This window comes from Leopardus geoffroyi, chromosome B3 (assembly GCF_018350155.1).
Source record: "Leopardus geoffroyi isolate Oge1 chromosome B3, O.geoffroyi_Oge1_pat1.0, whole genome shotgun sequence".
Taxonomy (NCBI): domain Eukaryota; kingdom Metazoa; phylum Chordata; class Mammalia; order Carnivora; family Felidae; genus Leopardus; species Leopardus geoffroyi.
This window is the reverse complement of record NC_059337.1, coordinates 72870231-72979970: the sequence shown is the minus strand read 5'-3', so window position 1 is coordinate 72979970 and position 109740 is coordinate 72870231. Positions and strand designations below refer to the sequence as shown.

Sequence of the window (109740 nt, the reverse complement as noted above, 5' to 3'; positions counted from 1 at the left end):
AAAAAATTTTTTAACCTTTATTTATTTTTGAGACAGAGAGCATGAACAGGGGAGGGGCAGAGAGAGAGGGAGACACAGAATCTGAAACAGGCTCCAGGCTCTGAGCTGTCAGCGCAAAGCCCGACGTGGGGCTCGAACTCACAGACCGTGAGATCATGACCTGAGCCGAAGTCGGACGCTTAACCGACCGAGCCACCCAGGCGCCCCTCAAATTTATTTTTTTGGCTTTAATTTCTACGTACAATCTTCAAAATGAAGGAGTTCCCTATGATAAAACTTTCAGGGAAAGCCTTTGGAATAGGTTACTGGGACAGCATGGAATTAAAAGCAACAGCAAAATAGCCTTTGGAATCTAAGAGTGAGAAAATATAAAACTGCAGTTATTAGTTATTTGCATGGAAATGGATATTGTCTATAGTGAAAAGACTTTGGATGAGAAAGTGAATTCCAGTCTCCCACAAGTGTTAAGAAATTGATGGAAATTTTTAAATGAGGCCTCTTGGCATGGAAGATGAAGGTTTCGTTCTTAATAAAAATTATGTGAACATTAATACTTTAAGAAGTACGTATAATCAGTATGAATGCAGGTGCCTTCCTTGTATAAACACAGCACTTGCTTCAAATCTTTTTTCCTCACTTACCCAAGAACTCTGAAAATCACAGCGTCGTTTTATGTCAATCCTACTACGGTTAGGGTTGTGTTTAGCTGCAGGTAACAAAAAATTCAATCAAATCATGGTTTATGAAGAGTTTTCATGCACAGGGGTGCCTGAGTGGCTCAGTGGGTTGGGCATCTGACTTTGGCTCAGGCCATGATCTTGTGGTTCACGAGTTTGAGCCCCACGTCCAGCTCTGTGCTGACAGCTCAGAGCCTGGAGCCTGCTTCAGGATTCTGTCTCCCTCTCTCTGCCCTTCCCCTGCTCATGCTCTGTCTCTGTCTCGTTCAAACGTAAATAAACATTAAAAAAATTTTTAAAGAGTTTTCATGCACAAATAAATCTGAAGGAGGGATTTGACTTGGCCTCTAAAAGATGAATGTGGGGTTGGGGAGGAGACCCAGGCCTGGGCTTTCCTTGACGATAAGTTACAACTTCTGTGTTGCCTGAAGAAGAGTTGGGGAAGGGGACTGGAAAATGTAGTACTGTACCAGGAGAGCAAAAACATTATAGAAACTCCTAGCAGTTTTCTGATTATGTCTCATTGGTCAGAACTGTGCTATATGCAACCCTTTGTTGTAAAAAAGGATGTGAAATGTAGCACGAGTTTTTTTGTTGTTGTTTGTTTTTTGTTTTTTAAGGTGGGGAGATAGTTGCCCAAATGGGTTATCAAGAGTTCTGTAAGTAAGGAGGCAGAAGAGAATGTGGATTAAGTTGGCAACTTGCCATGTCTGCTTTCCTGACCACTAAGGTGGGGATCCAGAATATTAGGCGGAGATGACATCTTTCCTTCTTGAGGAGTCAGTACAAATTTCACAGTAGCGATAACATTTCCTTAGAGGCATTAATAATCATATCATTACAGGGTATTTGTTGAGTACATATGTTGCACATGGGACTTCATATAATTTTGTGTATTTTATCTCATTTAATTCATAATAACTCAGCACAATAGGTGTTCTTTTTTTTTTCTTTTTTTCAAGTGTATTTATTTATTCTGAGAGAGAGTGTGGGGTGGGGGGAGGGCAAGCTCTGCCTGACATGGGGCTCGATCCCACAGACCATGAGATCATGATCTGAGCCAGAATCAAGAGTCAGACTCTCAACTGACTGAGCCACCCAGGCCCCCCTGGGTGTTCTTATTAACATGTGTTAACAAGGAAGCTTAGATGAAGATAAATAATTGCCTAAGGATACAGAGCTAGAAAATTGCACACAAGATTTGCAATTTGATTTTTGTGACTCCAAAACCCATGTGCTTTGCATATCATCTTGCTTTTTTTTTAAGTTTGTTTATTTTTGGGAGAGAGAGAGAGAGAGAGAGAGAGAACAAGGGTGGGGGAGGGACAGAGAGAGAGAGAGAGAGAGAGAGAGAATCCCAAGCAGGCTCCACTCTGTCAGCGCAGAACCTGATGTGGGGCTCAAACCCACGAACTGTGAGATCATGACCCGAGCTGAAATCAAGAATCGGACACTTAACTGCCTGAGCCACCTAGGTGCCCCTCATCTTGCTTTAAAGACCAATAGGAATTTGTCAAGTATAAAAGTAGGCCAGTGGAAGACTTACCAGGTGGAGGGAACTGTCAACTAGCTTCTTTGGAATAAACTGGTGGTTTCCAGAGGGGAGGGGATAGGGGAGGCAAACTGGGGGAAAAGAGGTGGGAGGTACAAGCCTCTACTTATGGGATGAGTATGGCACAGCATATTTTATGGGAATAAAAGGCATAGCATAGAGAATATGGTCAATGATATTTTAATGGCATTGCATAGTAACAGATGGTGGTTATACTCGCCATGAGCACAGCATAATGTATAAACTTGTAGAAACACTATGTTGTGCACCTGTAAGTAATGTAACATTGTGTGAACTACACTCAAATAAAATTTCTTTTGGAAACCAAAAAAAATCCTATCTTCTTCAGCCTTGAAAACTTGAAGTTATTGATATCTACCACTCAAAGTCTAATAATCACCAAGCAAATCCTGTGTAAATACAGGCAATTGTAGCTAATGTGTAAGTAGTTCAGAACCACCAAATGGAGAGGTTGCTTTGGAATCACAGTTGGGATGTTACTGGAGTACACAGTAGGCATTTTTTTTTCTGCTAAAAAAGTACCAACTTTCCTCTAATTATTTTTTTTTTCACTATACTTCTGACTTTCACTCCAGTTTCATCAACTCTACTAGAATAAAGCTGCAAAATCATTCATTTCTGCCCCCTTGGACTAACCATTCCTGGCTGTGGTCTTTAGGAAAACAGAATGACTCATTGGAACTACAATGCACTCTGACCATTATCTTCATTTTTCTTCTCTATCGACTCCTTTCTTTTCTCCCCACTGCCCACCCCAGGGAGCTGTAGACCCATATTTTTACTGGTTCAGATAGTGAGATGCATTTCTAGAAGGTGATCCCACGACAGAGGAATCTTGTTCTTTAGTGTATGTGGGAAATATCTGGAAAGGTAGTGGAGATGGTTCCATGAGAGCCTGAGATTGTTACCACTGTTCATGTTAGGAAATGTGGGAGGAAGGGCTGGGTAGGGGGGTGGGGGACTCAGCAGCAGTGTGACAGAGCCTGCAGTAGGGCTTGGGTACAGGCGTCCAGGTGCCATGGGAGCACTGTGCCCCTGCACAGGTGTAGATGGCAGCATCTTCAGCCTGGGCGGCAATGATGAACAGGGAGCTGTCTTTTCTTGCCTCACCAAACTGAGCTACTAGACTCTTCTGCTTCTTTATTTCTCCTCTCCTAGATAATGTCATCAAATGGACTGGACCTTCCCCAGGCTTCTGTCTGTACCACTGAAAGCTGGTAAACGTGCTTGTGGAGTTGCAATACGCAGTAAAGTTTTCTCCCTCCTGGATGCTTAGAAAGCGAGGACTCTGCTCCAGTTGCTGGGTGCTCTGCCCTGTTGAAAACCAAAGCAGTGGGCACTGGGGAAGGGAACTGGGGACTCTTTCCCAGCCTGACATGACTTTTCTTCCCTCTTCCCCACCTGCTCCTTCCCTCACCCTCTCCCTTTTTTCTTTTAATTTTCCCTTGGATTTCCAGTTAAGGTAATTGGAAACTTCTCAAACTCACATGCCAGTTGAATCCAAAGGATCAGCACTGAGAATTTCAGGAGCATCTTTTCTTCCTGTCACAGGATGGCCCTGGTCACTGACTTTAGCTGCCCTTGAAAGATACCCTCCTGAAAGAGGCTTTTTTGAACTAGAGTAACACTTCCCACCCACTTGGATCTGGGTAAAAAGGCAGAGATCTCTGTGTGGCAGCCAATTGAATCATTCACTCTCTACCCTCCCCTTCCTCCAGCCTCACACTCTGCTTTGAAGGATTTTGCCTTTTGAGACAGTACCCTCCTGTGGAGAGATAGGAAAGTGATTTACTTTCAGTAATGCTTTTATTTCTCCTAGTTTCATTTGGTATGCACAAATACCAAGATATAAGTAGAGACTAATGACCTTTCTCAGAAATAGAAAATACATCCTTTTAAAAATTGATCATTTTGGGGTGCCTGGATGGCTCAGTCGGTTAAACATCCAACTTTATCTCAGGTCATGATCTCACTGTTCATGAGTTCCAGCCCTGTGTCAGGCTCTCTGCTGACAGCTCAGAGCCTGGAGCCTGTTTAGGATTCTGTGTCTCCCTCTCTCTCTGCCCCGCCCCTGTTTCTTTCTCAAAATAAATAAGCATTAAAAAAATTTAAAAACATTTATCATTTTGAGGCGTACCTGGGTGTTTCAGTCGGTTAAGCGTCTCTTAGTTTCACCTCAGGTCATGGTCTCTCGGTTCATGAGTTTGAGCCCCATGTCTGGCTCTGTGTGCAAGGAGGGGCAGGAAGCCTGCTCAGGATTCTCTCTCCCTCTCTCTCCCTCTCTCTCTGCCTCTCCCCTGCTTGTGCTTTCTCTCTCTCTCTCTCTCTCTCTAAAAATAAGTAAATAACATTTAAAAATCATTAAAAAATAATAAAAAAATAAAAATTTATCATTTTGAGACAGAATAACAGAAGATAAAGGAAATACTACCTTATAACTTCTGGTATCCTCAGCAAGCATGTGGAGCAGAACTGTGTCTGTAAACTGCATTTGTAGGTGTAATATGTATGTTGTGTTTGTGTGTGAAACTGTGGTATATTTTCTGGGTCATATGGCATGGGTAAGCACCCAGACATGAAACTATTTTTACCAAATGAAGATGAATAACCCTGTTGATATTCTTTAATTAAGAATACTTTCCTGATATCTATCGCATTACTCTGCCATTAGGTCTCTGATTCATGACTCTCAAAGTCTTCAACATGTTGTGTTGTGATTGTTGGATTCACCTACAAGTTCCTTGACAGAAAGATTGCACCATTTTCACTCTTGTGGCCCTAGCAATTACTAGGCAGAAAAATGTCAATACATGGCTAACAAATTATTGAATCAATGTGTGAGTGTGTGTGTGTGTGTGTGTGTGTGTGTGTGTGTGTGTGTGTGTGTGCATTAATATAGTGCTTCAAGTATACAGATATTGTGATGTGGGTGTATTGTGTATTCAAATGTCATAAAGTCTTGGGTAAATGGCCTCATGATTGCTTTAGCTACTGTTCATAGCCATTAGTAAAGATAATCAGTGTTGGCCATGTGACTACATCCGAGTGTAATGAGATTTGGTTCAGCATGATGGCTCTCCAGGTGAATGTTTTTGGGCCTTCTCTGCCATCTTATGCTCCATAATGTACTACTGAGTTTTAGGTACTATATCACCCTTTTGTCATGAGCTACACTATTCACAATATCTGACAGAATTAAGTTACTATTTAGCTCTTCAGATTCTGAGGTCAAATGGGATCACCATCAACTTTCGCCAGTTGTTGGAGAAATGTTTCTTTCCTCAGTGTGCCCATTCTATAAAGGGAACTGTTTGTAATCATACATTAAAAAGAAAATAAAAACCAGTTATGCTCAAACAACACAATGATTTCTCTCAGTGTATAATTGTTACTGAGCCTCAACATCAGCTGCGCATTGCTCGAAATGCCAATACTCAAGAGACGACGGGTTTTTTTTTTTAAGTTTATTTATTTATCTTGAGAGCCAAAATCAATTTCAAGCTGGGCATAAAGCCGACTTTAAAAATATGTATTTTGGTGGAGGAGGGATAACTTCTGAGTAAATGATTTGGTGCTGGAGTCAGACATATTTAGATTAGTAAGGCATCATTGCCAATTACCAGTGAGGTCACATCAATTTACTTCACTCACTCATGTAATAGCTTCCTATTCAGTAGAGCAGGGCTTCCACTACTTATTTTATGGGTATGTCTTGCGGATACACTGAGATTATGTACATAAATCAGACGGTGTTTCAATCAACCTATTTTTATGATTCCCTGAAGCTCATCTCTATTCCTCCAATTCCTCCTCAACAGGACTGAGCAAAAAGGTCTAGCGGGGTCCTTATCCAGAAACATCCAAGAGCATGTCACCATCGTTAGCCACAATCATCCTAAGGGAAATCACCCATCCCGTGTGAATGTCCTGGCCTGTGACAAGGGTTGTGTGAAGAGGTAGGACAAGCACACAAGATCCAATTAGTCACCTTTAACCTTTTTAATAAACCGGTATACAAAGTATCTAGTTGGGCCAAAACGTAGGTATTTTTGATTTGGTAAACTTGATAAACTATGCATACAACTAGCAGTTATCGACTCCTCTAAACACTTTACATAAATCAACTCATTTCATCCTATCAACTCTGGGAGGTAGCTAACATTATTCTTATTTTTCCTGAGGAGCAAATGGAGGTACAGACGTTAATGAAGCTCCCAGGATCATAGAGCAGAGTCCGGCTTCAAAGCTAGGCAGTGCACCTGATGAATGCACAAACCTGACCAGCTTAGAATACTGCCTCTCGGGCGGTGTAAACCTTGCCAAGGGGGGCGGGGGATCAGCAGACCAGCAGCAGCACGTGGGAGTTTGTTAGAAATGCAGATTTACAGGTCTTACCGAATCATAATCTGTAGTTTAACAAGATCCCCACCTCATCAAAGTTTGAACAAGTCTGATGCAAAAGTGGTATGGTAACCATCCTAGATCATTGAGAATAAATATGCATCCAAGCGAGGTGGTGGATTCAAGAAGAAATACATATACTTATCTATTGAAACTACCTTGAGCGTTATGAATATTCAAATACATATTTCCTCTTACCGCAGCTGTGGATATTCATTTCCTTGCCTTCCTTCCTCAACTCAACCCCTGAGATATCTTTATTCCCTTAACTTAAGTCTGCAACATGGATGCCGGAGGTATCTTGTGTTTTTATCTCCTAAATCTCTGCCGAGGGAAACCTGTTCTATCCACAGCTGAGATTGCATCTTCTCTTTCCAAGAAAAATATCTCATATTGTACTCAATTTATTCAAGTCAACTAGTAGCTTTATACAATTCTTTGGAAGATGGCTACTGTGCAAAGAGCTAGAGCTTAATTTTGTAATCTAGGGTTTAGTGCCTTTGGATGCTCACAGGTGCTATAAATTAATTAACTGGCCTGTGTTCCTAGTTAAGTCATCAAAACAGCTCCCCCTAGGGGCATCGGGGTGGCCTAGTCAGTTGAGCGTCTGACTTCGGCTTGGGTCATGATCTCACAGCTCATGAGTTCAAGCCCCACATCGGGTTCTGTGCTGACAGCTCAGAGCCTGGAGCCTGCTTCTGATTCTGTGTCTCCCTCTCTCTGCCCCTCCCCCATTCATGCTCTGTCTGTCTCTCTCTCAAAGATACAATAATAAAACATTAAAAAAAAAAAAAAACCCAACTCTCTCTAACTCTGTTTCATACGAGTAACTGTACGTTGTGAGCAATTCAAACCCCTGGCCAGTTTGCAACTTAGTATTCGATCCACTTACAAAACAGCCAGTGTACATTTTACTTCAGCGGCACAGTGAGGCTCAGCCCATCATTTATGTTAGTCTTTATTAGTTTCTTATTTGATAAATGGACATCTTTATTCTAGAAGGTGTTTTAGAACGGCCCTGTGAGAGGCCGAGTAGGTGAAATTGTCCTTTCAGAATAGAGGAAGAAGCCTGTCTAAGATCACAGAATAGGGATGGATAGACAAGAGCCAAAAGTCAGTTCTCTCTTGCCAGCTCCTTTTAGGGCACCGAGAGAGGCAGAAAAGGGAACGGTGAGATAGGACAAAGAAGGAAATGTCCGTGGAAGATATGGAAGAAACTAGAACAAAAATAAAGTACTCACATTGCAGGCCCCAGTTATGCAAGGGTGGGAAATAAGTTAATATAACTAACATTGGGGAGATAGAACTCTATGAAAAGCCATTGTTATACTTCAGTGTGTAGGCCTGAGTGGCTTAGAGTGTCACATTATATAACGTCAAAAAATAAGAGGATGGACCGAGTTACTGACTTCCTCAGCTGATACAGAGGAAGAGAAGTTGGCAAAGCCCATATTAAGTCATAGCTATATTATCAAATGTATATATTTGCATTTTGAGATAGTTTTTTCAGACTACTAAAAATATTTGATTCACTGGGGTTGCTTTTCCAAAACACCTGTTGAGGACAACTTTGCTGCCTTGACGCTAGGTGTCACAACCCCAGCAGCAGGACTGGGGACCAGCTGCAGGTGCCCAAAGAATACAAAACACAGAGGTTAATTGGTGAAACTGAAATGTTCCTGAAGCCCCGAATCTCCTTAGTGGTAAGGGTAACTCTTGGTTTCTCTCTTCTTTTTCACTCCAATTTAAATTTGTTACAAACAGGATCTTGGCAATCCTTCCTGGGGTTCTGTTTATCCCCGTTAAAGCGTACACAGTAACAGGAATAGCAACTTTAGTGTTTCTCCCCACTTTGACATGCAGGGATCAAGAACTCTTCTTGTTGATTGGCAAGACACCATAAGACATACAAATTTAATCTTGCTATAGAGTTTACACACTTTTTCTACCATTCTTGCAGAGAACCCTGGATAACCCCAAACAAGGGTGACTCTACTACATCCCTTAGCCTATTGGGAAAGTCTTTGACAGCTTCAGTGCCCACATCCAAGGGGAAGCCATAAGATCTAAGCTTCTCCACCCATCCTGGCCAAGCATCCGAACCTAAGGTGCTTGAAGTTCAGAACTGTTGAGATCTTAGACTTCAAGAAATAGAATTATGTGTGTGGTTATGAAGACAGAGACCACCTCCACTCTTTGCCAAGAATTATTTACACAAACTGTAAACAATGTCCCTCTGGTCTGTGCGTGGAAACATGACCCTTTCAGGGAGGATTCATAAATATTAAAAATATTATCCAGGGGTGCCTGGGTGGCTCAGTCAGATAAGCATCCAACTCTTGATCTGAGCTCAGGTCTTACTTGCAGGGTCGTGAGTTCAAGCCCCATGTTGGGCTCTGAGCTGAGCGTGGGGCTTACTTAAAAAAAAAATTTCTTTTTAAATACTATCCAATATACAATAGACTATTTCTGTTAGGTGGGTATTCCAAGTAGAAGTCTTCTCCTTTCAGGTTTACAGGAACCTGAGAATCTGTCTCAAGGCTGAGAACTCTTCCTAAAGTCACCAAATAGCCTTCCCACTCTGGATCTCACTAATTCTAAGAGAATTGTCAAGAAACAATGACCTGACCACCCCCCCCCACCCCCCACCCCCCTATTGCTCTGGGACCTGCAGACCCTGCTCTTCTCTCCTGGCCACTTTTTGCTTCTTATTTCCCACCACAAACCCTCTCATCAACCTCTACCACTTTCCATAAACCCTATACATTCTTGAATAAATTTAGGATTTTCCAAACAAGCCAGAAGATTCTGTCAGCAAATATAGCTTGCTTGCCAGACATCATCACTTACATGTCGAAGCACAGATATACCACTTGCTCAAACACAAGTGAGCAGGAAGGAGAAACATGCAAAGGGAAATAAAATATAAATGAATACAGCAAAATAATGGCAAATTATATTTATGTATGTGTGTGTGTGTGCGTGTATATATATATATATATACACGCACACACACACACACAACCCCCCCCCCACATATGTGGGTTACCTTATAGTGTTCTAGTATAGTCCATCGTGTGTATACAGCATTCGTTTTGTGGCAGATCGTCATAACTGGTAATTCTTTAAAAGATGAAAGAATAAAGTTCTTTATTCTAAGCATGCTTCATGTGTTTTCTGTCATCGCTTAGTGAAGTGTTCTGTAAATATGTATCAATAAGGTCAAATTGGTAGATAGTGTTGGGAAAGTCTACTGTAATCTTGTTGATTTCTGACGATGGATTCTGTTACTTATTGAGCACAAAGGGTAAAGGTCTCCAAGTGTAATTGTAGATGTGTCTATTTTTTTCTTTCAGTTCTAATAGTTTTAGCTTCCAGCATTCTGAAGTTAGATGCATATATGTTAACACTGTTATGTCTTCTTAGTAAGCTGAACTTTTATACGTATGGAATATACCTCTTTATTTCTGTAATATTTCTTTTTCTGAAGTTTAAATTGTCTGACATTAATATAGCCTTTCCATATTAGTGTTTGCCTGGATGTCTTCTCCCATACTTTTATTTTTAATCCATGTCATTATATTTAACATGGGTTTCATGAGACAGTACATAGGTGAGTCAAAAAAAATCCACACTGACAGTGTCTGTCTTTAAATTTCTTTAAATTTGTGTATTTAAACTATTTGTATTTAACATAATTATTGATGTGATTAGATTTAGGTCCATCATTTTATTGTTCATGTTCTGTTTGCATACTCTGATTTTGTTTCTCAGTATTCTATCATCTATTTGCTCTTTCTTTTTGTAGTATGTTATGTAGTATGCTTTCTAAGGACTGTAGCGTGCCTACTGCCTCACCTTTCCCAGTCTGTGTAGAGTTATTTCAGTGCTTTAAGCAAAATATAGAAATGTTATGATTGTATAGGTTATTTTACGCCCCCCCCCTTCATTTTATAGCTGTTGGATGTCTTCCATTTCAGACTTTAAAAAAAAATTTTTTTAATGTTTATTTATTTCTGAGACAGAGACAGAGCATTAGTGGGGGAGGGGCAGAGAGAGAGGGAGACACAGAATCCGAAGCAGGCTTCAGGCTCTGAGCCTTCAGCACAGAGCCCGATGCATGGCTCGAGCTCACAAACCGTGAGATCATGACGTGAGCTGAAGTCGGATGCTCAACTGACTGGGCCACCCAGACACCCCAAGACTTTGACAGCCCCACCATCAATGTTATAATCATTTGATTTCAGTAGCTATACATGTCTTAAATAAGAAAAGAAAATTCATTTCTTACATATGACCAGACTTTTACTATTTCCATTGTTCTTACTTCATTCTTAAAGTTCCAGATTTTCCTCTGGTATCATTTCTTTTCAGTCTGAAGAACTTTCTTCAGGATTTCTTTTAAGGTAGGTCCACTTAACAGTGTATTCTGTTTTCCTTCACTGGAGAAACTCTTTATTTTACCATAATCTCAGTAGGGAATTTTCATTGGCTGTGGTTTTCAGGATTGAAAACTAATTTTTCCCCCTTAGCATTTTAAAAAGGTAACAGGAGAAGATCATGTAGAGTCTATAGGCCATTGTAAGGACTTTGAGAAAAATGGGAAACTACTGAAAGCATTTATGTGACATGATCTGACCTGTGTTGCTCTTGTTTGTTTGTTTTTTATTTTTTTTTTTATTTTTAGATGTTTTTTAATGTTCTTTATTTTTGAGAGAGAAAAACAGAGTGTGAGTCAGGGAGGGGCAGAGAGAGAGGGAGACACAGAATCCGAAGCAGACTCCAGGCTCCGAGCTGTCAGTGCAAAGCCAGACACGGGGTTCGAACTCACGGAGTGCAAGATCATGACCTGAGCCATAGTCTGATGCTTAACCGAGCCACCCGCGCACCCCTGACCTATGTTTTAAAGAATCACATGGGCTGCTTGTCATGGACTGAATGTGTGCCCTCCAAAATTCATTTGTTGAAACTCCACCCCCTAATGTGATGATTGTAGGAGGTGGAGCTCTGGAGAGGTCATTAGGATTAGGTGAGGTCATGAGAGTGGAGCCCTGAATGGGATTAGTGACCTTACAGGAGTCCTGACAGAGCTTGCTCTTCTCTGCTCTCTGCCACATGAAGATGCACCGAGAAGGTGGCAGTCTGCAGTCTGGGAAGGAATACTCCCCAGAACCCAGCCATGCCGGCACTCTGATCTCAGACTTCCAGCCTTGAAGACTGTGAGAAATAAATTTCTGTTGTTTGTAAGCCACCTGGTTAACGGTACTTGATACAGCAGCCCAAAGTGAGGAAGACACTGCTGTATTAACAAGGAACTGTAGGGGCGCCTGAGTGGTTCAGTTAAGCACCTGATTCTTGATTTTGGCTCAGTCACGATCTCGAGGTTCGTGAGTTTGAGCCCTGCAACACACTCTGCACTGAGAGTGCAGAACCTGCTTGGGATTCTGTCTTCCTCTCTCTCTGCCCCTCCCCGGCCCCCTCTCTACCGCTCTCTCTCCCAAAAATAAATAAATAAACATTTTTTTTTTTTTTTATTTTTTTATTTTTAAAAAAAAATTTTTTTTTTTAACATTTATTTATTTTTGAGACAGAGAGAGACAGAGTGTGAACAGGGGAGGGGCAGAGAGAGAGGGAGACACAGAATCGGAAGCAGGCTCCAGGCTCTGGGCCATCAGCCAGAGCCTGACGCGGGGCTCGAACTCACGGACCGCAAGATCGTGACCTGAGCCAAAGTCGGACGCTCAACCGACTGAGCCACCCAGGTGCCCCAATAAACATTTTTTTAAAAAGCTGATTGGCTGACCCAGCTCTTAAAAAAAAATAGGAGAAGAAGAAGAAGAAGAAGAAGAAGAAGAAGAAGGAGGACAAGCCAAGGGACCCTTAGAAGGCTCTCAGGGTCATTCATCTGAGAGATGAGGGGGCTTGACCAGGGAGGTATAGTGAAGATGGTAGCAGTGGTCAGATTATGGATCAATTTTAAAGATAGGGCCACCTGGGGTTTTTGGTGGCTTAGATGTCAACAGTGAGAGAACAAATAAGAATCAAAAAGAACTCTTGAGTTATGACCAGAGACTGAAAGAATGGAGCTGTTAGAAAGTAAAAAAAGCAAAAGATGGTGTGGGGAGCATGTTGGAGGTGAGTTCAGAAAGTGAAAGATTAGAAGGTCAGTATTGGTCACATTAAAGTGGAATCCGGACCCTCTAGAATGCAATATCCCCAAATGGCAGGAGAATATCCATACAAGTGTCTCTGGTCCAGGACTTGTCTACATGACACAGTAGTAAAAGAAGATACACGGTGAAGTTCCTATTTATCCTCAGGAGCCAGCAGCCAAGCACCCCCCAGAGGTCTCTTCCTCCATTTGCTCACTTCCATCAAATGACAGACCTTGCTAAAAACAAGTCAGACTGTGTCCTTGAGTCTCTGAAGACTGCGGTGTCTCAGGAAGTTTGTGTTCAGGTCCCCCTGCAGTCCCAGGCACCGTGTCACTCACAGCACAGAAGTACTCGGCCGCGTCGCTGCCAAAGGCTGGGGATTTCCTCAGGTGGAAGGAGTTTTCATTCCTCCTAAATTCAGCCTCGAAACCGTTGAGGCCTTTAACCAGGGTGTCCCCCGATATGTACTTGAGGAGAAGCTGGAGTCCTTGGTTGGGGTACTGCACGTACCAGAAGACATAAGTCGTTCCACTAGAGGAGTAGTTGCACTTCAGCTCCAGACGGGCTCCTTCAGAGACCAACACCTGGGCCTCAGGCTAAGTCACTGACTGGGCTCCCGTTCCTCCTGAAACATCAATGCTGAGTCAGTGAGACCAGGACAGACGTACTTAAAATGAGACAGTGTCTCCCTGCAGATTCCAGTCAGAACAGTGTTTCTGACGTGGAGGCAGGAGCGTAAAATACAGTGTTACTTACTCACTGTGAAGAGCATTCCAAACAGCAGGATGGTCACTGAGCACATAGCTAGGCGGGGAGGAAGCTGACGGCTGTGTTCTGGAAGATTTCCCCTGAGGAGCAGGAAGAAGCCTGCCGGATTGCGCTGGGTCTTTGTAACAAGGAAAATTTGAGTTTCCAGAAATCCCCGTTCAAAGGCTAAGTTCTAGAGATAGTTAGTAAGAGACGCTTCCTTGACAATGACTGCTCCTGGTGCCTGGCCTACTCAGAATGTGTGCCTCTGTGAGCTGTAAGGTAAAGAAGCTCACAGAAGTGAGGTAGAATTTTTTTTTTTTTTTTTTTTTAGAAGAGTCTCTTCCAGTTTACACAATATCACCCTCTGGGGGTCAAATATGGTAACAAATTGTGTCAAGGTTTTTGTGCCTGTCTTTTTCCTGCTCCTATTTAGGCTTGAATGAATTTCTTAGCATTATAATCTGATGAGAGTGTGTTTAAGGGGCTGCTTACTAAGAGTCTGTTTTCATCTTAAGAAGTAAGTACTAGGGGGGCCTGGGTGGCTCAGTCGGTTAAGCGTCCGACTTCGGCTCAGGACTTCGGCTCAGGTCATGATCTCACGGTCCGTGAGTTCGAGCCCCGCGTCGGGCTCTGTGCTGACAGCTCAGAGCCTGGAGCCTGTTTCAGATTCTGTGTCTCCCTCTCTCTGACCCTCCCCCATTCATGCTCTGTCTCTCTCTGTCTCAAAAATAAATAAACGTTAAAAAAAAAAAAGAAGTAAGTACTATTTTTGGCCAAATGAAGTAAATAGTATTACCATCCTCATTTTACAAATGAGAAAACTGAAATGTGGAAGGAAGTTTGTAATTTCTCCAAGGTCACAGTAAGTGACAACTGGAATTTGTCCCATTAGAATGATTCAAGAATCCGTGTTATTAACCACTGATAATTTACTACTAATGTCCCTTAGAGTAGATATTATCCTAACTTACTGTAGGGAAATCAAATCTTTACGAAGTTAAGTACTTTGTCCAAGGACAACATAAGAATTGGAATCTAATTCTGTTATACACCAAGCCCAGCTCCTCACCCACTATATTATTTATGATATAGTACTCCCTTTAAATAGTAGATATAATTTCACCAAGACACTCAGAGCAATACTCTGAGAAAAGCAATACTCAGAGAAAAGAATAGAAACTAAGGGAAATTCCCAAGGAACCCAACACCAAAGAGAGGGCAGTGGAAATCGTACCAAAGGAACCTCAAAGAGTAGCCTGGAGAAGTAAGTGACAAGTCAGAAATGACTGGTGTCCAGAAAGAGAAGGGAAAAGGACTTTTAAGAACAAAGGGACATTCAACAGAGCAATGCTGAAGACTTTGAAAGCCCCACCATCAATAATGATTTGATTTCACTACTCCTATGTTTGTCACAATTTTTAGCAAGCGTGAATGTTGAATTTTGGCAAAATTATTTTCTGCATAGATTAACACGATCATGTGATTTTCTTCTTTAGCCTGTGAGGATGGTAGATTGCATCAGTTAAGTTCCAAACATTGAAACAGAGCAGTCTTGCATCCCTGGGAAAAATCCATTCGCGTTTGGTATTATTCTTTTTATATATTGATGAATCTACTCGCCAATATTCTGTTAAATTTTGTGCCTATAGTCATTCATGAGGGAAATTTCTCTGCAGTTTTCTGTATGTCCTTTGTCTGGTTTTGGTACTGGAGTAATACTAGGTTCATAAAAGAAGTTAGCAATTACTCTCTATTTTCTGGAAGAACTTGTTTAAAATTCATGCCGATTCTTCAAATTTTTAATAGAATTCTCACAATTAAGCCATCTGAGTCTGGAGATTCTTTTAAAGTTATTTAACATTTAACTTTACACAGACATTGTGCCTTCAGCTTTCTCTGACTGCTGCCCTAAAGAGAGATAAGGAAGGGTTGCTCCTGGAGCTCCACAGCAAGGTTTGGGGACAGGTCGCAGGTGCTTTGAGAGCACTGTGCCCCTGTGCAGAAATAGACTCCTGAATCTGCAGTGTGGGTGGCCACCATGTGCAGCAAACTGTTCTTTCTAGTGTCTCCAAACCAAGCTGTCAGTCTTTTCTGCTTCACATCTCCACTCTTAACTAAGGTGATCAAGAGGACGGGACTGCCCCCAGGCCTCTGCTTATACCACTGTAAGCTGTTTAAAGTCCTTGAGGAATTGCAGTAAATGGTGAAGTTCTCTCCTTCTTGTAGAAGCAGGAATTGAGGAATTTGCTTTATCTCTTGTCCGTTCACTTCTGTTAAACAAACAAACAAACAAACAAACAAACAAACAAAAAACCAATGGGAGGCATCAGAGAAAATCTGATTAGATCTCTATTCTCTGAGCTACACTCTTCTTGTCTAATTTTCTCCTTCTTTCCCTGTCTTCCTCCCCAAGTGCCTCTAACTTTCTTATTTTGTAGCTCCCCCTCTCCAATTTTTTTGCTCTCAATCAGAAAAATCTCATTCCTGCAGATGGTATTCCACTATGCTGGGCTCTCTGGAAGCAATCAAGGAAATCTCAGACTCACGTGACATTTGCATCCACAAGATCAACACTGGTACTGGAAGTAACATCTCCCTCTTCTTCCTCTTCAGAAAGAATGACTGAATCTGGTTGCTCCTAAATGTGTTTCCCTTGTTACAAGAGTCTCCCAGACCCAAAGAAATGTAGTGTACCACTACACTGCCTTTTGGAAAGAAAGGGGAAAGAAGTGACTGCAATTTCAGGTAGCCAATCAGACTATTTTTCTCAATCACCTTCAGAAGAGGGTCTATGATTGCAGATGCTGCCTCCTGGGGGCCAGACTCAAAACGTGCCGATTTTATAACCGATTCCTTATACACTTGTTTGTTTTTAGAGAGAGAGAGGGTACACATGAGCGAGGGGGAGGAGAGAGAGAGAGAGAGAGAAAGAGAGAGAGAGAGAGAGAGAGAGAGAGAGAGAGACAGGGCTTGGGTTTTTACCGGAAGCCAGGCTCCAGTTCACCCGATGCGGGACTTGAACTCAGGAACCCCTGAGATGAGTGGCAGTCAGATGTTTAACCCACTGAGCCACCCAGGCCCCCTACACTGTTTTCTCATTCAAATGGTGCCTATATTTGTCAAGACTTGGGGAAAAAAAGTTTACTGTTGCTGATACTGTTCAGGGAGGAATACTTTGGCTTTAAAAAAAAAAAAATGGGTTCTGTGATTTAAAACTAGGAAGTCAACAGGTAATAAAACTTCCATTTGGCATTCCCAGTTTCATCCAGAAACAAGTAGCGTTTGTCTGTGCATGAACAAATGGACACATTTGGTCCATAGGTCCATAGGTCACAGATATTTAAATAAATGTGGGAAAAGACTCATAATTTATCGTTAGGTCACCCACGATCTCAAAGTAGAAGATAAAAAGTACCTATTTCTCTGTCATCATCCAGATTACCCTGGTTATTAATTACCAGTTTAGAGGTCATCTCTACTGTCCCAATGTCTTACTTGTTCACATATCAGTGATTTTTAAAAAAATCAACATAATTTGAAAGAAGAGGTCTTATCTATCACATATGAATTTCTCTAAGAAGGCTTCCTTAAAACACTTGGGTAGAATAGCTCCCCACGGCTCCAAGGATTTTCAATCTCACTTACCACAGTACTTATTGCCCTGTGTGATAATGATCTGGTAATTGTCTGAGCTGCCTCATATTCATCTACCTTGAGGGTGTGTACTATATATCATCCTTAACAATTGCGCTGACCTATATGGTAGCTATTAGCCACATGAGGCTTCTTAAAGTAATTAAAATTAAATAAAATTTAAAATTTAGTGTGTCAGGGTGGCTCAGTCAGATAAGTAAAAATTAAAAAAAAAGAAGTAAAAATAAAATAAAATTTAGTTTGTCAGTTATATTAGCTACGCTTCAAGTTCTCGATAGCCACGTAAGGCTAGTGGCTAGTGGACAGTGTGAATATAGATATTTCTGCTACCTCAGAAAGTTCTGTTGGACAGTGCCTCTTTTGAATGTGGGGTCTATGAAAACAAGGAATTTTGTCTGTTTTGGTCACTACCGTATCACAAGTAAAGTCCCTGACGTGTGGTAGTCACTTAATCAATGTTTGTCTTTGTTCATCACCATGTTCCCACAAACTATTCTAATACCTGGCAAACAGTGGGTACTCAAATATTTGTTAAATGATAAATAAATGTGTGTGCTTGCATATACCCTCTGGGAATGCAGACAGTCAAGGGTTGGTTGTAGCTGCGTACACATGTTACTTTAGGGAGAAACCACATTCGTTTTCTAGGTCTACCATAACAGACTACCACAAACGTGGTGGCTCAGAATCACAAAAACTTATTTTCTAACAGTGCTGGAGGCCAGGAGTATGTAATCAAGGTGTCAGCAGGGCAATGCTCCCTTTGAGTGCTCAGGGGTTGGATCCTTCCCTGCCTCTTCCAGCTCCTGATGCCTCCAGGCATCCCTTGGCTTGTGGCTGCATCTCTCCAAACTCTACCTCTAGCCAGAGTGCCTCACAGGGCCTTCTCCTCTGTATGTCTCTCAAAAAGAGATTTGTCATTGGATTTATGACCTGCCTGGATAATCCAGGATGATCTTATATTGCTATTCTTAATTTAATTAATTTTGCAAAGGCTCTTTGTCGGGTAAGGTCACATTCACAGTTTCCGAGGATTAAGAAGTGGACTTCTCTTTGGGAGGTTCATGTTTTAATCCACTATAGGAGCTCTAATGTCTTTGAAGTATTGCCATGTAGATGTTTTAATAGCAGAAATCTCAACACTTCAATTTAGAGTTAAAAGTGGATCTGAATTTGCATTAAGGCATAATATGGAAACAGAACATGTTCTGTTTTAGCAGTTTCAGGACGAGCTAGAAAATGAAAATCCCATGAGTTAAGATAAACGTTTTGGACATACACGCCATTTGGGATCCTCTTTCCTTCCCAGGAATGTTGGTTCGGGGCCCCCAAATGAAGGCAAAACCAGTGCTGTGATAATGAAGTCTCCTTCCCATGCCAAAAGAGCAAGGAGTCTGGAAGGGGCACCTGTGGAAACTCGAATCATTGTGTCACTTCTGGGCAGAACAAGGGCGGGGCTACAGTGCACACGGAAGCCTAACCTGGAGCGAGACCGTCTGGCGCGGGAGAGATCTGCTCTTCTCCAACACACACCGTACTCTCTGTTGTAAACTGTCTCTGGGCCCCACGGCGTGACGTAGAAATTTGCTAAGTGAAGAGAAGAAGGAATTGGTTTGAGGAGTAGAAGGAATCTCTCCCCTCCCAGTAGGAAATGCTTGCACTGAATATAAATATAAGACAGCTCAAAGTAGCAAATATTTTTGTTAAAATAGTCACGAGGGAGTACAGATTCAAGAATATTTATACTAAAATGCTATGTGTTATCCTATGAGATTTCAGATAAGAGGTAAACAATGCTGTCTGAACTGGACAAGTTGGATGAGTAGACATTTTACAATGGGGAAGGTATATTCCGGGCAAAGGGGGTGCATCTGCAAGGGCACAGATTTAAGAAAGAGTTCAGTGTGTGCATAAGTGGTTAGAATTTTTAAATAGCAGATACGCATCTGGGGCATGTAGTGAAAAGGGGTGGGAGGTGAACATAGAAGATAACTTAAGAGGGGCACCTGGGTGGCTCAGTCAGTTAAGCGTCCAACTCTTGATTTTGACTCAGGTGACAGCATGGAGCCTGCTTGGGATTCTCTTTCTCCTTCTCCCTGCCCTGCCCCCACTCATTTGTGTGCTCACAGGTGCGTGCTCTCTCTCTCTCTCTCTCTCAAAATAAATAAGCTTAAAAAAAAAGAGATAACTTAGGGGGGAAATGTAAATGGACTCATATCTTTTAATATAGAATTTATCTTTACAACTTCTAATGGTTCCTCATTACCCAAAGATTAGCAAGAAGTGATCTGATCAAATATATATATTTTATAATAATTCTAGTGGCTACGTAGAAGTTAGATCCAAAGGAGTAGAGACTAGAGGCAACAGACAATTAAGAGGCCATAAAATCATCCAAGGAATGTGTTTATTCCATTCGCTTTTTGGTTAGATGCCCCCCCCCCACTGTCTGTTCTTCCTGAATTCCATGCTCCCCTTACATAATGAATCTGAGCTGGCTTTGTGACTCACTTTAACAAACAGAATGCCACAGAAGGAACATCATGGCAGTTCTAGGACTAAATGTTAAGTTCCCTTGGCAGTTTCCACCTTTGTGATTTTTTTTTTAAAAAAGTTTATTTATTTTTGACAGAGAGACAGAACATAAGCAGGGAAAGGGCAGAGACAGAGGGAGACACAGAATCCGAAGCAGGCTCCAGGCTCTGAGTTGTCAGCACAGAGCCCAATGCCTGGGCTCAAACCCAAAAATCACTAGATCATGACCTGAGCCGAAGTCGGATGCTTAACTGACTAAGCCACCCAGGCACCCCGCCACTTTTGTGATTTTGAAAACCCTGATCCACCACATAAGATATAATATACAGCTTCCCTTCTGGAAAGACCACTCCAGAGGTCATGTGGGGAGGAACAGTCTCTGAGAACACAGCAAATGAGAGACGAGCCTTGCCATCCTGGTGTTCCAGCTGAGGCCAGCCTTCCAGGCATTCTCGCTAAGGCTCCAGACGTTTAAGCAAGCAGTTTGGGGGTGTGCCAGTCCAGTGGAGCCCCTGGACGCCACATGGAGCAGAAGTATCATGAGATAGTAAAACGGTAGCTGTTTAAAAGCTGCTTAAAAGTTTTGGGGTGGTTTATTCTGCAGCAAACTGCTATGGCACTGAAGTCCTTTGAAGAGTCTTGTTGAGGACTTGGGAGAAATTGGCAAGAATGAAAATGTGTTTTTCCTCTATCTGATTTCTGATGGTTTCTAACAGTTCCACCTGGAACATCTGCCTATTTCACCGAACTTCTTTTCAAATATGACCCCAGCGCTCCCGCTCTGGCACAGAAGGCATGGTGACGATGCTTGGGTGTGATGTGAGCCCTGGGCCTCCACAGCACAGGAGCAGGTGGCTGATTGCTCACGCTGGGGCCCTACAATAAACAGGAAGATGTAAGACTATCTTGTTCAATGTGATTTTTATACTTCACTTGTTCTTCTCATTCCATTTACTAAACTCTAAAACACAAACAAAAGACGCCCCCACACTGTGGAGCTATTTACAAGAGCATGCCTGTATCTCTGTGAATAATCAAAATTTGACAGACCATTTTCAATGTCAGATCAATTTTAGCACTCAGAGACTGAGAATTGTGGTTCATATTTCCTTGGTTACACTTTTGTAAAGGTATAGATATTTTTTTTGGTAAGGAGTCTGCATTCCAGATTTACATTCCCCCCATGCTTTTAACAGTAGATTTTCCAAATTATGTGCCACTGTATCCAGGAATTGGCCACATGTGTGGAAAGAGCTTTATCCCCTCGCATCCAAAGGCAAGCAAGGGGCCCAGAGAAGCTGGAGTCATGGACCAGTGTCAAGTGGCATTCTGTCCGGAAGCGCTGTGCAAATGCAACCGATTTCTCTCTGTCCTGTTACATGAAAAAGTCTGTGAAGCATTGTGTTGCGGTAATGCGCAAACGAACCGAACATTGTCCTTGACTGTCTTCTGTGCCTTTTGTTTCTACCAATTCAGAGTTAGCTAAAACCACAGGATTATTACTGAAAATATCAGAAATTTCTACCATTGATCTTTATGACAGTAATAATGGAGATCCAATTTGGGAAGCTGACCCGTGGCTAGAACAGTGAATGGCCTTGTCTTGTGTTGTTTTCCTCCAACAACGCTACTGGGCAATGGACTGTATGTTCTCCTTACTCAGTCTTGTGCTACACGCCTCCCATTCTACACACATTCCAATAACATGACAGACTCAACTGGTCCCAGTCTGACCATCAGATAGATTTATTACTACCTTGTGAATGATTTTTGGAAAAACAATCTTTTCATATGTGTGCCTCTTAAATAAGGGTCCAATCTGAGGGATCGGTATGCAATCCAATACTGTTTTCAAAATATGCAGTTGTTTTTTTTTTTTTTACATGTGATGATGACAGGAGTGAGATTTCCAAACCCAAAAATCTACAAAAAGAAAGAGACAAAGAGAGCACTGGCAGCATAATTTAAGAAGCCGGACAGAAGCTGGATGAGCAGTCATTAATGTAGATGTCGGGAGAAAGCTGACAAGCTACGAGATGAAAAGGCCCAGAAAGGAGTTAATTCATGTTAACCAAACCCCAAAAGGCTCCAGAATTAGAGGCCTCTAGAGCACCAATGGGGTATTAAACTACTGGATTGTTTGGAAGTCTGCAAAATGAGCACGGCCCCAGATGCTCTACCCAGCTCATATGCCTGGAAATGACATCGAGTTCAGTTACTTATTCAATATCGCAATCCCAGTACAAACTAGGGGACAGATCAAGCATAATAGTGAGCTTTCCTTATCCGTGCTCCTTTCAGGCCTCCCAAGTGATTTTTAAAAATGCAACTATCCATATATGAGAAGAGGTGAAATCCAGATGTTCACGTAGGGGGCAAGTTGAACTGAGCCAAAACCAAAATTGGCATTGCCTGTTCCGGGTATGACACAGGCAGATCTCCTTGCCAGGAGTGAGAAGAGGGCACGTTCACATGTTCCACTCATGCATGTGAACAGACATGACCGAATGACTAGCGCTTAGGATGTAGCAACAGTGAGGAGTAAATATTATCCTAGTTTAACCAGATTACTTTACATAGGTTGGAGTAACCATCTAGTGCACCTGGAATCGGTTTTGCCAAAAGAGGAAGTAAGGGACCCGACTCAGTGACACAGCTAATATATTGGTGGGAGTCGAGGCCAGTGGGGCTTAGTAATAGTCCAGTTAATTGAGGGAGCTACAGTGACAGGAAGGTTTGTTTATCTGGGTCTGCACTTTCCTCTGATTATTGAAAACACTGTAACTCAATGAATTTGCCTTTTCCACCCTGCGCATGGCACTTGTCAACGCTGAGACCAGAGCGGCACCAGCCACGGGTTTGGGTATGGGCTGCAGGTGCCTGGAGAGCACTGTGTCTGTCAAGGCACAGATGTATGTGGCAGCATCTTCCGGCTGGGATCCTTTGATGTACAAGGAGCTAGAACCCTTCTTAGTATCAAGAGTGACTTTTACTCGTCCTTCCTCCTTTTCATCCCCATTTAAAGCAATTGTAAACAGGATCTTGGGGCTTTTTGCAGGTTCCCATCTGTACCACTGTAAACCATAAAAACTGCTGGTAGGAAAATGGCAGGTGAAATTGGTGTTTTCTCCTTCGTGAACATGAAGCGACAGAGGATACTGGTTCACATCCAATGCGCTGCACACTCCTGTTGAGAAAGACAGGGTCAGACAGAGAAATTGGTCTCTACAATTTCCATTGTCTTTGCACGTTCCCAAGTAACACCTAGAGGTGTCTGACCACCCTCTCCCCCTTCTCCATCACCACCCACGACTGTCCAGAATCTCTCTGGCAACCCAAAGACTTACGGCCAAGATGAAGCCACAAGATTAGCAACGAGGCTGCCAAAGGACTCTTCTCCATTGATCCTACCCAAGGATCTCCGCAGAGGAACGCTCCGCAGCCTAGATCTGTTTCAGAAAACAGAATGTCGCATCTGGTTGCACAGCCAATCACAGACAAGCTCATCTAAATGTCCTGGAAACACACCAACCAACTCTGCCCTAGATTCAGTTTCCTGTGGTTCAAAAGGAGAGATCAAACACTGTTTTTGTTTGTTTGGGTTTTTTTTTTTTTTTTTTTGATGCCAGCTCCACAAGCATTTGGGAAATCCCACACAAATAGAGTGGGCAACCTATGAGACGTTGGCTGCTTAATCATAGACTGCCATTTTTCTGCTTCAGAGAGAGTTACAGGTGCCATAGCAATCTGGGATAGGGAAAGCACTTTGGCTAGAAATCTTTCCATGAATCTTCAAAAAATGTATTTATTTTATTTTATTTTATTTTGTTTTATTTTAGAGACAGAGCACAAGTGGGGTAGGGGGCAGAGGGAGGGAGAAAGAGAGAGAGAGAGAGAGAGAGAGAGAGAGAGAGAATCCCAAGCACGCTACTTGCTCAGCGGAGCTCGATCCCACCACCCTGGGATCATGACCTGAGCTGAAGTCAAGAGTCTGAGGTATAATGTTAGTTTGACTTAACATACATGCATTTGCTTAAGCAGTGATTTTTGTGCCTAGGATTTCCCTCTGAGCTCTGAAAATTACAAAAGCAACCTTCTCTGTTTTCTGTGAGCTCAAAATGTAGTTGGAGAAAGAAGAGGTGCCCAGAAAAAAAGTAATAGTGCAAGATTGCAGGAATTAAGATTATTCAGAATATATGTCTACTTCTGGGAAATTGGTGGTATAAGTTGGTTTCAAACCCCTTCCTGTGAACAACTAAAATAAGTAAGGAAACAGCATGGTTTAGTGGCTCATATTAAAGAGTGTTTTCCACAGACTCAAATCATATTCTGAAAAGTGGAGTAGGTTGCAAACGCATCTCAATGGCTAATTTATAGTTCTCCTTTCTAAGAAAAGAGATGTGGCTGTGGTTCATGACAGAAATCCTAGAAATATCTCCTAGTTCAGAAGTGTAAGGGCTAGGGCTAGGGATGGGCTGTGAGAAAAACAACAGCCACTCCGAGTCAAGCTCCTTTTTTCTTCAGATCACGGCATTCAGACGCCTCAGTGATAGTGAGAGTCTGTCCTCACCGTTCAGAAAGCCCACTTGATGTAAAATGTGTTATCTGCTGAAAATACTGATCCACTGATGAGTTCATTCACACATTGGAGGGGCAGGGTCCTCAAGAAGAAAGGCATGCCTCTGACAGAGGGAGCATTTCTGTAACTAATAGGGCAGAATCTGCAATTTTTAGCCACCTACTTTGCCTGAAACAGAGGCCACGCTAACTGACTGCTAGATACCTTACATAAATTAAATCATACCTTGGGGCACCTGGGTGGCTCAGTCAGTTGGTTGAGTCTGACTTTGGCTCAGGTCATGATCTCGTGGTTTGGGGGTTCAAGCCCCACATGGAGCTCTCTGCTGTCAGCGTGGAGCCCACTTCAGATCCTCTGCCCCACCTTTTCTGCCCACTTGAGTGCTTTCCCTCTCTCTCTCTCTCTCTCTCTCTCTCTCTCAAATAAATAAACATTAAAAAAATCATACCTTAAGTGACTTGCAGGGTAGAAATCTTGACAATTCTGGATAAATAACACACAGATTAGTCCATCTTAATCCTTTACATTAGTATTGGAATTGCGAGGACTCTAGACATAAAGTGGACCTTTGGACAACACAGGTTTGAGCCATGCAGATCCACTTTTGTATGTTTCTTTTTCTTTTCTTTTTTTTTTTTTTAATTTTTTTTTTTCAACGTTTATTTATTTCTGGGACAGAGAGAGACAGAGCATGAACGGGGGAGGGGCAGAGAGAGAGGGAGACACAGAATCGGAAACAGGCTCCAGGCTCCGAGCCATCAGCCCAGAGCCTGACGCGGGGCTCGAACTCCCGGACCGCGAGATCGTGACCTGGCTGAAGTCGGACGCTTAACCGACTGCGCCACCCAGGCGCCCCTGTATGTTTATTTTTCAATAAATGTGCCGGAAATTGCAAGGGAGATTTGCAACAATTCGGAAAACTTGGAGATAAGCTGGATAGCCTAGTAATATGGGAAAAAATTAAGAAAAAGTTAGGTATGTCACTAACGCACAAAATATATATAGACAGATACCATTTTATCATTTACGACTATAAAATATACACCAATGTATTCTAAAAGTTAAAATGTATCAAAACTTACACATACAAACACTCACCGTACATGACCCCATTCACAGCCTACCCTTACATAGGCATAAGGGGAATGATATTTAATTTAAAACTAAAGTGTCAGTTTTCCTTTTTTAAACCTATGTTCGTTTTCTTACCGTTTTATCACTTTGCTTTCAAAGAATCACGTTACCGTAAAGTATGCCTCTCTTTCTCGTTATTGAAGAAACTGTATCAAGTAAACAGTTTTTTAAAAATGAAACTATGTTTCCAAAGCTGTATTATAAATATGACTGTAATACTCTATGCCCTAAAATCTTTATAACAATTCATTCGCTGGTGTGGAGGCTAGGCTATATACTAATGGTTATGAATCATAATTATACTGTGGTATACATGTAGGCTTATCCGCTGTGCTCGTGAAGCGATCATGCCAGTTCCCTAAACTACCATAAAGCAATCATATCGCTGCTTCTTCATCACCAATGCATGAATTGTTATACCTGTAAATAAATAGGGATTTGTTTCGCACATTATCTTTTCATTTTTGATGTCTAATGTTAGTAATGCATTCAGCCCCTACAGCGTTTTGTATCATGTAAGACAATATTGATACAGGTACTGGCAGACAACTTATCTTGTAAACAGGTAACATAAACTTAGGTAGGGTATTGGTAAATGCAGTTCAGTACTGTAAATGTATTGTTTCTTCCTTATGATTTCCTTCATAACATTGTCTTTCCTCTACCATACTTTTGTAAGAATACAATATATAATACATATAACAAATGTATAATTATATGTTAATATAAGTATATGTTCATCAACTGTTACCAGTAAGGTTTCTGGTCAACAGAAGGCTGTTAGCAGTTTTTTGGCGAGCCAGAATTTAAAAACACAGATTTTCAGTGGTGCAGGGGTTGGTGCCCTTAAACTTCACCTTGGTTCAAGGGGTAATTTTATCTGTTGTACATTCATTCAACAAGTATGTATTGATGATACCTCCTCTGTACTAGGCATTGTTCAGGCAAGGAAGATGCAGTAGTGAAGAAGATAGAGGAGAAGAAAAAAAGTAAAGAGATTTTTTAAAAATAAGATAATTTTAAACAGTGATAAGCTCTATAAAGACAATACAGGGGCACCTGGGTGGCTCAGTTGGTTAAGCGTCCAACTTCGGCTCAGGTCACGATCTCACAGTCTTGCGAGTTCGAGCCCGAGTTGAGCCCGGTGCTGAGAGCCTGGAGCCTGGAGCCTGGAGCCTGCTTTGGATCCTGTGTCTCCCGCTCCCTGCCCCTCCCCCACTCGCACTCTGTTTCTTTCTCTCTCCAAAAAATAAAATAAACATTTAAAAAAATCTTTAAAGACAATACAATACTATAATGAAATAGAGTGTTATTTTTGGCATGAGGAAAAGCATGTGCTGTAAATAGGACATGGAGGGAAGGCTCCATTCTGTCACTTGCTCTGTGACAGTAGGCAAGGTATTTTACCTCTCTTATGCTCAATCTTTTCTGTAAATGGTCAGTATCCTTCTATTGGGCAATGGACTAAGCATTGGCAGGCATCATCTCATTTACTTCTCATCAGTACTCACACTATAGGGATGAGGAAACTGACACATAAAAATTATTAACTCATTTACCTAAGATCTTAACTGATGAATGGTAGATCTGGAAATCCAAGCACGTTGGTCCCAAAGCAAAGTGGTCTCAAGCATTTTGCTACACTGTCTCCCGAAAGGATCCTGCAACCAACCTTGAAGTGTTCCAATAAGAATTAAATGAGAACACACATGCCAGTCACCTAGTGCAATAACTTCCTTACCTCAGGCACTCAACGAGATGCGTGTAATGTATAAAACACCGAGGGCTTGGGAGACACAATCTGACATTGCAGTGGAGTTTATTCACAAGAGAAAGCTCAATATTTTCCGAGGTAAATTTTGCAATTTACGTAGCATATTTCACGTATTATCGTAAGTATCCAGGGTGTATCATGTTTGATTCTGTCAATGGGAAGTCAGTGCATTATGTTGTCATATTGGGGGATTGGGTGGCATAGGATAACGTGAAAAGAGTAAACCAAGCAGTGTTCTCTATGACACAATAATTATTATTTTTTTTTATATCATTGATCCTTGCTCCCACTTCTCAGGATATTTCTATACTACAATAAAGGACAGAGGAGTAAACACAATGTCACTTAACAGAGAAAAACTTCCCGTCTTGGGCAACAGTGCCAAGCTTTATTTCCCCGATATCTTATTATTCTCCAACTCGAATCATCCCACATATTATAGGTATAATTTGGAAGTCAATCACTTTCACATCTGGCTGGCCAAAAGGTTAAAAACCAGCCAGCCCTCCCGAATCTTCTCTCACATGATAACAGCAATGGCAAGTTCACTGACTTTGGTTCAGCAATGGTAGCTCCTGCCGGGACGAGTCTTTGCCACAATTTAACCTTGCTGTCCTCAGTGGAGGGCAGAGCAAGGCCAGTGTCACAAAATATTTTAGCAGAACACCAGGTGGCAGTGCTTCAATAAAGAACTGCTCTCGTTTTTGATAACTTGGAGTATGCTGGAGCCTGATGCTCAGGGTAGAAAAATAGAGAGAAAAGATTCACAAAGTGGTGACATTTGAATAAAGACATAAAGGAAGTGCAGAGGTACACCGTGCAGATATTTTGGGGAGAGTGCAGTTTTATAGGCAGAGAGGACAAAGGCAAGCAGCAAGTATCTTGATATCGAAACATGTTGTGAGTGTTTAAGGAACAATGTCTCTTCTTTCCCTGTAACCCCTTATTGCTCCCAGAACACTGCGTGTAAGAGATTTGTTAAAGCATTCAGCGCTGTTAACTGGTTAGTTGACGATTTCTTCATGTATGGACCCTGGGACAATTTGTACTTGGGTTCACCATCTTCTTTTCTAGTTCTTTTTGAGTTCCAGTTGAAACCAGTAACGTTACCATTGCTGAGGTATCCAGCCACCCTCTTCTGGGGCCAATTGCTTCTCCGTATTCCAAACCTTACTCTATCGGAGCCCTGTAAGGTGTTACACCCTGGCTGACGATATAAGTTAGAGATGCTTTTAAAGTTAGGAAAGTTATGTCTCATTTCCCAAATACAAAAAATGGGAACGTGTATGTCAACTCTACTTAAAAAATAAGCATTTTTCGGGGCGCCTGGGTGGCGCAGTCGGTTAAGCGTCCGACTTCAGCCAGGTCACGATCTCGCGGTCCGTGAGTTCGAGCCCCGCGTAGGGCTCTGGGCTGATGGCTCAGAGCCTGGAGCCTGTTTCCGATTCTGTGTCTCCCTCTCTCTCTGCCCCTCCCCCATTCATGTTCTGTCTCTCTCTGTCCCAAAAATAAATAAACGTTGAAAAAAAAATTAAAAAAAAAAAAAAAAAAAAGCATTTTTAAAACAAAAGTTATAAAATGGGAATAATGAAACCTGCCTCATAGGGTTTGCAGTGTTTAATTAGATAATGAATCCAAATACATACTGCAGTGCCTAACATATAATAAGCTCAATAAACACCAAGTTTCTTTTTTCCTAGTAAAGCCCGCCTTTCCTTCAATGTCCAGGTCTGTGACCTGTTACTGCTTTTGTTTCTCTCCACATGGATTCAGTGATGGAAGTTTCTCTGAAATTCACTCAGTCCTGTATTTCCCCAGAGATAGTCATTATTTTCTCCTATTCTATTAGGGTCATTTCCTCCTAGCTACGTTCATATACTCGGGGCAGATGAAATACTCAGGTGGGGTTATATTTTCATTTCCCTAATGAATAATAATATTAAGAGCTTTTTTGTATGTTTGTCAGCTATTTGATATATTTCTGTAGTGACTCTTCAAGTTTTTGTCATTTTTATTTGTTGTGTTCTTATTGAATTACATGTGCTTTTTATATAGTTTGCATCTGAATCCTTTTTCAGAAATATGCATCACAAATATCGTTTAGCAGTCCGTGCATTGATTTTCCATCCTCTTACCAGTGATTTTTAACAAAGACAGGATTCAAAGGTACAAATTTACAGTTATAAAATAAATAGGTCACAGGGAAGAAAAGTACAGCATAAGGAATATAGTAAATAATATTATAATAACTTCATATGATGAAAGATAGTGACTACACTTAGCCATGGTGAGTGTCTCATAATGTATGTAATTGTCAAATAACTAGAGAGTACACCTGACACTAATATTATATGACCACTATGCTTCAATTTAAAAATAAAGAAACCCCAAAATATGTTTTCATGTTCATAGGAATCTAGCTTAAAAGGTTTGTTTTCTTTAAGGACTCAAAAAATGTCTTCTTTTGATAACTTTCTATTGCTTCTAATGAAAAATCAGGTATCATTCTTTTTTTTTTTTTTTGGAAGTTTATTTTTATTTATTTTGAGACAGATAGACAAGCAGGGGAGGGGCAGAGAGAGAGAGGGAGAGAGAGAATCCCAAGCAGGCTCTGAACTGTCAGCCCAGAGCCTGATGCAGGGGCTGGAACTCACAGACCATAAGATCATGACCCGAGCCGAGGTCAAGGGTCTGATGCTTAACCAACTGAGCCACCCAGGCACCAGCCACAGGTATCATTCTTAACCATGTTTCATAGAACGCAGTGTATCAAGTGTCCCTGGGTACGGGCAAGATTTTTTTTCCACTTAAATAAACATTCCGAATATGGATTTGCGTTCAGTGCCTGCAGTGTGCTTCTGCCAAAGCCACGGTGGTGGACTTGTAGAATTCTTTACGGAACTTTACGGAATTCTACATAACATTGCTGCTGAATAAGGAGCTTGTTTCATAGAAAGTTAAACAGAACAGTGAGAGGAGATGCTTGCTATGAGCAAAAAGGTTATGGAATGAGTGATGGAAAAAGTAGTGACAAATAACCAGCTGTAATCACATGACAGTGTACAGAAACAAAGGCTACCGTAGTTACAAAAATTTGTTTTTTGTAACTTTGATATGCATATATTCGTATGTTAACCATGTTTTACTCCCTTTCCCATTGGCCTACATGTAGTAGTATGCACTACTATAAATTTATCTTATACCTCATTGTATCAGTAGTGAAGCTACGGGATATCAATGGGAGAGTGACTCGGCTAGAAGAGGAAACATCACCCCAAAATGGACAAATATACTTTATATCTTTTTTGTGGGAGAAGTTTATCTTGGTTCTGGTTGAGTGAGGAACAATGGCATCATGTTAGCAGGGAGCATTATTTTGCTATTGTCTTTACTTGAAAGTGAAGTGTTATTGACAGAGGTACATACGGATGCTAAGGTGACAAGGAGGGTCCTGTGGTAGCTTTGTATTGTCTCAACTTAACTATCTGGAAATATGTTTCCCAGAGTTTGCTTCCTGGTATTGTTCTGGGTTAAGGTTTTCCACAAAAGACATTTGTGCAAGATTTGGAAGGTAGTTGTGACGCGGCAGCCATATTTTTTGATGTTCTGAAGGTTTTGCTGTGGTAACTCACACAGGCTGAGGCCGATCTACTGGCTCATCTTACTGTTGGCTCTCGACTCCTTCACCTCCTACCACAGCTCCTCCCTCAGCTTCCCTTTGTCTTGGGCCAAGTCTCCACGTAGCGTGATGGCAAATAATACCTACTCCTCCTGAAGGTCACCCAACACTATGAGATTGAAGGAGGTGAGAGAGAGGGATGTTTTAGTTTGTCTTTGTGGGTTCCAGTTGTCCTCACGAGTTCTGGTATGTTCTTACAAGTCACAGTTTATCCATGCCTTTGTTTACATCCACGTTTCCTTCACAAATATCACCACAACCGATTTACAGCAAACCCAGGCTCAGTACTAGGTGCAAAGACAACAGCTTTACATAGACTTCTCCACCAGCTAAGGCAATTGCATGAGGTCAGATCCTTATCATTAATCTCTGATTCTATGCCACTCATGGTAGGTCTAAGTCTCTGATTGTACCCGTACTGACACAGAGCCTAAAAAGAAAGGACTAAGGAGATGATTTTCATGGTGATTCCAGATAACTAGACCCAGATTTGCGGTGTGAGCATCTTTAACTGACACTGACACTTTAAAATTATCATGGGGCACGTTTTTTCAACTTCAGGTGACTTTGTGCATGTTCTGTATGATGGATTTTAGGTCAAAAATTCAAACTGAGAATGTATTAGAGGAGAGTTACTCTCGACACCTGCTTCCAAATGACATAGAAAAAGGCTTAACTTAGAATTAAACCTTCTGATCCACACCGAAGATTAAGCAACCACAGTCACTACCATTTCTCGTCTGGGACGTTGCAGGTGTGCATTTCAACTTGGCTCCTGCAGCAGGGGGGCTGTCTCTTATTGAGCTGTGGGATTTTTATTCAGCTTTATGATCACTTCAAACAGTGTTCCTGGAGAGCACAGAAATACTTTGCTGAATCCTCCAGCTATAAGGTTGAAATGGTGAAGTTGATGGATTTAGCTGATTTCTGGAAGTTTGTAGAATAGCAACCATTCTTTGTGTTCTTGCCAAAAGAACTCTGATGAACAAGGAGAGTGATCTCTCCACTGGGAGGCTGCATGTACCAAAAAATATATCATGTGCTCTGCATTGTTTCATACAGACAGATCAAGGGTAACTGGGCTGCTGAACCTGTTACATGGATGTGGCCAGCTGGACATGAGTAACACCCTGGGCCACACTGGATCGTGAGGGAAACATCCGAAAACAGAGCTGATGTGGTGAGTAAAATATTGTGAAGAATTAGACTAATGTAGGACCCAAAGAGAAACCAAACTGAAATCATAATATGCTTGCTTGTCTCGAATCTTTCTTTTTTCCTCAAATGCCCATTAAGGACCACCTGCCTTCGTGCAGCCCTTTCATTCTTAACATTCTTACCCTTTTCTGGAAACTTCCCCGTCAGAGTAGATAGAGGCCATGAATACCCTCAGCAGGCTGGAGAGCAGCATGCGGCCTACATTCCCGGGACAGAGGTGTTTAGCTCTGCCTTAAGCAAAGAGCAGTGTCTGAGTGCTTCGCAGCACAGACACATAGTTCCTGGGGTCTGAGGCTACTCCCCCAAACAGGAAATAGGGTTTCTGATGTTCATTGACCACATGGTCCATGCACAGATAAGAGTCTGGCTCACCCCAAGCCTTTACTTTGTCTACTGGTTTTTCCCTGATAGCTAAGTTAGGTAGTACCTGAAAGGGGGCATAGAAGAAGCTTATTAGCATGAAAGTTTTGAGCTGAAGGGAAATGAAGATTGAACCAGTTGACATACATTGATAATTCTCAGAGGAGGAATTTGGGGGGCCCATTGGAAATGGAATTTATTATGGGCTGTGGACCTTCCAACTACTTACTAGTTGTTAATTTAACCTATACTTTCTTTTCTCCTTCCAGAATCTAATGATTAAAAAAACAACAACAATAACAAAAACCCTCACAGATCTTTGGCTTTCTCAGTGAAACATTATCCTATTCAAAGCAATGAGTACATCTCTTTTTCTTCTTCCCTATTGAGTTCTAGGATTCTGCTTACCTTTTAGAATAAAGTTACTTCAAAATCAAATGATGAAAAAATCAGGCTGATGAAAATTCTGACTTTCTGAATGCATTCAGTTATATTTTTATGAAATTATAACAGAAATAAAATATTTTTCTTTTGAAATCTGACATTGAGCTTTATGTATTAGACTCTAAAAAGGATCAGGATATTCAATCCTATTGCCTCCATAAGTAGAATTGTACTTATTAGATCATGTGTCCTAGTATTGTCCTGAGGTCATATTTTCTCTCATTGGTCCAGAGGTTTTGGTCTCACTTATAAAATCTGTGGCTGGGTGGTTTGTGTGGGTCTGTGTGTGTGTTTTGTAAAATAAAGTTAAGGTAAGCATGCTACATCGCTCTGTGATGCAGTGCTATAATCCACTCCTACAAGTTGTGATATCTATAGGTTTCACGCACTTAGGACATGTCAAGACCACATGGTGGCTAAGTTTTGTATACTGTAACTGATCGTGTGGAATGTAGCTGTCAGTCTTCTCTTCAGTTTCATTGTTTTAGTGGATGAATTCATCTAAAAGGACCAAAAGGCAAATCACTAGAAAAGAAGGTACAGACAAGGTCTCTAAAGCATTGCCAGTTCCTTGATTCTAAGGTCAAAGTAACTTATCAGGGAGTGGGGCAACGAAGAGAGTTTATAGTTAGTTGAGACATCTACCTCTCTGTCCCATTTTGCTTCTGAGTGCTGACAGTTAACTGATGCCTTGGTTTGTGATTATTTGTAACTAAGCAAAGGAGACCGTGTGCTGCGGGCACAGCAGCCTGGAGAGCAGCATGAAGGCCAGACGACCCTCTTGTTGAAATGGCCCTGCGGGTTTCTGACAGTAGAGGTGTAAGGTCCCTCAGCTGCATAGAGCAGCAGCCTCTGAAATGTGTTTTCTGGCTGGATCAAGATTTTTGTTTATTTGTTTTTTAGTTTTTTTAAGTTTATTTATTTTGAGAGAGAGGGCGAGTGAGCAGGGAGGGGCAGAAAGAGGGAGACAGAGAATCCCAAGTAGGATCTGCACTGTCTGCGCAGAGCCCGATGCAGAGCTCAAATCCATGAACCCACAAGATCATGACCTGAGCTGAAATCAAGAGTCAGATGCTTAACCCACTGAGCCACCCAGGTGCCCCATGGCTAAATCAAGTTTGAATGTGCTATGACACCCAGTTCGGAGTTTTGTCCTGTCCTAAACATTGTTTTGTCTTTCCTTATGACTTAATGATTATATCTGGTTAAGGACAAGCCTAAAACTTAATACCAAAGCAATAATTAGAAGGAGATTTATTACTGAGGCACCTGGGTGACTCAGTCTGTTAAGCATCAGACTTCAACTCAGGTCATGATATCAAGGTCCGTGAGTTCAAGCCCCATGTCAAGCTCTGTGCTGACAGCTCAGAGCCTAGATCCTGCTTCAGATTCTGTGTCTCCTCCTCTCTTTGCCCCTCCCCCCCTCACATTCTGTCTCTCTCTCTCTCAAAAATAAAATTAAAATATTTAAAAAACAAAAATAAGAAAAAAAGGAGATTTATTGCTCGAGATTTCTAAGTTTAGTATATTAATCTGATTAAGATCTGACAGGCTTATCTGAAACAAATTTATTATGAATCATGGCTGTGACTGCAAATATTTATTCATATTTTGATTCTTCTCTTGCCTCCAACCTGATTCTAAGGTGAAACATGCTCACTGATCTTTGGCTTCCCTACATGAGACAAAGGGGAACTCATTATCTCCTTTCCTTTCCTACTTACCACCAAACCATGAGAACTGGTCTTTAGAACAGCAAATATTGTTCAGACAGATGATATCAAAATATGTTTCTGGCTTCTGTAACCTCTCCAGTCGTGTATTGGAATACCAAATGTAACAGCAGTAAAATCATATTCATTTATGACATAACTCTATGCTTAATTTATTAGAAGTTATATATGGAATCATAATAATCTAGTAAGTGAAATCATACATTATGTAGCCTTTCGAGATGGACTTTTTCACTTGGCATAATGCCCTTGAGATCCTTCGAGGTCGTTGCATGTATAAATAGTCTGTTCCAGGGTGCCTGGGTGGCTCAGTCGGTTTAAGCGTCTGACTTTGACTCAGGTCATGATCTCACGGTTTGTGGGTTCAAGCCCCGCGTTGGGCTCTGTGCTGACAGCTCAGAGCCTGGAGCCTGCTTCGGATTCTGTGTCTCCCTCTCTTTCTGCCCTTCCCCTGCTCATGCTGTGTCTCTCTCTCAAAAATAAATAAACGTTAAAAAAATTTTTTTAAATAGTCTTTTCTTTTTTATTACTACATGGCATTCCATTGTATGAATGTACCACAGTATATTTATCCATTCAACCCAATGAAAAAGATTTGGGTGGTTTCCAATTTTTGGCCATCACAAATATAGTTGCCGTAAACATTCATGTACAGATTTTTGTGTGAACGTAAGCTTATCATTTCTCTAAAATATGTACCCAGGGGTGTGATTGCTGCATTGTAAGGTAAGTGAATGTGAAACTACCAAACTGTTTTCCAGAGGGACTGTACCACTTCCCCACCAGCCATGCATGAGTGATCCAATTTCTCTGCATCCTTGCCAGAACTTGGTATTGTTAGTACTTTTTATTTTAGCCATTCTGATAGATGTGGTGTGGTATCTCTGTGTGGCTTTAATCTGCATGTCCCTAGTCACTAATGATGCTGAAAATCTGTTCACATGCTTATTTATATGCTTATTTCCCTACCACAAATTCTCTTTGGTGAAGTGTCTGCATGAATCTTTTGCCCATTTTTAATTGGATTAAAATGTTTGTTTCCTTCCTATTGAGTTCAGAAGGTTCTTTATATTCTGAATACCAGTCCTTTGATGAAACTATTTTGCAAATATTTCCTGCCAATCTGTGGTTTGTCTTTTTTATTCTCTTAACTTTTATAGAACAAATGTTTTTAATTTTGGTGAAATCTAGGTTGTTGATTTTTTCTAATGGATTGTACTTTCAGTGTCTTGTCAAAAATCCCTTCACCTAGCCCTAGGTCATGAAGATTTTCTCTTATATTTTCTCTTAAAAGAATTATAGTGTTACATTTTACACTTGGGTGTATGATCCATTTTGAGACTCTTCTCAAGTTTTTGTATAAAGGTGTGAGATTTAGGTCAGGTTCAATTATTTGCTTAGGAACATCCACTTGTCCCAACACCATGTGTTGCTAAGGCTAACTTTCCTCCATTGAGTTGCCTTGAAACTTTGTCAAAAAATCAGTTGTCCCCACTTGCGTGGGTCTACTTCTATAGTTTTACTCAGCAGAACAAAGCTGTTAATGATATTCTTACATTATCCTTGTAGGGTAGAATCCGGAGGGTGGTTTTCTTTTCCATTCCTTACATGTATAATTTGTATCTTCTCTCTTTTTTTTTTCCTTGATAATTCAACTTTATTAATCATCTTAAGAAAATAAACTTTAAATTTATCTCTATTGTTTGTTTTGTAGTTCATCAGTTTGACTTTCTAATTCTTTTCTTTTCTTTTTTTTTTTTTTTAGTTTATGGTGGGTTTAATTTGTTCTTTATTTCTATCTTCTTTTGTTGAAAGCTTACAGCAGTGTTTTTCAACGTTTCTTCCTTACGAATGTAAGTATTTAAAATATTAAATGTCCTAGGTGAAGGGGATTAAAAGTACACTTCCCATGATGAACACTGAGTAATGTATGGAATTGTTGAATCACTCTATTGTACACCTGAAACTAATAGAACACTGCATGTTAACTACACTGGTATTAAAATAAAATAAAATAAAATATTAAATCTCCTTCTATGTACTATTTTAGCTACACCTCAAGTATATTTTTATTTTTATATGCTGTAATAAAATCTATATGAATGTGGTCTCTCAAAATATCTTCTTGTACTCTACTCCCCTTTTCTTATGACGATGTGAGATGATAAAATGTCTACATGATGAGAGGAAGCAAGGGGAACGGAGTAGGCATGGTGACCTACTGTTAGTTGACAATATGCCTGAAGGAGGCCCATCTGCCTCCAGACTATGGTTGACCACAGGCAACTGAAACCACAGAGAGGGAAACTGTGGTTAAGAGGAGGCTATTGTATTTTAAAGTTCAAGGCTTAAATTCCAAATACTTGAGCGTTTCCAGAGACATTTTTTTTTTTTTTTTGCAGTTGACCTTCAGAATCCATTTTACTTTGATCAGAAAATAAATTCTGTATCATTCCAGTGCTCTTAAATGTATCGAGAATTTTTTGTGGCCAATCAGACTGCGCATGCGTGTGAATGCTTCCTCCGCACAGTAGGGCTTGGCTGGAGCCACAGCTTCAGGTTTGGGTACAGGCAGCAGGTGCTTGGGGAGCACTGTGCACTTGCTGCACAGAAGTAGGTGGCTGAGTCTCCCGGCTGGGAAGCCATGATGTGCAGTGAAAATTGTTTGGCACTTTCACTGACGAAAACTGTGAATCTCCCATCTTCCTTTGTGTGCTTAACCGAGAACACGGCTAGTAGTAATGCAGGTCCTTGACCACGGTATTGCCGGTACCATACAAAGTAGTCAAACGCTGTGTTCTCATAAGTGCAGTTCAGAGTAGAAAAAGCTCCTTCCTGAACTATCAGAGATGGAGGGCCCTGCTTCACCTGCTCCTGGCCACTCTTCTCTTGGCCGCTCACCCCTGCTTAAAAAAATAACAAAGTCATTAGGTCCCCGAATTTATATTTTCCTCTTAAAGTTTCCACGTGCATGAGGTTGCCTGTATCCCAATTTCCTCATCCCCCCAGATTAAAGACATATCCTGGCCTTTCTCCTCTGCAACTCACAGCCTAGTTGAAGCCATAGAATTAAAATTGATGTTCTCAGGATCTTGTCCATTCCTCCCGACACCAAAGATCCGAGACAACTCATTTGGTCCTCTGTTCTTCCTAGCTTGCTAGAACTCTAACTTGAAGGTCACACCTGCTTTTAATTCCTTCAACAGGCCCCACCCCTTCACAAGTGCTTTCACTGAAAGCTATTTTTTGTCAAAGGAAGTACTTCCTCATTTTGCCCTAACTTAGAATCACTGAAAATATCTTCTCTGGGAATCAAAAATTTCCCCAACACATGAATGAGTTTAGAATTTCTCTCCTCCCCAAAACCCCTCTTCCTTTTCCTCATACCTCCTAGTTAAAAATCATATACTAGGTCACTAGGTTTATATGTCAATAAAGATTACATTTAAGAAAAGGAAGAGATGGACCCCTATGAAGCCACAAGATTAGCATGTGTGGGGCATTTCTTTTTTTTATTACAGATACTAATTAAAATCTATTAAAAACACACAAAAAGTGTAATATCACATTACAAGCTAGGGTGATGGAGCAGAACATAGAGAATATATGGTCTCTTTCCCCTTAGGGAACTTAAATTTTATTACACTCTTTTAAATGTGTCCATATTATATATGATCTTAAAAGAATTATAGAAAATAATTGAACCAATTTTGATTTCTTTTATATTTCTTCTAAAATATAAATCAGGTAAATTAAATATTTCTAAGAATATACCTGGGGAAAAGAAATTGGAAAGTACTGGAATAATCTGTTCTGCAGGACCTTTGATCTCCAAATGGGCATAAAAGAATAGAAAGATTCTGCAGATTTCAGAAGATATGGAGTCTTGACCATCCAGTTACGTAGCATTTTTAGTAGTGCTCATTCTGAGTTTGAACAAACATTTAACTTTTTCTTCACATTTTGTCTTAATGGGTAAAATATGAAAATACGAAGAATCAGTTTGGCTTTAGACGTTAACACGGCAGGGCATAGAGACAGAAATTCAGGATAAATTCCAAAAGCAGCCCTAAAAATAAGAGTGATAGGCACTACAAATAATAGAAATTAGAAGAAATAAGGAGGACATAATTTTTCTGAAGCACAGAGAAAATTTTGTTGTATCTTATTTGATATCATCTCAAATCTAATAAAAAGAAAACACATCAGAGTTCAATAGGAGCCAATGATTAGAGTCCCCATTCCTCATTCCCCAATCTCATTCTACTCCAGTACTCTAAAGAGATTTCTTATTGTTTGTTGCATTTCTGATGTGTTTCTTCCGTTTTCATTTATTCATTCATTAATGCGTATCTTCAATATATAAGTGAGTGCTTACTACATAAGCAACACTTGGGTCTCATTCTGAAAGAAACATAGTCCCAATCTTCAGTCAACCTAGTCAATACTCAAGTTCAGCTAAATAAAGTCTACAAAAGAGAACTGTGTGTCTAATCGATGTGATGGAAAAAGTAATGAACTCTGCTTCTAGACCCAGATGGAGAAGGGTTCTTATGGAGGATATGCTTGAACTAGGACTTAGATCATCAGTAGATTTCCCAGTAAAAATAACAGGATAAGAGAATTCTATGCACACATTAACTCAGTGATTGGAGGTTGGCTGTGTATGGGTGAAAACAACATAAATTCATATTAAAGAAGCTAATGTAGCCCTGACCTTGAAGAACAAAGTATATTATTTTAAAAAGTGTTGTTTGGGGGGGGGGGGCGCGCAGGTGACTCAGTCAGTGAAGCATCTGATTCTTGATTTTGGCTCAGGTCATGATCTCACAGTTAATGAGATCAAGCCCCACATTGGGATCTGCTCTGACAGCACAGAGCCTGCTTGGGATTCTCTCTCTCCCCCTCCCTCTGCACTCTCTTTCTCAAAATAAATAAATAAGCTTTAGAAAAAGTGTTGCTTTTCAAAGTCCTATTTTTCAAACTATTAGACTAAACACTGATACTATTTAGGTAGATGGATGGATAGGTAGATAGTTAAATGCATAGATACATGCAGATGATTAATAGATACAAATTGAAGCACAGTAGGAGATAATAGTTGATTAAATTTTTAAGGATTAATTCTGGCTAGTTGATGAATTTGTGTGGGTGAGACAAATGTTAATCTTCTTTGAAGCAGCACTGCCTCTTGGTGGTCATATAGAAAAGTCACACTGAACGATTTTCCACAGTTTCTTAACAGTTTGTGTTCAGAAATCCCTGGGTCAATTAGAGCACGGAAGTAAGTGACTGAATCTTCTTGAGCCAGTGATGTCTTCGGATGAATGAAATTTTGCCCCTGTTGAGCTCTATGAAACTTGTGCTCTTTTTTACTGAGATGTATCTCAGGTGGATTTAGAGGTCTTGGTTGCAAAGAGGGACCTACCAAGAGACAACAGGGCTCCTGAAACATTCTTGGTGGAATGTCACGTGCCCTATGGTCTTTTCAGATGCAGAAATTGGCCCGCTGGCTGAGTCACTGCTTGGGCTGTCTTTCCTCCCATAACCTCAACATCAGATCAGGGAGAGTCCTTTATATTGAAGAGAACGCGTCTTTAAATAAATTCTAATATAGACAATTGTTCTACATCTTTGCCAAAGTATTATATAGTCATCTTTTTTTTTTTTTCAGCTGACATAATGGTTATGTAGTGATCTTATTGTGGTATTACCCTGTCTTTCTCTGATGACTAAGGATGTAGAAAGTTTGGCAGACTTTTTCAATACAGAGTAGAATAAATATTTTTGGCTCTGCAGGCCATTTGGTCTCTGTTGCAACTACTCAACTCTGCCATTGTAGCATGAAAAAAGCCACTGATAATACATAAATAAATGAGCGTTGCTCTGTTCCAATAAAACTTTATTTGCAAAAATATGTAGCTGACTGGATTTGGTTTGTGGGCATATTTTGTTGATCCCCAATGTGGAGCATCTTTTTAATGTGCTTATTGGTCATTCCTACCTCTTTTATAAAAAGCCTGCTCAAATATTTTGCCCATTTTTAAATTGGGTAATTTATCTTTTATTGAGTTTTTTTTTTCAATGGCATGTTCGTGATTCAGTGAAGAATCTTATTGCTCTGTGGACACAGTTACCCATAACTATGCAGTCCACAACTTCTTTGAAAAATCTGACTTGGGAACCAGTGACTTAGCAGATGTCCAAAGCAGTAAAACATCAGGATTCGGACTAGAATGAGCTGCAAAGAGAAATTCATTTTCCCATAACCATAAATGTTGATGATTTTGTAAATTCTGATATTATGTCAAATGATGAGGGAGGATAAGGCAAGTTGAGGTCAAAGCACAGCTGGCATGCATTCCACCTCCCACCCCCGCCCAAGGGTATTCCTGGCACTCCAGGCTGCCCAAGAACAAAGGAAAGAAAACAAAACAAATGGTTCACTGAGACCACTGGACCTGAGTTCCCATCAGTTTACAAACGTTTTAGTAAATTATAAGAAAAAGGCAATCTTATCAATAGTCTAATCCAGAAACCTGTAGACCCAGTTTCCTGGAGCCCCAACATTACCCTCCCCTCCATAGTGATGGAACACATAGGGAACAAAGGCAAGAAGAAGGAAATGGAAGGTAAAGTTAAATTTCTTTACAACTTGTGGTCCACTGAAAAATACTTGAGGCAAAAGAAGAGTAGAACATTACTCCAGGAACCCCCTACCATCCTAAAGTTAATACCTTCCTAGAGGTAAAACAACCTGAGATTGACAATAGTAGGGCTTCAGGTATCTTAGGAGTCCTCTTTAGCATATGAAAGTCCTTCTGGAGACCTCACTTTTGCCTTTACCTCCCCAACCTCCATAGTATGTATATAGCCAGTCACTCTTAACAACCCCAGTGCTGCTCTTTTTGCCCACAGGTCCTGTCCCTGTGCTTTAATAAAATCACCTTTTGGCACCAAACATGCCTTCAAGAATTCTTTCTTGGCTGTCAGCCTTGAACCTCACCCCCATCACCCCAAAACAACCAAGAACACAGGACTCCTTCTTCCCCTGTACTTCCCTCAGAGAGGCTGACTGCTAACACCTCTCCTCTCCCCCGGCTTTTTGTTATAGAAGCTGCGTTGCCCGCAAGAGAAGCCACAAAGTCCACGGCAACGGTTCACGCCACTCACGGGGCAGCAAAGCTCTACCCCAGGCATGACAGACTGAGAATACTGGGCCCCTGTTGCACTCACCCCAGCTCCCTCATTGAGTGGTGCTTCCATGCTGGGAAAGGTAAGTCGGGACCAGAGGCCGCTGCTCCCACCCAGCACACTGTTCCTAAAGCAGGAACATCACTCTGAGAAACACAGGTCATGGTCCTTTCTCACAGCTCCAGAGTGGTGACAGAGAGGTTACGCGCAGGGAGAGAAGCAGCTATAAGAACAGAGCTCTCCCCTCGAGAAGACTTTATCTGGAACGTAGCATTGGGAAGTTCAAGTTTAAGGGTACTGTTGAAAACAGTGGAGATTTTGGTCATAAGAAATTATAGAAGTCCAGTAGCTCAAGAACAGCAATAAGGTAAATCATAAACTAGGAATTTGACAGAGAAAACAGGAAAAAGCTAGGAAGCATCCTCCAGGGGTCAGAATAAGCATCAACGATAAATCTCAAAGACTACCTCTGCAAAGGGGCTTGGAGCAATGTATGCCCACTGGGGCATTGTTGAAAACAAAACAACAATCAGCCAGCACTTAATTGAGGCTATTTGGCTAGGTGTGATACAAACAGGGGCAGAGAGCTTACCACAGATCTGGGAAAAAGTCTGTCAAGGTTATTTTGCTAAAAACCACTGTTATACCAGGATGTCCGGGCACGTACCCAAGACTGTGTTTTCTTAGGACCAATGTCAGAGGCCACACACCATGGACAAAACTGGTGTAATTGAAAGAGTCGAGTCACCAAACAAATAAACAAGCGAACAACAAGAAGAAGAAGAAGCCCTAAAAGGGATGGGGAATGAATACCCAGGGTTGCTATAATATGTGGTTACCTCCAACCATATCTAGGTCCTAATGCCTGGTATGTGAATATATGAATGAATATGACAAGAGGGACTTTGGATATATGATTAATGTAAGGATCTTGATATGAATCATCCTGGGGTATCTGAATAGGCCCTAAATATAATTACAAGTGTCTTTGTGAGAATGATTAGGAGATTTGACTCCAGAAGAGGAAGGAGATGTAGTGGTGATGAGGGAGCACAAGGCAAGCTGAGGGCAAAGTACAGGCTAACAGCACCCACCCCACCCCCTGCTGCCACCTGGTCCGAGGAATACGTGTGATATTTCTCGGACACTCCTTGCTGCCCAAGAACAGAGGAAAGGAAAGAAAGCAAATGGTTGACTGATAGAGATCACAGTCATACACGACAGGAGTCTCCTTCAGCTTATGGATAACTTAGTAAACTGCAAGAAAAAGGCAATCTTATCCATAGCCTAATCTCCAGAAACCTATAGACTCTGTTTCCTGGAGCCCTAATATCACCCTCATCAAAATGTAAGGAGGTTTAAGTGTTTATGTGGGAAACAAAGGCAAATGAAAATTAAATTCCCTTACTGCCTATAGCCCACTGACAAGTCCTGAGACTGACAGAGTGACCTTCCTCTAGGAGCTCAGCTGCCTGGATGATGGCACTTTGCTAGAGGCAAAAGGGAATATGGGCTTAACATTACCCTGACACCCCCCCCCACCCCCCCACCCCCCCCCGCCCAGGATCCTGTGAATCTCTTTAAACACATAAAAATTCCTTTGCAAATCTCCTTTATCTTTAACCCTCAAGTGTATATTGGCAATTATACTCCAAGCTTATGCCCCCGATATACATTTGAAGTCTCATAACTGAGGTTTAACTAAACAGTAATAAATGGCGTTTTCCTAACAACAGCTAGCCCCTCAAGGTCCTGGAAACCTTGCTTCCAAAATTCCTTACAGACTTACACTGTCCCAAACCCCCTCCCAACCTGAAGGTATATAATCAGTCACTCCTCACAACCCCAGTGCAGCTCTTTCTGCCCATGGGTCCTGTCTCCGTGCTTTAATAAAATCACCTTTTTGCACCAAAGACGTATTCAAGAATTCTTTCTTGGCCATCGGCTCCCAACCCCACAATCACCTCAAAACCCCATCAGTGGTAGAAGCTGGAATCATTCAAGAAAGGGTCATGGGCCAGGGAATCCAGCTGGTCTCCAGAAGCTAGAACAGGAAATGGATTCTTTCTCTTGAGCCTCTAGAAGGGCTCCACCCTGCTGAGACCTTGACTAGACAGAGAAAATGATTTCAGACTTCTGGCATCCCAAACTATAAGAGGATAAATTTGTTTTGTGTTCAGTGACCAAGTTCATATATGAACATTCAGAAAGAAATTTTTTTTGTTTGCTTTGCCGGACCAGTAGTGGTGTGGTTTGAAGTAGGGGTCCGGAGCCAATGGGCAAGAAAGATCTCTTGAGACATTTTCAGTGCCAATAAATAAATAAATAAATAAATAAATAAAAGGTCTTTTTATTATAGCATGGGGACAGGACCTGTGGGCAGAAAGAGCTGCCCGGGGTTGTGAGGCGTGACTGATTATATAAAGATTTTCTATCCTATGGAGGGAAGGGTGATGTTAGGGCTCCAGGAAATTGAGTCTGTAGGTTTCTGAAGGTTGCTTTTTTTCCCTTATAAATCATTAACACAGTTGCAAACATGGAAACATGTCTTGCATGGCTGTGATCTCTATCAGTTAACCATTTGCTTTTCCCCTTCCTTTGTTCTTGGGCAGCCAGGAGTGCCTGAGGAATATCACACACATCCCACCTGGGGATGGGGAGGGGTTGCAGGATGTTAGCTTGTGCTTTGCCCCCAGCTTGCCTTTTGCTCCCTCATCGGGATGGGATGCAGCCATTTGCAATTGTCTACTAAGACACATTGGATTGAGGCAGGTTTGTACTCTTGAGACACCCAACTAAGCTGGATCCTTCTCTAATAACATCTTTATTGGAGTGATTTTTTTTTCTTTGTATTCCTTTCACTTTTTTCCCTCTTGGAATTCCGCATATTGGGCTTAACTATTCATTTTAAGTCTGTCTTCTCATTAGCTACTCATGTTCCAAGTCAGAGGTTTAAGTCCAGAAAAAGAGATCCCAGGTTGAGAAGGGAAGATAAAGACCAAAAAGTCTCAAATCTGTAGGACCTAAAAGTGCCTGTGGTTTGAACTCCAGCGATATAGTCAGGAATATTAAGCCGTGCCAATGCCGTGTGGTGGGCTTCTGGATCTGACTGCGGCTGGAGGAGGAGCCAAGTCGTGCTGAGGGTTTGTGCACAGGCTGCAGGTGCCTGGGGAGCACTGTGACTCCGCCCCAGCGCAGAAATAAATGGCTGAGTCTGTGGTGCGGAGGGAGGAAATGTAGAGCAAGCTGCGGAGATCCTCAACCACGGTCGTAGAGCGTAATCTTCCATTCTGCTTTGTCCCGGAAGGAATGTAAAACAGGTGGATGAGGTGGCCCCCAGGATTTTGGCGAAACCACTGCACCCTGGTCACAGAGGTGGAAAAATTGCACTGCAGCGTGCAGCTGAGTCCCTCCTGGAGACTCAGTTCTGGGGGACTCTGCTTCACCATCAATCCTGTCACACCTGATGAGAAACGGAGACACGGTCACAGGCTATGGTCACTGCAACACCTGCAAAACCTAGAAAATGCTCTGATAGATTATGAGAAGGACAGAAAGCCTGCCAGTCTTGTGAGCTCCCCCCCCCTCCTCCCTCAACAACACTGCAGCTGCTAAATCCTTTCAGATTCCCACCTGGGACTGTCTCAACTCACAGCAAACCTGGGTGCACAAAAGTCCCAGCACAGTGACAAGTAGCCTCTTCAGGACACTTTGCCCTGCTGACCAGGACATTTCACCATAAGATAGACTAAACTAAACCCTGGGGCGTGAGAGTCACCAACTGGATCTGGAGGTGTTCCTGCTTCTGCAACCAATCAGCCTCACCCAACAAACACAGTTGGGGCCCAGATGCTCTGTGACAGGAAGCCCCACCCTCTGGCCTCAACCTCACTGAGAATGGGCTGCGTGGGGGCGCGACAGAGGGCATTATTCTGATACTTCAGGGACACTTGCTGATAATCCTGGAAGTCGTAGTGTGGGAGAGGGAAAGGGAGAGGCCCCCGGGGAGGGAACCAGGCTTCTTCTAAGCTAATGGAGGAGAATCATAGAAAGAATTTTCATATTCTAAAATCTGAAAAACAGGCGAGTATTCTGACAAAAAGATATTTACTCACCCATGAATTAATTATATGAGAGCCATTCCAGTCATGCCAAGTAAGAACATAAATGTTATATATTATATACTTAACGAATTCCTATTATTGGAATGTATGAAATATTTATGGCCTAGAATAACCAAGACTTGTGGTAAATATTGTTACGGGAAATGAACCTAATAAGACTGTAAATTATGAGGAAAAGATAGGACCAATTTGGACATTATTTCTACATATTAACTTTGCTGCATAATACTTTGTTTTTCTAATTCTTGGCTGTAAAGTTTCCTGTGGTTCACACTTGCGGTTTAGTGAATCCTTTCTCTAATTTCTCTGTCTTCCTCTTTTCCTTCTACCTTCCCCTCTCATTGCACCTTCTACTTCCTTTCTTCTTTTTTCCCTTAGCTTCTCTGTCTTCCCTCCTTTTGGTTTTCTAGTGACAGGAAAGAAACAGAAAAAATATTAAGGAAAAGGTGGTATACAACGATTTAGAAATGATTTTGGATCTGTGAACAAAAGTTCCTATTTGTCCTGATACAGAAAATTCTTAGGCAGTAAAAATGAAACAAATCAGAAAACTCTGGAATTCTTCACCTTCCATCTCTCTCTATGTGACTCTGTTTGATCTAGAAGTCTTTTCTGATAAAGGCAGATCAAGGTAATGATACAGATAAAGATTATAACAATGTAAATACAGATATATGCATCACAGCTAGAAACGTCTAGTACTTGAATCAGGGAATAAGGCAAAGCTACTAATTGAAAGGAATATTCAGTAAGAAGCATGTTTTGTACATGCTGATAATGATTTAGTTTTTCCTCACACCCAATTATTCTCCCCTCTTTACTGTTTATTACTAGCCCCCATTTTCACACTCGATTTCTCCAGTCTTTCAACAGCTACTCACAACTAGGTCGCTCAGGATAGTCTTGATTTAAGAAGAGCCTATAGTACCTCCTGATGGACCAGAACCTTAAGAAAGAAACACCTTTTACTCAGCAGTAAGAGCACACATAGCTCAGCCAAGCTATCCCTGTCTGGCACTGTACCTGTGGAGTGACTTGAAGCCATAGAAGTGTCCACAGGACAGAGAATACCATGAATTGGACCATGAGTCCCCTGCCCCCCAGTGCCTTTTAATGAAAATAAATATTTTCATGTAATATAATTTTTGGTAATTGTATGAAAACAATCTAATTCTTAGTTATGAACTTTTTTTTTATTAATTTTTCTAATGTTTATTTTTGAGAGACAGAGACAGAGACAGAGTGCAAGTGGGGGAGGGGCAGAAAGAGAGGGAGACACAGAATCCGAAGCAGGCTCCAGGCTCCAGGCTCTGAGCTGTTAGCACAGAGCCTGACGTGGGCTTGAACTCACAGACCATGAGATCATGACCAGATCTGAAGTCGGATGCTTAACCAACTGAGCCACCCAGGCGGCCCTTAGCCAAGAACTTATTAAAAAATGAGAACTTCACTGTGATTCAATACAAGTTAGCTCATATATTCAAGAGTGTTTTAGACCTGGGAAAATAAAAAAATGAATTAGACACTAGATCTTCATTCAGGGAGCTTATGGTAATAGTGGGGGAGACAAACATCTTTCCAAATGTAATCAAGTCCTAGAGAATGCAGCAATTAAAACATGCCATTAATATTACCTGAACACCAAGACAGCAACAATTACTTTAAGCCTCTATTATAGGAGGCAGTTTAGTGGAAAATGTGATACCGTATGCCTTCTATGCAGGTGACAAGAGTGGACAGTAACAAAAGCAAAGATGGGTGATCTTTGAAATGCAGCCCATTATTTTAATTTTTTTAAATTTATTTATTTATTTAGAGAGAATGAGTGGGGGAGGGGCAGAGAGAAAGGATCCCAAGCAGGCTCCACACTGCCAGTGCAGAGCCCGATGCAGGGCTCGAACTCATGAAACTGTGAGATCATGACCTGAGCTGAAACCAAAAGTTGGTTTTTAAGCAGGTTTAGCCGCCCAGGCACCCCAAGTGACCCATTATTTTAAATACAAAGAACAGAGAAGATGAGCAAGTATGTGGACGGGACCACTGATCACACACACACACACACACACACAAATAAATGTATTAAAAATTTGGGTGTCTCTGTCACTCGGATCTGGGCACAGTCTATAACCTTAAGTAACTACTAATAGCTTTTAGGCTCAAGGAAAAGCCTTATTCACATACCTTAAGGGTTGCCTCTTAAACTGCATTTGAATATCGGAAAAATTTGTGGGCTGTGCTACTCCAGACTCTGATTGGGAATTTGGGAAGATTTAAGGGAAAGGAAAGAAAAATCAATTCACTAACCCAGTCTTTCCTTTCAGATGCTATGGGTGCAATAGATTCTTGCATCATGAAATTTTATTTCCTGAAATGCTAAGGATCCATTTTATTGCTTATCTATGTACTCACCTATGGTTCTAAAGGATATCGGCATGGTATTCATAACAGTCTTTCATGATGGTTGGAACACTTTGCAGGACTTAACAATACACTTTAAAACCATATGTATTTATTCTAGACTAAACCTGCTTAAAAACCGGTGTTATTTACTTTACAACTAGATGGATTTTGAAACTAAAATTGAATGACTTTATTTTTATAAAAAAACATCCATAATTAAGCTTAACATTTTTTGTATTATTTATTTATTTATTTTTGAGAGAGAGAGCACACAAGGGGAGAGGGGCAGAAAGAGAGAGGGGGAGACACAGAATCTGAAGCAGTTTCCAGGCTCTGAGCTGTCAGCACAGAGCCTGATGTGGGGCTCGAACCCAGGAACCGTGAGTTCGTGACCAGAGCCAAAGTCAGAGAACTCAGACGCGTAACCAACTGAGCCACCCAAGTGCCCCTAAGTTTAAAATTCTTAAATAAAATTTCAGTTTTAAGCACATGTTACTAAAACTGTTGATTATTCTTTTTTTATATATTGCCTTTTAGCTTTAGTAGATTAAAAGGAAAATAACTTTTTGAAAGCATATGAATAAAGCTTTAGTTTGTGCCCTTGTCTCAGACTCTATAAATAACAAGAGTCCTCTGCAGGTGGATTTGCAGTTTCAAGGAATGGAAAACGAAGGCCTCCACATTTTTACTGAAGTCAGGTGATCTGCAGACACCGAATATCTGATGAATTGTTCAAGAATATTGCAAATTTTTATCAATGGCACTGTGAGAAAAAGCGTAGGAAAAGAAAATGATTAAGGATTCACTTATTATTATTGTCCATTCAATAGGTATGAGAGAAATTGAATTAGAGAAGAGAAAAAGGGAGGCAGTAACCTGGGTGTGCTGATCAAGAAAGGCTGGTCACTCATAGAACAAAGAAGTCCAAGATTTCACATGAACTTCATCATGACCTGTGTGTGACTGAGAATGTTACCAAGGACCAGTGGATAAAAAAGGCCCTTTTCCCTTCATTTTGAATTGTCTTTCAAAGGTCACCTGACAATATCCTTAAAATGCCAGCTCTAATTAAGTCCATTCTCAAATATTTTAGTCAAAGCGCTGATGTTCTTTAAGGAAAGAAGCCTCTGAGGATACTAGTAAAATAATCTGGAGATAATGCAGTTTGACATAAGCAGTTATCCTGGGTTTTCGGTAGAGTAATTCTCTGATTTGCCTTATGCCAACTCACATGGCCAACCCCGGACCATCTAAACCCATCACTATTTCAGATGACACGAGAGCAAGTAACTTCTTCCAGCTTGTTGAAAATCAAATCCTATAGCTTCATTTCCTCTAGAAGCCTGACTCTAGAGGATAAAAATGCTGCACTTCAAAAAAACAGGAGTCTCGCCTTTGCAACATGGTAAAAATAAATAAATAAAGGAAAAATATCTAGGGGTGCCTGGGTGGCTCAGTCGGTGAAGCATCCAACTTTGGCTCAGGTTGTGATCACAGTTCATGAGTTAGAGCCCTGAATCAGTTCTCCACTGATAGCACGGAGCTTGCTTCGGATCCTCGGTCTCCCTCTCTCTCTGCCCCTCCTCTGCTTGTTCTCTCTCTCTCTCTCTCTCTCTCTCTCAAAAATAAATAAACATTTTTTAAAAAAAGGGAAAATATCTGGGAATGCAAGCTGGTGCAGCCACTATGGAAAACAGGATGGAGGTTCCTCAAAAAACTAAAAATAGAACTACCTTATGACCCAGCAACTGCACTAGTAGGCATTTATCCATGGGATACAGGTGTGCTGTTTCGAAGGGACACATGCACCCTCATGTTTATAGCACACTATGGACAATAGCCAAAGTATGCAAAGAGCCCAAATGTCCATCGATGGAGGAATGGGTAAAGAAGATGTGGTGTATATATACAATGGAGTATTACTCGTCAATCAAATGAATGAAATCTTGCCATTTGCAACTACATGGATGGAACTGGAGGGTATTATGCTAAGCAAAGTTAGTCAGTCAGAGAAAGACAAATGTCGTATGACTTCACTCATATGAGGACTTTAAGAGACAAAACAGATGAACATAAGGGAAGGGAAACAAAAATAATATAAAAACAGGCAGGGGAACATGTTCTTTTACAGAACATGTCAACTTCCTGAAAACAACTCAGCCTGAGACCCTGAGTCCTTTAAGTTACAGTGTCTCAGAAGGTTTGTGTTCAGCTCCCCCTGTAGTCCCAGGCGCTGTGTCACTCACAGCACAGAAGTACTTGGCCGAGTCGCTCCAATGGGCTGAGTGTTTCCTCAGGTGGAAGGCCTTCTCACTCTTCTTAAATTCAGCCTCGAAACCTTTGATGCCTTGAACTAGGGCATCTGATGGCCCTGCAAAGTACTTGAGGAGAAGCTGGAGTCCTTGGTTGGGGTGCTGCACATACCAGAAGAGATAAGTAGTTCCACTAGCGGAATAGTTGCAACTCAGCTCCAGACGGGCTCCTTCAGAGACAGTGATGTGGCCGTCAGGTTGGGTCAGCGACTGGGCTCCAGTTCCTCCTGAAACATTAGTGCTGAGTCAATGAACTCCACTAAAGCAAAAGGTCTATATTCAGAATCAAACCAGAACAATGTTTTACTTGTGGACAAGGGAATTAAATGGAATGTTACTCACTCAGGAACAGAAGCACCCCAAGCGTCAAGATGAACACCAAGGTCATGGCCAAGCAGTGAAGAACCAGAGAGTTTTCTTTCTGGGAAGTTCCTCACACACAAATAAAATCTGATGACTGAGGGGACTTGAATCCAGATTGCTCTGAGGTTGAGGAGGAATGATAGATTTAGATCCCTTTTTCTTCAGGACTGTTAGGAAGAGATGTTCTCCGGGCAAAACTGCCCCTGTTGTCTGAGATTCTTTATATGTCACTGTCTAAAAAATGCCGACAGAACACCTCTTTAAAGTGTAAGGACAGAAGGTTTTTGGGAGCTTATTCTGATCTTTTACAGAAAAGCCATTTTGAATTTAGGCAACAGTGCCCTCTAGGGGCGAAACAAAGCTAAGGAGACATTCACATTTTTTTGTGAACCTTTCCGACTTGTTCCTGACTGTCTGTCTATAGGTGAATTTCAAAGCATTATGGTTGTGTCCAGAAGATTTATGTTTTGCAGGCCCTGAAACTTATAAAATGGGGGATTTTTATAAAAGAACAGAAAATTTTGAATAAAAAATCGGGCACAAAATAATTTTTTAGAATGAGAAAGAAAATCACAACAAATTACAAATTTTATTAAACAAAGGCCACAAATATCATAAAATCTAGAAAACTGCGTATTTCCCTCATACATTTATTTAATACTTTTTGTTTCTTTTTCTTTTGACTCCATACTTTTTAGTTGTTTCTTCATTTGACAATAAATTTGCAATATTTCCTATATAGTAAAAATAAAGATAATTCAGTCTTTACTCCCAGCATGGTTGATCACACACACACACACACACACACACACACACACACACAAATTTTAATTCACAGTGCATTGTGATAATGCTACATAAATTTTTAGGACTATAGTCAAATTTTGTAAAACATCTATTAAGTCACTGTGTACTGTAAGATTTCATTACATTTCAAGTTTTCTTATGCTGTAACAAACCCTAAATACTATGAACTGATGATACTTATTAACCAGTTTATTAAGTCTGTGTTACTTTTCTATTGCTATGTACCAAACTACCATGAGCTCTGTGACTTAGAACAACACCCATTTATTATCTCACATATTCTGTGGGTCAGAAGTCTGGGTACAAGATCTCACAAGTCTACAATCAAGATCTCACAAGTCTACAATCAAGAAGTCAACCAAGATTTCTGTCTTGTCTGAGGTGTGGGGGCCCTCTTCCAAGCTCAAGTAGTTGTTGGCAGAATTCATTTTCTTGTAGTTGTAGAACTCATAGCAGCTTGCTTCTTCAAGCCTAGCAGGAGAAGCTCTCTGATCTGAGGAAAACCTAAGCCCTCTTGTGTCAAGCACACCTGATTGTAACAAGCCCACCAAAGGATATTCTGTCTTTTGATGAACTCAAAATCAAACTGATTAAGGGCTTTAATTACATCTGCAAAGTCTCTTTACCTTTGCCATTAACATAACTTGGTCATACAAGTGACATCCGTCATATTGTAGGTCCTGCCCACATTCAAGGGGAGGAGATTATGTAGGGTATGTACACCAGAGATCAGAAATCTTAGGTACCATCTTAGAATTTGCCTACCACAGTTGTTAATGTCTTCATTTTACTGGTGTATTATGAGTTATACATTATCCCCATAAATGTAAAAAATTTGGGACCAATCAGCAAGGAGTTAAGAAAAACCTTAATAGATACAACTGGGTAAAGCCATTTCACACCAAAGGAAAGCATAAGCAAAGGCATCCGCCACAAAGGTAAGGAATCAAGTTTATATAGAATGGAGTGCACAGATATGGTAACAGTAGGCAGTAAAACCATAAAAATGGATTGGAACCAGCCAGGAAGGTGCAATATAGTTTTAAACTCCAGAAAGTTGCCAACAGTAGACCATCAGGTCTTTAAGGAAGCAAAGACTTGTTAATGGACCATTAGCAGAGTCTTATGTCTAGCCTGAGTAGTCAGGCTGCTGAAATGAGAATTGAGGCCATAGGGGCAGATGGAATTTCCAAAGGAGAGGGCACATATTGAGAAGAAAAGAGGGCCTACAGCAGGAGGAATGCTCACGATGTGGAATAATCAAAGAATAGTATAAAAGGATACTGCAAAAGATCTCCCAGATCTTGAATTTATTTTTTTACTTTTATTTATTATTTGTTTATTTAATGTTTATTACTTTTGAAAGAGAGAGAGACAGAGTGCAAGCGGGGGAGGGGCAGAGAGAGAGAGAGGGAGACACAGAATCCCAAGCAGGCTCCAGGCTCCAGGCTGCCAGCACAGAGCCCGATGCAGGGCTCGAACTCACAAACTGTGAGATCATGACATGAGCTGAATGAAGTCAGACACTTAACCAACTGAGCCACAGGTGCCCTCAGATCTTGAATTTTTAAATGGGAGTGCAGAGGGTCAGAGAGAGAAAGATTTCAAAAAAGGAATGAGTGAATGAGTAGCTAAGACTGCAGATAGTGGCTGCTCTAAACGTGGTCTGTAGGTTAAGCAGCATTGGCATCACCGGGGGCTATTCTGGATTGCGTGATCTCAGACACTACCTAAACTTACTAAGCCAGAATCTTCATTTTAGTGATTCATGTGCACATTAAAATTTGAGAAATATTGGCCTAGTGTTTTAATGCAACTTAAACATATCTTTTGGATTTAAAGATGAAGAGGTCATTGATGACTTCTGAGAAAACAGATTTTAAAAAGGGTTGGGACAAAAGCCAAGATGCATGAAGGTGTGGAGTGAAAGACAGGAGACAAAGTGAAAGCAGTTATGATTGAGGCTACAGTAAAGGAACAGGGAGCCAAGAAGTGGATTGGTGGCAGGAGAGACGTGTATGGGCTTGGGGGGAGTGTTAAATTATTTTTTAAGATGGGAAAGCTTAAATATTTTAATTGATGAAAAGGAATCGGTGGCAAAAAAAAATAATAATAATAAGATTATGGAGTTTGGGTAATCAGTGGGCTGAGGTGCCAGAGAAGTGAGACAGAATGATATGGGAGAAGAGTTTGGGCACAGGATACTGTTTAAAAGTAAGAAGGATACCTTTTACATCATTACAGGAAGTAAGGTAAATTATATGTATAAAAGCAAAGTTTTAGTTGGGATGCAGAAAGTTGAAGATGATATCAATGATATCATTTAATGATATCAATTATCTTTATGGTCACCTACCATGGATAATCAAAAGGTGGTGGATATGCTGTTTTGGCAGAGTAGAGCTTCAAGGGAGATATTGTAGAGTATGGAATGATAACAGATTATAGAAACAAAATATTTTCATGCACTGTTTCATGTACAATTGATGTTAAAAGCTGTGACTATATGGAGACAATCTTCAGTATAGCTATGTGATTTTTACCAGCTATGCTCATCAGTTAAGCAATATGACTAAGAGGGAAGATTGGTCCAGAAGTGGAATTTACCAGATGTGTTGTGATGGTTAATTTTGTGTCAACTTAACTGGCCTGAGGGATGCCCAGATAGCTGGTAAAACATTCTTTCTGCATGTATGTGAGAATTTCCAGGAGAGATTAGTGGATTGGAGGCAGGAGAGGCACGTATGGGTTTGGAGAGTGTTAAATTATTTTTTAAGATGAGAAAGCTTAAATATTTGAAATGATGAAAAGGAATCAGTGGCAGAAAAAAATAAGATTATAGAGTGAGATTATTTGACTGAGTAGAATGACCAAAGAGATCTCCTCTCACTAGTGTGGGCAGGTATTGTCTAGTCCACTGCGGGTCTGAATGGAACAGAAAGATGGAGAAAGAACAAATTGTCTCCCTCTTACCCTTTTCTCTCATCATGAGCTGGAACATCCATCTTTTTCTGCTGTCAGACCATGGAGATCCTGGTTCTCGGGCCTTTGGACATGGAGGGAATTATACCACTGGCTTTCTTGGTCTTCCAGCTTGAGATGGCAGACTGGGGCTTCTTGGCCTCTCTAATGGGTGAGCCAATTCCTATAATGAGTCTATCTATCTATCTATCTATCTCCTATTAATTTCATTTCTCTGAAGAACCATGACTAATACAAGTGTCGTAGAATAACAGGTGGACAGAGTGAGATGAGAATACCAGCACGAAGCAGTTGAAGAAATATGTCCTGGAGAATGTTGGATGAGAAGGAAGAGAAAATAGCAAATGAGACAGAAGACTATGAAGGAACTGAAGGAACAGATGTTATTAAAGAACAGATTTGGTGAGAGTAACTACATGAGGACAATCAAAACAGATAATTGTCATCTGAGAAGGTAGGGCTTCAGAAATGGAAAAGTTCTGGTTAATGACTAGTGGCATGGCTAGCTTATTTGACATCTGGATCAAATAAAGTTTAAGACTCTTTTTCACTATACACAAAAATGTTTCATAATTATCATGGTATATTTAGGAAAAGACATTTTCTTGGTGCATTCTTTAGTTTTTAATGTAAATAATTAACAACTTAATAAAGAAGATATTTCAGTGTTTAGAATATTATTCAAATTCAATAAATCATTTATTTATGACTTAAATTGGCACTTAAAAATATTACCCCTTCTGGGGCACCTCAGTGGCTCAGTCAGTTAAGCATCCGACTCTTGATTTTGGTTCAGGTCATGATCTCATGGTTCCTGGGATCGAACCCCGCCTTGGGCTCTGTACTGGCAGCGCAGAACCTGCTTGGGGTTCTCTTTTCCCTCTCTCTCTGTCCCATCCCTGCTTGTGCTCTCTCGCTCTGTCTCTCAAAAATAAACATTAAAAAAAATATATTATCCCTTATAGTGTTCACTCTCTGTTTTATATTTTAAACACAAATAGAAACTATCAATGGTCTCATAAAATAACAAAATAGAATGACTCAATATTATGTTTCTCTCCACAACCATTGTACTATTATTGTTTGTTTCAAATCTATGTTTGAATGCAGAAATATATAACGCGATAGGTTTAGAAATATGACCTGCATGAAAAGCAAGCTCAGACAATTACACAATGTTACAAACTTGTTCCAAAAATTAAAGGCATGCGCTTTCACTATTGGGAACATGGAAGAGTTATACTTTTCTCTAAGTACTATACAATTAAAATCCATGGACATTATGTATAAAACAAAACAAAACCAAAAGGTGGAGAGAAGTCAGAACAGCTAGGGACTTTGAGAACTGAGAAAGAACAACACGGTGAGTTGACCGGGTTTTCTTTTTGTCTCCTTCCGGATTTGGAGTTGAGGAAGCTGACAACAAGGAAACACGGTCTCTCGGGCTTGGGCTCACTTGCTCTCCTATCTTGAGATTGTGCTTCTCACTTTAAAAAGCTTCCCAGCTTGGGGCACCTGGGTGGCTCAGTCTGTTGAGTGTCCAACTTCTGGCTCAGGTTATGATCTCACAGTTCATGAGTTCGAGCCCCTTATCAGCTCCCGGCTGCCATCATGGAGCCTGCTTTAGATCCTCTGTCCTCCTTGCTGTCCCTTCTCTGCTCTCTCTCTCTTTCTAAATAAACATGAAAAAAAAAAAAGCTTTAAAAAAAAGCTTTCCAGCTTGTGTTACACACACACACACACACACACAGGCCATTAGATATATGGAATTATGCTAATTATCAAGTCTTGCGCCACAGCCTTCACCTGCACCAATAACTGTATCTGAATCTAGCTGTCAATATTGTTGCACATTAGAATCTGGGACAACGGAAAAGAAAGAAAGAAAGAAAGAAAGAAAGAAAGAAAGAAAGGGAAAGAAAAAGGAAGGAAGGAAGGAAGAAAAAAGGAAGAAAGAAAGAAAGGAAGAAACCCAATGTTTCAGTGTTTCAGGCCTGAGGAGGTCTGATTTAATTGCCTGAGATGGACCCAGGTATCAGTGCTCTTTAAGCCCCAATGCTGTTCCAATGGGCTCTCAAGTTGAGAATCTGGGTCAAGACGGACTCAGTTCACTGATCAGCCTGGACTCCATCACTAGACCCAAAATTAGAACCTCACCTAAATCATGTGTACTAAGAAGGGAAGAGGAGCTGTGCCTCAAAACAAATATGAGGTATAGTTACTAAAAAGAAAAGCAGGGATGGATCCTAGCTGGCAAAACAGAAATCTTCTATATGGGCCACACACCTTATCTTCACACTGCTGATCATTCTGTTGCAAACCTTGCCAAATTCTCAACACCCTAAAGGGAACTTCATGGCTCTTCCAGGTGAAAAGGTCTAAATATTATAGAGAACACTACTTTGAAAAGACCCTCCAAAAAACCCTGCTGCTCTCTCTACTCAAAGGATCAGAAAACGGTCTTGTTTAGCAAGACAGAGCATGGTTAGGCAATAATCGTTGTATTCCCGACACACATCCCAGAAAAAAACTGCAGCCCCATGCACACTAACACAATCAAATGCCAGGTGGGGAGCCTAGACTACTGCCCTGCAAACACAGAGGCACCTTTAGCATCTCTCCTGATGTAGTGTCAGAGAAGGCCAAGTAGAGAATGGGAACTGTAACTCCTGCCTTCTGGTAATGAGCTTTACTATGTTCCCTAAGTGTGAGGGCGACTCTGTGGGGAGCCTGGACTTCCACCACCACTGGGAACAATGGAGAGCCTTTCCTCTTCCCCACCAGAGTGGTCTAGTGGAGACCTAGGTCAGGCCAGGACTGTCACTATTGCCCAGTAGTTACAAGGCCACCCCTGCCTAGGGTCCGTGGAGACCATGGGAGCTGCAACTCCCACCTAGCAATAATGAGGTGCACTGTATCAAGAAGTATCAAGAAGGCTGAAAGGCTGAAAGAGAAGAGAAGAGCTGTCAAATCCAGAACAGATTTACAAAAATGGTGAAAGAGGGAATCTTAAAACATCAGGAGGGAAGAAAGAACACAGTAATCAAAAAGAAGGATAAATACATAAAGCTTTCCCTTTTTCTCTTGAGTTTCCTAAATTAAGTTTAATGGGTCAGGGAAAAATTATAACACTGTTTAATGATATTCTAAGCGTATATAGGGGAAATATTAAAGAAAATTATATTATGAATATGGGAAGATAAGTGGACGTAAAAAGGAGGCACTGTTTTTATACTTCATTCAAATTGGTGACATGACATCACTAGTAGACTGTGTTATGTATATGACAGTGTAATACCCAGGACAATCCTTTTAAAAAGCTATACAGGGAGATACATCAAAAACACCATAGATAAATTAAAATTGAATTCTAGAAAAATGCCAAATGACTCACAGAGATTAAAAGGAAAAAACACAGGAAAACAAAAAAACAGTGAGAACAAAAGAATAAATATATAGACTGGAAGATTAAGCCACAAAACATCAATGACATTAAATGCAAATTATATAAATACATCAGTTATGATACAGAGATTGTTCTGTCCATGAAAAGACAGTTAAAATAAGAAGTGGATTAAAAAACATGACCCAACTATAACTGTCTACAGGCAACTTATTTTATTTTATTTTATTTTATTTTATTTTATTTTATTTTTTTAACTCATTTTAAATTACATAGGCATACTGAAAGTAAAAGGGTAGAGGACTAGGAAGATGGCGGCGTACGAGGACGCTGGGCTCACCGCACCTCCTGCTGATCACTTAGATTCCACCCACACCTGCCTAAATAACCCAGAAAACCGCCAGAGGGTTGGTTAGCAGAACGGAGTCTCCGGAGACAAGCGCAGACGAGAGGCCCACGGAAGAGGGTAGGAAGGGCGGCGAGGCGGTGCGCGCTCCACGGACTGGCGGGAGGGAGCCGGGGCGGAGGGGCAGCCCGTGGGCCAAGCAGAGCCCCCGAGTCTGGCTGGCAAAAGCGGAGGGGCCGGAGGGACTGTGTTCCGCAAGCAAGCGGGACTTAGCATCTGGGAGGTCATAAGTTAACAGCTCTGCTCGAAAGTGGGAAGGCTGGAGGACAAAGGGAGGGAGAGTTGCTGAGCCCCAGGATGACAGAGCTCAGTTTGGCGGGGAACAAAGGCGCTCGCCAGCGCCATCTCCCTCGCCCATCCCCCAGCCAAAATCCCAAAGGGAACCGGTTCCTGCCAGGGAACTTGCTTGCTCCGCGCAAATACCCAACGCTGTGCTTCTGCGGAGCCACCCCTCCGGCAGCGGGTCTGACTCCCTCCCGCTGCCGTAGGGCCCCTCCTGAAGTGGATCACTGAAGGAGAAGCGAGCTAAGCCTGCCCCTCCTGCCCCCGTGCACCTTGCCTACCCACCCCACCCCGCCCCAGCTAATACGCCAGATCCCCAGCACCACAAGCCTGGCAGTGTGCAAGTAGCCCAGACAGGCCACGCCACCCCACAGTGAATCCCGCCCCTAGGAGAGAGGAAGAGAAGGCACACACCAGTCTGACTGTGGCCCCAGCGGTGGGCTGCAGACAGACATCAGGTCTGACTGCGGCCCCACCCACCAACTCCAGTTATACACCACAGCACAGGGGAAGTGCCCTACAGGTCCGCGCCACTCCAGGGACTAGCCAAAATGACCAAACGGAAGAATTCCCCTCAGAAAAACGTGCAGGGAATAACAACAGTTAATGAACTGATCAAAAATGCTTTAAACAATATAACAGAAAGTGAATTTAGAATAATAGTGATAAAATTAATCGCTGGGCTTGAAAACAGTATAGAGGACAACAGAGAATCTCTTGCTACAGAGATCAAAGGACTAAGGCACAGTCAGGAGGAGCTGAAAAACGCTTTAAACGAGATGCAAAATAAAATGGAAACGTCCACTGCTCGGATTGAAGAGGCAGAGGAGAGAATAGGTGAACTAGAAGATAAAATTATGGAAAAAGAGGAAGCTGAGAAAAAGAGAGATAAAAAAATCCAGGAGTATGAGGGGAAAATTAGAGAACTAAGTGATACACTAAAAAGAAATAATATACGCATAATTGGTATCCCAGAGGAGGAAGAGAGAGGGAAAGGTGCTGAAGGTGTACTTGAAGAAATAATAGCTGAGAACTTTCCTGAACTGGGGAAGGAAAAAGGCGTTGAAATCCAAGAGGCACAGAGAACTCCCTTCAGACATAACTTGAATCGATCTTCTGCACAACATATCATAGTGAAACTGGCAAAACACAAGGATAAAGAGAAAATTCTGAAAGCAGCTAGGGATAAACATGCTCTAACATATAAAGGGAGACCTATAAGACTCTTGACTGATCTCTCTTTTGAAACTTGGCAGGCCAGAAAGGCATGGCAGGAGATCTTCAATGTGATGAACAGAAAAAAATATGCAGCTGAGAATCCTTTATCCAGCAAGTCTGTCATTTAGAATAGAAGGAGAGATAAAGGTCTTCCCAAACAAACAAACACAGAAGGAATTCGTCACTACTAAACCAGCCTACAAGAGAATCCTGTGAGACACAGGGGGAATCCTGTGAGACAAAGTACCAGAGGGGGAATCCTGTGAGACAAAGTACCAGAGACATCGCTACAAGCATAAAACATACAGACATCACAATGATTCTAAACCCGTATCTTTCTATAATAACACTGAATGTAAATGGACTAAATGCGCCAACCAAAAGACATAGGGTATCAGAATGGATTAAAAAAACAAGACCCATCTATTTGCTGTCTACAAGAGACTCATTTTAGACCTGAGGACACCTTTAGATTGAGAGTGAGGGGATGGAGAACTATTTATCATGCTACTGGAAGCCAAAAGAAAGCTGGAGTAGCCATACTTATATCAGACAAACTAGACTTTAAATTAAAGGCTGTAACAAGAGATGAAGAAGGGCATTATATAATAATTACAGGGTCTATCCATCAGGAAGAGCTAACAGTTATAAATGTCTATGCCCCGAATATGGGAGCCCCCAAATATATAAAACAATTACTCATAAACATAAGCAACCCCAGAACTAGGCCCACAAACGTTTGACAAAGCAGGAAAGAACATCCAATGGAAAAAAGACAGTCTCTTTAACAAATGGTGCTGGGAGAACTGGACAGCAACATGCAGAAGGTTGAAACTAGACCACTTTCTCACACCATTCACAAAAATAAACTCAAAATGGATAAAGGACCTGAATGTGAGACAGGAAACCATCAAAACCCTGGAGGAGAAAGCAGGAAAAGACCTCTCTGACCTCAGCCGTAGCAATCTCTTACTTGACACATCCCCAAAGGCAAAGGAATTAAAAGCAAAAATGAATTACTGGGACCTTAGGAAGATAAAAAGCTTCTGCACAGCAAAGGAAACAACCAACAAAACTAAAAGGCAACCAACGGAATGGGAAAAGACATTTGCAAATGACATATCGGACAAAGGGCTAGTATCCAAAATCTATAAAGAGCTCACCAAACTCCACACCCGAAAACCAAATAACCCAGTGAAGAAATGGGCAGAAAACATGAATAGACACTTCTCTAAAGAAGACATCCGGATGGCCAACAGGCACATGAAAAGATGCTCAACGTCGCTCCTCATCAGGGAAATACAAATCAAAACCACACTCAGATATCACCTCACGCCAGTCAGAGTCGCCAAAATGAACAAACCAGGAGACTATAGATGCTGGAGAGGATGCAGAGAAACAGGAACCCTCTTGCACTGTTGGTGGGAATGCGAATTGGTGCAGCCACTCTGGAAAACAGTGTGGAGGTTCCTCAGAAAATTAAAAATAGACCTACCCTATGACCCAGCAATAGCACTGCTAGGAATTTACCCAAGGGATACAGGAGTACTGATACATAGGGGCACTTGTACCCCAATGTTTATAGCAGCACTCTCAACAATAGCCAAATTATGGAAAGAGCCGAAATGTCCATCAACTGATGAATGGATAAAGAAATTGTGGTTTATATACACAATGGAGTACTATAGGGCAATGAGAAAGAATGAAATATGGCCCTTTGTAGCAACGTGGATGGAACTGGAGAGTGTGATGCTAAGTGAAATAAGTCATACAGAGAAAGACAGATACCATATGGTTTCACTCTTATGTGGATCCTGAGAAACTTAACAGAAATCCATGGGGGAGGGGAAGGAAAAAAAAAAAAGAGGTTAGAGTGGGAGAGAGCCAAAGCATAAGAGACTCTTAAAAACTGAGAACAAACTGAGGGTTGATGGGGGGTGGGAGGGAGGGGAGGGTGGGTGATGGGTATAGAGGAGGGCACATTTTGGGATGAGCACTGGGTGTTGTATGGAAACCAATTTGACAATACATTTCATACATTGAAAAATAAAATAAAATAAAATAAAATAAAATAAAATAAAATAAAATAAAATAAAATAAAACTGCAAATCACATACCCACACACAAAAAATAGAAAGTAAAAGGATAGAAAGATATATCATGTGAACATTAATCAAAGGAAACATGGCTACATTGATACCAGATAAAGTGGATGGACTTCTGAACAAAGAAAATTACCAGAAACAGAGAAGAACCTTACATACTGATAAAAAGGATAAATTTTCAAGAGGACATAGCAGTCCTAAATGTGTATGCACCAACCAACAGAGCTGAAGAATGAGTGGAACAAAAACTGACAGGACCAAAGGGAGAAATAGACAATTCTACAACTGTAGTTAGAGACTTTAATACCCTCTCTCCACAAGTGAGAGAACAACTAGCCAGAAAATCAGCAAGCATGTAGAAGAACTCAATAACACCACAACCAGCCATATCTAGTAGCCAGCTCTACCCATCAACACCCTAGCCAATGACGGCAGAATACACATTGGTTTCAAGTGCCCATGAAGTACATACCAAGTAAGACTGTATCTTGAGCCATAAAGCAAACCTCAACAAACATGATGTAGAAGAATTAAAATCATAAAGAGCATGTTCTCTGACCACAGTGAAATAAAACTGTAAATAAATAACAGAAAGATAACAGGAAAATTTCCAAATACTTGGTAACTAAACAGCATATTTCTTTTACTTTTTAATGTTTATTTATATATTTTGAGAGAGAGAGAGAGAGAGTGAAATTGCATGAGCCTGTGCGTGGGAGGAGCAGAGAAAGAGGGAGAGAGAGAATCCCAAGCAGGCTCCAAACATCAACGTAGAGCTGGACTCAGGGCTTGATCTCACAAATTGCAAAATCATGACCTGAGCTGAAATCAAGAGTTGGACGCTTAACTGACTGAGCCACCCAGGGGCCCTACAACACACTTCTTAATAATCTAAGGGTCACAGAGAATGTCTCAAAGAAAATCAAGTGTATACTGAATTGAATGAAAATGAAACTACAGCACATCAAAATCTGTGGGACATGGCCCAAGTAGTGCCAAGAGGGAAATTGATAGCACTAAATGCAAATATTAGAAAAGAATAGGGGCGCCTGGGTGGCGCAGTCGGTTAAGCGTCCGACTTCAGCCAGGTCACGATCTCGCGGTCCGTGAGTTCGAGCCCCGCGTCGGGCTCTGGGCTGATGGCTCAGAGCCTGGAGCCTGTTTCCGATTCTGTGTCTCCCTCTCTCTCTGCCCCTCCCCCGTTCATGCTCTGTCTCTCTCTGTCCCAAAAATAAATAAACGTTGAAAAAAAAAAAAGAAAACAATAAAAGTCTCAAATCAACCACCTAAGCACTCACCTCAAAAACCCAGAAAAAGAGAAAAACTAATTCAAAACAAGCATAAGGAAGGAAATAATAAAGGCAAAAATTAGTGAAATTGAAAATGGAAAAACAGTAAAAAAAAAAAAATCAATAAAACAAAGAGCTGGTTCTTTAAAAAGATCAGCAAAACTGACAACCTTCTAGCAAAACAAGGAAAAAAATGGAGAAGACATAAACAGGTTGACTAAAGATAGGGCATCCTATGTGATTGGTTAGGGGCGAATATCTGCCTTTTTCCAGTTGGTCTCGTGTTGGATGGGCTTCCAGAACACGGTGCTAAGTGAAAGAAGCCAAGGATGAAGGGCTGTACAATTCCATTTATGTGAAATGAACAGAATAAATAAACCCATAGCGACAGACTGCAGGTGACCAGGGGTTGGGGGAGGGGAGAATGATAAGCAACTGCTTAATGGTTATGTGGTTTCCTTTCCGGGTGATGACAAGGTTTTGAAACTAGATAGAGGTGGGGGTTGTACAACATAGTGGATGTACTAGATGCCACTTAATTATTCATTTTAAAAGAATGAATTGTTTGGCCTGTGAATTAATCTCAACAAAGCTATTATTGAAGTTGAAGTTGATAAAAATCTAAAGATCAAATGTAACTTCAGATACATGTGTGCAGATACGTATATGTGCATATATATGTATACATACGCATAGATGTGCATATATACACATACATATGTGTGTGTGTACATATATAGATCAGGTTTTGCATAGTTAATTGCTTCTATCTGGGAAAAGAGTCAATTTAGAAAGCCCCTCGATGGAGAAAGATTCCTCAGCTTCAAGATAGGGCACGTGGGTGGAGCCCCAGCTGCAGAGTTCGGGTATTGGTGCCAGGAGCCTGTTGTGCACTGTGCCTCTATAGCACAGAGGTAGGTGGCCGAGTCGCTGGGCTGAGAAGCTGCAATGTATAAAGCACTGTGTTTTGACGGTTTATCCAGCGAGGCTTTAATTCTTCCACTTGTTTCTTCTCTCTGAGCTGACTGAATCAACAACAGAACTGTGAGTCCTTTGCCAGGGTCCTGCCTAAACCACTGAAGGGAATAAAAAGTGCTACCGGTGTAACTGCAGTTGAGAACCACGCTGTCTCCCTCTTGGACATTCAGAGCTTCCGGACTCTGCATCACCTCCTGTTTACTGCTCACCCCTGTTCAGAAAGAGAACACAGAGAGAGGGACGGGTTGGCGGCTAACTATTCCTGGGAAATTACTTCCCAATTTACTTTTTCAGTCTACATAGAACATCACACCGGTACAGCCCCCTATCTTTCTTTCTCTTCCCTGAGGAGAAACGGCTCAGGATCTGTCTGTTCTTTGCCCATTTCCAAATCCCTTTCACTCACAGTCCAGTTGTAACCAAAGGATGAGCAAACTCAAGAATTTGTCCATTCCTTCTGTCACTTAGAGCCACTGAGAACTCGTTCTTGGGTCTGTAATACTGACAAGGGCTCAAAAGATAAAGAATCTGCTTTGCTACCTTATATGTTCAAGCATCTGTAGGAAACAGGGTGAGCCCAGCCAATCAGAGACAAGTCATATGCTCACACGCACACACACTCACCCGCACGCACACACACACTCACACGCACAGATCTGCCAAGAGTAGGAGGTGGAAATGGAAACAGTGCCATCTCAGGAGCCACCCCAGCATTGCCAGAGAAATAGTCATTTCTCCTCCTCTTCCTGAATGACAACAATGTTTTAAATATCAAATGCATCGACTGCAGCAAAATCCACGCATAGAGAAAAGTGTAGAGTATAAATGCTTATACCAGAAAAGAAGAAATCTAAGTTTTTACTATATAGTTGTAGCTGCTTTCTTCAGATTCCTATAACTGCTCCCTCCTCTTACCACTTTAGTCCAGAAGTGCTGGTTGCCCTTAACTCACACTTTCTTGAAAAATCCTTTTATATCGTTTCTCGCCCATCAGATGGCAAAGAGTTAAGAATGATGAATAATATTAATATTTCGTGTGTGTGATAATGTCAGGAGATGGGTACTCATCTCTCATAGCAGAACTGTAAACTAATTAAGGTTTACAAGGGTTATTTACCTATTACTGGATCCCAGAAATTCCACCTGCCTGAGAATTTTTTTCCAGAATCACCCTTAGAAAATATGTATAAAGTTATATGCAGCAGCAAAAAAAGTAGAAAAATTTAAATATCCTTCACTACAACTAGTCAATACATTATGGCACATCTATATTAGGATACTATACAGTTACGGAAAGGGATTAAACTTAAATTTTCTGACTTGCAGAGAATTCTCTGACGTTCAGTCAAATGAGAGTATTTTACATCTAAGTGTGGTCCCATTTATGTTTTTAAACAGTATGTTTATTATGAATATGTATTTAAATGAGTCGAAGCAGTTGAAATGTGCTCACAAAATGTTCACAGTAATTGAGAACTTGTGAGGGACAAATCAAGGAGGGTCACTTTCTATTCTAAATGCATAAAGTTGCTTTAATATTTTTTTATAGTTTATTTATTTATTTTGAGAGAGAGAGAGAGAGCATGAGCAGGGGAAGGGCAGAGTGAGAGGGAGAGAGAATCCCAAGCAGGCTCCGTGCTGTCAGCGCAAAGCCCCATGTGGGGCTCAAACTTGAAAACCACAAGATCGTGACCTGAGCTGAAACCAAGTCAGAGGCTTAACCAACTGAGCCACCCAGGCACCCAAGTTGCTTTAATATTTTAAACTATTAAATCTTCATTTATAACTTATTTAATCATAAAAATAGAGAACATAACAGCCGTCTAGACAAACAAGGAAAACATTGAAATAAATATACTAATTGTTTCTTTCTAGCAAACTTTCAAAATTCATTCATTTCTGAAATGCATATGCTACAGTTGGAAAATTGAGGGAACCCAGAACCCTTCTTTTTCCTTATTTTTTCTCCTTTCCTTCTTCTTTTCTTTTCCATTTTCCTCCATGAAGCTCATGTTTTATGTGTAACGTCCTCTTTAAATAGAGGTTATCTCCCCTCCCCTGCCAGGGAAACAGGTATACAGCATTCTGTCCCACTGTGCATCTCTCACAATGCAGTAATCCACAGTGGGTATCTCGCAGGGTAACCTGGTGCAGGTTCAGGGGACTGGAATTTCTGTGCACAGGGATGGGTGGTAAAGCTACTTTATTAGTCACATTGTTCTTTAAACCTGAAATCAGATACTATGGGCCTTGGTTCTAAAATTGTAAATATCAGATGATGTACTCTTTTCCTCTAATGGTGGGGTGGGAACAGAGTATGCTTACTTCTTGTCTTTCAGCACTTTCCAAGGAGTTGGGCTCTGTGGTCGTAACATTACATAATCCCTAGGAGTGGAAAAACATAAGATTGTCTCCACACCCCCAAGGCAGACTTTTAAGGTCCAGGTATGGTACCTCTTAGAAGTTTCCTCTATGAACCCCATTCTCTACTTCAACTTTCTCTCCTTTCCATCCTACAGAAAGAGCAAAATGTGGCAGGAATTATCTAGACTCACTTGCTAAGAGCCAGGATGCCATTGCTTTCTCCCAAAGCCATTTTCCTTTGGGCTCACTGAATATAAGAAATTCTTTACAGCAAAGAAATCTCTTATGTGATCACAGAGGGTTATGGGTTGAATTGTGCCAAAATTATATGTTGAAGTCTTAATCCACAGAACCTCAACATGTGATTTTACTTAGGGTCTTTTCAGAGGTAATCAAATTAGAATAAGGTCATCAAGATGAGCTCTAACCCAATATGGCTGGTATTTTTAGAAAAGGGGAAATTGTACGTGAAGACTTCATAGGGGAAAGATAAACGTGAAGAGACACAGAGAGAAGGTGGCCATCTACAAGCCATGAAGAGAGATCTAAAATGGACCCTTTCCCAACAGGCCTCAGAAGGAACCAACCCAATAGACACCTTGCTTTCAGACTTCTAGCCTCCAAAACTGTGAAGCAACACATCTCTGTTGTGTAGGTCATCTGTGGTCCTTGTTATGACCGTCCTAGCAAACTGATATACTCGATATAACATAGCCCCTCATACTAAGGATGTGATTTCCTTACAGAGTATACAGATGTGATCTGACTCCTGCTCTAAGTATGGTTGAGTGAAGGACAGGAAGACAAGTGAAGGCAGCAGGCCCCTCTTCTAATTCCTTGGTTTCAAAGACCATTCTTTCCTAGGTTCAGGATCTGCAGCATAGACACCTCCATCATCCTCAAACTGGAGAGTCCAGGGCCTGGAGTTCAGCCTCTGTATTGGAACCTGGACTGGGGGAGATAGGAGGACAGACACTTAGCAGGTGTCACAGTGAGGAATCCCAGACCATCGGTCAGCCAGTGAGAAAGTAGCTTGGTTGATACACTTCCCTGGTTTAGTTATGTCCCTGGAATAAGGGTGAAAACATGACACAGGCATCCACTCTCACCCAGGGTTTCCCTTGAGAAGTAGTTATGAATTTTCAACTCTAAAAGGATGGGTCAGAAAGAGGAAAATAAGAACTGTAAGGACAGCATCCACCCAGAATGCTTTTCTTACTGCGTTTTCACACTCCAAGAGAAAGAATATGTTTTACCACTGATCTGATGAGCTGGGGAGCTCAAAGAGTTTTCTTTACATTCAGGAAAGCCACCAAGTAATAACTAGTTATGAGAGGACCAAGAAAGTTCATCCAAATGACAAGAATAAGTAAATTAGACTCTGATGCAGAAAGTGACATGCTCAAAGTGACTGGACAGGTGTGTAAGATCAGAGCCTAATCTAGAAGCCAACTTTTCTGATTCTCTAGTCTCCTCAAATACTTCCAGGGATCATGTATCTGTAGGGGGCGGGGGCGGCATTTAGAGACTTCACATGTTCATGGTATAAACAAAACAAGACACATGGAATGGCACCCATCTTTATATTCCACAAACTCTGCTCAACGCCTTTTTTCATTTTTAAAAAACATGCCTTTTTTCGTTTTTAAAAAACATGTTCTTTCCTCCATTGAGGCAGTGGGGTGACTGGCTCATCACGTCAAGAACAGGACACACAGCTGGAAAAAGAAAATAAAGATGCCTTTCTTGCCACTTAATTGCAACAGTTTCAGCCCTATAGGCATGTGAAAGAATCTGGCATCAACTGTAGATTTAGGGGATGATACGATGATATAACACAAGTTTACCTAGTGAGACAAAATCAACATTTTCTAGGTGGAGCAAACATTTTTCTAAGGGGAGAGGAAAGAATATCAAAGACTAGCAAAGAGGCTTAAATCTGGACGGGTGCTTTGGAGGGACGCTGGATCTTATTCCTTTAAAGACATCATGGAAAGAATCCAGCAAAGCCTCTGGGCCATTTTCAGTTATTAAACAAATCAAAGTGCAGCCTTGTTTATATCTTCCATTGTCATCTCTCCTTTGCTCTCTGAACTTGAGTCTTGACCCCTGGCTACCAGAAGGTCAGCTTGGCCTGCTCTGTTCACTCCCTCCTGCTTTTTCCAGATGCCCTCCATGGGGGGTGGGCAGGCATCTGGATGGAGAGCACCAGGGAACCCCCGAGGGGCCTCCTCAAGGCGGGGCTCTCCCCTCCCTGAGGGTCCCCACTCAGAGGCGCTCTCAGTAGCCTCTTGCTCTCTCTTCTCTCCTGGCTGGAGCACTGGCAGGACAGCTCAGGCCCTGCTGCCTTCAGCAGCGTTACTTGCTCAGGAGAACACTTACTCCTCCTTACCGTGCCTAATGGAGAAACTCAGGTAGCCCCATTGACGCTCCTCCTCAGTCCACCATCTTTCTCCAATTTCCTTATCTTCTATTTAGGCAGGTGTAAAAATAGATCACAATCTGCTTCAGAAGCAGATATCCAAAGACAGAATGTCATGCAATTTTCCTTTTTATTTTTTATTTTTCAGGTGACTTTGTTTTTAATAGTCATTTTAGGCGGGGATCTTGACTCCTCAAGTGACTTTTGGGGAAAGGGGAACACTTTTTCTCGTCTTGGCTCTTCCCATTCTTCACATCAGCTAAGTGGGGGAAGATTGGGGGTTGGAGGGTACACAGACTGTTCACTTTCTTCTTCTTAAATCCTAGAGGGAGTGTATGGCTGCAAGCCTTTCTTAATAGAAAATGGTGGTGGATGCGTAGTGCTTTTTTTTTAATTTAATTTTTTTAATGTTTATTTATTATTGAGAGAGAGAGACACAGAGCCTGAGCAGGGGAGGGGCAGAGAGAGGGGGAGACACAGAATCTGAAGCAAACTCCAGGCTCTGAGCTGTCAGCACAGAGCCCGACGTGGGGCTCAAACTCACAAACCGTGAGATCATGACCTGGGTCGAAGTCGGGCGCTTAACTGACTGAGCCACCCACGCGCCCCAATGCTTCTTGGTCCTTAGTTGTTGTTTAATTTTTTTAATGTTTATTTATTTTTGAGAAGAAGAGAGAGAGACAGAGCGTGAGTGGGGGAGGGGCAGAGAGAGAGGGAGACATAGAATCCGAAGCAGGTTCCAGGCTCTGAGCTGTCAGCACAGAGCCCAATGTGGGGCTGGAACTCATGAGCCATGAGATCATGACCTAAGCTGAAGTCAGATGCTTAAGTGACTGAGCCACCTGGGTGCCCCCCCCCCCTTGGTCCTTCGTTTTGGGTCCTAGTTGCCAAATTCGTGACAATGGAGAATGCTCTACATTCCTCTAACTGGAAAAAGGATATTTAATTCTATAGGTGATTCCAAATAAAGATTTCTCATTCTTCAAAAGACAACATGAAAATATATATTCATATAGTCCTATAATTATATTTTATATAAATATATAATATTTAACCTATAGATTATAAATATATAAATATATATTATATATTCCAATAATATTAGGAATAGTAAGAATGTTCCATTACTATTAGGTAAGTTTCAGGGACAAAATTAAATAATAGGCCTCACACCAACCAAAATTCACCATGAATATCAGAAAGGAAAGCCAGGCTAAGAGGATATAGCAGAAGATTAAACATGGTCATGAAATGATTATGAGTCATTTTGTGTTCTCTACTGGAAATTATTAGGAGAACTCTAAAGGCAGACATTAGAGAACTATTGTGCTATGTTTGGTAATAAGCATGTCTTTATCAGTGTTGTAACCAGCTTTCTTCAATATGAAGTTAAAATGTTGTAAAGAATCCTGAGAGAGTAAAATGATTAGAATAAATAAACTATATTTAAATTTTAGAACAAAGGAGAAAATATTAAGGAATTATGGCCTTTAAGATATAGAAGGATTTTAATTTTTAATTAAAAAGAAAGAATGAATAAACTTTTATCCATGATGGAGAGTGGAATAAGTTGTGGCCTTTTTTTCTGGTTAAGTCTACAACCAAAGGCTTGTCTATCTCTTAACTCTTCTCTGCTGCTTTTCAAACCATGGATGAATTTCCTTTTGTTGTTGCAAAAAGTTACTACTTTTTTTATCATTAAAAAAGAGATGATCTGCCAACTAAAATAGGATATGGTTTCATCAGAAATAAGGTGTTAGCTGCATTCAGGCATTCCAAGGTGGGGTTCGATGTTCCCTAAGCACCTCTCCTCTAAGTTAACCCCCAATACTTGCAGGTCTGCATCACCCATCCTCCTGAAATCCAGCAGTCACCCAACTGCAGTGTTTTTCAAAGCAAGATCTCCAGTCATTTGAACCCAAATCATCTGTGACTCCCTAAAAAAAGTGGCCCCCAACCTCATGCCAGACCTATTTACTCCAAATCTATTGATCAGAATCAGATCTGCATGAACTGAGAGATCATGACCTGGGCCGAAATCAAGAGTCGGCTGCTCAACCAACTGAGCCACCCACGTGCCTCCAGGTCTGCATTTTTGAAATAGAGTCTCCGTGTGATTCTTAAATGTACAGAAGATTTGAGAAGTACTGTCCAGTTGGTCAACAGTGGAGCTTTTACTTTTTTATTTTTTCATCTCATTTTACGAGGCCTGAAACATTTACTTTATATCAGAAATTTCTTCATCTTTAAACATACCTAAGCCTCAGTTTCTTTATCCAAGGATGCATTCATTTTACTTCACAGGTTTTGGATCATTAAGTGAGTAAGTAGAGTGCTAGGCAATGGACTTGGCATATGTTAAGCATTCAATAAGTGACAATTAAGACGCTGGTGACAATGGGGATGACAAAATGAGGGCAGGTTGAAACAAGAATCCTGTTGTACTTTCCTGATTTCTTTACCTGAATACGTTGGGCAAACTGGAAAGCTATAAATACATCAGGCTAAAATTGAACAAAACCAGGTGATGTGGATAAAAGAACACTTCTGTCTCTCTCCCTAGATCAGGAAGCTTCCACTTCTGCCTCCCTTGTTTCTGGGCCTTGCCTCATCCCCTCCGCACAAAGGAGCTAATTCTGTCATTCAGAGTCCATTTATGAGAAGAACATTAGTCATTGCTCTAGCTTACTTTTTTAAATTTTTTAATTTTTATTTTATTTTTAGAGAGAGAGAGAGGGAGAGAGAGTGTGTGAATTGGGGAGAGGGGCAGAGAGAGAGAGAAAATCCTAAGCAGGCTCCATGCTCACTGTGGAGTGGGATATGGGGCTCAATCTCATGACCCTGGTGGGATCATGACCTGAGCCAAAATCAAGAGTCAATCACTCAAGCGACTGGGCGACCTAGGCACCCCATCATTGGTCTAACTTAAAAGGCAGGCCCCCAAACTCCCTCATTCTGTTTATGTCCCTCGCATTTTTAAATCTTTGCCTACCAGTAATAATAAACAGATCTAAGTATTCCCAGGAAGCCAGCCCTGCCCCTAAGGCTGGCAAATAAGGCAAGGAAAGTAAATAATAAAGACTGTAAAAGAAAGAAAGAAAGAAAGAAAGAAAGAAAGAAAGAAAGAAAGAAAGAAAGAAAGAAAGAAAGAAAGAAAACTTTCTTCTTGGAGGCAGCATGATTATGGATGTAGAAAATCCAAACAAATTCAGAAATGATTAGAATTAACTACTTCATTTAGCAAGTTCAGTGAATCTAAGGTCAATGCATAAAAACCAGCGGTATTTCTATACATTAGCAACAATTGGAAAATAAATTTTTTTAAATTGCATGGAATCTCTTATACCTGAGTGTAAATCTGACATAGGAAGTGCAAGATCACGGCATTAAAAATTAAAACCATTGCTTAGAGAAATTGAAGTTGACCAAAATAAATTGATAGTCTATATTTATGACATGAAACTCAATATGGCTAAGATATCAATTCTCCCCAAATTGATCTCATAGAATTTAATACAATACCAACCAAAATTGCAACAGAAATTTTGTGGAAATTGAAAAGGAGTTAGAATACAGGAATTGATTCTAAAGTTTGTGTGGAATTGCAAAGGACCCAGAATAGATAAAATAATGTGGAGAAGAACAAAGATGACGGGAAAACACAACGAGCTTCAAATCTTCCCATAAAACTACACTAATAAACACATTATCATATAGGTGGAATGATGATAGACTGTGCAGGAATAGACCTAAACATGTATGGTCACTTGATATGTGACAAAAATGCGACTGCAGTTCTATTAAGAGAAAGGATGATCTTTTCACTTAATGGTTATGAAGCAATAGGAACCTTGACACCTATTGCATATTATAACATATATTGATTTGAGTTGGAATAGGTACCTAAATGAAAAAAACATGTCCAGGGGCACCTGGATGGCTCAGTCAGTTAAGCCTCTGACTTCAGTTAGGATCATGATCTCACAGTTCGTGAGTTTGAGCCCCACATCAGGCTCTCTGGTGTCAGCACAGAACCCACCTCAGATCCTCTGTCTCCCTTTGTCTCTGCCCCTCCCCCACTCCTTCTCTCTCTCTCTCTCTCTCTCTCTCTCCCTCTGTCTCTCAAAATAAATAAATAAACTTAAAAAAATGTCCATGCCTTGAAATAGGCAAAAATTTTTCAACAGGGCACACACAAAAAAATACTAACCAATATAGGAAAAAATGATTAGCTGGACTTTATTGAAATTAGGAACTTCTGTACATTAAAGGACATCATTATGAAAGGGAATAATCAAGCAGTGGATTAGGAGAGAATCCAAGGTATATAATTTTGACAGGAGCTCATAGCCAGACTATATAAAGAATGCATGTACATGGATAATAAACATACAAATGAGCAAAAGACTTGAATAGATACTGGACAGAAAAGAACATCCAGATGGCCAATGAGCATATAAAAAGTGCTTAGCATCATTCTTCAGGAAAAGCAAATTAAAACCACATTTTTATGAGATATCACTAAATATCACCAGAATGACTTAAATTAAACATATAAAGAAAACTCATACCACTTCTTGGTGAGAATATGGAGAACCTAGAACTTTCATACTTCATACTTCACTCATAAGATTTTAAGTTGCTTCAATCCTTTGGAAAAATGTTTGCCAACACTAAAGCTAATTATATGCCTACTGTATGACCCAGTAAGTCCATTCCAGTGGAATTACACAAAAATAATAAGTACATATGTCCACCAAAAGACATTAAAATGAGTATTTCTAGGGGTGCCTGGGTGGCTCAGTCGGTTGAGCATCCGAGTATTGATTTTGCCTCAGGTCACAATCCCAGGGCCATGGGATCGAGTCCCACATTGGGCTGCAGGCTGAGCATGGAGCCTGCTTAAGATTCTCCTTCTGCCCTCTCCCCACTCACTCTATCTCTCTCTCTAAAACAAAGAAAACTTAAAAATTAAGAAAATAAATGAATATTTCTAGCAGACTTTTTCATAATGGCACCAAAGTATAAACAGTCCAAACAACCCGAATGTCTATTTCAAGGAGAATGGATAAATACATTGTTGTATAGTCATACAAAGAAGCTACCCATCAATAAAAAAGAACAAACAACTGGGCACGCAGGGCAACATCAATGAATTGCAAAGACATTATGTTGAGTGAAGGAAATCAGATTTGAGAACATATACTGCATGATGCTGTATGATTCGAATCATGTGAAGTTCAGGAATAGATGACAGAAATCAGAATAGTGGTTACCCAGGGCAGAGAGTAGGAAGAAGGGCTGTTGAATTTGCAAAGGGCAGGTGAAAATCTTCTGGAGTAACAGCAATGTTTGATATGTAGATCTGGATGGTATTACATAGATATAAACAAGTGTAAAGTCCCCTTGAGCTATAGGTTGGAGTTTTGTGCACTTTATTATATGTGTTACACCTCAGTTACAGAGAGAGAGAGAGAGAGAGAGAGAGAACAAAGTAACAGCATTTTAAAATATTAAAGTAAATGTCAGTACCAGCCCTTGAGAATTAAAAGGTCTATCAAGGAGGCAGGACTGAAGTATGTGGAGGAGTGATTTTGACTTCATAAATATATGAAGTATGATTTTGTTTAAAAAAATAACACTTATTTTTAAAAATAAGGGAAGAGAGACTGCTGAGAATTTCAGACAAGATGAGGACTGGAAACCAACCACTGGTTTTATCAATGCCAAAGCCATGGACATGAAAGCAAGAGTTTCTCTTGGAGTGATGCTAATAGAGGCCAGATTCAAGTGGAGGTGAAGAATTGGCATTGAGGAAATGGACGTAGTCAGTACGAACAATTCTTTCCATTAAGTTGGTTATTAAGGAGAAGAGAAATGTAGAAATGTGGCTGGTGGAGATGTGGCCTTCAAGAAAACTATATTAAAATGGGAAAGATATGGGGCGCCTGGGTGGTTCAGTCAGTTGAATGCCTGACTTTTGATTTTGGCTCATGATCTCAGGGTCCTGGAGTTTGAGCTCCGCGTGGGGTCCAGTGCTGCCATTGAGGAGCCTGCTCGGGATTCTCTCTCCCTCTCTCTGCCCCTCCCCTGCTCATACACATGCACTTTCCCTCTCTCACTCTCTCTCTATCTCTCAATAAATAAACTTAAAGAAACTAAAAGGAAAAGATTCGCTAATAGAGATTGACCAAATTATTATAAGAGAATATAAAACTTTTTTTTTTTTTTAATTTGGGGGAAGAGTGTGTATTCCTGGGCAGGTTCTTTTCAAGTGACCCAAGACTGGAAACCAAGGCCGTCCATATCACAGCTGTCCCTTCTGTATCCATGTGAGGGAAGGTTCAGGCTGTTATAAAGAGCAGACAGACCCAGGAACACACAAAGGGGACTGTCCAGGATACCAGGACAGAATGAACAGTCATCTGTGCCATCTGGCTACATCAAGAGATTTTGTTCTCCATAGGACCACTTGGAAAGGCTGTGAGTTCTAAGTAGGTACTTCTTCGAGGAAGAAAAACAACAGAGATGTTGTTGATGTCCAGAGCTCAACTGCAGGTTTCTGGTTCAGGCTGCAGGTGCCTGGGAGCACGGTGTCTCCACAGCACAGAGGTAAGTGGCTGAATCTTCAGGTTCAGAGGCTGTGATGTGCAGAGAACTTCCCTGCTTTAATACTGTGGCTTTTAATCTTTCTTTCTGCTTTTCCTCGCTAACTGAATACAGGAGGAAGAGGAGTTCAGGGCCTTTCCCAGGATTCTGCCTAAGCCACTGGAGCCCTGTAAACAAGCTGACCGTGTAACTGCAGTTGAGGCTGACACTGTCTCCCTCCCGAAGTCTCAAGGTCTGAGGGCTCTGCTTCACCCGGTCTTCTCCACACAACCCTGTTCAGGAAAACAAAATCAGAAGCCATGCAACGCCTTTGGTACAGTAGTTTTGAAAAATTTCGACAAGACACCTGTGTGAGCTGAGACTGAACCCCTATCCCTTCCCCCCGGCTTTGGATAAACGTGTCCCTGTGGTTCTCGCCTCTTGCCCTGCAACTTACAGCCAAACTGAAGCCACAAAACTATGAATGCACACTCCAGCACGTTCCCCATCCTGACATCTATCTGAGTCTTGGTACAATCCGTAACGATTCCAAACCCTCTCTGAGGTGCTGTCTCTGGGTCTTGGCTCTTATTCTCTGATGCAGGAGAGAGCCTTTCTGTTGGTGGCTTAGCCAATCAAAACTCAGTTTCATGCTTTTGAAGTTTCAAGAATTCAGGAAATGAGAAGAATGGAACCACCGCCGCCTCCTGGTCACAGACACAATCTCACAGTACCCGCCTCATACTGCCCTACAAAGAAAAGATTGATGGAAAGATTATATTCAATGGGCATAGTGTCTATGAGGTTCAAAGTTATAGTCAGAAAAGCCATCTCTTATTTACACTTTTAAAAGATTTTTTAATGTTTATTTTTATTTATTTTGTAAGTGAGAGAGAGAGCATGTGCGTGGGCGCACAAGAGTTGGGGAGGGACAGAGAGAGAGGCTGAGAGAGAATCCTGAGCAGGCTCCAGGCTGTCAACACGGAGCCCAACTCAGGGCTTGAACTCAGGAACTGTGAGAACATGACCTGAGCTGAAACCAAGAATCCAGTGGCTTAACCAACTGAACCACTCAAGACGCTCCTCTTGTTTACACTTTTAATTGTTTCATTGTTTCTTGAATGGCCTTTAAAGCTAAACTGGTACCAGAGGTTATAAAAGAGTTGGTCCTACATGTAACAGATTGTGTTTCTCTTTAACATACACAAGAAACTCAGCAGGTGACACTTTAAAAGGACTAGAGCTCCAAAAGAGGGAGATCAAATAGGGTGTAGCTTCATCTGGAAATCCCACTGAATGGAAAGAGGGGATATAAGAAATCCATGTCTTCAAATAATTTTATGCCTAGCTACAGGGGCCAGGTGTGACCAAAATTCACGGTCACAAACATGATAGATCTTTGGAGGGTGGGAAGGAAAAGCCTAACATGGGGAAAAAAGACCTCTCCAGTTCTAGACCTCAAAGGGATCAAAAAATCACTGCGTGTGTGTTGGGAGAGAGTAACTATTATTTATGTACAGCACGTTTTATATAGGTAAATAACATACAGTAAAAGTAAGTATTCCTTCCTCACTTACCTTTCAGTACCACAGTTCATCCATACAGGTGGGTATTCCTATGATACACATGCATTCACCGTTTTTAGACAAACCTATACACTCCATGCCCTGCTTTGTTTATTTTCCTGCCGGAGTCCAGCTCCAGCAGGTCCAGGGGTTCCCGAAGGTTGAACAGCGTGGGCGAAAAAGTGAAAATAAACTAAAACAAAAATAAAAATGGACACAGACAACACGAGTGTGTTGGACTGCCTGCTTTATTTTGGCAACCGTGGCATTATATTTGCTAGCAATTTCCTTATAGTGTGTGTCATCTATGTTTTCTGGCATTGCCTAATTCTAAAATTGTTCCTTTGTGTAATCACCCATTAAGGAATAACATGATTGTTTTCTTGTAATGTTCCCTCTTGCCCTTTGCTTATTGATTAACTTCTCTCGTTGTTTTCATTATGTATCTACGTTTATCTACAATCTATAAAGCATCTGCTTTGCTGTTTTCATGAAAAGTCATTTATCTCTCAACACCTCAAGTGGAACAGTTGCAGGGACATGACCTCTTAGTTGTTTCCCTGAACCATTCGTGGTTTGAAGAACAAAAGTGTTCGCCTCTGTCTGAGGTTCCAGGAGGGGCCAAGAGGGCCTTAGAAACCCATACCTTATACATTCTCAGAGAGACAATGCACCTTGGAACTAATGAACCATTCTGTACCTTAACTGACTAGGTTCAATCATCATCTGGAATGCCTCCTGGGGGCCAAGTGGGCCTAGGGGTTGGAGTGACCTGTGCCCATAGATACACTCCTTTGTTGTCAGAGTGGGGCTTTCAAATCCATTTGTTCCTTCCTTGGCTGAGAAACATACGACGCTATCCTTCCTTTAGGTAGAGGAGGCTTCATAGGGGGTGGCAAAGGCTAAATGCAGGGCCGCACAATTTCCTTGCAGAACCTTATTTCTTTCCCCAATGGTTCTTTTCCCAGGGAGCCTGTTGAGGGCAATTCCCCAACAGACAACTCCCCAGGTACTTTTATTAAGGCCAAATTACATAAAAGCGGGAGTACAAGAAGCTTCACTGTCCGTGGGCCGCCCTGCAGTCCCGATCCGTCCAGCGTCCGGGCCCTGCCATCAGGCTGGTTGGATAGCTGGCTTCCAGCATTTTCTCCCATGCAAAATGGCTATGTAGCATACCCTTGCACAGACAAATCATATTTTATTTAAGCAGTTTTGTATTTTTGCAAGTTTAGATGATTTCCAGTCTTTTACTGTCACAGATTTTGCTGAAATGAATTTCCTCAAAGAGGTTTGCCAGCATGATCCAGTATATCAATAAAAATTATTGAAAGTTATAAAGCTACAAAAAAAAAATCCATGCATCTTTCATTTAGTAAGTGTTGCCAAGACGCCTTTAAATAAGCAGTAGTAATTTACATAGTTACAATGTATCAGCATCTGTTTCTCCATTCCCTTGCCAGCACCTTATATAACTAAACTGTTTTATCTTTCTTAATTTAATAAGTGAAAAATGCTAATTCAGAGTACCATCTTTAATTGCTCTATTATTAGTGAAACTGGGATTTTCAAAATAATTTTAAAATCTGTTCGCATGTCTGACTTTGAAAACTATTAAAAATTTGTTCCTTCTGAAGTCAGAACAACAGGAATCAAACTCCAGGTCTATGGTTTATTTGCTGTGAGATTTTGAACACGTTTCTTACTGACTGTTACTTAGTTTTCTCAACTGAAAAATGGAGAAACAATAGTCATACCTTCTAGAATTGCTGTATCATATGCACTGATATAAATAGATTACATATATGTTTATACAGTTATAAACATATAAAATCAAATAATGGCTAGTGTTAGGATGTCCTTGGAACCACAGTAGAGGGGACGGCCATCTTGCCAGGGCAACCCAATGAAAAGCCCCTAGTAGCTGCCAGAACTAGTTGGAGGTCAACCAATCACCGAGCGACAGCACGACCTGACGCGAAAAAGGCCCACCTGGACCTAAACCCGGAACCGCTGCAGCTTAAAACCCCCACCCCACCACACCTGGGGGCGACTTCCCTGACTCCTCTCTCTCTCTCTCTCTCTCTGAGTCACGGAACCTCGCCCAAGGCCTTAGTTCCCAAATAAAGCCTTCGACTGCTAAAAATTTTTTAGCCTCTGACTCCTCTCTTTACCCTGCCTTACTCCTGACCCTAACATTTGGTGCTGAAACCCGGGGGGAGGTAGTAGCTCGCCTCCCTTGGCTGAGCTCCCTCCTTGCCAAGCCAGAGGCCAACCATCCTACTCTCAAGCGCCTACAGGAGCCGGTAAGTAGGAGACCCCTCCTTCCCTCCTCCAACCGCGGCTGACACCCACGAGAGACGTCTCGCAAGTCAGTCTCCATTCCTCCGCACGCCTCAAGGCCTGCACGCCAATAGGCCCTTATTGCAGCGCAAGGGACGCCTCGCCCTGCCACGCCAATGGCGAGTAAAGAGTCTAAACCTCCTGGGTCTCTTACCCTCCCCCAATGTCTGTTAAAAAACTTCTGGCTCCTGGGCTTACAGGGCAAACTTCATCATAACCGACTCATCCGCCTTTGCACTGTAGTCTGGCCTCGGTACAAATTAGATAATGATCCTCAATGGCCTCCCGAGGGGTCTTTACAATACCAAATCTTAACCGATCTGGACAATTTCTGCTATCAGCTGGGAAAATGGGGAGAAATACCCTACGTCATGGCCTTTTGGGACCTCAGGTCTCGCCCCAACCTATGGTCCTCCTGCCCCTCTGCATGCATGCTCCTTGCCCGCCCACAACCCCCCAATGACCCCACCTCACCAACTTCCCCGATCTCCAACCCCTTAGAAGATCTAGCCACGCCGCCCACCGGCCCTCGCCCTCCACCGGCCCTCGCCCTCCTCCATACTCCCAACCCCCAGCTGTCCCGCCCTCGCCTCCCATATCATCCCGAACTCGTGCTCAGGCCCCTCCCAGCAAACAGACCCCAGCAGCCATCTTACCTTCTCCTAGGTGGCAGGACCTGAAGGCCTAGTTCGCGTTCACGGCCCCTTCTCCCTCCAAGACTTATCCGCCATTGAAAAGCTGCTAGGGTCATTCTCAGCTGACCCCACCCAATACACTAAGGAATTCCAATACCTTGCCCAAGCCTACAGTCTCACATGGCATGACATCCATGTAATCCTCACCTCTACCCTCACCCCTGAGGAGAGGGAGCGAATCCAGGCCGCAGCCAGGGAACATGCAGACCAAACCCACATGACCGACCCCACTATACCTGTAGGGGCCGATGCTGTCCCAGCGGCCGACCCCATTGGAACTACCAACATGCAGGCAATGGTCACCGGCACTGGGACCAGATGATCCAGTGCCTACTAACAGGCATGAGGGCAACCTCAAACAAATCAGTAAATTTTAACAAACTTCAAGAAATATACAGGACCCGGATGAAAACCCCGCAGCCTTCCTTAGCCGGCTCACAGAGGCACTTACCCAGTATACCAGACTAGACCCTACCACCCCCGCCGGGGCCACAGTATTGGCCACCTATTTTATTTCCCAATCAGCCCCTGATATTAAAAAAAAAACTAATAAAGGCCGAAGATGGTCCTCAAACCCTTATGGCCGACCTGGTAAAGATGGCTTTTAAAGTTTTTAATGGCCGAGAGGAAGCTCAAGAACAACGGCGACAGGCCGGTCTCCAACAAAAGGTACAATTACAGACCCAAGCTTTGGTAGCTGCCCTGAGGCCAGCCACAATAAAGTCCTCCGGACCACGGCCCCCTCCGGGGCCATGCTTTAAATGTGGCCAAGAAGGCCATTGGTCTCGTCAGTGTCCCCATCCCAAAAAGCCTACCAGTCCATGCCCATTGTGCCAGCAAATGGGCCATCGGAAATCTGATTGTCCTCACCCAGGGGACGACAGACTCGCAAGGCCCCCACGTGGCGAGGCTTCACCCCGATTGGACTCTGCCTTCCAAATGCTGGAGATGGAGGATGACGAGTGACGAGGCCCAGACTCAGTAACTCCAGTGACCCACGCTGAGCCCAGGGTAAAACTCCAGGTAGCGGATAAGTCCATCTCCTTTCTGTTGGACACAGGGGCTACCTATTCCGTCCTGCTGAGCTATTCCGGCCCCACCACGCCGTCCTCCGTTTCGGTCATGGGCATAAATGGCACCCCCTCCATTCCCCCATGCACACCGGTACTCCCCTGCTGCCTGGATGGCTTCCACTTCTCCCACTCCTTCCTAGTCATCCCCTCCTGCCCTGTCCCCCTGTTGGGCCGAGACATCCTCAATAAATTAGAAGCCTCAGCCACCTCCCTATCTGCCTTACAAAGGCAGATCAACTCCCTAGCACAGGTCACTCTACAAAACTGATGAGCCCTAGATCTCCTGACAGCAGAAAAAGGGGGAACATGCCTGTTCCTGAGGGAGGAATGTTGCTACTACCTCAATGAATCAGGCTTAGTTGAAACCAATATAGAACACCTAAAGGAAATCCAAAAAACTCTATCCGCGCGCTCAGGATCCTCAGACCCCCTAACCTCCTGGTGGCAATCACCCCTCCTAACTTGGCTCCTCACCATAGTCACCCCACTAGTTGCTATCTGTATAATACTTATGCTCTTACCTTGTTTTCTCCGTTTTGTACAAAAATGAATTCATGAAGTTTCCCAGGTGGTCCAGCCATATTCCCGCATTCCAACCTCAGACCCCGCATACCATGATGTCGTCCTTACACCCGCAGGAAGCAGCCAGATCAGATCCGTCGCCCATTATCACCAATAAGAGGTTAGAATGTTAGGATGTCAGGGCGCCTGGGTGGCGCAGTCGGTTAAGCGTCCGACTTCAGCCAGGTCACCATCTCGCGGTCCGTGAGTTCAAGCCCCGCGTCAGGCTCTGGGCTGATGGCTCAGAGCCTGGAGCCTGTTTCCGATTCTGCCTCTCCCTCTCTCTCTGCCCCTCCCCCGTTCATGCTCTGTCTCTCTCTGTCCCAAAAATAAATAAACGTTGAAAAAAAAAAAATTAAAAAAAAAAAAAAAAAAAAAAAAGAATGTTAGGATGTCCTTGGAACCACAGTAGAGGGGACGGCCATCTTGCCAGGTCAACCCAATGAAAAGCCCTGAGCAGCGCGCGGAGCAACAGCACGACCTGACACAAAAAAGGCCCACCCGGACCTAAACCCGGAACTTAAAAACCCCACCCCACCACACCTGGGGGCGACTTCCCTGACTCCTCTCTCTCTCTCTCTCCCTGAGTCACAGAACCTCGCCTGAGACCTTAGTTCCCAAATACAGCCTTTGACTGCTAAAATTTTTTAGCCTCTGACTGCTATCTTTACCCCACCTTATGCCTGACCCTAACAGAACATAGCAAATAGTTGATTAATATTAGCTATTATTGGTGCAATTTTCTTTTGGCAAGTTAATCTACTTACTGATTTTAAAAAGCTCTATATTTTAAAGTTACATTTTCCCTGTTTTTGAATCTTTTTATTCCATTTTGGCATTTGCATTTGGCTTTTTAATGGTGTTTTTCCCATGTAGAAATGTTCGCTTTGATGTGCTCTTATTTATTGCTTACTTATCATTTTGCCTGAAATTTGAAATTTGAGTCACACTTAGAAAGTCTTGATTCATGCCAAAATTGTTTTTTGAAAGTCCTGAAATTTTCTATTATGTTTAAATTTTAATATTTTCAGGCTACCTCTTGGGATTACTTTGATCTAGGGAGTAAGGTTAGGGGTCAGGTTTTTTTTCAAATGGCTGGTCAATTGCCCCAACATTATCTGCTGATCCATTGTCTTCTACTTGATACAAATTACCTTTGTGGTATAGTAATTTCCCATTCAGAATTTGCTTCTATTTCTGTCTTCTCTCTTCTCCTCCATAGTCTCTCTGGTTCTACATTTGCTAGTACTATTTTTAATTATTCCAGATTTGTAACATTATTTGATGTGTGATACAGCTTTGACGTCACCACAATCCCATTATTCTGTTTCCAAATTGTTTCTGATTTTCTGCATATTTGTCTTCACTTGAATTTTAGAAATAGCATGTCTTGTTTCCAATTTCACAAATAAATATGTAAAAGTTTCAAAGTAACATATTATAGACAGTCTCATACTACTACAAAAATAAGAGCTATTGAATTTAGAGAGTAGCTAATAATATTTCGATACTGATATTGAAATTACTAACACTAGACTAAGGTATCTATGGTAAAACTAGTATTGCCTAATTTGTTTCATTCTATGACACTCCATTGGATTTTGTCATTGAAGATGTGTTTACCTTGGTGAGTTACCACCATTTGTGTGAGTTGTCCTCAGACTTGTCCAAACAGCATGCTTTGCTCTCTGTTAGCTACAACCCAGAAAAAAAAGCATCAACTCTCAGATGCACAGCTTTGATGTTGTTACTCCATCCATTCTCTTACATAGTAACCAGAAAATATAAGCTACCCAGAATTTGTAGTACTAACAGTACAACGTTCATTGCTTTTTGGCTTTTTCTTTGAGAATCAGGTAATTTCTCAGTGATCTAAAAATCATTGTGCTAACTTGTATACTATTTATTATTTACTGATATGATTTATTCTAGCCACACTTAGCAAACTCTGACTGCTATAAATCATATTTCACAGGCAGTTTTTCTCTGTCACTGAGTTTGTGTATCTCAGAAAGAAGGTGAGAAAGGTAACTGCAAGATTAGTGCAGGAGCTCTGTGCAGGAAAGGAACTACGAGAACGGAGGAGCTGAATTGGTGATGTGTAACAGAGCCAAAGGAGACAACTCAGTTGTGAGTTTGATGAGAATTTTAACTTCGATGAGTTCAATTTTAAAAATACTTTTAATTTGAAATGATTATAGATTCATGGAAGCTTCAGAAAAACATATAGGGAGTGTTATGCCCAGAATTCGTGATCCCCAAAGACCACTAGGGAGCCGAGTCCGATGCAAAAGCAAAAGAGCCTTTATTCGAGCTAGCTCGAGCTCAATCCCCTACCTGCACTGACGCAGCGGTGAGATACCAGGGAGAGAGAGCGAGTTTCAAAAGTACAAAGGTTTTATAGGGGTCTAGGGGCAGTTGGTGAGGTAATGGCTGTGGCCTCAGCCGATTGGCTGGGGAAGGGTCGTGGCCTCGGCCGATTGGCTGGGGAAGGGTCGGAGTCCTGTTACGCAGGTCGCTGGGCGTGTTTTGATCAGGAAGTTTGAACGGGTGAGCGGGAGGTTACTCACGAGGAGGAGGCGCGGTCTGAGGTTTCTGCGATTTTCCCGGAAAAGGGGTCATGTCGGGGACATAGTCACTCAAGGTGGAGAACACAGAACAAGATGGAGTCTGCCGGCGTAGGCCCGCCCTTTCAGTGAGGTCACACATACTCTTTACCCAGTCTACTCCAATGATACCTAAATCAGGAAACTAACATTGGTACAATCCACAGAGCCTACTTAGATTTCCACAGTATTGTTTGTACTTGTGTGTGTGTGTGTGTGTGTGTGTGTGTGTGTGTGTGTGTGTACTGTGCAATTTTATATATGTACAGAGACATGAATTCATGTGTATTATATGTATAGATCCTCTGTCACAATCAAGATGCAAAACCAAAGCTTCCTCATGCTACCCCTTTGTAGTATGACATCATTAAGCTCTGACAATCACTAATCTGTTCTTCATATCTACTATTTTATTTCAATAATGCTATGTAAATAGAATTGTATAGTCAGAGCATATTGAAATTTTTTTTTTCATTCCACATGAGTACAAAAGCATAAAATCTCTCCAAATTATTGGATATATATATAATCTGTTGGTTCTTTTTTATTTCTGAGTAGTATTCCATGGTATGGATGTGCCACAGTTTGCTTAATCAGTCACTCATTGAAGCTCATTTGGGTTCTTTCCAGACTTTGTCTGTTAGGAATAAAGCTGCTATGAATATTCACATACAGGTTTTTGTGTGAATATAAACTTTCATTTCTCTAGGATAAGTGCCCAAGTATGCAATTGCTGGATCATATGGTAAGGCATATCTAGTTTTTAAGAACCTACCAAACTATTTTCCAGAGTGCTTTACCATTTTACATCCCCACTTGTGATTTGTAAATGATCCAGTTTCCCCACAGGTTTGTCAGCGTTTGGTATTATCACTAATTTTTATTTTAGCCATTGTGATAGGTGTGTAATGGTATTTCATTGTGGTTTTATTTGTTTAATGCTTATTTATTTATTTTAAGAGAGGGGAATGGAAGAGAGAAAGGGAGTGGGAGAATCCCAAGCAGGCTCCACACAGTCAGTGCAGAGCACAGCATGAGGCTTGATCTCACAAACTGTAAGATCATGACCTGAGCCAAGATCAAGAGTCAGATGCTCAACTGACTGAACCACCTAGGTGCCCTTCATTGTGGTTTTAATTTGCATTTGTCTGATGAATAATCACATTGAACATCTTTTCATGTGCTTATTTGAAAGATAAGCTTATCTTTTCATTTTCTTAACAGGGTCTTTTGCAGAGGGCAAGTTTTTAATTTTGAAGTAGTCCGGTGTGTGTGTGTGTGTGTGTGTGTGTGTGTGTGTGTGTACGTGCACACGCGTGCATGCGCTTGTGCAATGCTTTTAGTGTCAAATCTAAGAACTTTAGTGTCAAATTTAGCTCCAGGTCATGAAGATTTTCTCCTATGTTTTCTTTTAAAAGGTTTATAGTTTTACTTTTTGTGTTTAAGTCCACAATTCATGTTGAGTTAATTTTTTATAATTGTCTTTAAAGATTTTTTTTAAAAAGAGGAATGTGTATTATCTTTGTCTTAAGCTTTACCTATTTGCTGTGATCAGGTAACTAGCTCAAAACAGCACAACCAAACGTAAGCTGAAGACTTCTTACAGAGGAGTGAGCCTGCAAATTTTTATACTTACTGTGATTTCTCTACCTAAAAAGTAAATTTAAAAACATGGTACCCAAACCAAAATCTTCTCAACTCATCAGTCTCAGGAATGTTTTCTAGTATAGATTTACAAAGTGATTACATCTATGTTATGACAAAGGATAACTGTAATATTTCCTAACATTCACACTCTTTTAAACTTTAAAATTCTCTGAGAAAAATTCCCATCCACCATCTTTAAATCTGAACTTTAAATTGAACTAAAAAGTTAGTTAAAAAAGTTAAATTGAACTTAAAAGTTTTCTTAAGGGCTAAGAATCCAGGAGCTTTAAAGGATTCTTGACTGAAATAATTCAGGCCTTGGAACTAGAATCAGGAAATTAGAAAAACAGTCTCATTTTCCTTAAGTCTCAGGCTAGGACTTCCAACAATAGGAATATCTACCCAAAAGCTAAGTAAATCAACTAAGTCACTGGACTTGAAGGAAAAGATACAAAGAAGCAGTGCAATCAATGACAATGGTAAAGACACAAGGCAATGGATAGTTTGACCCTATCCAGCTATACACAGGGGCAGCATCTAGTGTATGGAGAAAATCTGTATAAAGGTCATTTAAGTTGTGTTTCAGAAATTAGTATTAAATGGAGAAGTGTGGGGGTACAGAGAGAACTCAGTTAACTGATTTTCTTTCAACCTGGATGACCTCGTGCTCTGCCATTATCACCCCTAACTTTACAGGATTCATATCTCCAGCCACAGTAAATACTTGAGGCTCAAATCCTAAGACAAAAATCCTGGAGATCAAACCAGAAAAGATATAAAACAGAGGGATGTCATCAGTAGCTGAAACCAAGAGGGATCAGCATACATACATGAGGGACATCTAAATTCACAAGAAACTGAATCAGACATAAACCTATAGTCTCACTCAGGTGATGAAGATGCCTCCATCTATACCAACAAGATAGACACCATCTAAATTGCAAACCTGGAAATAGCACCATACAAGGAAAATCTGTAGAAACAGAAAAGGAATCTATGGCACATGCAAACAGAAAGAGTATTCTCATGGTCATGAGGAAAGGGCAAATACAAGAAATAATTGATCCATACTTATCTTACAACATCCAAAGGATTGAAGTTCAGTATCTGTTGATGTTATCAATGTATTCTTCAATCAATACTCAATGTGCAACCACTGTGTGCCAAATACTGTGTAATGAATAATACATACAGGTTTCCTGACCCTGTGGAGCTTACGGTTATAGACATATCAGGCATTTTTAAAAAATTTATACATAAATATAGATACAGATGTCAATATGTGGAAGTATATTAGTTACAATGTTTCTTTTTGTCTTGGTCTTTGGAAAAAGCCCTGAATACACAAGAACATGTATAGAGAAACAACAACACGTGCTTGGGGATGCTCACAAAACATATATAAAACCCAACTTTTAAACTTTCCTTGGCCTATTACCCAGACACATGAGATATAGGAGATAAAGATACCTGAGAAAACTGAGAAATTATCTAAGGAGCTGGAGATCACAGGAGTGAGTCTGTGGTGTTGTGGTATTTCCAGTCTGCTCAGAGAGTCTGCAATGAGCATCACGGAGTTTGGAGGAGTTAGAAATCACGCTAGGTTGCATGACAATTTCTCTCACTTTGCTATGTTTATGTACAGAATGCTGACTATTGTGTTATTTTTACCTGTGTATGGACATGACCACCAGGTGACATACTTTTTTAATTGAGTAGAAGAAAAGTATATGTCAACTAACTTGAATTTAAATAAATTCTTGAAAGAAAAAAAAAAGTCAGAGAAAGTAGATCGTGAGGCCTGGCACAGAGATATAACTATGTGAGTCATATAGGCATGAATAAAATGTCATATACAGAGGAGGAAAAACATAAGGAGAGGTGTGGAGTTATTTCTAGAGAAGGTATTGTAAGCCCTAGGAAAGTGAATGGAGTCATTGTTGAAATGTCAGTGAAGTTCTGTTCTCAAGACTGTTGAATGTGATAGCACTATGAGAACAGAACCCCATGATCTCCCAGGAGCCTGTTAGGGAACAGACCCACTGTAACTGTTTAGCAGCCCTTGAAACTGTACATCTTCCCTACAGGCTTTCCCATAAACACCAGATGTGTGTTTTGTCTATGTCTGGAGGCTCCTTGTGTATTCCTTCCACGCTTTAACATTCTTTGATGTTTATGCCTGGCGAACATGAAACAAAGACTATGTGCCGTTTGCTGCTACTGCTGTTTTGCTGCCAGAGGCAGTCCTGCGTGTCCACTCAGTCTAAGTGTCTGAGAACTTTCTCTTAAGTGTGAGGCTGCAGAGAGGGCTTGGCCCAGGGCTAGCTAAACCTCGAGGACTTCCAACAGCTAGTGACTGGAAGGGAGATGAGAGTGTGCACAGGAGTCATGGTGGCTCATCAGGGGAAAGGAAAAGAGAGCTTTAAGAGTAAGTGGTCACAACTCATGTGTCGAAAGTTTCTGAGAGGTCAGCTATGGGGATACCTGAAAATTTCTGTTGATCTACAACACAGAGGTCATTAGTAGTCTTTTTGAGGGCTTAACTAGTGGAGGAATTCAAGCCAGATCGATCTATACTCTTTAATCCAGAAATTCCAATGGATAAGTGCAATAGCAGTGTATAATTACATTCACCAAAGAACATGTATAAGAATATTCATGCAGGGCACCTGGGTGGCTCAGCAGGTTGAGTGACTGACTGTTTATTTCAGCTCAGGTCACGATCCCATGGTTCATGGGTTCGAGCTCTGCAGTGGGCTCTGTGCTGACAGTGCTGAGCCTGCTTGGGATCCTCTCTCTCCCTCTCTTTCTGCCTCTCCCCTGTTCGTTCTCTCTCTCTCTCTCTCTCTCTCTCTCAAAATAAATAAATACACCTAAAAAAAAAAAAAAAGAATATTTATGCAACACTGCAAATGAACAGGCAAACAGGCAAAACGAATCTATCTATGGGATTGTGGTTTTCCCGGAAGAGCAGGTAGTGACCAGAAGGGGACATACGGGAGGGCCATACATGACAGAGCAGCAGACGTAGCTTCAGTCTCTGGAAGATACTAAATCCTTCAAAGGAAGCTTCCTAAGAGTCTCTTTTACACCAGGACAGATCTGGGCTTTGACGCTACAGGCTGAAGCAACTTTGGCACTACAGGTCAACACAGGGAAGCCGTTTAGATTTTGGGTCTTCCGCTTTAATGTAATCATCACAAACCACTTAAAAAAAATCTTTTGTGAAATGTCTACTGCGAGGTAAAGAATTGAAGATAAAGATGCTTTTGATGAATGACACTGTTTGATATGTTCTCTGAGCCAGAGAAATAGCATTTTCCTTAGAGTGAAGCATCCACCTGAAAACCCCCACTGCCTCAGGCACAGCCCCCCGCTTCTTCCTTCCACACCGCCGCTCTCCCTGGTGTCCATAGCTGGGGGATGCCTGAGATCTGAGGTTTTTGTGGGGCTCCCACAGGTGCTGCATCACTGTGGTGTCTCTCAGAGCACAGAAATACACTGCTGAGTCCCTGGGTTGTAATGCTGTGATGGTGAGGCTGATGGATCTGTCTGGTTTCTGGAAGTTCAGAGAATACCGCCCCTCTGTTGCATTCTGCTCGCTGTAGGACTCCTGATAAATAAGGAGAATCATTTCCCCACTTGGTGGTTGTTTGTACCAGAATAGATAATAAGTATAACCACTGGCTTCGTATACACAATCCAAGGTCACAGCCTCCTTCTCTGGCATAGAAATTGCAGGTTGGGCTTGAGTTACCTTCTGTGCCATGCTGGCTCCTGCAAAAAGAGAAGAGAGAATTAGGCTGATTCTCCTGGTAGTGGCCCTAGGGTCTTAGGGAACACAGGTAGGACTGAGAGTTCTGATTCCCCTGCCCATTATTCTACTCTCCTAAACCCCAGCAGACAGTGATAACCTGTGTCTACCCCTGAACTTGGGACTCGGCACAGTGGCTGTCCTTACTAGCCCTACCAAGGCAGATGGAGGCTGTGACTATTCTCAGCAGGCTGGGGAGCAGCATGTTGGAGGCTCTTCCTGTGAGTGAAATGTGCCGTGTTCCATCTCAAATTCAGGTCTAAATGCCTGCCCTGTGCCTCAGACACACACACACACACACACACACATACACACACACACACATACACACACACACAGTGACTAAGCTGTAAGATGCTACCGTGCCAGAACAGGAAATGTAGTTTGCTATCAGTTTGCTTGTGTTGAGCTGTGGCTTTGTTGACATGGTGGGAAAGTCTAACTTGCCTATTAAGTCTTTTTCTAATTTAATTCACAACAATGATATGTATAGGAGTTAAGCTGAATTGTAGGACACTGATGGTAGAACCATTTGCCATATTCAGCCAATGCATCTACGATGGACTGGTAAATCTGAAAAGAAATACAATTTATTATGATTATGGTGACTTCTGAGAGCAAATAGTCATCCATCTTTTTGCTCAGTGTATGCTTCTTTTTGTCCCCAGCCAAAATCTACAGTGAAATATACTCACAGATTTTTCTTCTGGACAAGAAGATAAAACTATTCATTCTCAGTCATCATAACTTTTCTTCTCACACTGCAAGGCATTGGTTTCTGAGGAATTTTCCATTGGATAAAGCTCTTTGTCTGTTTAATGCTACCACAGCAAGTTTCCTGATTGACAAAATTTGGCTAACTGCACATGCCTAATAGCAATCAATAGTAAGTCTGTTAGAAGACTCTTGCTTTGGAGGTGCCTGGGTGGCTCAATCGGTTAAGCATCTGATTTCAGCTAAGGTCACGGTCTTGACTTCGGCTCAGGTCATGATCTCAGGGTTGGTGGTGACAGCTCAGAGCCTGGAGCCTGCTTCAGATTCTGTCTCCCTCTTTCTGCCCCTCTCCCACTTGTTATCTCTCTCTCTCTCTCTCTCTCTCTCTCCCTCCCTCCCTCCCTCCCTCCCTCCCTCTCTCCCTCTCCCTCTCCCTCTCTCCCCCTCTCTCTCTCCCTTCCTCTCTCTCTCTCTCTCTCTCTCTCAAAAATAAACATTTTTTTAAAAGGAAAAAAAAAAAGAAAAATCTTGCTTTTGAATATTGTCCCCTCCAGTCATAATAAGGTCAAATTCACCAGGTCATGCATTCTTATTTTCTTATATCAAAAGTGTAGCCTTTCAAAAATTGCAAATATCACTTCTCTGTGTTGCAGCAGCTGTGGCTCAGAGGCTCTCACTGGACTCAGTCCCTCAATAGCTTCATGATTTAGCAACACGGAAGTTGGTGCCTGATTTGCTTGGCATCAATGTGCTGATTTATGACTGTGATTCAGTTGACTGCAGCTTTTAATTGCCTATTTATTTTCTCATCCCTAAGTGAATATATCAATTTAGTGCCATCTAACGTCCATGTTATATAATGAGAAAACAGAATTTTTTAGAAGTCCAGGATGGTTCAACTATCAGAAAAATGTTGTCTCTAAGAGGAGGGATTTGACTGGAAAGAGGCACGAGGGGACTTCTGAGGTGAAGGATAATTTCAAGACACTGAACAGAACATGTAAGATCTTGCATTTCATTGTAGAAAAAATGATACCTTGCATTTCATTGTAGAAAAAATGATAAAAAAGTGAACCACAATAAAATAAAATATACAGAGAAAATTAATTCGTCCAGCTTTCTGTAGGTGTTGCAGAAATATATTTGTACTTTTTAATTGCTACGGAACAGCTGTAGTCTGCTGTGATCTCAGCCCAATTCCAACCCTTCTGACAACCACTCGAGACCAGGAAGCAACAAAGACTAGCGGGACATTAATATGCTGAGAGGCTAAATATACACAAAAGAAATGATTAAACAAAATGGAATACCATGCAGCTCTCAGAATCAAGGTCCACACAGCTACACATAATTATACAAATAAATCTCGCAAAGGTAAGATTGTCTAAAAGAAACCAGCTACGAAAGTACATGCTAAATGATTCCGTTTACATACAGTACAAAAGCAGAGAAAACTATTCTGTGAGCTGATGTCAGCATAGTGATTACTGGGGGTGGTAGACACAGGAAGCAGGTACAAGAGTGGCCTGGCACAGGGGTAATGTCCTGTTTTTCAACGTGGGTGCTGGCTCCAATATGTGGCAGTTCATCTAGCTCTGTAATTATTCAGGTCCACATTCTCTACCTGTAAGTTATTTCATTTATTTTGGTTCCTTTTTATTGAAGTATAATTTATCTGCAATACAATGCATGGTCCCTATATGCTCATTTCAATGAGTTTAAGTATTTTATGTACTTGTGTAATCACCACCCAAACAAAATCAAGAACATTTACCTAACCCCAGGAGTCCCCTTGTGACCCTCTCCAGTCAAATCTTTGTCCCCAGAAGGAACCGCTTTCTACTTTTAACTAAGCTTAGTTTTTTCTGTTCTTGAATTTCATACTAATGGAATCATACTGCATTTGGCAGGAAGGGTCTGGCTTCTGTCAGTTGCCAGAGATTTTAGAGATCCATCCTATTATTGTACATATTGGTTGGTGCTTCGTTCCTTTTGATTGCAGAGTAATATTCCTTATATACCACTAATTATTTACATACTCTCCTGTTTGTGGACGTTTTGGGTCGTTTCCAGTTTGTGGTACATATGAGTACACCTGCTGCAAACATGTTTGTGTGTCATTTGTGGGTCTGTATTTTCATTTCTCTTCGGTAAATACCTATTCATGGACTTAGGCCACGGCAGTTTCCCAAAGTGATGGCACCAGTTTCCCTTTTACCAGCAGGGCACAGAAGGTCCAGTTGCTCCATGTATTTGCCGATATTTGAGGTTGTTACCTGATTTGTTTGTAGGCCTTCTAGTGGAGGTGAACGACATCTGAATGTGAATTTAATTAGCATCTCCCTAATGATTAATAGTGTTGAGTGTATTTTATATACTTATTAGTCATCCTATTTAAGTATTTTATTATTGTTTTATCTTTCTATTGTTGGCTTATGAGAGTTCTTTATATTTTCTGGAAACAATCCTTTTCCAAATATTCCTTTCTAGCATACTTCTGCCTAGACTTTAGATTGTTTATTGATTTTCTTTCTTTCTTTTTTTAATGTTTATTTATTTTTGAGAGAGACAGAGTGTGAGCAAGGGAGGGGCAGAGAAAGAGGGAGACACAGAATCTGAAGCAGGCTCCGGGCTCGAACTCAGGAAATGTGAGTTCATGACCTGAGCCAAAGTTGGACAGTTAACCAAGTGAGCCCCCCAGGTGCCCCAAGATTGCTTATTGGTTTTCTTAAAATTGTTTTTTGATGAGTAGAAATCTTAAATGTTGCTCATGTCCTATTTATTAATTTTCTTTTATGGTTAGTATATTTTGTACCATGTCAAGAAGTCTCTTCCTACTCTGAGGTCTCAAAGATATTCTCTACTGTTTTGGGCTATTTTTAGTAGTAGCATCTGAAATTAAATAAGCATCTTAATTTATCCTAGCCTGATTTCAAATAATATTATTTCCCTTTATGAAGAAAATGTTTTTTATTGCATCTGGATATGCTGTAATACCACAACACATTGTTTTTATGTTGCCTTAAAGAAACAGTGGCTTTTTAAAGTAAGTGAAGTTATTAAAATTACTAACAAAACTTAAAAATGTCCACTCAGGCATCTACCCTTTCTGGTATTCTTTGTGTCTTTTTGTGAATCTGAGTTTCCATGTGATATTATTTCCCGATAGCATGAAGACTTTCAGCATCTCTTGTACTGCAAGTCAGGTGGAGACAAATAATCTTTGATTTTGTCTCTTTGAAAATATATTTAGGGGCACCTGGGCGGGTCAGTCAGTTAAGTGTCCGACTTAAGCTCAGGTCACGATCTTACAGTTTGTGAATTCAAGCCCCGCGTCGGGCTCTGTGCCAACAGCTCAGAGCCTGGAACCTTCTTCGGATTCTGTGTCTCCCTCTCTCTCTGCCCCTTACCCACTCGTGCTTTGCCTCTCTTCCTCTCTCAAAAAAAGTAAATAAACATTACAAAAAAATTTTTAAAGAAAATATATTTATATTGCTTTTATTTAAGGGTATTTTGGCAAGTGATGGAATTCTAGGTGGTCATATTTTTGTTCTTTCAGTATTTTGAAAGTGTTTTATTGTCTTCTTCTTACTGTTTTTGGTAGTAAGTCAGTTATCATTTGTATTTTTATTCCTGCGTGCATGTAGTGTGGCTATCTTTTTCCTTTGCTTTTTAAAATTTTTTAAATTAAGTTTATGTATTTACTTAGAGAGAGAGAGAGAGAGAGAGCAATCTGGGGAGGGGCAGAGAGAGGGAGAGAGGAAGAATCCCAAGCAGGCTCCACACTGCCAGTGTGGAGACTGATGTAGGGCTTGAACTTACAAACTCTGAGATTGTGACCCGAACCAAAATCTAGAATTGGATACTTAACTGACTAAGCCACCCAGGAGCCCTTTCCTTGGACCACTTTTTAAAAGCTGATCTTTATTTATTTATTTATTTATTTTTTTTCAGAATTTTGACTGTGACGTGCCTAGATGGGGCCTCCTTTGTGTTTATCATCCTTGGGATTCTCTGAACTTGTCTAATCTGTCCATTAAGAATTTTCTTCAAATGTGAAAGTTCTCAGCCATTATCACTTTTTGTGTGTGTATATAGATATATGTGCGTGTGTGTGTGTGTGTATATACACCATATATATATATATATATATATATATATATATATATATATCCATTTTTCCCCTTCCTTATGGGAATTTTCAATCATTAATATGTTAGACCATTTGTTATTGTCCCTCAGATCTCAAAAACTTGTTCTGTTTGTTTATTCTTACCATTTTACCTCTTTTATTGAAGTTGAGATAATTCTATTGACCTGCCTTCAGCTTCACTGATCTTTTCCTCTATTATCACCAGGTTTCTCCTTAGCTTATTTTTATCACTTCCTTTACATATATATATATATATATATATATATATATATATATATATATAAAACATATATATTATATATATATAAGTTATATATATAACTTGTATATATAAAATTTTTATAAAATTTTTAATATAATTTTATATATAATCTTTATAAAATTATATATATAATTTATATATATAAAAGTTATATATAAGTGTATATATATATATATAACTTAATTATATAATACATTATATATATAAGTTCCCTAATCTCTCCTAAACTTCTACATCTTGGCATGCATATTGTTTACATTTTCTGTTAAGTCCTTTGGCATTTTTACCATAGTATTTTGTAGTACATGTCTGACAATTCCAACACCTGGGTCGTCTTTTTGTGTCTGCTTCTATTAACTGTTATCTTTTTGACCATGGGTCACATTATTGTTTGTTTATATGTTTATTTGCTGTTTCTTTGGGTATCTCATAATATTTTATTATATTCCAGATGATTTATATAAACTAGAAATAGAAACTGAAATAAATAAAATTTCTCCCCCCAAATTCATGCCCTTCTTCTTCCTGCTGTTAAGGTGTATGTGTGGTAGGGGTAGAGTCTGAATCAATCTGATTTATGGTTCAGAGCCTTAAAGAAAATAGAATCCAACTTATGTTTGAAAACTTTTGTAGCTTCAGGTTTGGTATTTGTTGCAGCGTTAGTTTCATTCAGGGTAAGGTCAGGACTTTCCATCAAAGAGTTTGGTATCAGCACACTGGAAAAATTCCAGATATCTCTTCATGCTTTCCTACGAGATCTGCCTTCTTTCTCACCTATTGGAAGTCTCTCTCTTGCTTTATAGTCTGGGGGCCTGCTTTTGAGTCACCAGGGAGTTCTTTTTGTTTGTTTGTTTGTTTACTTATTTTGAGATGGGGAGGGGCAGAGAGAGAGGGGGAGAGAGAGAGAGAATCCTAGGCAGGCGCTGCACTGACAGTGCAGAGCTCGATGCTGTGCTCAGTCATGGCCTGAAGTCAGATGCTTAACTGACTGAGCCACCCAGGGGCCCCTAGGGACTTCTTACTGATTCCCAGCCCTGGACTCGGCTTTTTGCTCCCTGAGCAAATTCTTTCTCCCCTGCTGCCTGTTCCAGTCTTCAGAGAGCTCTTGATCTATACTATATAAACACCCAAAACGTCTCAGAGGATTTTCTCTCCACTCTCAGCTTTTTCCCACGGCTTCAGCATGCTACCTATGCACCCTGTGAAGACCCATGGAGAAGGACTGGTGGATGGGTGTACACTTAGCAGTAGCTGAGGCTCTTCAGAATTCTAATATGCCTTAGCAGCCACCACATGGCCCTTAGAGGTTCCTTAAACATTTGACTAATTTCCCCTTGTCCCTCTCTATAAAAGATTCCTTCTTCTTCCGCTATTTCAACAGTGATTAAAGTTGCCACTTTCTGGAATTTAGTTCATTTAGGTTTCTTTGCATCCTCAGCTTTCTGACAGTTATTTGTTTTAAGCTAACTGGAAGCAGAGATTCACATATGTATTTTACATTAATAACAAGTTTTACTTTTTTTTAAATCAGAGGGATCAAATTTCTAATCTAATATTAACCATCAATGGCCTCTCCAAATCTCAGTTTTCATGGGAATAATAGTAGTACTTGCCGTAAAGCAGTACTATAACAGAAAAATATAAGGGCACGTGCCTGGTATGTGTTAGTGCTTAGAAAGTTTAATAACTAGGAAATATTGTTATTATTCCATAATACAATTCATATTTTTTATAACAATGTGAGAGAGATGTGATAGTAAAATAATGTTCTTTTTTTTTATTTGGATTTGTGCCGATTTGGAAGATATATTTTTTTAAGCGAGTTCCACACCCAGTGTGGGGGCTTGAACTCATGACCCTGAGATCAAGAGTCACATGTTCCACAAACAGAACCAGCCAGGTGCCCCATTTTTTGGAGAGTATCTTTAAAGCACAGGACTCTTAGCTCACCAAAGAAAAGGCTCGTGTACTTTGTAATAGCCCCAGAACCTAGCAAACTGCCTCTGTATAGCATTTCTTAAATAGATTCACTAACAAATGGGAATAATAGCATCTTACAATTGTATAATTCATTATTGCTTAAATGATATTTCTACTTGTATATTCCATATATATATATATATATATATATATATATATATATATATGTAACATTTTTGGAGAATATTTTTAAAGCACAAGACACATACATACACATGTATACATGCATACACAACATATATATATATATACATAATATATATACACATATATGTTTTATATATTAAACAGGTTATATTTATATATAACACTTATATATAAATATAAGTGTACATATATAATTTATGGTATATATAACTGGAGAGGCTTAAGTTAATGACATTTAAAATTTCAGTTTCTGAACTTGGTGAAGGGGATTAGAGAGAAGTTGCCTCTATCAGAACGGACTAAGAAGATTAAGACAGGCAGATCTAGAAACACAACCATAAACGATGTACTTAATGCAAGCATACAAAGTGGATACAGGCTGATGGACAGGGCTCACAGGATCCCACAACACTAGGAACTTTAGATCACAGTAGAGAACTTACCCTGGGTAAGGAGGTTGAGGGGAATGAGTCAGGATCAGATCCTAACAGAAACATAATCCAAATAAAATTCAAAAGTCTTTGTATCCCCTCCCTGAAATGGTCTCCTTAGGGGTATCTGGACCATACTTGAATGACAACAGCCTCACCCCTTACGAGGACACACTTATTTATGTAACTTGGTTCCTGAAATACCATCCTTCCACTTCTTATCACATCATTGTTTTAATCCAGCTAAGTATTTTCTTTTAGAAAGCCAGATTTAGATGCTTAACATTCTTAGCCAGGTTCTCTTCATTCCAGAGGCATGTTGGTATTTAGCGGCCTCCTGTTGTATTGTTTTATTAGAGAATTCAGGAATCTCAGCTAAGGGTTCCGTGTCAGTTGGCTTGTTTGTCTAGTTTCCTTTGTAATTATTTGTGCTGGTGAAAACAGCACAGATGTAAAAGGGTTATTTCCATAGCTTGTTATTTCTCTATTTGTCTAGATTGGGTTTACTTTATGCAAAGTAAGATTGTGTTATAGTAAGAAGTCAAAACGTTATAATTTTAAAGCGTTGGGATTTGTTATTACAGACAGCTGTGACATTTTCTTATGTAGGCTCTGAAGGATAGTGTCTTCGATACAACAATTGCTATGACCAAATCAGCTGAACACAAGACTCATCTTCTGATGACACAAATTCACCTTGAATAGATTTTCCCACCTATTGCAATGAACTTTGTTTTAACTCTTATTAAAATTAGGGTCTTGAGTAGAGATAGGCTGGCAAGGTTCTCCAGCTAAGCACATTACCTAGCTGCCCTTAAACTACGGTGCGTGTTCAGGAATCCCTAAGCTCAAGCATTCATTCTGGAAATTTACAGTTATCTATGATGTGCAAAACTCTGTAAAAAGCACATAAACCAAAACAAGATATGATTTCTATCTCAAATTGCTTTCAGTTGGCAAGGATCAGATAAGTGGAGCAAATTCCATTTCCTGCCTGTACTCCCTGTAGCCCAGGCCCAGGCAGGTGGAATTAGGAATCAGACAGGAAATAGATAGCTGAGGCATTTATCATTGAGCAAATAAACCCTGTTTGAATATCTTATTTCTAGTGTTTAGATTTATTTTTGCTGTTCCATCTCCCTCTCCCTTTCTTAGACCTGTTTATCGAGATGTTTAACCTGCACTGCTCAGGTATCTAACACCCGGTGTGAAGGAATCCAAAATGTTAGGGAAGAAGGCAATATTTACATTCAGGGTTGGGTGTCCAGACATTCGCCTAGAACTTTCTCCTTTCTCATTTCATCACATTAGTTCTCTGACTTGCTTCAAGAAAGATTTAGTATTATCTAGCCTTGGAATAAATAAAATTAAGTTCTTTACTGATATATCTTAAATCTTATACACTGAGTTTCAGAATCAAAAAGTTCTCCATTTTGCCTGACATTTGAGTTATTTAAGAAATGATCTCTGGAATGTGATCAAATTGAAATTTATTTTACTGTGATTAATTAAATGGAGGTTCTTGAAGCTCATTGCCACTGCCTCTGCTGGCTTCCTTTGAACCTTTTTTTCTTTTTGTCTTTTTTTCTCAATTTTGAGGCTAGGGTATGAAGGTAAAATTAAGGCCGCCCTGGCCTTGGAAGGGCTCTTTTCTCCCTACTCCCCAAGGTAAATAGTTTGGAGGTGAAGTGATGTGTTTCTTCAGCTTTTACTACAGGAGTCTCATAGAGCCAAAGCAATATGCTTTTATCAGTCCTTGAGCTGAGTGGGGACAATGTAGAAATAAAATAACTTAGCTTTGCAGAGTGCCCTAAACACCTTGTCCAGTACTTGAGGGATACAAAGTATAAGCACATTTTAAAAATGTATAATCTTTTGGGGGGTGGTAATATAGTCATTCCTCATAGCCAGATAATTAATTCTGTGTAGAAAGCTTGGATGAGCCTGGGCTGTACCCTTTGCCAAGTGCACTGGTTTAAGTCACCTCACCTCTATGAACCTTTGGGGTTTTCATCTATGAAGTGAGATTAACTCTCTGTATCTTGGCTTGCTCACATGATGATGAGGAGCAAATGGGATAACGCATATGAAAGTGCATTGCAAAATTAGGTGGTACAACTGAAATACTTTAAAAAATGTTAGGTAACTTATCAAAGGCAATAATTAGTGGCGGGGCTTTTCACAGAAAGGGAGAGATCACTGTGGGCTGGAATGACCAGGACATTCTTCAGGAGGAATGGTCTGAGATGGTCTCCAGGATTGGGAGGAGAAATGACGGTAAGTATTCAGGTCGAGGTGATTATGGGAGCAACGGGCTGTAGGCAGGGTTATTTAAGGAGGACAGCGAGTCTTCCCCAACTTCATTCTTAAAAATTTTTTTTTAATGTTTATTTATTTTTGAGACAGAGAGAGACACAGCATGAGCAGGGAAGGGGCAGAGAGAGAGGGAGACACAGAATGTGAAGCAGGCTCCAGGCTCTGAGCTGTCAGCACAGAGCCTGATGCAGGGCTCAAACTCACAAACTGTGAGATCATGACCTGAGCCGAAGTCGGACACTTAACCGACTGAGCCACCCAGGTGCCCGCCCAACTTCATTCTTGAGTCAGACTTAATCTGCCGAAGCAGAAAGTTCCTGAGAAAACTAGAGGCCATTGAGATCCACAAAAAGAGCTTTAACCTTATTACCATAAACAAAGGGTGGTCGCTGAAGGTTGTTAAACAGTGGATTGATGTGATCGATGCTGTTTTTGTTTTGTTTTGTTTTAAAGAAATTATTCGCTGGGATATGGAGTAGGATCCAGGGAGGAGACGTTGGTAGTAAGGAGGCTAGTTAAAAGGCTGTTACAGAAAACCAGATGTGAGACGCTGAGGGTCTCATCTTGGGGCAGTTGTAGAGAGAAGCAAGCACTAGAAGGACGTTCAAGGCCATCTGGTAGCATGTTGTATTCCTGGAACTGGGAGCAGAGAATATTGCAATTATGTATCCGAAATAGCTAAGACCTTTATTGAGCAAATATTTATGAAGACTCTGTTAAATGAGGGCACAGTGTGAGGGACAATGGGGATATGAAAATAGATTGAATGTGAGTTGTGTTCTCAGAATTCAGTTAATGGGGTAAATAATGTATAATTTTTAAAACCTTATTAAGTTATGATACACATAAATATATAAAAATTAAGTGTAGAGCTTGGTGAATTCTCTCAAAGTGAACTCACCCATATTACTAGCACCTTCATTGAGAAATAGAGCATTATCAACATCCCAGAAATCTCCCTTGTTCAATCTCCCGTCACTATCTACTCGTAAAGATAACCACTATCTCTATTCTCTCTCAAACTTAGGATTTCATAGATTAGTCTTATTTATTTTTGAACTCCTTTTGTGTCTGCCATATTTCACTCAGTCATATTTGTGGGATTCCTTCTATACAGAGAATACGGCAAGTTTATTCATTCTCTTGCTGTGTAGTCTGTTATCAGAATTTATCCTTGAAATTGAGGATGGATATTTGGGTTGCTTTCTAGCTTTAGGGTATTACAATTACTGATGCTATACATGTTCTTACTCGTGTACATTCCTTGTGAATGCGCAGGGGTCACATTTTGGGCGGGGGTATATACCTGCAAGTATAATTGCTGGACCTTAGGTTATGCATATGCTCAGCTTTAGTAGCTATTGCCAAATGTTTTCAATTCACCAATTTACATTGCCTCTGGTGGCACCTGAGAACGTTGCCCCACGTTCTTACAGACACTTGGTGTCGTCTGTCTTCTTCATTTTACCCATTCTGTTTTCTGGTGTTGTTATAGGTATGAATTTTCAGGACCACAATACAAGGTATCAAGTGGCAAGAGCCAGGAAGGGTTAAAGAGTGATTGGAAAGCTTAGAGGAGGGATTACATCTATTGTGTTTGGTAGGAGAGCTAGGCCTCGTAAGGTAAGAATGGTGACTATATATTCTCCAGGACCACTCTACATTTTAATAATCGTGCTGAGAAATTATGAAATAGCAATGACTCAGTGCCTAGGCCACATCTCCCAGCAGCAAAATAGATCTCTTTCTCACCTGCTGTGCTCCACATTTTCCTTCCAGAAAATATGATCACAGGAGGTATAGCCAGGTTGCCAGCCACAGAGATGCAGAGCAGATGCCCTGTGCAATTGCAACAACGGATCAGTGACCAAAGTAGCATCCATATTCCTGTTGATGAGCAGAGGAGAAAAAGGGTGTCTCGTGCTTTGGGAGTGGGTGATACTTTCTCCTAGTTTCTTGGAGCAGATTAGAAAGCTCATCCCACTCTCAAGAAAGCTTGCATTTTAACTGGATACAGGATGAGAGCATCCTCTTTGCTAACAATGACCTCATCTCAGGGAAAATTCATCCACCAGTCATATTTTAGGTATATCAAAAGGTATTTACATACTCTTAAAATAAGAGGGGAAAAACACCCACCATAACCTGTAGAGATTTAGTGCCTCACAACTTATCTGTTAGCTGCATATTTGCTCAGAGGAAAAAAATGCCATTTCCTTGTTAGCTTTTATCTTGACATGTGGAAGTTTTCTGGCTGTTCATTCCAGTAGCACTCAAGGTTGAAACCAAATCAGTTTGAAGGCTGGTGTGACTATTGCTCATGTCTTAGAGCATTTCTCCTTTGGGTGTCAGCAAATGCGAGGAAATATACCTGAAATTGTTTAGGTAGGGGGATAAAGTGGCCCTGCCTACCCCTGAGTAGACATAGGAGCTACTGTCCAGAAAGTTCTACTCAGTCCCTAAGTATAGGAATTTCTGTTGTGACTCAATACACATATTTCTGAAATACCTCCTGCTCTTCCAAACCACACACATTAATTACGGTGGAAATAGGGAAAACCCTAAAAAGTACAACTCTAGTCAAAGCATTACCAAAAACAATAGAAATTCCATTAAAAAAATACCAGCAGAATGCAGTACCTGTTAGCACTTGCCCTTTTCATCACACTCAGGAAATTCTTTGAAGCCTTAAATATTGGGACTTGTGTTTTGCCTCTCTAGATATAGGTCCACGAGAACATGTGTTGTCGGTAAGATCAGGTTCACCAATATTTTTAATGCCATTATTCATAAATCAGCAGGAGAGGCAAAGACAGCTGCATGATCTTTTTATCCTTCCTCTCAGTTTCATCAGGTAGCTTTACCTTGAAAACCCTAGAAATTCTTGAAGCCACTAAAACAAACTCGGCTAACACTAAAGTAGAGCTGAGGCCTTTTTTATAGTGAGAAATTTGTCCCCAGTAGTTCTTTGATTTGAAATTATTATTAAGGTGCTTAGAAAAATCCATGAGAATAAATAAAACTTCCACATCATATTGACATTATACTGGTATTTACTAAATACATGAGAAGAGTTTGTTTTAATGAGATATATGCTGTAGCAAAACCAAAAATGTTGTGTCCTGCACTCTCAGTGAGTAGACATATTTGCTATATGAAGAATTTTTGTTTGTATTTGGAAAATATAATCCCCATTTCCATGGCAAGTACCTGTATGTCTCCTGAAACAGCCACTGGGGCTCAGCTGTGGCTCTTCAAATATGAGAGCTGTATTCAATCAGAGAGCATATGAGCAACTTCAGGGTTCAAGAACATAAAAGATGGTGACTGGGTTTTTTGGCTTCAATATGTGTGTGTGTATGTATGTGTGTGTGTATATATATATAGACTTCTGTGGTTGCCAAATGAGTAAACTGCAGCTTTTAATATTGCATTGGGTTCTTCTTCAAATGAAAACATCAACAATTATGAAATCTAAGATTACAGTTGAATTCTGGTAAAAAAAGAAGACAGATTTCTAGAACGTTCAACCAAATAGTTAAAATATTGGTCACACGTCAGATTTGGGTCTGGCCAACTTCTGCTCCCAGCTGGTTATGTAACCTTGAATAAGTCACTTAACATCACTAAACCTCAATTTCGTCATCTGTCAAATGAGAATTTGGTAGTATCTAGGAGGGGGGGAATTTAAAGTGCTTAGCCCAGTGCCCATAAAACTATAAGCACCATAGGGGCGCTTGGGCAGCTCAGTTGGCTGAGTGACCGACTCTTGATTTTGGCTCAGGTCATAATCCCAGGGTCATGAGATTGAGCCCCATGTCAGGCTCTGCACTAAGTGTGGAGCCTGCTTAAGATTCCTCTCTCTCTCTCTCTCTCTCTCTTTGTGTCTCTCTCCCCCAGTCACTCTTGCCCCAAAAAACAACAGCAACAACACCATCACCAACAAAAACCCAAAAAGCAAAGCTGTAAGCACCACAAATATTTAGGAACAAACACAGTTCAGTAAATGAATAAAATGATTTGTTAAAAAAAAAAAAAAACACATAATTTTAAGACTTGTGTGGTATTTTAATGCACACAAAATTTTTATAAAATCCTAAAGGAGGAGACTCTGTTACCTAAAATATATTCCCAATACTTATTAAAATGACTGGCACATATGAGTAGGTGCCAAATTTTCTTGAATGAATATATATATAGCTTAGAATAGTATCTTACTTTAGTATAAGTCATTATTTGTAAGGAGCATTTTCTCATATTTATTCAATTGCATATCCACAAAGAAACGTTAGTCCCAAATAAAGCAAAAAACAAAACGAAAAAATACCCAGAAATCTCTAACTTAAAATATATTCAAGTTTGAAAGAGCAGAGCTCCTGTACATGAGTGTTTTCACAAAAAGTGGAAACAACCAAAATGCCCATCAACTGATGAATGGACAAAGAAAATATAGGGTATCCATACAATGGATTATTGCGCAGCCACAGAAGTACTAAAGTACTGATACATGGATACACCTTGAAAAGGTGATGCTGTGTGAAAGAAACCAGACACAAAAGGCCATTGACTATAGGATTCTATGTATAGGCATAATGATAATCTAAGTTTTCACCTACATTGCCTCCTTCCATTCCTAGCTCGAGGTAAAACTCGGGGTGCCTGAGGGCGGAGGCATCAGGTATCTGTTCCCTGGGGGCCGCGCCCAGCACAAGACTCTAACTAGAGAAAAATCATCATTCTCCCCTCCCAGGCTGCTCACATCCAGGGCCCTCCTGCCCCCCTCTGGGTTTGCGCTCGGCTCCCCCTGCAGGCGATCTCACTGTGCCTCCTAGGACGCAGTAGTACACAGCCGAGTCTGACATTCTCACAGAGCGTTTCTGCAGGTGGAAGGAGCTGTCACTCTTAACAAGACTGGCGTGAAAACCATGATGCTCTGCCCTCTGGTTTTCTGATAAGCTTTTCAGGAGCAATTGAGGAGCTTTGTTTTGGTGCTGGACATACCAGAAAACAAAAACTGCGTAGCTACTCTGGTAAGTGCAATTCAGGGTCAAAGGTGTCCCCTCAAAGAGGGTAACAGAACCTTCTGTCTGGGTCACTGAGTCTCCATTGATCCCTCCTGGAAAAAAAAAAAAAAAAAAAAAAAGTTAAAAACTTTGTTATATTGATAATGTAAGGATAGTCTCCAGTTTGGCAGGGGTTAAAAGTCATCCTATAATCAAGGACTAGAACATCTTAGGAATTTTGAATAAATGTTACTTACTCAATATCAGCAAGATTGAAAGTCCTAAGTAGGAAGCAGACGGCATGGCCTGTGAAGAAGCAGTGGAAGGTTTCATTTGGGAATATACCCAAAGCTGAGAGGGTTGTTCCTCCAGTTTCTTGATCCTTTGGTGGAATCGCCTAGGAAATCTTGACTCCCGTGTGAAGCAAGCCAAACGGACCTGCAAGGTCATATCACAGGCTTTAAAGAAAGACATACGTGCTCAGAAACACACGACGAATGCGTGATGAATTTGTGTCAAACGACTAACTGAAGGGAGCAGCGCCTCCCTGTGGTTCCTCTCTGACCCTGCAGGCTGCTTTACAGCTGAACTGGTATTTACCCTGGAATGGAGTTTGAGCTGCAGGCATAGAAGGGAAATAGGTGTCTGGGGTGAGGGGTAGGCCTCCAGGAAGCAAACACCGAACACTTTTTGTAGACTTCAAGGTGGTGCCTGAGGCTGAGACAGTGGGTAATCCTCTGTTACCCTCTTTAAGACACAGGGCAATATGGCTCCTTAAATCTCCCTAATCCCAGCATCTAATGTCTGTTCTTGCTGAGTATTAAGCTAGGTTTAGGGTATCCTGAAAGCATATAAAAGAGCATGATTTGAGATGTTTGCTTGACATATTCCTCCGCTGTTCCCCTCGAACCAAGGGATTCTCTGCTGAGAATGTCCTCCCTTCTCTCTCCTACCTTTGCGTAAGTAACTTCTATTCATTCTTTAAGAACCAGTTCACAGGGAGGGGTGGCTAGCTCAGTAGGTTAAGCATCTGACTTTGATTCAGGTCATGATCTCACGGTCTGTGAGTTTGAGCCCCGTGGCAGGCTGACAGCTCAGAGCCTGGACCCTGCTTCAGATTCTGTGTCTCCCCCTCTGTCTCTCTCTCTCCCTCAAAAATGCATTTTTTAAAATGGATTTTAAGTTTTTTTTAAAAGAACCAATTTACACACCATCTCCCTGGGAAAGGACTCCCCTGGATCCGCTAGGGCACTCTTAGTGCCCTCTTCTTTTCCCACTATACCTTGCACACATATCTACACTGTCATTACTGCACCAGATTAGAATCATTTGCGTGTTTTTTTTTTTTTTTTCAAACTAGACTTGGTGCTCCTGAGGTCACGAACTTAATCTTATTAGTCTCAGCAGCCAGTTTCTCAAACTATACAGACCATTAGGAGATGCTCAAAAAATATGTGAAGAACGAACGAATAAATGAATGTGTGGATATGTTCGGTAGATACACTTTACTATGAAGTATAGTCTCTATGAGGGCATATGACTCAGTCCTCTGGTGTGATCAGCTTCTTCCAGAGTCAGACACCAGACCTGAAAAACAGGTTCTCAGTATTTCTCAACGTTGAGTAAAGTACAGCTTTTCATATAAGGAACCACTCTTATACTATTTTTTTAATATTAGGATGGCTTAATATAAAGCAAAATGAAATTAAATACAAATGTTTTAGGCTCCTAGGTCTCACGATTATACCACCAACCAAAAAAAAAAAAAAAATGCAAGCAAAATATACAATTGATCAAATTCAAATTAAAAGAATGTGAAGGATCATATTTGCCCAAAACTAAAGGGTTGCTGGAGGCTGATTAAAAGAATACTATAGATTGTGTAGTTCAACAACTTACTTGATTGAAATGATTTGGAGCTTAACATACTGTTGTCTAAATTATTATGTTTAGATATTACTAGTATATTTACTTTTCTATTCAAAATATCCGTTTAACCTGCCATTTTACCAATGTAAAATGACTGAATGTAATAAAACACCCCAAAAAAATGAGCGCTGAAAAAAAAATATTTGCATTTACTGCTACTCTTACATCTACTGTATTGTGTATTGATACATCTAAACAAGAAATGTGACTGATACACCCTCTTCCCATGGAAACATTGCGGTAACTGTGGGAACAGGTTCTTGGGAGTTGGGCCTGTCTGCAGTACCATGTGCCATATCATAACCAAACTTTCCTAAATAGTTTTCTCCATTTAGACAACTGTGGTGCCTTTATTTGTAGAATGCCATTAGTCCATTTGTCTTTCATGTAGTGCAAGTGACATAAAGAGCACAAAAGTATCAAAACCAAGGGGAGTATTCTAAGCTGGTCACACAGATTATGAGAAATGTGCCATTATTGTTTTGTTTTCATCAAACAGAGATCTCCAAATCTAAAAATTCTCATGTAACTCCTATCTCCCAGGGGTTGGCAAACTTTTTCCTGTAAAGGGTCAAATAGTAACTACTTTAGGCTTTGAAGTCATATCTCAGCTCAACTTTGCTGTTCTAGCACAAACAGCCATAGCCAATGCATACATAAGTGGGCATGGCTGTTTTTCCAATAAAACTTCATTTACAAAGACAGGTGGTAGACAGCTTTGACCCATGGGCTATGCCAACCCCTGCTACATCCCAGGCATTTACCCATAAACTTCCAAAGATCCACGGATTACAGTCTGAAACACTCAGCCACACGTTCTTATTTGTGCCTTCACTGCAATATTATCAATATTATCTTTGAGGAGGCTTAAAATAAAGGAAGAATATTAAATAAGTTAATGGATAGAAAGGAGGACGAAGGAGAGTTGATGACCTTGATGCCTAAGATGTTTTGGTGCTGCAGATTCAGGAGTGAGAAACACAGCTATGGCCCCTGCTGTTAAGGACCTCATGGAGTAGTAGTGGAAATGGCTTTTAATCAACTAATCAAAGAAATAAAGGAAAAACTGCAAGTCTGTAAAGTCAGAGGACTCTGATTCTGAAAGGACACATTGAGCTTTCCTCAGGTAATGACCCTTCGGTAGATGTACAAGAAAGAGCAGGCATGTGCTAGTTTTTACTCTTTTGAAGGCAGGGAAAAGAATTTTAAGAAAGGTAAAAAGAATAAGAATATCACCCAAAATTGCTTTGAAAGGGTCATAGAGGAGAAACAAAGTGCTTTTATGGGACTTAAATAAGACAAGTATTCGTGAAGACAGAGACAGAAAAAGAGAGAGAGTATGAAAGGAAGGGAGAGAGATGAGAGCATATTGTGGAATGAGGCTGGAGAGGTAGCAAGATCCTAAGTTATGCGAGGTTTTGTAGGTCTTGTCAAGAATAAAGAATTTTTCTTTATTCTAGGAGCAAATGGGGTTCCAGGTGATTGACACGGCCAAATTTTCACTCTGACAAGATAGTACAAAGGACTCCATTGAGTCATGAGGTCAAATGTCAAATGTGCCAGAAGCAGAGGAGCAAGGGATTAAGGTGGATTTTTTTTAAGTGTGTTTACTTATTTTGAGAGACAGAGAAAGTAGGGAAGGGGCAGAGAGAGAGGAGAGAGCAGAGCAGGCTCCATGCCATCAGCCCAGAGCCCAGTGGGAGCTCAAACCCAGGAGCCATCTGAGATCAAAGCGAGAGTCAGACACTTACCTGACTGAGTCACCAAGTCACCCCTAAGGTGGATTTTCTTTTCTTTTTTTTTTTTTTTAAATTTTTTTTTTTTTCAACGTTTATTTATTTTTGGGACAGAGAGAGACAGAGCATGAACGGGGGAGGGGCAGAGAGAGAGGGAGACACAGAATCGGAAACAGGCTCCAGGCTCTGAGCCATCAGCCCAGAGCCCGACGCGGGGCTCGAACTCACGGACCGCGAGATCGTGACCTGGCTGAAGTCGGACGCTTAACCGACTGCGCCACCCAGGCGCCCCTGAGGTGGATTTTCAATTAGGATTGCGGCTGTAAACTGGGTTGTGGGCATTGTGATGTCTTCTGGAAGACTTTGAGGAGCCAAATTCAACAGACCTGGGAGATAGATTGGATTTGGTATTTCAAAAATAAATAATAGTGAATAGTTTAAAAGCATGTGAGTTCTAATATACCCTAAAGTGAGGGTGTGGCAGAAACTGCTAGGTCCCAATATGATGCCCATTGTCTCCTCTTTCTTACTAATAGAATCCCAATTTTAACAAGGGTGGCAACATGTTAAGATAAAAAATAGCCCCGATATCTCAGCCTCGTTTGCAGGTGGGAGAGAGGTTGAGACATTAAATAACACTGAGGTAAATGAAATGCAAGTAGAAGCCATTGGCTGTAGTTTCTGGAAAATGCTGACTTGGCCATCATGTGCCCATTTACCCTATTGACTTTCTCTTTGTTTCTGCATGGAAGATGTATAGAGTGGACAGATTTCTAACAGTTTCTTTAAAGTATAAAACCAACAGTGACACCTTAAGGATGAGAGACAGTGAGCTACAAAGACCCTCGGTCCTTCACAACATGAC

The 109740-nt window shown here is 41.0% G+C and overlaps 4 long non-coding RNA genes and 6 gene segments (V, D, J or C); 2 read left to right on the top strand and 8 right to left on the bottom strand.

Moving 5' to 3' along the window:
* Positions 1–2393: 2393 nt before the first annotated feature.
* Positions 2394–4104, bottom strand: LOC123583366. The gene is made up of 2 exons (XR_006704836.1): positions 3738–4104; positions 2394–3564 (listed from the first exon to the last, which is right to left on the bottom strand). It is a non-coding gene; the product is annotated as an uncharacterized LOC123583366 (long non-coding RNA).
* Positions 4105–21588: 17484 nt separating this feature from the next.
* Positions 21589–23268, bottom strand: LOC123583324. The segment is given in 2 exon segments: positions 21589–22932; positions 23093–23268. Coding segments are annotated over 2 exon segments (642 nt in total).
* An 8434-nt stretch (positions 23269–31702) lies between these two features.
* Positions 31703–55670, top strand: LOC123583368. The gene is made up of 4 exons (XR_006704838.1): positions 31703–32091; positions 41781–41942; positions 54859–54999; positions 55095–55670. It is a non-coding gene; the product is annotated as an uncharacterized LOC123583368 (long non-coding RNA).
* Positions 36867–37986, bottom strand: LOC123583331. The segment is given in 2 exon segments: positions 36867–37569; positions 37715–37986. Coding segments are annotated over 2 exon segments (495 nt in total).
* Positions 43717–45675, bottom strand: LOC123583336. The segment is given in 2 exon segments: positions 43717–45323; positions 45514–45675. Coding segments are annotated over 2 exon segments (474 nt in total).
* Positions 50417–53235, bottom strand: LOC123583367. The gene is made up of 2 exons (XR_006704837.1): positions 51039–53235; positions 50417–50923 (listed from the first exon to the last, which is right to left on the bottom strand). It is a non-coding gene; the product is annotated as an uncharacterized LOC123583367 (long non-coding RNA).
* A 7983-nt stretch (positions 55671–63653) lies between the features above and the next one.
* Positions 63654–65345, bottom strand: LOC123583337. The segment is given in 2 exon segments: positions 63654–64740; positions 64936–65345. Coding segments are annotated over 2 exon segments (453 nt in total).
* Positions 65346–79263: 13918 nt separating this feature from the next.
* On the top strand, positions 79264–82277 carry LOC123583363. Its single transcript, XR_006704832.1, has 3 exons — positions 79264–79771; positions 81378–81526; positions 82215–82277. It is a non-coding gene; the product is annotated as an uncharacterized LOC123583363 (long non-coding RNA).
* Positions 82278–89423: 7146 nt separating this feature from the next.
* On the bottom strand, positions 89424–90476 carry LOC123583700. The segment is given in 3 exon segments: positions 89424–89529; positions 89732–90167; positions 90361–90476. Coding segments are annotated over 3 exon segments (591 nt in total).
* A 13695-nt stretch (positions 90477–104171) lies between these two features.
* Positions 104172–106215, bottom strand: LOC123583325. The segment is given in 2 exon segments: positions 104172–105323; positions 105468–106215. Coding segments are annotated over 2 exon segments (600 nt in total).
* Between the last annotated feature and the right edge of the window lie 3525 nt (positions 106216–109740).